The sequence below is a fragment of the Staurois parvus genome, unplaced genomic scaffold (genome assembly GCF_062004578.1).
Source record: "Staurois parvus isolate SC_StPar_1 unplaced genomic scaffold, SC_StPar_1.0 ptg002262l, whole genome shotgun sequence".
In the NCBI taxonomy this organism is placed as follows: domain Eukaryota; kingdom Metazoa; phylum Chordata; class Amphibia; order Anura; family Ranidae; genus Staurois; species Staurois parvus.
Genome location: NW_028320058.1, coordinates 59,875 through 191,217, shown reverse-complemented (window position 1 = coordinate 191,217; position 131,343 = coordinate 59,875). Strand labels below are relative to the sequence as shown.

At 49.7% G+C, this 131,343-nt stretch overlaps 1 protein-coding gene and 1 long non-coding RNA gene across 2 annotated transcripts; both read left to right on the top strand.

Moving 5' to 3' along the window:
• The first annotated feature begins 10,187 nt into the window (after positions 1 to 10,187).
• Positions 10,188 to 60,451, top strand: LOC149431435 (uncharacterized). The gene is made up of 5 exons (XM_089665610.1): positions 10,188 to 10,326; positions 33,625 to 35,452; positions 36,219 to 36,480; positions 42,241 to 42,411; positions 59,245 to 60,451. Exons 3-4 carry the CDS (start codon positions 36,270 to 36,272, stop codon positions 42,387 to 42,389), a joined length of 360 nt encoding a protein of 119 aa, XP_089521736.1. The 5' UTR covers positions 10,188 to 10,326; positions 33,625 to 35,452; positions 36,219 to 36,269; the 3' UTR covers positions 42,390 to 42,411; positions 59,245 to 60,451.
• Positions 60,452 to 103,436: 42,985 nt separating this feature from the next.
• Positions 103,437 to 107,632, top strand: LOC149431434 (uncharacterized). The gene is made up of 2 exons (XR_016309267.1): positions 103,437 to 103,543; positions 106,519 to 107,632. It is a non-coding gene; the product is annotated as an uncharacterized LOC149431434 (long non-coding RNA).
• Positions 107,633 to 131,343: the final 23,711 nt, after the last annotated feature.

Genomic DNA, 131,343 nt, shown 5'->3' with positions numbered 1-131,343 from the left:
TCCAGGAAGACAAGAGAAGAGGTGATTTCTCTTCACAGGAAGGGCAATGGCTATAAGAAGATTGCAAAGATGTTAAACATACCAAGAGACACCTTAGGAAGCATCATTCGCAAATTCAAGGCAAAGGGCACTGTTGAAACGCTACCTGGTCGTGGCAGAAAGAAGATGCTGACTTCGACTGCTGTGCGCTACCTGAAGCGTAGAGTGGAGAGAAGTCCCCGTGTGACTGCTGAGGAACTGAGAAAAGATTTGTCAGATGTGGGTACAGAAGTTTCAGCCCAGACAATAAGACGCACACTGCGTAATGAAGGCCTCCGTGCCAGAACTCCCAGGCGTACCCCCTTGCTGTCTCCAAAGAATAAGAAGAGTCGACTGCAGTATGCCAAAAGCCATGTGGACAAACCACAAAAGTTGTGGGATAGTGTTCTGTGGACTGATGAAACAAAATTAGAACTGTTTGGGCCCATGGATCAACGCTATGTTTGGAGGAGGAAGAACAAGGCCTATGATGAAAAGAACACCTTGCCTACTGTGAAGCATGGTGGAGGGTCAATCATGCTTTGGGGCTGTTTTGCTTCTGCAGGTACAGGGAAGCTTCAGCGTGTGCAAGGTACCATGAATTCTCTTCAGTACCAGGAGATATTGGATGGAAACGTGATGCAGTCCGTCACACACCTGAGGCTTGGGAGACGTTGGACCTTTCAACAGGACAATGATCCCAAGCATACCTCCAAGTCCACTAGAGCATGGTTGCAGAGGAAAGGCTGGAACATTTTGGAGTGGCCATCGCAGTCACCAGACTTAAATCCGATTGAGAACCTCTGGTGGGACTTAAAGAAAGCAGTTGCAGTGCGCAAGCCTAAGAATGTGACTGAACTGGAGGCCTTTGCCCATGAAGAATGGGCGAAGATACCCGTAGATCGCTGCAAGACACTTGTGTCAAGCTATGCTTCACGTTTAAAAGCTGTTATAACTGTAAAAGGATGCTGTACTAAGTACTAAGATTGAATGTCACTTGGGGGTTGAATAAAAACTGATAATGCTGTGAGCACAGAAAAGACATTTGTGGTTATTTCATTATAACTGTTATGTTATATTTGTCTGACCTACAAGTGCCTCTTTAATGTAAATGTAAGCAAGATGACTGAATGATCAAAAGCAATGTCAAACTGGCCAAAACACTCAATTTCAGTGGGGGTTGAATAATTTTGGACACAACTGTAAGTCCCTGATTTCAGTCTTCTGCTTCATTCTGCCTCAAGTATTCAGGGAAAGGGAAAAGCTGTCACTTTGTAACAGGTTCTCTTTCTAGCCCCGCCTCCTCTGCGGCTCTTTTTGTATAAACGGTTTGGTTAGGAAGGGAAGGATTACCATACACTTACAGATCTAAAGCCAGCGAGTTATAGAGGAAATAATGCAGCATGCAGACCTTTTACTAAAGCGCAACTCCACCAAAAAGGGGAAATTCCGCTTTAAAGTGACATCAACCACTTGCCTACCGGGCACTTTTACCCCCTTCCTGCCCAGGCCAGATGTCACACTTTGAATAACAATCGCACGGTCATGCAACATTGCATCCAAACTAAATTTATATCCTTTTTTTTGACAAATAGAGCTTTTTTTTGCTATTTAATCATCACTGGGGGGGGGGGGGGGGAAGGGGGGTTATTTTGTGCTAAACAAAAGAAAGACCAAACATTATGAAAAAAATATATATTTTCTCTAAAGTTTTGTAAATAGGTGATGTTTCTCCTTCAATGATGTGTGCAGATGAGGCTGCACTGATGGGCACTGAGAGCCAGCACTGATGGGCATTGATTGGTGGGACTGATGGGCACTGACAGCCAGCACTGAGATGGCACTGATAGTCAGCACTGATGGGTATTGATCAGGAGGCACTGTTGAGGCTGCACCAATATGCAGAACTGATAGACGGCACTGCTGGGCACTGATAGGTAGCACTGATGGGCACAGACAAGCGGCCCTGATGGGCATTTATTGGAGGGACTGATGGGTACTGACATCCAGCACTGAGGAGACACTGATACTCAGCACTGATGGGTATTGATGAGGAGGCCGTGTTGAGGCTACACCAATATGATGCACTGATGGGACCTTAAATTCAACACTTATAAGCACTGATAGCGTGCACTGATGGCACCGATACAAAGCACTGATGGGGCTACACTGATAATTCGTGCCCTGATGATCAGTGTATTTGTCCCCTCTGAGAAATGCCGCTTCCCAGCTCTCCTCTCCTCATGTGCTGTGAGCGGGAGGAGAGGACTGCCGATATCCAGCATTTCTGATTTACACTGATCGGCTGTGATTGGGCACAGCTGACCACATGGTAAAAGGCTGCTCTGATTGGCCCTTTTCTTGGACATATGATCAGCTGTGGCTGAAGGAGACAGGGATCAAAGAATTCTATGTTTTATTGTATTTGCTTCTCACCTACAAATAAAAAAAAATATTTTTTCCATTTCTAATCCTATTATTGCCATTATTATTCGGATAATTATCATTATAAATATTTTTTCTATTATTAATATTATCACGCCAATACTAAGGAGGCGAAGCAGCCATCTTGGATATTGCGTTGGCTGGGAATCGAACCCAGGTCAGCTGCTTGGAAAGCGGCTATGCTAACCACTACACCACCAACACGAGGTTGCATGTTTTTAGAATGTGGGAGAAAACCGGAGTACCCGGAGGAAACCCACGCAGGCACAGGGAGAACATGCAAACTCCATGCAGATAGGGTCCTGGTCAGGATTTCAACCAAGGACCCCAGTGCTGCAAGGCTAACCAATAAGCCTCTGTGCTGCCCATATTTTGGCCTCTGATGTATAAGGCCCGCCCCCGCGGAGCGGGGTAAATCAGTGATGTCCAGTAGAGATTAGAGATGATGTCTTCAGCTGTACATTATTGGGTGGACGGGTTCGGGGATGTCGTCCATCTTATTTCCCACATGAGTGTCCTGTCTGTGAACATGAGGAGAACTCTTTGTGTGAGATGTTGGTCTGTGGAGCGGCCATGTGAAGAACGCTTCGTGCTCATGTCTTCTGATGGTGAAGGTCTCCTCTGTGCCCCCAACCTGACCCTTAGACAACCTCATATAGGACGTCGCTGGTAGTCAGAGTTCTCATTGGCCCAGCAGAAAAGGCCTCAAGCTGAGACGACTCCTCCCACTTCTGAAGCCAAGAAGCGTTCCTGACATTTCTCTGAGACTTTAACCTCCAAGGCCAGACTTAAGCCAGGGGCCCAGTTCAGTCACAATCCTGGGGCCCCTAATCCCCAAACCTACAGACAAGTTCTAATAAACATCCTAAGGGGAAGCCACCATTTCCCAATGTGGGGGGATGTCTGTTGGCCTTTGGGGTCACCTGTTCAGGGTCAGCAGACATCTCAGATGCTCCGGTAAGAGACGTGGTGCCCAGAGGCTACAGGCTGGAGTTCCAGTCTGCCTTTGTCCCCACATAGACTACTGGTCCTCCATGCTGCTCCTGCAGATCTTTTTGTTCTTCTTTTTTATTAGTCAGAGTTCTCATTGGCCCAGCAGAAAAGGCCTCAAGCTGGGATGACTCCTCCCACTTCTGAAGCCAAGAAGCGTTCCTGTCATTTCTCTGAGACTTCAACCTCCAAGGCCAGACCTAAGCCAGGGGCCCAGTTCAGTCACAAGTCTGGGGCCCCTAATCCCCAAACCTACAGACAAGTTCAATGAAACGTCCTAAGGGGAAGCCGCTATTTCCCAACGTGGGGGGACATCCCAATATAGAGAGAACATTGTATATACAGATATGATGGGGGAGGGGTGACACCCCAATATAGAGAGAACATTGTATATACAGATATGATGGGGGAGGGGTGACACCCCAATATAGAGAGAACATTGTATATACAGATATGATGGGGGAGGGGTGACACCCCAATATAGAGAGAACATTGTATACAGTGGGGAACAGAAGTATTTGAACCCCTGAGAAGATCTGTGTTAATATTTGGTACAGAAGCCTTTGTCTGCAATTACAGAGGTCAGACGTTTCCTGTAGTCCTTGGCCAGGTTTGCACTGCAACAGGGATTTTGGCCGACTCCTCCACACCGATCTCCTCTAGATCTGTCAGGTTTCGGGGCTGTCGCTGAGCAACACGGAGTTTCAGCTCCCTCCAAAGATGTTCTATTGGATTTAGGTGTGGAGACTGGCTAGGCGACTCCAGAACCTTGATATGCTTCTTACGGAGCCACTCCTTGGTTCTCCTGGCTGTGTGCTTCGGGTCGTTGTCATGTTGGAAGACCCAGCCACGACCCGTCTTCAATGCTCTGACTGAGGGAAGGAGGTTGTTGCTGAAAATCTCACAATAATTGGCCCCATTCATCCTCTCCTTAATACAGTGCAGACATCCTGTCCCCTTCACAGAAAAGCCCCCCCAAAGCATGATGTTACCACCCCCATGCTTCACAGTAGGGATGGTGTTCTTGGGATGCAACTCATCCTTCTTTTTCCTCCAAACACGACGAGTGAAGTTTACACCAAAAGTTCTCCTTTGGTCTCCTCTGACCACATGACTTTCTCCCATGCCTCCTCTGACCACATGACTTTCTCCCATGCCTCCTCTGACCACATGACTTTCTCCCATGCCTCCTCTGACCACATGACTTTCTCCCATGCCTCCTCTGCATCATCCAGATGGTGATTGGCAACCTTCAGACGGGCCTGGACATGTGATGACTGGAGCAGGGGAACCTTCAGACAGGCCTGGACATGTGATGACTGGAGCAGGGGAACCTTCAGACAGGCCTGGACATGTAATGACTGGAGCAGGGGAACCTTCAGACAGGCCTGGACATGTGATGACTTGAGCAGGGGAACCTTCAGACGGGCCTGGACATGTGATGACTGGAGCAGGGGAACCTTCAGACAGGCCTGGACATGTGATGACTGGAGCAGGGGAACCTTCAGACGGGCCTGGACATGTGATGACTGGAGCAGGGGAACCTTCAGACGGGCCTGGACATGTGATGACTGGAGCAGGGGAACCTTCCATGCAATGCATGATTGGAAACCATGACGGCGTAGTGTTCTACCGACAGTGACCCTTGAACCTGTGGTCCCAGCTCTCTCCATGTCATTGACCAGCTCCTCCCTTGTAGTTCTGGGCTGATTCCTCACCTTTCTTCTCATCAGTGATACCCCACGAGGGGACATCTTGTATGGAGCCCCAGTCTGAGGGAGACTGACAGTCGTCTTCAGCCTCTTCCATTTTCTAACAATTGCTCCAACAGTTGATCAATTTTCACCAAGCTGCTTGGCAATTGCCCCGTAGCCCTTTCCAGCCTAGTGGAGGTCCACAATTTTGTCTCTGGTGTCTTTTGACAGCTCTTTGGTCTTGCCCATGGTAGTATGTTTATATTACAACTGATTGTGTTGATGTTTATGTGGGACTCACTTTTGGCACAGTCATTCAAGACATATTTAATGGTACAAGAAACGTGGCATTTGTGTACTCTGTATACAGCGAGTAGGCTCAGGTCTAATACAACCATGCCACTTCAAGCACCTCTCGCTGTCGCTGCTTTTTGGCCACACCCACCATTTGGTCCTCTGCCTTCTCTCCCTCCTTTTAGTTCTTGAGGTTTCCCCAATTCTCTCATAGTCCTAGCAATGCCCCTCATGCAGTATATGGTCTCTTATCCAGAACACGGATGTCTGTAGAGGAGAGTTGTCTTGTTGGGCTGCTGTGAAATTCTATAATATACACACAGGAGTCTCTCCTTCCAGTCTGGGTCAGCTTCCAGCAGCCGCTCTCCCTGTCCAGGTGAAGTCTGGCCTTGTCATTGTTGGTGTTGTATGGATCGTCACAGTACATCTCAAAGGTTCTGCTTTCCCTCCACATCGTCTGTACAGCTCCATGACACCTCGAGGCTGAGGACACTTCATATTACATGCACTGATCTCCGACCCGCTCTGTATGTACACCGGAAGTGATGATACCAGGGAGAGGAGGATGGAGAAAAATCCTAGACAAAAAGAAAAAATGTAAACAAAAAGTAATAAAAAAAAAAAATAAATAAAATAACATTGCGTCTAAAGAGGTCCTAGCTAAACCCTGGTGGTCCTCTAACCCTACGATTGCACAAGTAATTAAATGGTTCTTACTCAATTTGAAAATAGAATCTTCACAGACTCCATACAAGAGTTTAAACAAAGTCTGGACCCCATGGTAGAGCAATACCTCCCTGGAGACTCTGACTGGTTCCTATTGGTCCTCTGATACACAAAACAATTTTTTAAAAGATAGTCCACATAAGGAAACAAGTTGGACCCGTACTTCCCCTCCCCCAAGCCGCACGTTGTACCCATCCCTCCCCTCCTCTGAACCTCACGTTGTACCCATCCATCCCCTCCTCTGAGCCTCACGTTGTACCCATCCCTCCCCCGAATCTCCACCTGATCCCTACACCCAACCTCCATTTCCTACAGCTCCTCCTGCTCGTCTCCTTCTCCCTCTGATCATTTTTTCTTATCTTCTTCTGTTTCAATATTTTTATTAGATCAATACAACTGGTCGCCCACACAAGGGGTACAAGGCAAAAAACAGATGACAAGCCGGGCGATGGCTACAACAACTTTGTGCCACCCTGTAGCATTATTTCTGCTATAGAGCGGTCAGAAGCGGTTTGTGTTACGGCGCTGCGTTACTTTAACTGACAATTGCGCAGTCATGCTATCCTGCAACCAAATGAAGTTTATGTCCCTTTTTCCCCACAAATAGAGCTTTCTTTCGGTGGCATATGATTGCCTGTGCGGTTTTTATTTTTTGCTCTATAAGGAAAAAAAAAAGCAACAATTGAGAAAAAAAAAAAACTGTATTTTTTACTTTTTGCTATAAAACATGTCCAGTAAAAAAAAAAGTTAAAATCAAATTCCATCATAAATTTCAGCTAAAATGTACTCTGCTCGGTGTCTTTGCTAAAAAAAAAATCCCAATCTGTGTAAATTAATTGGTTATGTGAAAGTTATAGCGTTTACAAATGGCGGTATAGATACTGGATTTTTTTTTTATATTAATAATGGCGGCAATCAGCGACTTATGGCGGGACTGCGGCGGGCATTCTGACACTGGAGGGAACTGACTTGGGGTTGCTGACATCCCCAGTGACACCAATACAGTGATCAGTGCTAAAAAAAGCACAGACACTGTACTAAGGACACTGGGGAGGAAGGGGGTTAACATTTGGAGGCAAAGGGGTTAACTGTGTGATTATTATTATTATACAGGATTTATGGCGCCAACGGTTTGCTCAGCACTTTACAATATAATGGGAGACAAAACAGTAACAATACAAGAGGGATAGGAGGGCCTGATCCTGGGAGCTTACAATCTAGGAGGGAGGGATGAATGGTACAGTAGGTAGTCACTGTGGTTGATGAAATGGTTGGAAGAGTAGAGGATTCTAGAATTAGCAGAGGGCGGGATAGGCTTCCCTGAAGAGAAAGGTTTTCAGTGATCGCCTAAAGGCAAGTAGAGTAGGTGATAGTCTGATAGATTGGGGTAGGGAGTTCCAGAGGATGGGTGACGCCCTGGAGAAGTCTTGGAGACGAGCGTGGGAGGAGGAGATAAGGTAGCTAGAGAGTAAGAGGTCATGCGAGGAGCAGAGAGTACGGTTTGGGTGATATTTAGAGATGAGATCGGTTATGTAGATTGGGGCAGTGTTATAAATGGCTTTATAGGTCATTGTTCGTGTTTTGAATTTTATCCGTTGGGCAACTGGGAACCAGTGGAGGGATTGGCAGAGAGGGGTGGAGGACACTGAGTGGAGGCCAGTGGAGGGATTGGCAGAGAGGGGTGGAGGACACTGAGTGGAGGCCAGTGGAGGGATTGGCAGAGAGGGGTGGAGGACACTGAGTGGAGGTTAGTGGAGGGATTGGCAGAGGGGTGGAGGACACTGAATGGAGGCCAGTGGAGGGATTGGCAGAGAGGGGTGGAGGACACTGAGTGGAGGCCAGTGGAGGGATTGGCAGAGAGGGGTGGAGGACACTGAGTGGAGGCCAGTGGAGGGATTGGCAGAGAGGGGTGGAGGACACTGAGTGGAGGTTAGTGGAGGGATTGGCAGAGAGGGGTGGAGGACACTGAGTGGAGGGATTGGCAGAGAGGGATGGAGGACACTGAGTGGAGGTCAGTGGAGGGATTGGCAGAGGGGTGGAGGACACTGAATGGAGGCCAGTGGAGGGATTGGCAGAGAGGGGTGGAGGACACTGAGTGGAGGTTAGTGGAGGGATTGGCAGAGAGGGGTGGAGGACACTGAGTGGAGGTTAGTGGAGGGATTGGCAGAGAGGGGTGGAGGACACTGAGTGGAGGTCAGTGGAGGGATTGGCAGAGGGGTGGAGGACACTGAATGGAGGCCAGTGGAGGGATTGGCAGAGAGGGGTGGAGGACACTGAGTGGAGGTTAGTGGAGGGATTGGCAGAGAGGGGTGGAGGACACTGAGTGGAGGTTAGTGGAGGGATTGGCAGAGAGGGGTGGAGGACACTGAGTGGAGGTTAGTGGAGGGATTGGCAGAGAGGGGTGGAGGACACTGAGTGGAGGCCAGTGGAGGAATTGGCAGAGGGGTGGAGGACACTGAGTGGAGGTTAGTGGAGGGATTGGCAGAGAGGGGTGACAGATACAGAACGGTTAGTAAGGTGGATGAGTCTGGCAGCAGCATTCATGATGGACTGTAGTGGGGATAGCCTGCGATGAGGTCGGCCAATAAGGAGGGAGTTACAATAGTCGAGGCGTAATATAATAAGGGAGTGAATGAGTTACTTAGTGGTTTCGGAGCTTAGGAATGGGTGTATTGTGGAGATGTTGCGAATGTGAAGTCTACATGAGTTTGTCAGCGACTGGATCTGGGGCTGGAAGGACAGATGGGAGTCTAGAATTACACCGAGTACCCTGACATGAGGGGAGGGACTGATGATTGTGTTAGCGATATTCATGGTGAGGTCAATGGAGGGGGCACGGGCTGGGGGGGGAATACTAGGAGCTCTGTTTTGGAAAGGTTGATGGGAGTGTTTTACTAGAAAGCGAGGGTGTGCTTCACTGTAAGCACACTGACAGGGGTGGCTTTGCTCTGCCATCCCGATCAGTGTGCCCAAACTGATAAGACGGCTGCATTATAAACAATGCAGCTGTCCTCCCTGTTGGTGATCGGCAGTAATCACTGGCTGGGACCTGGTGATTGACACCTGGGGCCACGATCGGCAGCGTGGATAGAATGGTCACGTGTGCCCCCGCAAAGGAAATACGTGATCCTGCGCACAGGGGCCACCCCTGGATATAATGTTTAGAGGGAAAGTTGATCCAGTGAATATCCGATTGCCTCTCGGGGGGATCAGGAAGGATTTTTTTCCCAGCAGGAGGAGATTGGATCGTGTGTTGCTGTTTTTTTTGCCTTCCTCTGGATCAACTGTGAGTGTAGGATTATACATTTTTTTTTTGGTTGAACTGGATGGACTTTTGTCTTTTTTCAGCCGGACTAACTATGTAACCTGAACTGTATAGCACACGGGGACTGTTATAGTAACTATAAAAATGACAACCACCATTTCGTTACCCAGGGCCTCGGCTTCCAGGAAATAAATACTTCAGTGGGCTTTACAGGTTTTATTTAAAAAAAAAAAATGCAAAATGTGCAAAAATGAAACGTGCTAGAAGATTAAAGGTTAGAAAAAGGTAAATGTGGAATCACGTGATGACAAGACTCCACCCACTCCCTGGAAGGTGCAATGATTGCCAGTAAAAGATAAATAGATACATTGTATCTCATCCTCCGCAGGGAACACCGTGTGCAGCCAATCAGAACACGGAGACATCTGTGACCCCGCCCACCGCTGGACAAATACATGTGCAGGGACTGGGATACAGTATGGGAGGGCGGAGACCGGGCCGTGTGTGGGAGGGGCAGGGGTGTGAACGGTCGCTTAGCGGATGGGAAGAGCGGGGAGTGTCGGGAGGATTTCACCCGAGACCGGAGGGAACGGTCAGCGCTGGCACCTCCGAGCCCTGCAGCCGGCAACACCGGGAGACACAGTCCGGGCGCCCCCCACAGGAGCTCCAGGGCCCGGTCACAGCTGCGACTTTTGCGGCCCCGGTGGTTCTGGCCTATAGAGAGGGGTAGACGAATGTTGTAGGACAGGGGGGCGGGGCGATATGCATATCCGGTCTTGCGCAGTGTTTGATGTGGAACGTGAAGGATACACACACCGGCCAGTATGATCCCAGACACCGCAGCCTGCCCTCCCCGAGCCATGACCTGCCCGCCGGCCGCTCTGGTGTATGGAGGTGAGTGCGCATCCCGGTGCAGCGTGTGACGGGAGGGGGAGGGAAGGGTGAAAAACACCTTTCCTTCAGTTGTACATACAGAAGCCCCGCCCCTGGGGCAGCACTCCATCTGTAAGGAAGAGAGCTTTGTACTTGTGGGGGGAGAACTTGGATGTGCACAGCGCACCCCCCCACCCCCGCACACAGCGTGCCCCCCAACCCCGCACCTATCAATGCCAGTCAGTGCTACCTAACAGTGTCCATCAGTGCCTCATCATCAGTGTCCATCAGTGCCACCTCTCAGTGTCCATCAGTGCCACCTCTCAGTGTCCATCAGTGCCACCTCTCAGTGTCCATCAGTGCCACCTCTCAGTGTCCATCAGTGCCACCTCTCAGTGCCACCTATCAGTGTCCATCAGTGCCCCCTATCCGTGTCCATCAGTGCCACCTATCAGTGTCCATCAGTGCCACCTATCAGTGTCCATCAGTGCCTCATCATCAGTGCCGCCTATCAGTTCCCATCAGTGCAGCCTCATTAGCGCACATCAGTGAAGGAGAAAAATCACTTATTTACAAAATTTTAAAACAAAAACTAAGTAAACTTTTTTTTTTTTTTAATTCTCAGTGGTTTTTGGTTTGTTTTGCAAAAAAATAAAATCCCTGAGGGGATTAAATATACCAAAATAAAGCTCTGTCTCAAAAAAATTATAAAAATGTCATATGGGTACAGTGTTGCATGAGCGCGCAATTGTCATTCAAAGTGCGACAGCGCTGGAAACTGGCCTGGGCGGGAAGGGGGCGGAAGCGCCCGGTAGGCGGGAAGGGGGCGGAAGCACCCGGTAGGCGGGAAGGGGGCGGAAGCGCCCGGTAGGCGGGAAGGGGGCGGAAGCGCCCGGTAGGCGGGAAGGGGGCGGAAGCGCCATGGGGGGGGGGGCAGGAAGGGGGTAGAAGTGCCCAGGGGGGGGGCAGGAAGGGGGTAGAAGTGCCCGGTAGGCGAGGGGTTAAGGATCTAACATCAGGGGACAGAAGTCTGACTGATCACCATCTTTGCGATCCTAGAAGTCGGTTTATTCCTGGTGTGATGGGAGGGAGAGAGGGGAAAAGGGAGGGGGGAGGGAATTAAGGGTGAAAAACACCTCACTTCCTTCAGTTGTACATACAGAAGCCCCGCCCCTGGGGCAGCGCTCCATCTGTAAGGAAGAGAGCTTTGTACTTGTGGGGGGAGAACTTGGATGTGCACAGCGCACCCCCCACCCAACCCTGCACTCCGCACACGGGGCGCCCCCTTCGGCCCCCTGCACTCCCATCCCCGGAGATGCTGCTCACGTTGGGCTCTGTTCCCACTTGCCCTCAGTCAGCCTTCATAGTTAGGAGTTCTCTATGCTCATTGCTAATAATAAGTTCTAGAATTTTCTGTCTATTGGTGGGTCTTGTCCCCTCCGCAGTCTGTGGTGTGCAGGGAGGGGGGAGATTGTGTGCTGTCACCACTAGCAACCAATCAGTGAGTGGTATTGATGTGCAGTAACCTCTAAGAACCAATCAGCAAGCAGAAATGATGTTGTAAGCTCTAGCAACTGATCACCGCCCCGCCCCCTCCTGTATAATAGGCCAGCCCCGCCCCCTCCTGTATAATAGGCCAGCCCCGCCCCCCCTCCTGTACAGTCGGGATCACCCCAGGAACAGTCGTACAGAGATGTGTGCAGCCTGAACTCCTCTGTATCGGGGTCACCATACACCTTACAATCAGACTTTCGATGATTGCCTCGTTCACACGGGACACAGTACAGTGACCACCTATACAAGAGGCGTGTTTCCTGAAGATAGAAGCCGATTGGTCGCCATGCACAGCTACTACAAATTTTTTCTGCTTCAGTTTTAGTAATTCCCCCACCCAATAGTAACCAATCAGATTTCTCAGATCACTTGCAGCAGAAAGATCCTAGAATTATACCTTTTTAACCGCCTCCTGCCTGCCATATAAGGTAATGACGGGTGCAAGGCGGTTCTCTCCTTCTGGGAGGACATCATATGACATCCTCCCATTCTCACAGCGCATGCGTGGCTCAGGGAGTGCGGCGATCGCCAGTGCGCTGTGTCCCTCAGACAGTGGATCAACGGAAAGAGCCGAAGATGTCGGCTCGGTCATGTGATCAGCTGTGTCCAATCACAGCTGATCACATGTAAACAGGGAAATGCCGGTTAGCGGCATTTCTCTCCTCACGAGCGGTCACACTGACAGAGGAGAGGAGAGCCAGTAATCGGCATTCCGTGGAGGGGACATGTACACTGATCATCAGGGCACTGATGATCAGTGTAGCCCCATCAGTGCCACCTGTCAGTGTCGTGTGCCAGTGCACAACAATGCCACATCAGTGTTCATCTGAGCTGCCTTTCAGTGTCACCCATCAGTGCCGCCTAACAGTGCCATATGAGTGCTGTCTTTTCAGTGCCCATCACTGCAGCCTCATTAGCACGTATCAGTGAAGGAGAAAAATATCACAACATTTTAAAACAAAAACTAAGAAAACTTTTTTTTTTTTTTTTTTTAAATGTTCAGTTGTTTTTGGTTTGTTTTGCAAAAAATAAAAAACCCCGAGGGGATTAAATATACCAAAATAAAGCTGTCTCAAAAAAATGATAAAAATTTCATACGGGTACAGTGTTGCATGAACGCGCAATTGTCATTCAACATGTGACAGTGCTGGAAACTGGCCTGGACAGGAAGGGGGGGGGGGTGGAGAAGCGCCCGGTGGGCGGGAAGGGGGGGGGGGGGGGAAGGAGAAGCGCCCGGTGGGCGGGGGGGGGGGGGGGAAGGAGAAGCGCCCGGTGGGCGGGAAGGGGGTAGAAGTGCCCAGTGGGCGGGAAGGGGGTAGGTAGAAGCGCCCAGTGGGCGGGAAGGGGGTAGAAGCGCCCAGTGGGCGGGAAGGGGGTAGAAGTGTCCTGTAGGCGGGAAGGGGGCAGAAGCGCCCGGTGGGCGGGAAGGGGGCAGAAGCGCCCGGTGGGCGGGAAGGGGGTAGAAGCGCCCGGTGGGCAGGAAGGGGGTAGAAGCGCCCGGTGGGCAGGAAGGGGGTAGAAGCGCCCGGTGGCAGGAAGGGGGTAGAAGCGCCCGGTCGGCAGGAAGGGGGTAGAATTTGTAAAAGATGTCCTCCTGCGCTCCACAGAGTAACTAAACAAAGCCAGCTGCTATCATCTATACCCTATACCACGGGATGAAATAGATATCAAATACTGGATGAAGCGCTCAGCCATGAGGGTATTCAATTAATAAAACTAAGTATATGCAAAAAATGTGCAAAAAATATTAGTAAAAATAAAGTGATTAGTGCTCCAAATAAATATACAGCAAAAACAGATTATAAATCAATACATAATTATAGAGTGAAGGTGCTTCAAATCAATCAATATGTGCAAACAAAGCAAACGACCAGTCTGCCCCCCAGTGGCTGAAAGCGGTACTGAATGTAAACACTGTATGAAAAGTGACAAGGACCATCCTGAAGAAGCCACGTGTTCGGGGCGTAACGCGTAGAGCGCAGTGACGTAATTTCCGGGTGGAGCTCGGTGACGCAGTTCCGGTGATGGACTTCCGGTTTTTCACCATCTCGAGTCCCTTAGTACACCCATAACATATGGGAAACCGTGGTTGTATACTTGGACCATGTGAGCGATTCATCTGGCATTTGCGATTAAATATATTGGACGTACTACACTATGGAAGTATTTCTGTTTGTTTACTCCTCCATGACCTGATACCAATACTGCTGAGTCTTTCTATGCCCAATACATTTGGAGTGGATATCGGAGGGATAGATGAGGTATTGTGAAGTCATCAATATTATAGGAAGTCACTCCGAGTGGAATATCTGATTATGATTTGTGACCCTTAGGGGTCGAGTAAAAGGAGGTGAGGAGGCACTCTAGCCACAGGAGGATATATGCACGAGAGTGTCACCCCCTCTCCTTTCTGTCTGAGCACAAGTTTTTGAAGTGGAAAAGCATAAATTAGTTCGCATTAAAAGAGTGATCGCACGATTGTTGCACTTTAATTTGGATTTGGTTTTTGTCCTATTTTTACACTTATGTATTCACAGTTTTATATATGTAATAGGTGATCATGTGTGAATTTGTATATACTAATTAGTTTTGGGCACTTGTCACTTTTCATACACTTATGCAGGCCATAGATGGGTCGAAAATCGGCCGATTTCGGATCGTTAGTGGGCGATTTGGTCGGCCGTTTTTCGGTATTTTGGCCGGTTTTTTTTTCCGGTAAAGTTGGAAAAAAAAAAAATCGGCCGATTTTGCCGATCAGCCAATTTTCGCGGCAATTAGTGGGAAAATCGGCCGATTTTTTACCAATAAAAAATCTGCGCATGAGCAGTGACCTGCAAGAGGAAGACAAGAAGAGGAAGAAGAGGGAGAAGAGGAAGGAGGAGGAAAGAATTCCAGTCCAGCAAAAAGTGTCCCTGCAGAGAGCTCCGCTATTTCTGACAGTTCTCTGACAGTTCCTTGACATTTACAGCGGTTGAAACATTGTATCTATTTGTTTCCGAATAAAAACATCTGTATCCTAAATGGAAACAAATACATACAATGTTTCAACCGCTGTAAATGTCAAGGAACTGTCAGAGAACTGTCAGAAATAGCGGAGCTCTCTGCAGGGACACTTTTTGCCGGCTGTAGAAGGGATGAAAATCGGCCGATTTTTTTTTACCATTGATGGTAACGTCGGCCGCTTGAACGACCGAATTTTCGTTTTTTAAAAGAAAAATCTGCCGTTTTTCTCCCCATCTATGGCCTGCATTAGTGTGTTTTACATTCAGTACCGCTTTCAGCCACTGGGGGGCAGACTGGTCGTTTGCACATATTGATTGATTTGAAGCACCAGTCACTTTAACTTTATAATTATGTATTGATTTATAATCTGTTTTTGCTGTATATTTATTTGGAGCACTAGTCACTATTTAATATTTTTGCACATTTTTTGCATATACTTAGTTTTATTAATTTAACCATTAGCCGCCCGGCCAATGGCCGTTTGGCGGCTTCAAAAGTGTCTCTGCACTCTGGGTGCGCGCCATTTGGCGTGCTCCCGCACATGCGCCGTTTGCGCTAATGCAGAGCGGCGCAGCAGGGCGATCTGTCACCGGCCGTGCACCTCAGACACGGCCGATCACAGATCCGAGTACCGGCTCCCGTTGCTGGTACCATGTGACCTGCTGTGACCAATCACAGCAGGTCACATGACAGTTGTATACAATGGATGGCTTCATTCATGATGCCATCCATTGTATACTAGTGCCTAGCTGTGAATGGTCACAGCTAATCACATGCACATGTCAAATTCACATGACCAAATCACAGCTAACACAAAAAAAAAAAAAAATACTGATCACTTCCCCAAAGTAGTACAATGTTACTATGGTAACACTGTACTACTTTGGTCATAGTAAAATATGAAAAAAAAATCTTAAAAAAAATAAAAATGTAATAAAAAATTAAATATAATAAAAAAAATTAAAAAAAAACTATATTTTTTTCCATACTGTCACCAGTCAGTGTCCCTGTTCACCGCCATGCCAGTTATATGATGACGCTGTACTGCACTGGTGACAGTATGTAAAAAAAAAAAAAATAGTGAAAATAATTTTTTGAATTTTTCATTTTCCGAAAAATTATGACAAAAAAATACAACTTCAAAAAACTCGCCATGCCTCTTATGAAGTACGTCGGAAATGTCTACTCTGCAAAAAGGGGTCATTTGGGGGATATCTGTACTGTCCTGACATTCTTGGACCTCAAGAAACTAGATTGGCCGTCAGTACTTCAGGATTGATCAATATTCAGATCTATACCATAGTTTGTGAACTCTATAACTTTCCTACAAACTAAAAAATACATCCTAATTTGGATTATTTTCACCAAAGACATGGAGCAGAATACATCTCGGCCTAAATTTATGAAGAACAATTTTTTTATTTGTAAACTTTTATAAAAGAAACAAAGAAAAATGTGTTTTTTTTTCAAAATTTTTGGTCTTTTGTTAATTTAGCAAAAATAAAAACCCCAGCGGTGATTAAATACCACCAAAAGAAAGCTCTAGTTGTGTGAAGAAAATGTTAAAATTTTAGTTTGGGTACAATGTTGTATGACCGCGCAATTGTCATTCAAAGTGTGAGAGCGCTGAAACCTGAAAAATGGCCTGGACAGGAAGGGGGGAAATTGCACGGTATTGAAACGGTTAATATCCTCATGGCTGAGCGCTTCATCCATTATTAGGAGGAGGGTAGAAGTGCCCGGTAGGCGAGGGGTTAAGGATCCAACATCCGGGGGCAGAAGTCTGACAGATCACCATCTGTAGGATCCTAGAAGTCGGTTCTGCAATTTCCCTCCTTCCTCCATAGGGTGGCAGTATAGGCACACAGCGCCAGGAATTGGAAGTCAATAGGTACTGCAATTCCCTCTTTCCGCCATGGGGTGGCAGCACATACACAGCTCCAGCGAAGGAAAGTCAGTCCGTTGCTCCGGTGTGTCCTCTCTGGTCTCGGATGAAATCCTCCCGACACTCCGCTCTTCTCATCCGCCACCTCCGCTAACCGACCGTTCACACCCCGGCCCCTCTCTGCGCTCCGACACACGATCTTCGCGCTTTCTACATCCGCTCCCTTCTAACAGCTCCTGAACACTCAACCAATCCCTCGGAAATTGAGCTTTCGGTGGTATTTGATCACCTGTGTGATTTTTATTTTTTGCGCTATACACAAAATTGAGGAAAAAAAATATTTTTGACTTTTTGCTATAAAATATGTCCAGTAAATAAAATTTAAAACAAATTTTCATCATAAATTTAGGTCAAAATGTATTCCGCTCCGTGTCTTCGCTAAAAAAAAAAAAAAAAGTCCCAATATGTGTAAATTAATTGGTTTATGTGAAAGTTATATTGTTTACAATGACAGCATCTGGACATGGAACAGTTAAACGTTTAACCGCGTTTACAAGCGTTTGGAATGTCAGTAAATCTGCTTAAACGCAAGTTTGTTGCGTTAAAAAAAAAAGACTGTAAACTCAACTGCCTGTAAATGACAAACACCCAGCACACAGTTAACCCTTTGATGGCCCCAGATGTTAACCGCTTCCTGCCCAGTGCCATTAGTACAGTGTCAGTGCTGTTTATTAGCACTGGTCACTGTATTGGTGTCACTGGGGATGTCAGTGGCAGTCAGTTCCCCTCCAGTGTCAGAATGCCCGCCGCAGTCCTGCTATAAGTCGCTGATCGCCGCCATTACTAGTATAAAAAAAAAAATCCCAGTATGTATACCGCTATAACTTTCACGTAAACCAATTAAATTTTTATGTATTGGGATTTTTTTTTTTTTTTTTTAGCAAACACATGGACCGGATATACATTTTGGCCTAAATTTGACAATTTGATTTTTTTTTCTTTTTACTGGACATGTTTTATAGTAAAAGGTAAAACTTTTTTTCCTTTTTCAAAATTTCCAGTCTTTTTTGTTCATAGCATGAAAAATAAATAAATGCAGAGGTGATCAAATACCTCCGAAAGAAATCTCTATTTGTGGGAAAAAAAAGGACATCAATTTCATTTATGGACAGCGTTGCATGACCGCGCAAATGTCAGTTAAAGTAACGCAGTGCAAAAATGGCCGGTCCTGAAGGAGGGGGGGGGGATCCTCTGGAGGGCTATAAAGTTGTTGTTTTTAAATTTAAATTTTTGAAGTTATAAAAAGGTGTAAAACAACAAGTTTTGGATAATAGACTCAAAGAGTTCTCCAGAAACCTGGACCAGCTGCCCGCAGACCCTCCCACCCGAGATAGATGGTTGGCATTGGAGATGAGCCCATGTGTCCTCCAAACTCCTCTCCATCCAATTTCTAAAATTGTATTTTTTTCTTCTCCAATCAGCATTGGCTAAATATGTGTTATACAGTGAGGAACAGAAGTATTTGAACCCCCTGCGATTCTGCAAGTTCTCCCACTTCTCCATCATGGAGGGTCTGAAGAAGCATATCAAGGTTCTGGAGTGGCCTAGCCAGTCTCCACACCTAAATCCAATAGAACATCTTTGGAGGGAGCTGAAACTCCGTGTTGCTCAGCGACAGCCCTGAAACCTGACAGATCTAGAGGAGATCGGTGTGGAGGAGTCGGCCAAAATCCCTGTTGCAGTGCAAACCTGGCCAAGGACTACAGGAACCGTCTGACCTCTGTAATTGCAGACAAAGGCTTCTGTACCAAATATGAACACGGATCTTCTCAGGGGTTCAAATACTTCTGTTCAGCCGTGCGAGACAAATACATTCTTTACAAATCATACAATGGGATCTCCTGAATTCTGTCCTCAGAGTGGGAATCCCCTGCAATGTGAATGTCAGACCCTCCATGATGGAGAAGTGGGAGAACTTGCAGAATCGCAGGGGGTTCACATACTTCTGTTCCTCACTGTATAAGGGCAGTGACATCACCAGGATGGAGGGCGGGGGAAAAAAGGCTCCACCTCTGGGGTTGGCTAGAGATGGGATTGGAGGTTGGACAGGCTTATCTCTGGTCGGCATCAGGAGCCACGCGCCCCTAACCTGAAACGAAAATCTGTAAGGAAGAGAGCTTTGTACTTGTGGGGGGGGACTTGGATGTACACAGCGCACCCCTCAGCCCTGCAGTCTGTACGTAGTGCACCCCTCAACCCTGCACTCTTTATGTACCCTGACAGCCCATCCTCGGATGCTGCTCACATTGGGCTCTGTTCCTACCTGCACTACCTGAATTTTCTGTCTATTGGTGTGCAGGGAGGGAGGAGATTTGGTTGCCAGAGGTTACAGCACACTACCAGTGAGCAGTAATAATGTGCAGTAACCTCTAGCAGCCAATCAAGCCACAGAGAGAGAGGGGGCCAAAGAGAGAAGGTGAAAGAGTGCCCCCCCATGACACTGTCCTCCGCCCCCCCATGTCACTGACACTGTCCTCCACCCCCCCCTGACACTGTCCTCCGCCCCCCCATGTCACTGACACTGTCCTCCACCCCCCCCCCCCTGACACTGTCCTCCACCCCCCCCCCCTGACACTGTCCTCCACCCCCCCCCCTGACACTGTCCTCCACCCCCCCCCCCCAATGTCACTGACACTGTCCTCCACCCCCCCCATGTCACTGACACTGTCCTCCACCCCCCCCCATGTCACTGACACGGTCCTCCACCCCCCCCATGTCACTGACACGGTCCTCCACCCCCCCCCCATGTCACTGACACGGTCCTCCACCACCCCCCCCCCCCATGTCACTGACACGGTCCTCCACCCCCCCCCCCATGTCACTGACACGGTCCTCCACCCCCACCCCCCCCCCCCATGTCACTGACACGGTCCTCCACCCCCCCCCCCCCCCCATGTCACTGACACGGTCCTCCACCCCCCCCCCCATGTCACTGACACGGTCCTCCACCCCCCCATGTCACTGACACGGTCCTCCACCCCACCCCCCCCCCATGTCACTGACACGGTCCTCCACCCCACCCCCCCCCCATGTCACTGACACGGTCCTCCACCCCACCCCCCCCCCATGTCACTGACACGGTCCTCCACCCCACCCCCCCCCCCATGTCACTGACACGGTCCTCCACCCCACCCCCCCCCCCATGTCACTGACACGGTCCTCCACCCCACCCCCCCCCATGTCACTGACACGGTCCTCCACCCCACCCCCCCCCCCCCCATGTCACTGACACGGTCCTCCACCCCACCCCCCCCCCATGTCACTGACACGGTCCTCCACCCCCCCCCCCCCCCCCATGTCACTGACACGGTCCTCCACCCCACCCCATGTCACTGACACGGTCCTCCACCCCACGTCACTGACACGGTCCTCCACCCCACGTCACTGACACGGTCCTCCACCCCCCCCCATGTCACTGACACGGTCCTCCACCCCCCCCCCATGTCACTGACACGGTCCTCCACCCCACCCCATGTCACTGACACGGTCCTCCACCCCACCCCATGTCACTGACACGGTCCTCCACCCCACCCCATGTCACTGACACGGTCCTCCACCCCACCCCATGTCACTGACACGGTCCTCCAACCCCCCCCCCCATATGTCACTGACACGGTCCTCCACCCCCCCCCCCCCCCCCCAAAAGTCACTGACACGGTCCTCCACCCCACGTCACTGACACGGTCCTCCACCCCACCCCATGTCACTGACACGGTCCTCCACCCCATGTCACTGACACGGTCCTCCACCCCACCCCCCCCCCCCAAAAGTCACTGACACGGTCCTCCACCCCACGTCACTGACACGGTCCTCCACCCCCCCCCCCCATGTCACTGACACGGTCCTCCACCCCACCCCCCCCCAGGTCACTGACACGGTCCTCCACCCCCCCCCCATGTCACTGACACGGTCCTCCACCCCCCCCCCCATGTCACTGACACGGTCCTCCACCCCCCCCCCCATGTCACTGACACGGTCCTCCACCCCACCCCATGTCACTGACACGGTCCTCCACCCCACCCCATGTCACTGACACGGTCCTCCAACCCCCCCCCCCATATGTCACTGACACGGTCCTCCACCCCCCCCCCCCCCCCAAAAGTCACTGACACGGTCCTCCACCCCACGTCACTGACACGGTCCTCCACCCCCCCCCCCCCACCCCCCATGTCACTGACACGGTCCTCCACCCCCCCCCATGTCACTGACACGGTCCTCCACCCCCCCCCCCATGTCACTGACGCGGTCCTCCACCCCCCCCCCCCCCCATGTCACTGACACGGTCCTCCACCCCCCCCCCATGTCACTGACACGGTCCTCTACCCCCCCCCCCCATGTCACTGACACGGTCCTCCACCCCCCCCCATGTCACTGACACGGTCCTCCACCCCCCCCCCCCATATGTCACTGACACGGTCCTCCACCCCATGTCACTGACACGGTCCTCCAACCCCCCCCCCCCCATATGTCACTGACACGGTCCTCCACCCCATGTCACTGACACGGTCCTCCAACCCCCCCCCCCCCCCCCCCATATGTCACTGACACGGTCCTCCACCCCATGTCACTGACACGGTCCTCCAACCCCCCCCCCCCCCCCCATATGTCACTGACACGGTCCTCCACCCCCCCCCCCCAAAAGTCACTGACACGGTCCTCCACCCCCCCCCCCATGTCACTGACACGGTCCTCCACCCCCCCCCCCATGTCACTGACACGGTCCTCCACCCCCCCCATGTCACTGACACGGTCCTGCACCCCCCCCCATGTCACTGACACGGTCCTCCACCCCCCCCCCCCATGTCACTGACGCGGTCCTCCACCCCCCCCCCCCCATGTCACTGACGCGGTCCTCCACCCCCCCCTTCCATGTCACTGACGCGGTCCTCCACCCCCCCCCCCATGTCACTGACGCGGTCCTCCACCCCCCCCCCCCCCATGTCACTGACGCGGTCCTCCACCCCCCCCCCCCATGTCACTGACACGGTCCTCCACCCCCCCCCCCCATATGTCACTGACACGGTCCTCCACCCCCCCCCCCCCCCCATATGTCACTGACACGGTCCTCCACCCCCCCCCCCCATGTCACTGACACGGTCCTCCACCCCCCCCCCCCATGTCACTGACACGGTCCTCCACCCCCCCCCCCATGTCACTGACACGGTCCTCCACCCCCCCCCCATGTCACTGACACGGTCCTCCACCCCCCCCCCCCCCCATGTCACTGACACGGTCCTCCACCCCCCCCCCCCCCATGTCACTGACACGGTCCTCCACCCCCCCCCCCCCCCACGTCACTGACACGGTCCTCCACCCCACCCCATGTCACTGACACGGTCCTCCACCCCATGTCACTGACACGGTCCTCCAACCCCCCCCCCCCCCATATGTCACTGACACGGTCCTCCACCCCCCCCCCCCCCATGTCACTGACACGGTCCTCCACCCCCCCCCCCCACGTCACTGACACGGTCCTCCACCCCACCCCATGTCACTGACACGGTCCTCCACCCCCCCCCATGTCACTGACACGGTCCTCCACCCCCCCCCCCCCATGTCACTGACACGGTCCTCTACCCCCCCCCCCCCCATGTCACTGACACGGTCCTCTACCCCCCCCCCCCCATGTCACGGACACGGTCCTCTACCCCCCCCCCCCCATGTCACTGACACGGTCCTCTACCCCCCCCCCCATGTCACTGACACGGTCCTCTACCCCCCCCCCATGTCACTGACACGGTCCTCCACCCCACCCCATGTCACTGACACGGTCCTCCACCCCACGTCACTGACACGGTCCTCCACCCCCCCCCCCATGTCACTGACACGGTCCTCCACCCCCCCCCCCCCATGTCACTGACACGGTCCTCCACCCCCCCCCCCCCATGTCACTGACACGGTCCTCCACCCCCCCCCATGTCACTGACACGGTCCTCCACCCCCCCCCATGTCACTGACACGGTCCTCCACCCCCCCCCCATGTCACTGACACGGTCCTCCACCCCCCCCCCCCCATGTCACTGACACGGTCCTCCACCCCCCCCCCCCCATGTCACTGACACGGTCCTCCACCCCCCCCCCCCATGTCACTGACACAGTCCTCCACCCCCCCCATGTCACTGACACGGTCCTCCACCCCCCCCCATGTCACTGACACGGTCCTCCACCCCCCCCCCCCCATGTCACTGACACGGCCCTCCACCCCTCCCCCCCCATGTCACTGACACGGTCCTCCAACCCCCCCCCCATGTCACTGACACGGTCCTCCAACCCCCCCATATGTCACTGACACGGTCCTCCACCCCCCCCCCCCCCCCATGTCACTGACACGGTCCTCCACCCCCCCCCCCCCATGTCACTGACACGGTCCTCCACCCCCCCCCCCCCCCCCCCCCCCATGTCACTGACACGGTCCTCCACCCCCCCCCCCCATGTCACTGACACGGTCCTCCACCCCACCCCATGTCACTGACACGGTCCTCCACCCCACCCCATGTCACTGACACGGTCCTCCAACCCCCCCCCCCCCATGTCACTGACACGGTCCTCCAACCCCCCCCCCCCATATGTCACTGACACGGTCCTCCACCCCCCCCCCCCCCCAAAGTCACTGACACGGTCCTCCACCCCACGTCACTGACACGGTCCTCCACCCCACCCCATGTCACTGACACGGTCCTCCACCCCACCCCATGTCACTGACACGGTCCTCCACCCCCCCCCCCCATGTCACTGACACGGTCCTCTACCCCCCCCCCCATGTCACTGACACGGTCCTCTACCCCCCCCCCCCCCATGTCACTGACACGGTCCTCTACCCCCCCCCCCATGTCACTGACACGGTCCTCCACCCCCCCCCCCCATGTCACTGACACGGTCCTCCACCCCCCCCCCATGTCACTGACACGGTCCTCCACCCCCCCCCCATGTCACTGACACCCCATGTCACTGACACGGTCCTCCACCCCCCCCCCCCCCATGTCACTGACACGGTCCTCCACCCCCCCCCCCCATGTCACTGACACGGTCCTCCACCCCCCCCCCATGTCACTGACACGGTCCTCCACCCCCCCCCCCATGTCACTGACACGGTCCTCCACCCCCCCCCCCCCCATGTCACTGACACGGTCCTCCACCCCCTCCCCCCCCATGTCACTGACACGGTCCTCCAACCCCACCCCATGTCACTGACACGGTCCTCCAACCCCACCCCATGTCACTGACACGGTCCTCCAACCCCCCCATATGTCACTGACACGGTCCTCCACCCCCCCCCCCCCCCCATGTCACTGACACGGTCCTCCACCCCCCCCCCCCATGTCACTGACACGGTCCTCCACCCCCCCCCCCCATGTCACTGACACGGTCCTCCACCCCTCCCCCCCCCATGTCACTGACACGGTCCTCCACCCCTCCCCCCCCCATGTCACTGACACGGTCCTCCACCCCACCCCTTGTCACTGACACGGTCCTCCACCCCACGTCACTGACACGGTCCTCCACCCCCCCCCCCCCCCATGTCACTGACACGGTCCTCCACCCCCCCCCCCCATGTCACTGACACGGTCCTCCACCCCCCCCATGTCACTGACACGGTCCTCCACCCCCCCCCCATGTCACTGACACGGTCCTCCACCCCCCCCCCATGTCACTGACACGGTCCTCCACCCCCCCCCATGTCACTGACACGGTCCTCCACCCCCCCCCATGTCACTGACACGGTCCTCCACCCCCCCCCCCATGTCACTGACACGGTCCTCCACCCCCCCCCCATGTCACTGACACGGTCCTCCACCCCCCCCCATGTCACTGACACGGTCCTCCACCCCCCCCATGTCACTGACACGGCCCTCCACCCCCCCCATGTCACTGACACGGTCCTCCAACCCCCCCCCCCCCATGTCACTGACACGGTCCTCCAACCCCCCCATATGTCACTGACACGGTCCTCCACCTCCCCCCCCATGTCACTGACACGGTCCTCCACCCCCCCCCCCCCCATGTCACTGACACGGTCCTCCACCCCCCCCCCCCCACATGTCACTGACACGGTCCTCCACCCCCCCCCATGTCACTGACACGGTCCTCCACCCCACCCCATGTCACTGACACGGTCCTCCACCCCCCCCCCCCCCATGTCACTGACACGGTCCTCCACCCCACCCCATGTCACTGACACGGTCCTCCACCCCATGTCACTGACACGGTCCTCCACCCCATGTCACTGACACGGTCCTCCAACCCCCCCCCATATGTCACTGACACGGTCCTCCACCCCCCCCCCCCCCCAAAGTCACTGACACGGTCCTCCACCCCACGTCACTGACACGGTCCTCCACCCCACCCCATGTCACTGACACGGTCCTCCACCCCACCCCATGTCACTGACACGGTCCTCCACCCCACCCCATGTCACTGACACGGTCCTCCACCCCACCCCATGTCACTGACACGGTCCTCCACCCCACCCCATGTCACTGACACGGTCCTCCACCCCACCCCATGTCACTGACACGGTCCTCTACCCCCCCCCCCATGTCACTGACACGGTCCTCTACCCCCCCCCCCCCCATGTCACTGACACGGTCCTCCACCCCACGTCACTGACACGGTCCTCCACCCCACCCCCCATGTCACTGACACGGTCCTCCACCCCACCCCCCCCATGTCACTGACACGGTCCTCCACCCCCCCCCATGTCACTGACACGGTCCTCCACCCCCCCCCCCATGTCACTGACACGGTCCTCCACCCCCCCCCCCATGTCACTGACACGGTCCTCCACCCCCCCCCCCATGTCACTGACACGGTCCTCCACCCCCCCCCCATGTCACTGACACGGTCCTCCACCCCCCCCCCCCCATGTCACTGACACGGTCCTCCACCCCCCCCCCCCCCCATGTCACTGACACGGTCCTCCACCCCCCCCCCCCCCATGTCACTGACACGGTCCTCCACCCCCCCCCCCCATGTCACTGACACGGTCCTCCAACCCCCCCCATGTCACTGACACGGTCCTCCACCCCCCCCCCCCCATGTCACTGACACGGTCCTCCACCCCCCCCCCCCATGTCACTGACACGGTCCTCCACCCCCCCCCCCCCCCCATGTCACTGACACGGTCCTCCACCCCCCCCCCCCATGTCACTGACACGGTCCTCCACCCCCTCCCCCCCCATGTCACTGACACGGTCCTCCAACCCCACCCCATGTCACTGACACGGTCCTCCAACCCCCCCATATGTCACTGACACGGTCCTCCAACCCCCCCATATGTCACTGACACGGTCCCCCCCCCATATGTCATGTCACTGACACGGTCCCCCCCCCCCCATGTCACTGACACGGTCCTCCACCCCCCCCCCCCCATGTCACTGACACGGTCCTCCACCCCCCCCCCATGTCACTGACACGGTCCTCCAACCCCCCCCATATGTCACTGACACGGTCCTCCACCCCCCCCCAAAAGTCACTGACACGGTCCTCCACCCCACCCCATGTCACTGACACGGTCCTCCACCCCCCCCCCCCCCATGTCACTGACACGGTCCTCCACACCCCCCCCCCCCCCCCATATGTCACTGACACGGTCCTCCACCCCCCCCCCCCAAAAGTCACTGACACGGTCCTCCACACCCCCCCCCCCCCCCCCCAAAAGTCACTGACACGGTCCTCCACCCCCCCCCCCCCCCAAAGTCACTGACACTGTCCCCCCACGTCACTGACTATCCTCTCCCCCGATCCATTATCCTCCCCAATCCGGCGCGCATGCGTACTTTATAAAGTGTTTTTTGTACAAATGGGGCGGGGACACAAGTCAATGTAAATCTGCCCACCGAGAGGAGCAAGGGGGGGGGGGGGGGGGAGGACGGGTAACCGATGGAGATCCCAGAATTATACCTTTTTAAAGATCCATCATTAGTTACAGAAGTCTGACCGATCACCATCTACGATCCTAGAAGTAGGGCCTGTAATTCCCTCTTTCCGCCATGGGGTGGCAGCACATACACAGCTCCGGGGAAGGAAAGTCAGTCGGTTGCTCCGGTGTGTTTTCTCTCCGGTCTCGGATGAAATTCTCCGGACACTCTCCGCTCTTCTCGTCCGCTAACCGACAGTTCAGACCCCCGACCCATCTCCCTTGCTCTGCTCGTTCAAGAGCTTCCGACCAATCAGCACGCTGCATGCCAGTCCAGCCCTATGAGCCGTGTGCAGAGGTGGGCGGGGTCACAGAGATGTCTGTGTTTCAGCTGCGTAGACAATGACACAATGTATCGATTATCTTTTACGTGAATTAAATAGAAACCTTCCGGGCGTGAATGGGGGGCGTGTCGTCACGTGATTCCACATTGCAGGGGTTTACCTTTTTAACCCCTTATGTACTACAGCAAAATGTCTCATTTTTGCACACATGCATTTCCCCCCCCCCCCCCTTCCTGACCCGATCATTTTGTGCCATATGGTTCTGCGTTACTTTACTGACAATTGCGCTGTCATTAGTACAGTGTCGGTGCTTTTTATTAGCACTGATCACTGTATTGGTGTCATTGGGGATGTCGGTGACACCACGTCAGTCCCCCCCTCCAGTGTCAGAATGTCCACCGCAGTCCCGCTATAAGTCATCACCATTACTAGTATAAAATAAATAAAAATCCCAGTGTGTATATATATATATATACCGCCATTTGCAAACGCTATAACTTTCACATAAACCAATTAACCGCATGCCGCCCAGCTACTGTACATATACGGTGGCAGGGCGGCACTCACATGCAAAAGCATGTTTTAAAACGTGTGTTTTGTAAACAAATAGGGGGCGCACGCGAGGCGCGCTGCCGCCCTATTTGTCCTGTGGATCACCGCCGCAGATGTCAGTTGCCGGGTCACAGCCGCTCCTTAGCGGCTATGTCCCGGCGATCGGCGGCAAACAGTGACAGAGAGCACAGCTGCAGTAGCTGTGCTGTCCGTCACCTCTCTGTCAGCTCGAGGTTGAGCTGATCCAGAAAGAACAGTTTCACTTTCTCGATCAGCCCTGTCCCGCCCAGTACACACCCCGCCCCCTAGTAAAACACTCCCCCTCACTCCTATAACCCTTCCCTGCAAAATAAAGTTAACCCCTTCCTCCCCAGTGCCATTAGTACAGTGTCAGTTTTTTTTTTTGCACTGATCACTGTATTAGTGTTTTTGGGGATGTCAGTGACCCCAAGTCAGTACCCCCCAATGTCAGAATGTCTGCCGCAGTCTTGCCATAAGTCACTGATCGCCGCCATAAGTCACTGATCGCCGCCATTATTAGTATAAAAAAAACCTAAAAATCCCAGTATCTTTCCCGCCATTTGTAAACGCTATAACTTTCACGTAAACCAATTAATTTACACGTATTGGGTTTTTTTTTTAGCAAAGACATGTCGCAGAATGCATTTTGGCAGAAATTTATGACTAAATTTGATTTTTGCATTTTTTTTCACTGGATGTTTTATAGCAAAAAGTCCAAAATATTGTTTTTTTTCCCTCAAAATCGTCAGCCTTTTTTTTTTATAGCGCAAAAAATAAAAACCGCACAGGCGATCAAATACCACTGAAAGCTCAATTTGTGGGACAAAAAGGATGTAAATTTCGTTTATGTACCGTATTGCATGACCGCGCAATTGTCCGTTAAACTAGCACAGCGCTGTATAGCAGAAAAATGGCGTAAATTGCAGTATCTATCCCATAGTTTGTAGACGCTATAACTTCACACAAAGCAATCAATATACACTTATTGGGATTTTTTTTACCAAAAACATGGAGCAGAATACATTTTGGCCTAAATTTATAACCAACTTTGAGTTTACTATATATTTTTTATAGCTGAAAATAAAAAATATTGTTTTTCTTCAAAATTTTTGGCGTTTTTTTGTTTATAGCGTGAAAAATAAAAAGCGCACAGGTGATCAAATACCACCGAAAGAAAGCTCTATTTGTGTGAAAAAAAGGACATAAATTTTGTTTGGGTGCAGCGTTGCATGACCGCGCAATTATCAGTTGAATTAGTGCAGCGCCGAGTAGCAAAAAGAGGCGTGGTCATTAAGGGGGGTAAATCCTCAGGAGCTCAAGTGGTTAATTTTTTATGTATTTGTATTTTTTTTTTTTTTAAGGAAAAACATGAAGCGAAATACATTTTGGCCTAAATTTATGACAAAATGAGATTTTTTTTTTAACTGGATATGTTTTATAGCAAAAGGTAAAACATTTTTTTTCCTTTTCAAAATTGTCGGTCTTTTTTGTTCATAGCGTGAAAAATAAATAAATGCAGAGGTGATCAAATACCACTGAAAGAGAGCTCTATTTGTGGGAAAAAAAGGACATCAATTTAATTTATGGACAGCGTTGCATGACCGCGCAAATGTCAGTTAAAGTAATGCAGCGCCGTATCACAAAAAATGGCCTGGTCAGGAAGGGGGCAATAAAGTTGCTCTTTTTAATTGAAATTTTTGAAGTTATAAAAGGTGTAAAAACAAGTTTTGGATAATAGACTCAAACAAGAGATCTCCAGAAACCTGGACCAGCCCCCCCCCCCCAGACCCTCCCACCCGAGATAGGTGGTTGGCATTGGAGATGAGCCCATGTGTCCTCTGAGCTCATCTCCGTCCAATTTCTAATATTGTATTCTTTTCTTCTCCAACCAGCATTGGCTAAATATGTGCGCATATAAGGGCAGTGACATCACCAGGATGGGAGGGCGGGGAATGACCTGGCCTGCAGCTGATTGGAGGAAAAAAGGCTCCGCCTCTGGGGTTTGGCTAGAGATGGGATTGGACAGGCTCATCTCTGGTAGGTATCAGGATCCACGCGCCCCTTACCTGAAACAAAATCTGTAAGGAAGAGAGCTTTGTACTTGTGGGGGGACTTGGATGTACACAGCGCACCCCTCAGCCCTGCACTGTGTAGAAAGTGCACCCCTCATCACTGCAGTCTGTACGTAGTGCCCCCTTCAGCCCTGCACTCTTTATGTACCCTGACAGCCCATCCTCGGATGCTGCTCACATTGGGCTCTGTTCCTACCTGCACTACCTGAATTTTCTGTCTATTGGTGTGCAGGAAGGGAGGAGATTTGGTTGCCAGAGGTTACAGCACACTACCAGTGAGCAGTAATAATGTGCAGTAACCTCTAGCAGCCAATCGGTGAACAATAATGATCTGTTGTAATCTCTAGCAACCAATCAGTGAGCAATAATGTGCAGTAATCTCTAGCAACCAATCAAGCCACAGAGAGAGAGAGAGGGGGGAGGATGAGAGAGAGAGAGGGGGCGGATGAGAGAGGGAGGGGAGGGTGAGAGAGAGAGAGGGGAGGGTGAGAGAGAGAGAGGGAGGGTGAGAGAGAGAGAGGGAATCAATATTCATTCCTGGGAATCATGCGATCTGGCCGATGGTAACCAATAGGATGATGACCAACGTGGATATAAAGGACAGTATAGTTCCAAAAGAGCCTTTTTAAACCTTCTCTCCTCCCAGGCAGTATAGCGAGTTTCAGCATGAGAACAGAAACAAACACGAACATCCCATAGTGTAAAACCATAAAAAAAAACTTTAACCACTTCCAGTCCGGACACTTTCCCCCCCTTTCCGGTCCGGACACTTTCCCCCTCTTTCCGGTCCGGACACTTTTCCCCCCCTTTCCGGTCCGGACACTTTTCCCCCCCTTTCCGGTCCGGACACTTTTCCCCCCCTTTCCGGTCCGGACACTTTTCCCCCCCCCTTTCCGGTCCGGACACTTTTCCCCCCCTTTCCGGTCCGGACACTTTTCCCCCCCTTTCCGGTCCGGACACTTTTCCCCCCCCTTTCCGGTCCGGACACTTTTCCCCCCCCTTTCCGGTCCGGACACTTTTCCCCCCCCCCTTTCCGGTCCGGACACTTTTCCCCCCCCCTTTCCGGTCCGGACACTTTTCCCCCCCCTTTCCGGTCCGGACACTTTTCCCCCCCCCTTTCCGGTCCGGACACTTTTCCCCCCTTTCCGGTCCGGACACTTTTCCCCCCTTTCCGGTCCGGACACTTTTCCCCCCTTTCCGGTCCGGACACTTTTCCCCCCCCCTTTTTTTTCTCACACTGATTGCTTTTACATCCATAAAGGATGTAAAAAGCAATCATTTCTATTTCTCTGTATGCATTCTTGCAGTCATTGAGAAATACTGTGAGAGCTGCGATTGGTCACAGCTTGTCACATGGTACAAGGCTGTTGTGAATAGCCCTGTACCATGTGATCTCTGCGATCATTCACAGATTTCACACGTAGTAAGCAATGATGTCAGAAGTGACATCTTGCTTACTACTCTGCATGTGATCACTGATTGGCCAGTTAGTGATCACATGATCGGGACCTCGCATAGAGGTCCCGTCCGACGGTGTTTCACTGTGTCCGGAGGACACAGCGGGCATCGGATCGTGGTGCTGCACGCTCGCGGGGAGGCTGTTTATAAATGGCCACCCGACCCTGCACTGCCACTGTCTGGCCATTTATATACGACGGCCGGACAAGAAGTGGTTAATGATGGGGAGAAATCATAAAAATAAAACTCACAAGCAAAGAGCCCATAACCTGGCACTCAGTGTATTCAGCCTTGCTGCCTGTCAATAGGAACCAAGATGGCCGCAGCATTCCAAAGGGCGGAAATGATGTCAGCTGAAGTTGTGTCGTCAAACCTCGATTGGTTTCGATCAATGGATCGCCATCAGGAAGCGGGCTGACATCCACTGTCATGCCAGCCTCTCCCTCCATCCCCCAGAGTGAGCTCTGGAGGGGCTGAGCAGAGAGCGGTGGCTGACAGTCTTGCTCTCTGCTCAGAGCGGAGAACTGAGTGATCAGTGGTCATGTGATCGCTGAGTTCTCACCCTTAGAGCCGGCGGGGGAACGATGTTGCATCCACCTACAGTAGGTAAGTACAAATAGGGAAACAAAGCCGCACTTCTCTTGTAGACCTAGCACTCTCTGAATTTTTTTCCTACAGAATATTATTTAACCCTCTCAGAGTCTAACCAATCTCCAAGAAACACGGGTCAGTCATCCCCGGTTCACATCTATGCGTCCGTGCGGGCCGCTTTTTGCATGGGCACGAGAGTCCATACATTTGAATGGACTCCTGTGCCCCGGGACACGCAGGGAAGAAGTCCCGGCACTTCTTTGGAAAACGCAGCCAAGGTTTCCAGTAAAGTTGCGTTTTCCAGTGCGGGCGTGCCATTAGAACTAATGTCGCCCGCGGGTCCGCATTTCTCTGTGTGGGCGGTGCGGCTGCACAGATTTTCATGTGGATCCGCAGTGGCACCCCCCGCATAGATGTGAACCTAGGGTCAGGGTTTATATACTTTCTAAGTCATCAGTGGTTGCATTGCCCTGGTGCACAATCCTCAGTGTCTATCCTCTGTCCTCACTATTCCTTTCTTTGTAAAATAAACTTATATATAAAATCGAGCGCAGTGTATAGGTGTAAGTACGGTAGCTGCTTGCACAAAAAGGCACCTCGGGAACCTCCAAAGTAATTGATAAAGAATGAGAGTGCAGCGCTAACCCAAATAGCGATTAAACATATGATAGACCACATATGATAGTGGATCAGTAAAATGTCAGTGTAAGTTCATCAGATGTGCTGAAAGTGCATACAGTCTCCAATATGTAAAGAACCAAAAGTAGTGACTTTCAGAAATGATAATAGCCAAATAATGCACTAACCAGATAGCGCATATTAAAGCGCATGGAGCATTTAAGACCTGCCCCTGGTGCTCAGCCACTGTATCACTGGAGCCAGGAGATGTCATCTATAGGGTGACCACTAGATGTCATCTATCCGGATGGAAGCTGAGTCCAGCCACTGTATTAGAGGATCAGGCGGATGTCATCTATAGGGCGACCACTAGATGTCATCCGTTCCAGGAGGAGCTGTGTCATGGATCCAGGGATGTCACTTGCAGATGTGTCCTTTGCTCAGCACAGCCCCAGGACCTTCAGAATTACAGGCTCCCCAGAAATAAAGAGCCCGTGGAAAAAGGCCTCAAATAGTGTGATATCGTTTATTAAAGTAGGTAAATAATCAGAAAAGGGGCCCTCTGATGATGTGTACTCACACGATACGCGTTAGGGAAGTGCCAAGCTATTTATATCCTGTGTACATGTACCTCTGGTCTGGCCGTTTATGAGCAGCTGAACCGTTGTTAGTAAGTTCTTTTCTGATTATTTACCTACTTTAATAAACGATATCACACTATTTGAGGCCTTTTTCCACGGGCTCTTTATTTCTGGGGAGCCTGTAATTCTGAAGGTCCTGGGGCTGTGCTGAGCAAAGGACACATCTGCAAGTGACATCCCTGGATCCATGACACAGCTCCTCCTGGAACGGATGACATCTAGTGGTCGCCCTATAGATGACATCCGCCTGATCCTCTAATACAGTGGCTGGACTCAGCTTCCATCCGGATAGATGACATCTAGTGGTCACCCTATAGATGACATCTCCTGGCTCCAGTGATACAGTGGCTGAGCACCAGGGGCAGGTCTTAAATGCTCCATGCGCTTTAATATGCGCTATCTGGTTAGTGCATTATTTGGCTATTATCATTTCTGAAAGTCACTACTTTTGGTTCTTTACATATTGGAGACTGTATGCACTTTCAGCACATCTGATGAACTTACACTGACATTTTACTGATCCACTATCATATGTGGTCTATCATATGTTTAATCGCTATTTGGGTTAGCGCTGCACTCTCATCCTTTCTTTGTATGTTGTCTTCTTCTATTTCTACATTTTATGGCACAAATGTGTCCAAACCATAGTTTTCTTCTCTCCCAGGTCTACTATGGATGGCCGGAGTCCTCTCTGCCTTTCCGGACACGGTGTATGTGAAGACAGGGTCAGACTTTGGTGTTTGTGACATGAAGTGCCCTCAGGGGCCCGGTGTTCTTCAGCTCTTCCCAACATGTATGATGAGCCTAGCCGAGGTCCAGTGTGACAGCCTGAAGGTTGGGGGGAACCCCGAACCCCGATTCCAGCTGAACACAAGCAGCGGGTGCTGGAGGATGAGAGACCTCAGGAAGGAAGATTCCTGTGAATACATTGTCTGGCATCAACAATACAACGGCTGGTATCAAGTAAATCGTCTGAGCGCCACACACATCTCTGTACTAGGTAATCAGTCCAGGCCATAGATGACCATTTAGTCACAAAGAAGCATTTTTCTGTACTGAGGCCACTGTGTAGACCAAGGGGTGTCAAACTGGCAGCCCTCCAGCTGTTCCGAAACTACAAGTCCCATCATGCCTTTGCCTTTGGGAGTCATGCTTGTAACTTTTTATAACAGAACTGACCCCAGTCTGTGCTTGAGTACTTCCGTTAGAATACCGCTTCCCCGTCCGAACACCGACCACAGACACCACCGCTGACCATACAAGACTAGACGACACCAATCTTGAAGTAAACCAGGAAGTAGATTAGTTTATTTTAACACAGATACAAGATATATACATTCAAGGGAACAACCCCCCTCCCTGCATAATGACACAGGGCAGGGCAATCTACATATAGAAACAAGAGACACACCCCAGCAGACAGTCCCATCAGGAGGGAGGGCTGCTGGAGACACCCCCCCCCCACCTAGCCAATACACATAAACACATACATGCCATAATAGTTTGCTCCCAAGCAAGACACACAATAGAACAATGAGATGCAGCCACATAACACCAAACAATCCACAACCCCCACCCCACCTATTCATGTCTACACAATATTAGGACAGATCACCCTGTACCCCTAACAGGCACAGGGTGACTTACACATAAGAGGGATATGGGGAGCTGAGTCAGGGGTCTCCCTACCTCTCAAAAGTGAGCTGGGTTCCATGGACCCCCACCCAAAGTGACTCCCATCACACTTTTCAATCTTGCAATGCCTCATGGGAGTTTGGCAACAGCTGGAGGGCTCCCGGTATGACACCCGTGGTGTAGAGTTGTCAGGGATCCCGCCACCGTGCAGCCAGGCGACGGCAATGGATCCTCTCGGACCGCGGTGGTGCGAGTGTGCATGCGCGGGAGCATGCATGCGCAGGAGCGTGCGAGTGCACGCATGCTCAGTAGCGTACACGTCACCGCAAGGCGGGCTATTTAAACCTGCAATACAGTGTGATCAATGCCTTCTGGTCTATAACGTCCTGCATTCCATAACCTGATTCTGTTGCCTGTATCAGATCTGACCCTGACTAAGAGAGAACTCCGCCTGCACCGACCCCGGCTATCCCTGACCATCCGCTTGCCTGCTCCCTTGTACTTGATTTGCTCGTTTGATCCTGACCCGGCTTGTCTGACTCTGCTGCACCTACTTACCTGTACCTGCACCTGGCCTTCATCCTGGTCACTGCCATACCTACCTGCTGCCGCATCCACGCTCCTGTGTCCAGTCCCAGTCTGCATCCTGATTGCCGCCATACCTGCCTGCTGCTACACCTACGTTCCTGCATCCGCACTGGGCCTGCATCCGGAATCTCCTGGGTCTTCACCTGCCTGCTACCAGCTCCAGACCTACCCGGCACTCGTGGGGCACTCCTGGCTCTGCGCCCTCTGTTCCCACTCCAATCGGGAGTCGTAAGAGGACGCCTTCTCTGCACGTCAGGCTCCCCAACCAGGTACGTGACAAGTGTGTTGGATTTCTGAATTTAAAAAAATTGCTGGCATTGCCTGACAGAATGTAAAAAAAAAAAAATATGTGCCCCCCCATCCATACCAAGCCCTTCAAGTCTGGTATGGATTTTGAGGGGAAACCCCAATCCAAAAATTTAAAAAAGATAATGTTGGGGAAACCCACACCAGACCCTTATCTGAGCATGCAGGTCAGCGAGCGCCCTCCCCCCCCCAAAAGGAAATAAAGGAGCAAAAATTTAAAATGAATGACAGATTGCAATTGATAGCAGGACCAACCCCAAAAAATTCTTCAAAGATATTAATAGTAGAAAGGTCCGGTCCAAGCATGTAGGCCATTTACAGAATCATCTGAGGGGGTGACTGGGGACAAAGAGATACCCAATGTATGAAATCCCTTCTTCAGCTCTGTGTATACAAAGGAGCATGGGGGGGCTCTTGTCCATAATGGGGGGTGGTACTGACACAGCTCCAGATGATCCACATTGGCTCACAATTGATATGATCCAAAAATATTTAGACAGAATAAAGGTGAATAAAGCCCCTGGACCGGATGGCATACACCCACGGGGCCTTACAGAATTGAGCTCTGTCATTTCAAAGCCATTGGTGCTCATTTTTAGGGACTCTTTAATGACTGGCAGAGTACCACTAGATTGTCGTAAACCCATAGTAGGCTGATGTGGGGAGGGTCCAGGAAAGGGAAATTACAGTAAGTATGATAACAATTTTCCATAATATATATAATTCCAGATCCGGTTCATCTCCAACATCACCAGTAACTTCAGCCGGCTGGGTGAGGACATGGCGGTGAGCGTCCAGTTCTCCGGAGAAGAAAGCGCTGTGACCTGGGAGGTGGACGGGGAGCCTCTCCCTGAAAGATACCGGCTGATAGATGACAATAGGACGCTGATTATCCCCAGTGTGCAGAGAGACGACGCCAACAGGAGATTCCGGGTCAGGATCACCAACCCGGTCAGTGAGGAGATCCAGGAATACCGGCTGGAGATCGGAGGTGAGAGGGGCGATCACTGGGGAAATAGGGGAGGTTATCATTGTCATTCTTCCTTAGGATATATATATATACAGTCAGGTCCATAAATATTGGGACATGGACACAATTCTAACATTTTTGGCTCTATACACCACCACAATGGATTTGAAATGAAATGAACAAGATGTGCTTTAACTGCAAACTGTCAGCTTTAATTTGAGGGTATTTACATCCAAATCAGGTGAACGGTGTAGGAATGACAACAGTTTGCATATGTGCCTCCCACTTGTTAAGGGACCAAAAGTAATGGGACAGAATAATAACTATAAATCAAACTTTCACTTTTTAATACTTGGTTGCAAATCCTTTGCAGTCAATGACAGCCTGAAGTGTGGAACGCATAGACATCACCAGACGCTGGGTTTCATCCCTGGTGATGCTCTGCCAGGCCTCTACTGCAACTGTCTTCAGTTCCTGCTTGTTCTTGGGGCATTTTCCCTTCAGTTTTGTCTTCAGCAAGTGAAATGCTCAATCGGATTCAGGTCAGGTGATGGACTTGGCCATTGCAGAACATTCCACTTCTTTGGTTGCTTTTGCAGTCTGCTTTGGGCCATTGTCCATCTGCACTGTGAAGCGTCCAATGAGTTGTGAAGCATTTGGCTGAATATGAGCCGATAATATTCCCGAAACACTTCACAATTCATCCGGCTGCTTCTGTCAGCAGTCACATCATCAATAAATACAAGAGAAGCCGTTCCATTGGCAGCCATACATGTCCACGCCATGACACTACCACCACCATGATCACTGATGAGGTGGTATGCTGAGGACCATGAGCAGTTCCTTCTCCATACTCTTCTCTTCCCATCACTCTGGTACAAGTTGATGTCGGTCTCATCTGTCCATAGGATGTTGTTCCAGAACTGTGAAGGCTTTTTTACATGTCGTTTGGCAAACTCTAATCTGGCCTTCCTGTTTTTGAGGCTCACCAATGGTTTCCATCTTGTGGTGAACCCTCTGTATTCACTCTGGTGAAGTCTTCTCTTGATTGGTGACTTTGACACACATACACCTACCTCCTGGAGAGTGTTCTTGATCTGGCCAACTGTTGTGAAGGGTGTTTTCTTCACCAGGGAAAGAATTCTTCGGTCATCCACCACAGTTGGTTTCCGTGGTCTTCCAGGTCTTTTGGTGTTGCTGAGCTCACCGGTGCGTTCCTTCTTTTTAAGAATGTTCCAAACAGTTGTTTTGGCCACGCCTAATGTTTTTGCTATCTCTCTGATGGGTTTGTTTTGTTTTTTCAGCCTAATGATGGCTTCACTGATAGTGACAGCTCTTTGGGTCTCATCCTGAGATTTGACAGCAACAGATTCCAAATGCAAATAGCCCACTTGAAATGAACTCTGGACCTTTTATCTGCTCATTGTATTGGGATAATGAGGGAATAACACACACCTGGCCATGGAACAGCTGAGAAGCCAATTGTCCCATTACTTTTGGTCCCTTAACAAGTGGGAGGCACATATGCAAACTGTTGTCATTCCTACATCGTTTACCTGATTTGGATGTAAATACCCTCAAATTAAAGCTGACAGTCTGCAGGTAAAGCACATCTTGTTCGTTTCATTTCAAATCCATTGTGGTGGTGTATAGAGCCAAAAATGTTAGAATTGTGTCCATGTCCCAATATTTATGGACCTGACTGTATATGTATGTATGTGTGTATCTATCTATATATATATATATATAATGTGTGTGTGTGTATATGGGGCTTTTTTTTTTCCCTCAGAGAATAGGTGCATGAACTCAACCCTGGCCCACAATGGTGGCCACAAACACACACCCCACATCAAATAGTAGGTGTGGGCACATTTCACTAACAGTGGGAGGGTCTAAAAGGGGCATTAAATACCAGGAGAGTGATATGTTCAGACTTCAGCGATGTGTTACACACAGAGTGTGCACAGCTACTAACCTCTGCAGCTCCTATGCACAGCTCACTTTCACCCCTCCTCATCTCTGACCTCTGCACACAACCCCCCCCCCACCCTCTTCTCCCCCCTCCTACCCTCCTTCCCCCCCCCTTCCTTTAAAGCTTTGTTGCTGTAGTAATCTGAAGCACCCAACCAACTCTAGTACCTCCCCCAAACACTGTAGGTGACTCCGCCTCTCTTACTTGCAGGGAGATCGTAGGCATTGGCACCTGGGCACAAGGCTGCTGTTAGAAACCATGGTGCCCCCTACAGCCAACCTGGCAGTGCCCCCCCCCCCCAAAAAAAAACAGTTTACTATGCATTCATTTAGTTATGAATGAACACAGTGAGCAATCAGTACTGATCACTCATTGTGTTCATTCAGGAAAGGAAGTGGTAAATGTGACCTACAGTATCTCCCAGATATGAGTGTACACCTCGCATGTTTGTAAATATTTGATTCTCTCTTTTCATGTGACAACACTGAAGAAATGACACTTTGCTACAATGTGACGTAGTCAGTGTACAGCTTGTATAACATGGAAATTTGCTGTCTCCTCAAAATAATTCAACACACCGCCATTAATGTCTAAACCGCTGGCAACAAAAGTGAGTCCACCCCTAAGTGACAAGGTCCAAATTGGGCCCAATTAGCCATTTTCTCTCCCTGGGGCATGTGACTCGTCAGTGTTACAAGGTCTCAGGTGTGAATGGGGAGCGGGTGGGTTACATTTGGTGTTATCTCTCTGTGCCAATATTTTGTGTGGCCGCCATTATTTTCCAGCACTGCCTTAACCCTCATTGGCATGGAGGTCACCAGAGCTTCACAGGTTGCCACTGGAGTCCTCTTCCACTCCTCCATGACGACATCACGGAGCTGGTGGATGTTAGAGACCTTGCACTCCTCCATCTTCCATTTGAGGATGCCCCACAGGTGCTCAATAGGGTTTAGGTCTGGAGACATGCTTGGCCAGTCCATCACCTTTACCCTCAGCTTCTTTAGCAAGGCAGTGGTGGTCTTGGAGGTGTGTTTGGGGTCGTTATGTGTGAATACTGCCCTGCGGCCCAGTCTCTGAAGGGAGGGGATCATGCTCTGCTTCAGTCTGTCACAGTACATGTTGGCATTCATGGTTCCCTCAATGAACTGTAGCCCCCCCAGTGCCGGCAGCACTCATGCAGCCCCAGACCATGACACTCCCACCACCATGGGGCCCGGACCATGACACTCCCACCACCATGCTTGACTGTAGGCAAGACACACTTGTCTTTGTACTCCTCACCTGGTTTCCACCACACACGCTTGACACCATCTGAACCCAATCAGTTGATCTTGGTGTCATCAGACCACAGGAGACGGTTCCAGTAATCCGTGTCCTTAGTCTGCTTGTCTTCAGCAAACTGTTTGCGGTCTTTCTTGTGCATCATCTTTAGAAGAGGCTTCCTTCTGGGATGACAGCCATGCAGACCAATTTGATGCAGTGTGCGGCATATGGTCTGAGCACTGACAGGCTGACCCCCCCCCACCCCTTCACCCTCTGCAGCAATGCTGGCAGCACTCATACGTCTATTTCCCTAAGAGAACCTCTGGATATGACACTGAGCACGTGCACTCAACTTCTTTGGTGGACCATGGCGAGGCCTGTTCTGAGTGGAACCTGTCCTGTTACACCGCTGTATGGTCTTGGCCACAATGATGCAGCTCAGTTTCAGGGTCTCGGCAATCTTCTTATAGCCTCGGCCATCTTTATGTAGAGGAACAATTCTTTTTTTTTCAGATCCTCAGAGTTCTTTGCCATGAGGTGCCATGTTGAACTTCCAGTGACCAGTATGAGAGAGTGAGAGCGATAACACCAAATGTAACACACCTGCTCCCCATTCACACCTGACACCTTGTAACACTAACGAGTCACATGACCCTGGGGAGGGAAAATGGCTGATTGAGCCCAATTTGGACCTTGTCACTTAGGGGTGGAGTCACTTTTGTTCCCAGCGGTTTAGACATTAATGGCGGTGTGTTGAATTATTTTTAGGGGACAGCAAATTTACATGTTATACAAGCTGTACACTGACTACGTCACATTGTAGCAACGTGTCATTTCTTCAGTGTTGTCACATGAAAAGAGAGAATCAAATATTTACAAAAATGTGAGGGGGGGGGGGGAGGGACTCACATCAGGGGGTCCTGGGCAGCAGAGGGAAACATATGATGCACAGGGAGGGTGATGGGTGCATCGGGGGATAATTACTGGAACCGATCCCCTGTATGGCTCTCTCTGCAGCAGCTGAAAGCCAGCAAGAGGGAGGCAGAGGAGAAGAATCCGGCTTTCAGCTGCTGCAGTGAGAGACATATGGGGGATCCCCCCCCCCCACCCACCTTGCCGATCTCCCTCCTTGCCCACATCTGATTCTGGTGTTACCCCTTTATCTACGGCCCTGCCTGGGTACCATGGAAAAATGGTGATCACAGTGGGTGCAGCCTACCGCACCCTGGGCACCTGATACTCGCTTGTCCCTGTACTGCCCTCAGTGGGAGCCACTCAGGAGATCAGATCCATGGGAGCCACTGGGAGACAAACTGTCATCTGAAGCCGTACATCTGTGTTTACAAATGATAGCGGTGAGCAGGGAGCGGGTATAAAAAAGAATGGCCCTCCCCCCCATTAAAATAATCACATTTTGTTGCTTTGCAGCCTGAAATGAAGACAGACCGTATGATTCATCCCTCCAGAGAACACGTCTCCACTGCTCTAGAGTCCAGTGGCGGCGTGCTTTACACCACGGCATCCGACGCTTTGCATTGCACTTGGTGATGGAAGGCTTGGATGCAGCTGCTCGGCCATGGAAACCCATTCCATGAAGCTCTCTACGCACTGTTGTTGGGCTCATCTGAAGGCCACACCAAGTTTGGAGGTCTTTAGCTGTTGACTCTGCAGACAGTTGGCGACTTCTGCGCGCTGTGCGCTTCAGCATGCGCTGACCCCGCCCTGTCATGTGACGTGGCCTACCACTTGGTGGCTGAGTTGCTGTTGTTCCCAGTTGCTTCCACTTTGTTATAATCCCACTAATAGTTGAGCGTGGAATATTTAGTAGCCAGGAAATGTCACGGATGGACTTATTGCCCAGGTGGCCACCTATCACGGGACCACGCTTGGAGTCACTGAGCTCCTGAGAGCGACCCATTCTTTCACCAATGTTTGTGGAAGCCGTCTGCATGCCTAGGGGCTTGATTGTATACATCTGTGTCCATGGAGGGGATTGGAACACCTGAATCACATGATATGGAGGGGATTGGAACACCTGAATCACATGATATGGAGGGGATTGGAACACCTGAATCACATGATATGGAGGGGATTGGAACACCTGAATCACATGATATGGAGGGGATTGGAACACCTGAATCACATGATTGGGAGGGGATTGGAACACCTGAATCACATGATATGGAGGGGATTGGAACACCTGAATCACATGATAGGGAGGGGATTGGAACACCTGAATCACATGATATGGAGGGGATTGGAACACCTGAATCACATGATATGGAGGGGATTGGAACACCTGAATCACATGATTGGGAGGGGATTGGAACACCTGAATCACATGATTGGGAGGGGATTGGAACACCTGAATCACATGATTGGGAGGGCGGGGCCAATACTTTTGACAATATAGTGTATGTGAACAGACACATGGGAAGCAATGTTATTTCACACGTTGTGTATTGGATGCGGTTCAAACCACATATATGTTACTTACACAGAGACATGCACTGTACAAACACTGTTTTTATCTTCTGTTACATCAGATTATAGAAGATCCCGAATTCTTCCAGCTGTTCTTTCAGGGCTCGCTGTGACTATCTTTGTGTCTCTGGTGGGTATTTGTTACATCTTTCCTATCTGTGATCAGATGATTCCTCAAGCTCAGCAGACGCCTCTAGAGAGACTTCATTGATTCGTTGGATCTACACTGAAAGGTGGAGTTATATTATCTGTTCCTGGAATGCACAAAGAGCAATTTAAAGGTCTGAAATACTTGCCTCTCCTGGAGAAAATGCTGCTTTAGGCTCTCTACAGTGTTGCCAGATATCACATGACCTAGTGTTGGTCATGTGATACCCGGTGAAGGGGGATCTGAGAGCCCGACCCGACCCGACCCGAAAAATAGAACTTTGTCCGCTGCTGGGGAACATTATCCGACCCGGATAATGTTCCCCAGCAGCGGACAAAGTTCTATTTTTTTAGGCGCTGATCTTTACTAATGGAGAATATTAGCAAAGCCTATCGGAAGCAAGACCCGAGGAAACCTGGAGCAGCATTTGTTCCAGAAAGGGAAGCATTCCAACCTATAGTCCTCCTGCACACGGGGCATTTTTACAGCGGCTGTTTTTGGCTTTTGATGTTTTTTATACAGCCAGTAAACCCCCCTAATGTTGAAAAACGTGGCAAAATGCTGCAAACCGGTGTTTTTAGACTTTTTTGACCGAAAAAATTTTTTTTGGTTAAACTGCAAACGTGGGAAAACACTGAAAAAAGCTGGAAAACTCCGGTTTTTAACGTGACTTTACACAGCTAACGTTGCCAGCGTTATCAAAACGTACCGTGTGCGTGAGGGCTTAGTTGTCCATCCCAGTTTTATGTTTGAACTTAAAGCTGAAGTCCAAGAAAAGTAAAAAAAAAAAAAATCTTGCCTGGATTGCGAGGGTTAAATGCTTATTTCTGTCTAAGGCTCTGTTCACACTAGCGTTGAAAGCAAGCGCTTGAGGGTCGTTTTTAACGCTCATCAAACGCCTATGAAAATGACACACTTGGAAGCACACAGTGCTGTTCACACTGAAGCTTTAGTGTTGCGTCAAAATTGACGCCTCATGTCTGAGTCAGGAGGAGTTGAAGCTTTTCAACTCCTCCCATTCAAGTCAATGGTGACCTTCCTTAAACGCCTGGCAGGTGTTTATAGAGCATTAGTACCATTAAGTTCATTATAGGAGTTTGTGCTTCAGTTTTAACGCTTGTAAAACGCCTATAAAATGCCTCCAAACCGCGCAAAGGGCATTTGGGGAGTATTGTTAAAGCTCATTAATTTGCCGACCGCAGATAGCCGAATGATGGCTGCACTGCGGCCGGCTAGTTCTGAGAGGGCATCATATGACGTCCTCCCAGAACGCGCTCTCCTGCGTGCCCCCGAGGGAACGCACCCAGCGATCTCCGTGATCGTTGTGTCCTACGGACACAGCTGATCACGTGATGTGGTAAAAGGCCAATCACAGCGGCCTTTTACCACGTGATCAGCCGTGTCCAATGACACGCTGATCACCGGGAAATGCAATTGCCGGTTCTCGGCTGCACTTTCCTCCCGCTGTCAGAGCGTGAGGAAAGTACTGCTAAGAACCGGCAGTTGTCAGAGCGGGGATCGGCACCGATCATCAGGGCCACTGAACATTAATGCCCACCAGTTCCACCCAGCAGTGCCACCTACCTGTGTCCATTAATGCAGTGCTGCCAGTCAGTGCCACCAGTCAGTGTCCATTGGTTGCGCCAGTCAGTGCCCATTGGTTGCGCCAGTCAGTGCCCAGCAGTGATGCCATTCAGTGCCACCTATCAGTGCTGTCTATCAGTACCCATCAGTGCCACCTATCAGTGCCGCCTATCCGTGACACCTCATTAGTGCTGGCTATCAGTGCCGCCTATCCGTGACACCTCATTAGTGCTGCCTATCAGTGCCCATCAGTGCTGCCTCATCAACGCACATCAGTGAAGGAGAAAAATTACCTGTTTGAAAAATTTTATAATAGAAACAAAGAAAAAAAATGTTTCAATTTTTTTGCACTTTTTTTTGTTTATAGCTCAAAAAGTAAAGTGCCCAGCGACGATTAAATACCACCAAAAGAAAGCCCTATTTGTGAGAAAAAAAGATAAAATTTTTATATGGGTACAGTGTTGCATGACCGCGCAATTGTCAATCAAAGTGCGATAGCGCTGAAAGCTGGAAATTGGCCTGGACAGGAAGGGGGTAGAAGTGTCCTGTAGGCAGGAAGGGGGTAGAAGCGCCCTGTAGGCAGGAAGGGGGTAGAAGTGCCCTGTAGGCAGGAAGGGGGTAGAAGTGCCCTGTAGGCAGGAAGGGGGCAGAAGTGCCCTGTAGGCAGGAAGGGGGCAGAAGTGCCCTGTAGGCAGGAAGGGGGCAGAAGTGCCCTGTAGGCAGGAAGGGGGCAGAAGTGCCCTGTAGGCAGGAAGGGGGTAGAAGTGCCCTGTAGGCAGGAAGGGGGTAGAAGTGCCCTGTAGGCAGGAAGGGGGTAGAAGTGCCCTGTAGGCAGGAAGGGGGTAGAAGTGCCCTGTAGGCAGGAAGGGGGCAGAAGTGCCCTGTAGGCAGGAAGGGGGCAGAAGTGCCCTGTAGGCAGGAAGGGGGCAGAAGTGCCCTGTAGGCAGGAAGGGGGTAGAAGCGCCCTGTAGGCAGGAAGGGGGTAGAAGTGTCCTGTAGGCAGGAAGGGGGTAGAAGCGCCCTGTAGGCAGGAAGGGGGTAGAAGCGCCCTGTAGGCAGGAAGGGGGTAGAAGCGCCCTGTAGGCAGGAAGGGGGTAGAAGCGCCCTGTAGGCAGGAAGGGGGTAGAAGCGCCCTGTAGGCAGGAAGGGGGTAGAAGTGCCCTGTAGGCAGGAAGGGGGCAGAAGTGCCCTGTAGGCAGGAAGGGGGTAGAAGCGCCCTGTAGGCAGGAAGGGGGTAGAAGTGTCCTGTAGGCAGGAAGGGGGTAGAAGCGCCCTGTAGGCAGGAAGGGGGCAGAAGTGCCCTGTAGGCAGGAAGGGGGTAGAAGCGCCCTGTAGGCAGGAAGGGGGTAGAAGCGCCCTGTAGGCAGGAAGGGGGTAGAAGTGCCCTGTAGGCGAGGGGTTAAACACCTGTCTAACGCTATAGGGGCGTTTGGGAAGCAGCAGTTTTATTTGCCCCATCCTCCACTCCCACAGTCTATCCTGCCCTGGTTTATTGGTCTCTACAGCCTCTTCTCTCCTGCACTCTGGTGGTTTAAGATCCTCTGATGTCATCATGACCGATGCAGGGACCATAGTCCTACATTGGACGTGAGGGCACCAAGCAACAGTGCACTGCTGGAGCATGGGGAAGCACCTTCTGATGGGACCGGGCAAGTAAATACATTTTTTTTTTTTTTCTATCCTCCATTCCCTTGACGGAAGCATTTAACCTCTGCAGTGCTGGTGCAGCCCCATTGCAAGGGGGGGGGGGTGTTACTTTCCCCAGAGTCGGGCTTTAATTTAAAGTGGACTTTCACTCTCTCTGGGCCAGTTCACACCACAAAAACGCACTCCGGATACGTTTTTGCTCACACCACACGCAGTTCTGGTGCAGTTTTGATGCAGTTTGCAAAGTTCCAGTACGGTTCTCTACAGAAAAAATGCAGCATGTTCTATTTTTTTTTTTTTTTTTTTTCTACACTGGAACCGACGCACTGGTGTGAACTAGGGCCATTGGAATACATGGAAAACACTGGGCATGCATTTTAAATGCAGAAAAAAAGAATGCACTGGACTGCATCCAATGTGAACTAGCCCTCAATCAACATGGACTATTTTGAATCCTTATGCTGCTAGCTTTGGTAAATAGATAGGACAGTATATCTTATTGACCTGTTTTAGGGCCAGTTCACACTCCATGCGTTTCAGTGTGCTTTTTTTCTGCATACAAAATGCACAGAAAGTAGGTGATGTGGTGGTCAGTGCCATCGTTCACATCAGTGCTTGCAGTTCCGGTTGCAGAAAAAAAAGTAGAAAAAGCTGCATTGTTTGTGCACAGCACTGTACTGGAATGTAGTAAAACGCATCAAAAATGCACTGGAATGCACATGTCCGTATTTAAATTAACCCCTTGCCTACCGGGCACTTATACCCCCTTCCTTACCAGGCCAATTTTCAGCTTTCAGCGCTGCCGCACTTTGATTGACAATTGCGCGGTCATGCAACATTGTACCCATATGAAATTTTGATCAATTTTTTCTCACAAATAGAGCTTTCTTTTGGTGGTATTTAATCGCCACTGGGCGCTTTACTTTTTGTGCTATAAATTAAAAATGTGCAAAAAATTTGAAAAAAAAAAAGTTTCTTTGTTTCTATTATAAAATTTTTCAAACAGGTATTTTTTCTCCTTCACTGATGTGCGTTGATGAGGCAGCACTGATGGGCACTGATAGGCGGCACTGATAGGCAGCACTAAAGGGCACTGATAGGCAGTACTAATGAGGTGGCACGGATAGGCGGCACTGATAGGCAGCACTAATGAGGTGTCACGGATAGGCGGCACTGATAGGCGGCACTGATAGGTGACACTGATGATGGGTACTGATAGATGGCACTGACTGGCATCACTGCTGGGCACTGACTGGCGGCACTGACTGGCACAACTGCTGGGCACTGACTGGTGGCACTGACTGGCAGCACTGCTGGGCTGCACTGGTGGGTGGCACTGGTGGGCAGCACTGGTGGGCACAGGTGGGTGGCACTGGTGGGCACAGATGGGTGGCACTGGTGGGCACAGGTGGGTGGGCACAGGTGGGTGGCACTGCTGGGCACAGGTGGGTGGCACTGCTGGGCACAGGTGGGCGGAGCTAGTGGGCGCACTGCTGGGCACAGGTGGGCGGAGCTAGTGGGCGCACTGGTGGGCACAGGTGGGCGGAACTTGTGGGTGGCACTGCTGGGCACCGATCATCAGGGCACTGATCATCAGTGCCCTGATGATCGGTGCCGATCCTCGCTCTGACAGCTGCCGGTTCTCGGCAGTACTTTCCTCACGATCTGATAGCGTGAGGAAAGTGCAGCCGAGAACCGGCAATTGCATTTCCCTGTGATCAGCGTGTCATTGGACACCGCTGATCACGTGGTAAAAGGCCGGTATGATCGGCCTTTTACCACATCTCGTGATCAGCTGTGTCCGTAGGACACAGCGATCACGGAGATCGCCGGGTGCGCGCCCCCTGGGGCGCGCAGGAGAGCGCGTTCTGGGTGGACGTCATATGACGTCCACCCAGAACTGGCCGGCCGCAGTGAAGCCGTCATTCGGCTATCTGCGGTCGGCAACTAGTTAAATAAAAATAGAGGGTAAAAAAGTTATTTGGAATGCATAAAAAAACGCACCAGAAAAGCACCGGAACGTGTCAAAAACGAGCCAAAAACGCACGTACGTAAACGCATCCGGAACGCATCTGCACTGCGTTTCTATAGTATGAACTGGTCCTTAGGGCCAGTTCACACTCCATGCTTTTCAGTTGCTTTTTTTTTTTCTATATCCAAAACGCACAGAAAGTAGGTGATCTGGTTGTCAATGGTTGTCAGCGCTTGCAGTTCCAGTGCGTTCCGGTTGCAGAAAAAAAAAAGTAGAAAAGGCTGCATTTTTCCTGCACAGAACAGTATGGGAATGCGGTAAAAGGCATCAAATGCACCAGAATGCACATGTCCGTATTTAAAGTGAAGAAAAAGAGAGGAAAAAATGAACTAAAATGGATAAAAAACACACCGGAACGTGTGACAAATGTATCAAAACATGTCAAAAATGCGCATGTGGAAACACATCTGGACTGCGTTTCTATGGTGTGAAGCGGCCAAAACTTTTTTGTACATCTCTTTGGTTACTTCCTGGTCTCCATGCCTAGGCAATGATGTCATAGGAAAGGAAAGGTGGTGTCTGTCTCTATGTGAGAAATGATCTCAGAGGGAGTGTGAAAGAGGATCTAGTTGATGGAGAGTGTGATGAGGCTGAAGTATTATGGGTGGAACTGCACATGGGGGGCGGTACTACAAAGGTAATCATTGGAGTTTGTTATAGGCCTCCCAGTGTTAATGAGGAGGTGGAGACTCAGCTCCTCACACAGATGGAAAGGGCTGGGACAGTGATCATAATGGGGGATGGTCAGAGGCATATCCAATGCGAGGCAAACAAGGCATTTGCCTAGGGCGGCATTTTCAGGGGGGCGGCGCTGCCCCCCGGAAGAAGGGACACACGAGGCAGCTGGCAGGTGACCAACGATGGGGACCAGGTGAGGGCGGCACTGCATGAGCTCACTCACTGGCTGCTACACTCCAGATCAGCACAGCGCTTGGTGTCAGGGAAGGTTTGCTCCTGGGCTGAGCCAGGTGAGAGGTGAGCGATCCGCAGCAGAGAGAGGGGCCGGCTGGCCGCAGCTATGACAGGTGCTGGGTGTCAATGTTGTGTGTATGGAGGGGATGGAAGGAGTATGAGCAGAGAGAGGCAGACACATCAGCAGGAGACAGCACATCTGTCTCTCTTTATATCTCTTGCCCTCTATCTTTCTATGTCTCTCTCTCCCCCTCCCTCTCTCTCTCGCCTCTCCCCCCCCGCTCTCTCTCTCGCGCACGACTTTTCCCTCCCCCCTGCCCTCTCGCTCGCACGCCTCTCCCCCCCGCCCTCTCTCGCGCACCTCTCCCCCCCCCCCCCCGCCCTCTCTCTCTCTCGCGCGCCTCTCTCCCCCCCCCCCCCGCCCTCTCTCGCGCGCCTCTCCCGCCCTCTCTCTCTTTCTATATTTCACTCTCAATTTAGATGGGGGGGGGAGCAGATGTTAGTGTTGCCTAGGGCAGCACATAACCAAAATACACTACTGGGGAGCACGTACGGGGAAAAATAAAAACACTCAACTTTAAGAGAGCTAATTTTCCAAGGCTAAGAGCTGCTCTCCAAGACTTAGACTGGGAGGGAATTTTGGCATCAATGAACCCAAAGGCTAAAATATACACCCCAGGGGTCTTCAGGAGGGGAGGAGGAGCTTTCTCAGTTAAGCACACCCTCAAGGGCAGATGAATTCCAGGAAGTAAATGCTATATTTAGGTGATCTTTGAAAACTCACTCATTCAGGGAAGCCTACCCCACCTACATCTAAAAACATGACTTGAGTCACCTTCATCAGATCATCTCCTGCAGCTAATTATGCTACATGAATCATCTGCTCTTACTCAAGATGGCCACAGCCAGAAATGCTGGGGGGGGTTAAGGTGCTCAGGTGCAGCGCAGTTCCACGTTAAGGTGTGCTATAACCAGCTCAGGGCTCTTGCCTCAGTCATCTTGGGATGGGAGAACCCCCCCACCCCCCACCCCTCAGGTGGATGCAGATCTAGTCTGTGGATGAGGTGTGTGCAGTGACATCTGGTAGAGATAAAGGTTGGTGATTGTGGCTTTAAAGAACATTGGTCATTAGATGTGGTGGCTGCATTTGTCTTTTTTTCTTTTTTTTTTTATTTGGGCTGAGAATATTTCCAGCAAGTAAAGATAATAGCAGTTGATCAGTGCCAGATGTACAGGGATCGATTTACTGAAACTGGAGAGCGCAAAATCTGGTGCAGCTGTGCATGGCAGCCAATCAGCTTCTAACTTCAGTTTGTTCAATTAAAGTGTTACTAAACCCAGAACCCTGCGCTCACTATATCCGCTCTCCGCGGACCCCGCATTCACTACGTCCGCTCCCCCCGGACCCCGCATTCACTACGTCCGCTCCCCCCGGACCCCGCATTCACTACGTCCGCTCCCCCCGGACCCCGCATTCACTACGTCCGCTCCCCCCGGACCCCGCATTCACTACGTCCGCTCCCCCCGGACCCCGCATTCACTACGTCCGCTCCCCCCGGACCCCGCATTCACTACGTCCGCTCCCCCCGGACCCCGCATTCACTACGTCCGCTCCCCCCGGACCCCGCATTCACTACGTCCGCTCCCCCCGGACCCCGCATTCACTACGTCCGCTCTCCCCGGACCCCGCATTCACTGTATCCGCTCTCCCCGGACCCCGCATTCACTATATCCGCTCTCCCCGGACCCCGCATTCACTATATCCGCTTTCCCCGGACCCCGCATTCACTATATCCGCTCTCCCCGGGCCCCGCATTCACTATATCCGCTCTCCCCGGACCCCGCATTCACTATATCCGCTCTCCCCGGGCCCCGCATTCACTATATCCGCTCTCCCCGGACCCCGCATTCACTATATCCGCTCTCCCCAGACCCCGCATGCACTATATCCGCTCTCCCCGGACCCCGCATTCACTATATCCGCTCTCCCACAGTACACAGAACATGGAAATGCAATTATTTTAGTAATTATAAACTGCTAAATCCCTTTTCCCATCAGCAGTATATAGCAGTCTTGTGACTTCTATCAGTGTCCAGCAGAGCACTGCTTACAGCTTGTAGGAGTTTTCATTCTGCTCTAGGAGGATGCAGACTCCCTGACCTCTGGACAGTGCTGATTGTCCCTGTTCTGAGCACATTCTCTCCCAAGAATAAGAAAAAAAGAAAGAAATCTTGTCCATGGATCCACACCGCACGCACACGCCCACAATGACTAGCTAACCGAGGCGTGCACGTCCGGCAGAGACGGGGTAAAGAGGGAGCGAGGGGACGTACTTTGAGCATATAAGACTGGCTGTGATACGCTTTCACAGCCCTCACTACCTCATGACTAGAGGGAGACTCCACTCCAATCCAGCTGGCTGACCACACACAGGCAGATACGAATCTTATATACAATCTGGTGCACACTAAGGGTTGGGGAGCAGTCTAGCAATTGGCACACCCTTCTAGGATTCCTCCAGCTATCCTACAAGCTAGAACCCCGGTGTTAATCGCTCTTCCACTGTCCACACCCCCCCGCACCAGACACACAACAAACGGTAGCTTGCCACCACCCAACAGTTTTTCTGCAGACTGGTCTGCTGGGCCACCACACACACACAGATCTCTGTCTGGCAGATCTACTACTTTATAATCTGCATGCAATCTGCCAACACGCAGTGCAATTGCATACAGATAGGCAATGAACTTGACCGAGCACATAGACACTGCAATACAATACAATCTCTCCGGAGATATGAGCCCGAGCTTAAGTACCCAGAAGTCACTTATTAATTTTATGATTTACCGTATATATTCGAGTATAAGCCGAGTTTTTCAGCACATTTTTTGTGCTGAAAAACGGCCCCCTCGGCTTACACTCGAGTCAACATCAGGGAGCACTTTTTAGGGGGGCGGCGCGGTGCTGCCGCTGTCCCCCCCCCTTCTGACGGAAGGGACACCAAGTACAGGGGTGGGCAGAGGGCTGCAGTCTCTTACCTGGCTCCGACGATCCATCCAGGAAGCGCTGCTCCTTCAGTCACTCCGGCCACTCCCTCACTCCTGCCGCTCGGCTCCGCCTCCTCACCGGTGATTGGCCGCCAGAACTGTAGCTCAGGAAAGGCACACAGGCGGCCAATCACGGGCGAGGAGGCGGAGCCGAGCGGACCCGCGAAAATCGAGTGAGGGTAAGTGTGCAGTGCAGAGGTGCTGCTGCAACCACATATGCTGGCTGCAGCAGTACCGTACTAGAACAGGAGTCAGCAAGTGTCATTGGTGTCAGTGGGAGGAATAGTGCCCCATCATTGGTGTCACTGATACTAATGATGGTGCATTATTCCTCCCACTGACACCAATGATGGGGCACTATTCCTCCCACTGACACCAACGATGGGGCACTCTTCCTCCCCCCCACTGACATCAACGATGGGGCACTATTCCTCTCCCCACTGACGGAGTACTATTCCTCCCACTGACACCAATGTTGGGACACTATTCCTCCCACTGACACTAATGATGGGGTACTATTCCTCCCACTGACACCAATGATGGGGCGCTTTTCCTCCCACTGACACCAATGATGGGGCACTATTCCTCCCACTGACACCAATGTTGGGACACTATTCCTCCCACTGACACCAATGATGGGGCGCTATTCCTCCCACTGACACCAATGATGGGGCGCTATTCCTCCCACTGACACCAATGATGGGGCGCTATTCCTCCCACTGACACCAATGATGGGGCGCTATTCCTCCCACTGACACCAATGATGGGGCGCTATTCCTCCCACTGACACCAATGATGGGGCGCTATTTCTCCCACTGACACCAATGATGGGGCGCTATTCCTTCCACTGACACCAATGATGGGGCGCTATTCCTTCCACTGACACCAATGATGGGGCCCTATTCCTCCCACTGACACCAATGATGGGGCGCTATTCCTCCCACTGACACCAATGATGGGGCACTATTCTTCCCACTGATACCAATGATGGGGTGCTATTCCTCCCACTGACACCAATGATGGGGCACGATTCCTCCCACTGACACCAATGATGGGGCACGATTCCTCCCACTGACACCAATGATGGGGCGCTATTCCTCCCACTGACACCAATGATGGGGCGCTATTCCTCCCACTGACACCAATGATGGGGCGCTATTCTTCCCACTGATACCAATGATGGGGTGCTATTCCTCCCACTGACACCAATGATGGGGCACGATTCGTTGCTCTGACACCAATGATGGGGCACGATTCCTCCCACTGACACCAATGATGGGGCGCTATTCCTCCCACGGACACCAATGATGGGGTGCTATTCCTGCTAGTAGGTGCCTCATTTCCCACCCTCGGCTTATACTCGAGTCAATAGTTTTTCCCAGTTTTTTGTGGTAAAATTAGGTACCTCGGCTTATATTCGGGTCGGCTTATACTCGAGTATATACGGTAATATCCCGAAAGTGGGCAGTGCATAAAATATGTACAAAGTATAAAGAGTTACAAATAATAAAGAAAATACAAAAAGACACACAATTGGCTATTCACTATAAAATAAAGGGGTATAAAACCAGAAATAAACTTTTTACCAAGAGTTATCCTGCGACTGGCGCACGTCAGAGAAAGTCCGCGATTCACCAGTCAAATAGAACCGGCTCCGTACGAATCACAACGTCCATATCTCAGGTCCTCAATTTATGGGAATATGGATGTGGGCTGGACATTAGCCCTTGGCCAATCAATCCTGGGGGGTGTTCCTGTACCAGCCCACAGGATGTTCTGGGTACAGAAGTGCCCAAAGTCGATTGGACCAGGAACGGCTTGAATCACCAAGTCAGGGATAGAATTTCCAACACCAGCACATCAGTCCGATCATGACAGTACCAATCACTGTTCAGCTGTCGCTATCAGGTGCCATATAACTGTTTTTCTGCATTTTTCTGGGATTCCAAAGGGGCTACAAATAGTTTTACATGCAGATGTAGCCTACAGTGTGTCCAATCAGAAGGAAGTATTTTCATCTCTCTGCAACTAATATTTTAGCTTTTATGAGAGATGAAATATATTCCTTTTGATCTGCGGCTATAAGTCATAGCTGTCAGACACATCAGAGCCACTCCTGGTCTCCTGCTGCTTCCCGAAGCCGAAATGGCTGGAGCCCTTCTTTTTAGATTTCTAGAAGGTGGCAAACTGTGACTACATAGGTGACAACGTATTATTGGCATCCAGGTGTCACCTCCAGCCTAGAAGCTGCTCTCTCCTTTCAGATGCTAATTGGTGAACATATGTCTCTGACAGAATACTGATCACTTAACTTGTTATCTTTAATAACATGGAACTAAGCTAGATATACAATGACATATTTCTACTGATCACATCTCAGCTACTCGAATCTTACATTTATGTTGCAAACCTCTCTAGCAATACACACTAAACTGAGCATGTGCAGAGTGTCTCCACATGATATGTCTAATCAGTAGATAAGGGGGGGGGGGCACTGGAAGAAGGGGAGGATTAGAGAAGACAGGATCAAACAGTGTTTTTACACAATGCAGAGGATAAACCCCTTAGGTCCCACAGCGAGTATAACAAACATGCTTTACGCCATCTACAGACTGATTGTACTGTAGTGGGTTTAGGGACACTTTAAGCTATGGCAGTAAAACCTGGAAGCTGACTGGTTTCTACACCGAGCTTCAGCAGACTTTCCGCTCTCCAGTGTTGGTAAATCAATCCCATAGTGTCCTTCTTGCTGTGATATAGATTGAAAACACAATTTTATCTTTCTTTACGAGCTTCTACTATGAATTCCCCTCCATGTACAGGAGATGAAGATTTATATGCAGTCCAGTTCAGGAGAGCAGCCTAGAGTGACAACCCGGCTCTACACAGATATAGTACAGTGAGCGAGCGTTGTCACCCTAGGACAGGATGTGTGTTATTCACAGAATTAACTGATGAAAATTATTATTATACAGGATTTATGGCGCCAACAGTTGGCTCAGCACTTTACAATATAAAAGGAGACAATACAGCAACAATACAGTTCAATACAAGAAGGTTAGGAGGGCCTGATCCTGGGAGCTTACAATCTAAGGGGGAGGGGCTGGTGGCACAAAAGGTAATAACTATGGGGGATGGGCTGGTAGAAGGAATAGAAGAATCCATTATTAGCAGAGGGCAGGATAGGCTTCCCTGAAGAGAGAGGTTTTTCAGAGATCACCAGAGTAGGAGATAGCCGTATAGATTAGAGTAGAGAGTTCCAGAGGATGAGGAGGCTCTGGAGACGAGCATGGGAAGTGGAGACGAGGGAGCTAGAGAGCAGGAGGTCATGGGAGTAGCAGAGAGGACAGTTTGGGCGATATTTAGAGACAAGATTGGTGATGTAATTTGGGGCAAAGTTATAAATGGTTTTATATGTTAATGTTTTTGAATTTTATTCGTTGGGCAATGGGAAGCCAGTGGAGGGATTGGCAGAGAGGGATGGAGGACACTGAGTGGAGGCCAGTGGATGGATGGGCAGATATGGAACGGTTAGTAAGGTGGATGAGTCTGGCAGCAGCATTAATGATAGACTGAAGAGGTGATAGCCTGCGATGAGGTCGGCCAATGAGGAGGGAGGTACAATAGCCAAGGCGAAAGATAACCAGGGAGGTAATAAGTTGCTTAGTAGTTTCCGAGGTTAGGAACGGGCGTATCTTGGAGATGTTGCGGAGGTGAAGTCTACATGATTTGGACAGTGATTGGATTTGGGGCTGGAAGGACAGATTGGAGTCTAGGATTACACCTAGTACCCTGGCATGAGGGGAGGGACTGATGGTTGTATTATTGATGGAGACGTCAGGGGAGGGGGCACGGGCTGGAGGGAATACTTAGAGCTCAGTTTTGGAAAGATTGAGTTTGAGGAAGTGGAGTGACATACATGCCGATATATCACTTAGTAGGTTAGTAATGTGAGAGGAGACTGAAGGGGTGAGGTGAGGAGGAGACTGAAGGGGTGAGGTGTAGAAAGATAGATTTGTGTGTCATCAGCATAGAGATGGTACTTAAAGCCATGGGAGTTTATCAAGTGATCAAGGGAGGAGATGTAGATGGAGAAGAGAAGGGGTCCAAGGACAGAACCTTGAGGGACCCCTACAGAAATAGGAAGTGGAGGAAGAGACAGAGTTATAGGTAACGCTGAAGGAGCGCTGCGATAGGTAGGAGGAGAACCAGGAGAGAGCAGAGTCTCGGAGGCCAAGAGAATGGAGTTTTTTTTTGAGGAGGGGATGGTCAACAGTATCAAAAGCCGCAGAGAGGTCAAGTAGTAAGAGTATGGAGTAGTGGCCTTTGGTTAGAATGAGTATGGAGTAGTGGCCATTGGTTTTAGCAGTTAGTAAATCAGTGAGTTTTATTAGGGTGGTTTCAGTGGAGCGTAGTGAGCAAAAGCCAGACTGTAAAGGGTCAAGAAGGTTGTTGTCGGTGAGGTGGGAGCTCAGGCGATTGTAGACTAAGCGTTCTAAGAGTTTTGAGGTAAACGGGAGCATGGAGATGGGTCTTACGTTGTTCAGGTTGGTGGGGTCCAGGGAGGGCTTTTTAACTATGTGAGTGATCTGTGCATGTTTTAGAGGGGAGGGGAAGGCACCGTTAGAGAGGGAGAGATTGAAGATGTGAGTTGGGGAGCATAGGACAGAAGAAGAGGGTGACCGTATTTGTTGAGGGGACAGGATTCAGGGGGCAGGTAGTGAGACGGGCTTCTGAGAAAACCTTAGTGACCTCTTCAGTAGTAGCAAGGTCAAGAGGAAAGATGTTGAGGGAGGTTTAGTATAAGGAATGCTAAGTGGGATGGATGTCTGTGCAGTGGAGATTCCCCTACAAATTGCATCAATCTTTTTTTTTTTAATTATTTTACAATCTTGTAAGCAATGGTGCTGGGTGGAGGGGGAGAAAGTAGAGAGTTAAAAGTAGAGAAGAGACGATGAGGACTGGATGACAAGGTATTAATAAGAGTGACAAAGTAGGCTTGTTTGGCAGCATGCAGGGAGGAATTGTATGTTAAGAAAGCAGATTTATATCGGGTGAAAGCTTGGTGAGATCTGGTTTTACGCCACGATCGCTCCATTGCACGACTATGTCGCTTGAGACTTCTGGTGTCATCAGTATGCCAAGGTTGTAACGGTCGGGGCCTGATGCTTCGTGTAGTTAAAGGAGCAAGTGAGTCTAGTGTGGATGAGAGCAAACTGTTGTAGACAGCAGTGGTCAGGTCACGGCAAAGATTCTGTCATAGTAAGTTGCAGAGTGGAAAAGAGAAGGGTTAAAGTTGTGAAGGTTTCTGCAGGTAATTGTTTGCTGCTTGGAGGCAAAAGTGTTTGAAGACGAGGGCACTGAAAGTGATGAGATTGTGATCAGAGAGGAAAGGGGGTGTTTGTGAGGTTGTAGGGAACGCAAAAGATGGGAGAAAACAAGGTCTAATGTATTCCCATCAGAGTAATTTGTGTTCATGAGGGAAATAAATATTTGATCCCCTTCACAAAACATGACTTAGTACTTGGTGGCAAATCTCTTGTTGGCAATCACAGAGGTCAGACGTTTCCTGTAGTTGGCCACCAGGTAAGCACACATCTCAGGAGGGATTTTGGTCCGCTCCTCTTGGCAGATCCTCTCCAAGTCATTAAGGTTTGGTGGCTGACGTTTGGCAACTCAAACTTTCAGCTCCCTCCACAGATTTTCAATCGGATTAAGGTCTGGAGACTGGCTAGGCCACTCCAGGACCTTAATGTGCTTCTTCTTGAGCCGCTCCTTTGTTGCCTTGGCCGTGTGTTTTGGGTCATTGTCATGCTGGAACACCCATTCAATGCCCTGGCTGAGGGAAGAAGGTTCTCACCCAAAATTTGATGGTATATTGCCCCGTCCATCGTCCCTTTGATGCGGTGCAGTTGTCCTGCCCCCTTAGCAGAAAAACACCCCCAAAGCAGAATGTTTCTACCACCATGTTTGGAGGAGGAGGAATGCTGCCTATGACTCCAAGAACACCATCTCAACTGTCAAACATAGTGAGTTGAGTTGATGCCAAAGAGCTGGATTTTGGTCTCATCTGACCACAACACTTCCCACCAGTCCTCCTCTGCATCATTCAGATGTTCAGTGGCAAACTTCAGACGGGCCTGGATATGTGCTTTCTTGAGCAGAGGGACCTTGCGGGCACTGCAGGATTTCAGTCCTTGTCGGCGTAGTGTGTTACCAATTGTTTTCTTGGTGACTGTGGTCCCAGCTGCCTGGAGATCATTGACAAGATCCTCACGTGTAGTTCTGGGATGATTCCTCACTGTTCTCATGATCATTGACACTCCACGAGGTGAGATCTTGCATGGTGCACCAGACCTAGGGAGACTGACACTCGTTTTGTGTTTCTTCCATTTGCGAATGATTGCACCAACTGTTGTCACCTTCTCACCAAGCTGCTTGGCCATAGTTTGGTAGCCCAGTCCAGCCTTGTGTAGGTCTACAATCTTGTCCCTGACATCCTTGGACAGCTCTTTGGTCTTTGCCATGGTGGAGAGTTTGGAATCTGATGGTTTGATTGCTCCTGTGGACAGGTGTCTTTTATACAGGTAACAGAATGAGATTAGCAGCACTCCCTTTAAGAGACTGCTTCTAATCTCAGCTTGTTACCTGTATGAAAGACACCTGGGAGCCAGAAATCCTGCTGAATGATAGGGGATCAAATCCTTCTTTCCCTCATGAACATGCAGATCAGTCATCATTTGTTAGACGCATTTCTGCTGAATTCATTGTTGTATTCTGTCTCTCAGTGTTACACCGAACATTCCATTGTTAGACCGATCGTTTCTGTGTGAGGGGCGAACATTCCATTGTTAGACCGATCGTTTCTGTGTGAGGGGCGAACATTCAACATCAGCCGGGGAGCAAATACACATTTCCTGCACTGTATAAGCTTTGAGGTGGAGCAGAGGGGTAAAGAAATTAGATTTTGAGGACAGAGGAAAGTATTATGAAAAGGAGGAGTAGGGGCGGCATATTAAAATGGCACACGGAGTGGGAATCAGACTTGTAGGAGATGTTTCCCGGGGTGTTTCCTTGCAGTCCATCCAGCGTGCAGTGCAGTTCTTTGTTGTATCTTTCTGCTGCTTGAGTTATCCTGCTTTAATTAAACTGCTTCGCACTCCAGCAGAAAATGCACTCGCACAGGACAATGCCCCCATCTGTGACCTCCCCCATAAGCTGGTCTAAATTTATAGGGAGATGATCAAATGAGAAATTCTTCTGCGCCCCAATTAGGAACTGATAAGGATCACATGAATTTGGGGGGAGGTTGGTCAAAACCAGACACAGGCCAAAGTCATAAAAGATGATTGGTTCTCCGATCACAGAAAGGCAAAATGAGGTGAGAAAATAAAGGGAAACCAAAGACAATGAATGCAGTCCCCACATCTAAGGACAAAAGGCCGAGCAGAGTGCAGGGAATTCTGACCCAGGGCAGCAATATTACATGGGAGAATGGACTATTGGGTGACACCGTAAATTAGAGAGTGAACAGCCCCAATGCTATATGTTGGTGATAGTTATGTAGTTAGTCTGGCTGAAAAAAGACAAAAAGTCCATCCAGTTCAACCATAAAAAAGTAATAATCCTACACCCACAGTTGATCCAGATAGTCTGCAATTTCCTGAGCAGTGTCTGTGTGATTTCTATTTCCAGATTTGCTGCAGAAGAACAGTTGTGAAAAGCAATGATGTCCCACAAAATACTCCACTGGAAGAGGTCAGATATGGATCCATACCCATCAACGATATTCCACAAGATGTGCCGCTGGTAGAGGACAGCTCTGTGCCACCCATCCGGAATGGATCCCTACCAACTAAAAAGACTGGATCCCCACTTGCCACTCAGAGCAGATTTTCATCCAATGAGAGAAATGGTGCCTCCTACTCCATTTAAAGCAGCTCTGTACCTGTAGTGCAGTGTTTCTCAACTCCAGTCCTCATGGACCCCCAACAGGTCATGTTTTCAGGATTTCCATTATTTTGCACAGGTGATTTGATCAGTTTCACTGCCTTAGTAATTACCACAGCTGTTTCATCTGAGGGAAATCCTGAAAACATGACCTGTTGGGGGTCCATGAGGACTGGAGTTGAGAAACACTGCTGTAGTATAACGTTTGGCTGCCTAACAAGGATTGGGTTGCAATCATTAACCACTTCCTGACCGGCCGTTCTATATAAACGGCCAGACGGTGGCAGTGCAGGGTTGGGTGGGTGTTTATAAACGGCCTCCCCGCGCCCTGCTTGTGCGCGCTCCCCGGGAGCACGCAGCACCACAATCCGGTGCCCGCTGTGTCCTCCGGACACAGTGAAACACCGATTGTCAGACGGGACCTCTGTATGAGGTCCCGATCATGTGATCACTGATTGGCCAATCAGTGATCACATGCAGAGTAGTAAGCAAGATGTCACTTGTGACATCATTGCTTACTACGTGTGAAATCTGTGAATGATCACAGAGATCACATGGTACAGGACTATTCACAACAGCCTTGTACCATATGACAAGCTGTGACCAATCACAGCTCACACATTATTTCTCAATGAGTGCAAGAATGCAGACAGAGAGAAGGAGAAATGATTGCTTTTACATCTTATATGGGTGTAAAAGCAATCAGTGTAAAAAAAATAAATCATCACCCCCCACAAGTAGTACAGGGTCACCATGGTGACACTGCACTGCTAGGGTGACAATATGTAAAAAAAAAAAATAATATAAAAAAATAAAATGTTTAAAAATTATGTTTGGTTATAAACTAATTTGGATTTTTTTTTACTATAAAGATAATGGAATCAATTTTGGCCAAGATTTATGATGAAATATTATTTATTTGCAAAATTAAATAAAACACTTTTTTTCAAAATGTTTGGACATTTTCATTTACATAGCAAAAAAAATAAAAATCCCAGCGGTGGATAAATACCACCAAAATAAAGCTTTATCTGTCTCAAAAAAATGGTAAAAAATTAATTTGGGTACAGTGTTGCATGACCGCCAGCATGCAACACCAGCAGATGGCATGGCTCCCCAAATCAACACAGACTGTGGAAACTTCACACTGGACTTCAAGCATCTTGCAGTGTGTGCCTCTCCATTCTTCCTCCATACTCGGGGTCCTTGGGCCTCTCCATTCTTCCTCCATACTCGGGGTCCTTGTGCCTCTCCATTCTTCCTCCATACTTGGGGTCCTTGTGCCTCTCCATTCTTCCTCCATACTCTGGGTCCTTGGGCCTCTCCATTCTTCCTCCATACTCGGGGTCCTTGTGCCTCTCCATTCCTCCTCCATACTCGGGGTCCTTGTGCCTCTCCATTCTTCCTCCATACTCGGGGTCCTTGTGCCTCTCCATTCCTCCTCCATACTCGGGGTCCTTGGGCCTCTCCATTCCTCCTCCATACTCGGGGTCCTTGTGCCTCTCCATTCTTCCTCCATACTCAGGGTCCTTGGGCCTCTCCATTCTTCCTCCACACTCGGGGTCCTTGTGCCTCTCCATTCTTCCTCCACACTCGGGGTCCTTGTGCCTCTCCATTCTTCCTCCACACTCGGGGTCCTTGGGCCTCTCCATTCTTCCTCCATACTCGGGGTCCTTGGGATTCTCCATTCTTCCTCCATACTTGGGTTCCTTGGTTTCCAAATGAGATGCAAACGTTGCTCTCATCAGAAAAGATGACTTTGGACCACTGAGCACAGACCAGGTCTGTATTTCTTTAGCCCAGGTAAGACGCTTCTGATGTTGTTTGTTGTTGTTCAGGAGCGGCTTGACAAGCGGAATACGACATTTGAAGCCCATGTCCAGGATCCATCTGTGTGTGGTGGCTCTTGATACACTGACTCCAGCCTCAGTCCACTCCTTGTGAAAGTCCCCAACACTTTTGAATGGCCTTTTCCTACAATCCTTTCCAGCCTGCGGTCATCCCTGCTGCTTGTGCACCTTTTTCTTCCACACTTTTCCCTTCCACATAACTTTCTTTTAATGTGCTTTGATACAGCACTTTGGGAACATCCAACTTCTTCTGCAATTACCTTTTGAGGCTTTCCCTCCTTATGGAGGGTGTCAATGATGGTGTCAGGTCAGCAGTCTTTCCCATGATTGTGATTCCTACAGAACCAGACTGAGAGACCATTTAAAGGCTCAGGAACCCTTTGCAGGTGTTATGGCTGAATGAGCTGATTAGAGTGGGACACTTTGAGCCGAGATTATTCCACCTTTTCACAATATTCTCATTTTCTGAGATTGTGGATTTAGGGTTTTCATGAGCTGTAAGCCATAATCATCACAATGATGACAAATCACGGCTGGAACTATCTTGCTTTGCATGGAATGAGTCTATCTCATATACAGTTGCAAGAAAAAGTATGTGAACCCCTTGGGATTATGTGGAGTTTTGCATGAATTGGGCATAAAATGTGTTCTGAACGTCATCTACCGTATTTTTCGCTCCATAAGACGCACCTGACCATAAGACGCACCTAGGTTTTAGAGGCAGAAAACAGGAAAAAAAAAATCTGAACTAATGGACTGCAGACACAGTACAGGAGATGACCAGAGACTGCGGACACAGTACAGGAGATGACCAGAGACTGCGGACACAGTACAGGAGATGACCAGAGACTGCGGACACAGTGCAGGAGATGACCAGAGACTGCGGACACAGTGCAGGAGATGACCAGAGACTGCGGACACAGTGCAGGAGATGACCAGAGACTGCGGACACAGTGCAGGAGATGACCAGAGACTGCGGACACAGTGCAGGAGATGACCAGAGACTGCGGACACAGTGCAGGAGATGACCAGAGACTGCGGACACAGTGCAGGAGATGAGCAGAGACTGCGGACACAGTGCAGGGGATGACCAGAGACTGCGAACAGTACAGGGATGACCAGAGACTGCGGACAGCACAGGGATGACCAGAGACTGCGGACACAGTACAGGGATGACCAGAGACTGCGGACAGCACAGGGATGACCAGAGACTGTGGATAGTACAGGGGATGACTGCTGACGTTTGGGGAGGTGGGGAGCGGGTACCTGAATTTGACAGGTACCCGCTCTTACTTCCGCGGAGTTGTTCTTTCATCTCACCTGTTCCTCTATCCAGCCGCGCGCTGTCTTCCCGGCTTCTGTAATGGCGCTCGGCATGACAGCCGGGTGCCCAGTGCGCATGAGCGAGAAGCACTTGCGCTTTGTGATTGGTCCGGCGGCTTCTGGGATCTGTCATGTGTCCCAGGTGCCGCCTTACCATTCACAAAAAGCACCGCTTCGTGCGCACGCGCACTTGGCACCCGGCTGTCATGCCCACACTACAGAAGCCGGGAAGACCGCGCCGCTGGATAGAGGAACAGGTAAGATGAAAGAACAACTCCACGGAAGTGGGAGCGGGTATCTGTCAAATTCAGGTACCCGCTCCCCCTCCCTCCCCAAAGGTCAGCAGTCATCTCTATAAGGTCCCGCTGTAGAGCTGAGCGGCCGGCCCGGTATTCTGACACGGCGGCAGTGGAAATACCGGACCGGCCGCTCCATATTCGCTCCATAAGACGCACTGACATTTTCCCCCCTTTTTTTGGGGGAAAAAAGTGCGTCTTATGGTGCGAAAAATAAGGTAAGTCACAACAATAGAAGAACACAGTCTGCTGAACATAATACTACACAAACATTAGATGTTGCCATGGTTTAATTGCACATAACATGTAAACATTCACAGTGCAGGGAGGAAAAAGTATGTGAGGCCCTAGCTTAATGACTTCTCCCAGAGCTAATTGGAACCAGGAGGGAGCCAACCTTGACTCCAATCAGTGTGATGATATTGGATGTGTTGCTGACAGCTGTCCTGCCCTTAAAAAACACACACCTGTTTTGGGTTTACTGGTTTCAAGAAGCACTGTCTGATGTGAACCATGCCTCGCAGAAAAGAGCTCTCAGAAGACCTACGATCAAGAATTGTTGACTTGCATGAAGCTGGAAAGGGTTACAAAAGTATCTCCAAAAGCCTTGATGTTCCTGTGTCCACGGTAAGACAGACTGTCTACAAATGGAGAAAGTTTAGCACTGTTGCTACTCTCCCTAGGCGTGGTCGTCCTGCAAAAATGACTGCAAGAGCACAGCGCAGAATGCTGCACGAGGTAAAGAAGAATCCCAGAGTGTCAGCTAAAGACCTACAGAAATCTCTGGCACATGCCATGGAGGAAGCCATTGCTGTCCAAAAAGAAGATTGCAGCACATTAGAAGTTTGCAAAAGAGCACCTGGATGTTCCACAGCACTACTGGCAAAATATACTGTGGACAGATGAAACCAAGATTGAGTTGTTTGGGAAGAACACACAACACTATGTGTGGAGAAAAAAAGGCACAGCACACCAACATCAAAACCTCATCCCCACTGTGAAACATGGCGGAGGGAGCATCATGGTTTGGGGCTGATTTGCTGCCTCAGGGCCTGGACGGATTGTTGTCATTGATGGGAAAATGAATTCCAGAGTTTATCAAGACATTTTGCAGGAAAACGTACGACCATCTGTCCGCCAACTGAAGCTCCGCAGAGGAAGGGGGATGCAACAGGACAATGACCCAAAGCATACAAGTAATTCAACAAAACAATGGCTGCAACAGCACAGAATACGCCTTCTGGAGTGGCCCAGTCAGAGTCCTGACCTCAACCCCATTGAAATGCTGTGGCATGACCTTAAGAGAGAGATTCACACCAGATATCCCAAGAATATTGCTACACTGAAACAGTTTTGTGAAGAGGAGTGGTCCAAAATGACTCCAGATCGTTGTGCAGGTCTGATCTGCAACTACAGGAAACGTTTGGTTGAGGTTATTGCTGCCAAAGGAGGGTCAACCAGTTATTAAGTCCAAAGGTTCACATACTTTTTCCTCCCTGCACTGTGAATGTTTACATGTTATGTGCAATTAAACCATGGCAACATCTAATGTTTGTGTAGTATTATGTTCAGCAGACTGTGTTCTTCTATTGTTGTGACTTAGATGACGTTTAGAGCACATTTTATGCTCAATTCATGCAAAACTCCACGTAATCCCAAGGGGTTCACATACTTTTTCTTGCAACTGTATATACTTCTTACAAATTGTCAATATATGCCATTAAAATTGCCAGTATTCTTCAGAAAAATTGCTAATATACGTCATGAAAATTGCCAATATATATACGTGATGTACAAAGCTGTCCATAATTCTGCCCCGAACTACATCACCGACCTAATATCCAAATACCACCCAAAACGCACACTCCGCTCCTCACAAGACCTCCTTCTCTCTAGTTCCCTGGTCTCCTCCTCCCATGCCCACCTCCAGGACTTCTCCAGGGCATCACCCATCCTCTGGAACTCCCTACCCCAATCCATCAGATTATCACCTACTCTCCTCTCCTTTAGGCGCACCCTGAAAACCCACCTCTTCAGGGAAGCCTACCCCACCCCCTGCTAATTGCCGATCTCCTCCACTCTTCCTACCACTCCATCCCCCACAGCTTTTCACCCCGTACCACTATCCCCTCCCTCCTAGATTGTAAGCTCCAAGGAGCAGGGCCCTCGAACCCCTCGTATATCACATTGTATTATGTACTGTCACATGTTCTGTCCCCCTCTGTAATGTACAGCGCTGAGCGAACTATTGGCGCTCTATAAATGTATAATAATAAAATATATATATATATAGTTAGGTCCATATACAGTTGCAAGAAAAAGTATGTGAACCCCTTGGGATTACGTGGAGTTTTGCATGAATTGGGCATAAAATGTGCTCTGAACGTCATCTAAGTCACAACAATAGAAGAACACAGTCTGCTGAACATAATACTACACAAACATTAGATGTTGCCCTGGTTTAATTGTACATAACATATAAACATTCACAGTGCAGGGAGGAAAAAGTATGTGAACCTTTGGACTTAATAACTGGTTGACCCTCCTTTGGCAGCAATAACCTCAACCAAACGTTTCCTGTAGTTGCAGATCAGACCTGCACAACGATCTGGAGTCATTTTGGACCACTCCTCTTCACAAAACTGTTTCAGTGTAGCAATATTCTTGGGATGTCTGGTGTGAATGGCTCTCTTACGGTCATGCCACAGCATTTCAATGGGGTTGAGGTCAGGACTCTGGGCCACTCCAGAAGGCGTATTCTGTGCTGTTGCAGCCATTGTTTTGTTGAATTACTTGTATGCTTTGGGTCATTGTCCTGTTGCATCACCCATCCTCTGCGGAGCTTCAGTTGGCGGACAGATGGTCGTACGTTTTCCTGCAAAATGTCTTGATAAACTCTGGAATTAATTTTCCCTTCAATGACAACAATCCGTCCAGGCCCTGAGGCAGCAAAGCAGCCCCAAACCATGATGCTCCCTCCGCCATGTTTCACAGTGGGGATGAGGTTTTGATGTTGGTGTGCTGTGCCTTTTTTTCTCCACACATAGTGTTGTGTGTTCTTCCCAAACAACTCAATCTTGGTGTCATCTGTCCACAGTATATTTTGCCAGTAGTGCTGTGGAACATCCAGGTGCTCTTTTGCAAACTTCAAACGTGCTGCAATCTTCTTTTTGGACAGCAATGGCTTCCTCCGTGGTGTCCTCCCATGTACTCCATTCTTGTTTAATGTTTTCCTTATTGTAGATGTGTCAACAAAAATGTTAGCATGTGCCAGAGATTTCTGTAGGTCTTTAGCTGACACTCTGGGATTCTTCTTTACCTCATGCAGCATTCTGCGCTGTGCTCTTGCAGTCATTTTTACAGGACGACCACGCCTAGGGAGAGTAGCAACAGTGCTAAACTTTCTCCATTTGTAGACAGTCTGTCTTACCGTGGACACATGAACATCAAGGCTTTTAGAGATACTTTTGTAACCCTTTCCAGCTTCATGCAAGTCAACAATTCTTGATCGTAGGTCTTCTGAGAGCTCTTTTCTACGAGGCATGGTTCACATCAGACAGTGCTTCTTGAAACCAGTAAACCCAAAACAGGTGTGTGTTTTTTAAGGGCAGAACAGCTGTCAGCAACACATCCAATATCATCACACTGATTGGAGTCAAGGTTGGCTCACTCCTGGCTCCAATTAGCTCTGGGAGAAGTCGTTAAGCTAGGGCCTCACATATTTTTTCCTCCCTGCACTGTGAATGTTTACATGTTATGTGCAACAAACCATGGCAACATCTAATGTTTGTGTAGTATTATGTTCAGCAGACTGTGTTCTTCTATTGTTGTGACTTAGATGACGTTCAGAGCACATTTTATGCCCAATTCATGCAAAACTCCACGTAATCCCAAGGGGTTCACATACTTTTTCTTGCAACTGTATATTTGGACACAGAAACAATTTTCATACTTTTGGCTCTGTATGCCACCAGAATAAATTAAAACGAAACAATCCAAATGAGTTTGAAGCGCAGACTTTCAGCTTTAATTCAAGGAGATGAACATAAATATCAAGAACAAATTTTAGGAACTGCAGCCATTTGTATACACAGTCCCTCCATTTTCAGGGGCTCAAAAGTAATTGGACAATTGAATATACTCATAAATAAAATGTTCATTTTTAATATTTTGTTGGGAATCCTTTACTGGAAATGACTGCCTGGAACCCATGGACATGACCAAAGACTGGGTTTCCTCCTTTCCGATGCTTTGCCTGAAGTCTGAAACCCATGGACATGACCAAAGACTGGGTTTCCTCCTTTCTGATGCTTTGCCTGAAGTCTAGAACCTATAGACATGACCAAAGACTGGGTTTCCTCCTTTCTGATGCTTTGCCTGAAGTCTAGAACCTATAGACATGACCAAAGACTGGGTTTCCTCCTTTCTGATGCTTTGCCAGGCTCTAACTGCAGCTGTCTTCAGTTGATCTTTGTTTGTGGGTCTTTCTGCCTTTAGTTTTGCCTTCAGCAAGTGAAATGCATGCTCAATGGGGTTGAGATCAGGTGACTGACTTGGCAATGGCAGAATATTCTACTTCTTTTCCTTCCTCCTAGGTTGCTTTTGCAGTGTGTTTTGGATCATTGTCCATCTGTACTGTGAAGCGCCGTCCAATCACCTTTGCTGCATTTAGCTGAATCTGGGCTGACAGTAGAACTGTAAACACGGCAGAATTCATCCGTCTGCTTCTGTCTTCTGTCACATCATCAATAACCACCAATGACCCAGTGCCACTGGAACCATGCATGCCCTTGTCATCACACTGCCTCTGCCCATGCCATCACGCCGCCTCCACCCATGCCATCACACCGCCTCCACCCATGCCACCACGCCGCCTTCGCCCATGCCATCACGCTGCCTTCGCCCATGCCATCACGCTGCCTCCGCCCATGCCATCACGCTGCCTCCGCCCATGCCATCACGCTGCCTCCGCCCATGCCATCACACCGCCTCCACCCATGCCATCACACCGCCTCCGCCCATGCCATCACACCGCCTCCGCCCATGCCATCACACTGCCTCCGCCCATGCCATCACGCCGCCTCCACCCATGCCATCACGCCGCCTCCACCCATGCCACCACGCTGCCTTCGCCCATGCCATCACGCCGCCTCCACCCACGCCGCCTTTGCCCATGCCATCACACCGCCTCCACCCATGCCATCACACTGCCTCCGCCCATGCCATCACACTGCCTCTGCCCATGCCATCACACCGCCTCCACCCATGCCATCACGCCGCCTCCACCCATGCCACCACGCTGCCTTCGCCCATGCCATCACGCCGCCTCCACCCATGCCATCACGCTGCCTCCGCCCATGCCATCACGCTGCCTTCGCCCATGCCATCACGCTGCCTCCGCCCATGCTACCAAACTGCCTCCGCCCATGCCATCACGCTGCCTCCGCCCATGCTACCACACTGCCTCCGCCCATGCTACCAAACTGCCTCCGCCCATGCTACCACACTGCCTTCACCATGTTTTACAGATGACGTGTGCTTTGCATCATGAGCTGTTCCAAGCCTTCTCCACACTTTTTTCTTCTCGTCATTCTGGTACAGATTCATGTTAGTTTCATCCATCCAAAGAATACTTTTCCAGAACTGGTCCGGCTTTTTTAGATGTTTTTTGGCAAAGTCTAATCTGGCTTTTCTATTCTTCAGGTTATGAATGGTTTGCACCTTGTGGTGATCCTTCTGTATTTGCACCTTGTGGTGATCCCTCTGTATTTGCACCTTGTGGTGATCCCTCTGTATTTGCACCTCGTGGTGATCCCTCTGTATTTGCACCTCGTGGTGATCCCTCTGTATTTGCACCTCGTGGTGATCCCTCTGTATTTGCACCTCGTGGTGATCCCTCTGTATTTGCACCTAGTGGTGATCCCTCTGTATTTGCACCTCGTGGTGATCCCTCTGTATTTGCACCTTGTGGTGAACCCTCTGTATTTGCACCTCGTGGTGATCCCTCTGTATTTGCACCTCGTGGTGATCCCTCTGTATTTGCACCTCGTGGTGATCCCTCTGTATTTGCACCTTGTGGTGAACCCTCTGTATTTGCTCTTGTGAAGTCTTCTCTTGATTGTATACTTTGACAATGATCCGCCCACCTCCTGGAGAGTGTCCTTCACTTGTCTGGATGTTGTGAATGGGTTCTTCTTTACCATAGAGAGGATTCTGCGATTATCCACCACTGTTGTCTCCCGTGGACGTCCATGCCTTGTCATGTTGCTGAGCTCACCAGCGCGTTCTTCTTTCCTCAGAATGGACAAAACTGTTGATTTGACCGCTCCTAATGTTGCTGCGATCTGTCTGATGGATTGGTTTCATTTTTGAAGACTTACAATGGACAGCATGGACAGCTGCTTTGAACATATGATGGAGGTTCACAGCAATAGATTCCAAATGCAAATCCCGCACTTAGAATCAACTCAGACCTTTTACCTGCTTAATTGATGAAGAAATAATGGAGTAGCCCACACCTGGCCAGGAAACAGCTTTTGATTCAATTGTCCAATTACTTTTGGTCCCTTGAAAAAGAGGGGATGGCTACTGTTAAGAGCTGTAATTCCTAAACCCTTCCTCCAATTTGGATGTACATACCCTCAAATTACACCCGAGAGTGCGCACTGTCCGCCCATATCCATGATAGAACTAGAGCTGGAATAGGTTTTGTTAAATACCTGCCAATATACTTCATAAAAATTGCCAGAATGTCATAAATTGTGCCGCTTTACGTCCTATAAATTGCCAATTTACAGAATCAAAATTTCCAATATATGTCAACAATTTACCAATATACCGTATATCATAACAATTGCCAGTTTGGAATAAAAATTGCTAATATATGTCATATAAATTGCCAATCGATATTCACAAATGGAGACGAGTCTTTCTGTCTCACCTCCAGCTTGTTGTGGTAGGAGGATCCCAAAGCCTCCAAAGGAATGGCAATAAAATTCAATAAACGGCTATGATAGTGATTGATGGACATGACAACCCTATAAATACCCTTCCCTGTGGGGTCTGTACAGTTCCCAGTTATCCAGTCCCTACTTGAGCCCCTTGATAACTAGAAGGCCAAAGTCCTCGGCGATGAAGGACACCATGAGTTCCCAAGCACATATACTGTATGTGGTAAAGGGATAGAGACCCCCGAAATGGAACCAATGTGTGGTCAGTGGAGGTGAGGTTCTTCAGGAAGGTCAGTATGTAAAGACCATGAGAACAGGCTGAAGCACACCATTGACACGTTTCGTGGTTCTTTAGTTGCCACTTTGTCAAGGAGAAGTGTATGATACACTCTGATTGGTGGGATCTGTGTGCATTCATTCATATCAGTATACTGTATCTGTATACTAATTCCATTTTGGGGCCTCTTCCCCTTTACTGTCCTTATCAGCCAGTGACGGCACCCAACCCACTCACTTACATGGTCGGGAATCTCCGGCCATGTAAGTATATAGGCGAGGAAAGGAGCCTTACTTCGTTGCCTAAATATGGAAAGGCAGCAATAATTGGGCAATGCTGTCAATGGTTGCTAAGTAAGCAGCGGCTGATAGCAGCCACTACATCCATACCAACCACTGACGGCACCCAACTTACTTACATGGTCAGGAATCCCCAGCCATGTAAGTAAATAGGCAAGGAAAGGAGCCTTACATCATAACCTAAACATGGACAGGCAGCCATAGTTGGGCAATGCTGTCAATGGTTGCTAAGGAAGCAGCAGCTGACAGAAGCCGCCACATCCTTATCAACCACTGATGGCACCCAACTTGCTCACTTACATGGTCAGGAATCCCCGGCCATGTAAGTAAATAGGCGAGGAAAGGAGCCTTACGTCGTTGCCTAAATATGGACAGGCGGCCATAATTGGGCAATGCTGTCAATGGTTGCTAAGGAAGCATCGGCTGATAGCAGCCACTGCATCCATATCAACCACTGACGGCACCCAACTTACTCACTTAGATGGTCGGGAATCCCCAGCCATGTGAGTAAATAGGCAAGGAAAGGAGCCGTACATCATTGACTAAATATGGACAGGCGGCCATAATTGGGCAATGCTGTCAATGGTTACTAAGGAAGCAGCAGCTGACAGAAGCCATCACATCCTTATCAACCACTGACGGCACCCAACCCACTCACTTACATGGGTGGGAATCCCCGACCATGTAAGCCAAAGGGTGAGGAAATTGGCCTTACATCATTTCCTAAAAATGGTCACATGACCATATTTTGGCAATGATGCCGTCACCTTTGGTAGCCTTACGTCATTTCCTAAAAATGGTCACATGGCCATATTTTGGCAACGATTCCACCATTATGTCCTCTCCTTCCTTTTTTATGGCCAATGACAACTCAGGGAGCCGGAGTCACCTTTGGTCCTAAAAATGGTTACATGGCCATATTTTGGCAACGATGCCACCATTATCACCTTTCCTTCTTTTTTATAGCCAATGACAACTCAGGGAGCCGGAGTCACCTTTGGTAGCCTTACGTCATTTCCTAAAAATGGTCACATGACTATATTTTGGCAATGATGCCACCATCATCCCTTCTCCTTCCTTTTTATAGCCAATGACAACTCAGGGAGCCGGAGTCACCTTTGGTAGCCTTACGTCATTTCCTAAAAATGGTCACATGGCCATATTTTGGCAGCGATTCCACCATTATCCCCTCTCCTTCCTTTTTTATGGCCAATGACAACTCAGGGAGCCGGAGTCACCTTTGGGGGATCGGCCATGTGCTGAAAGTCAGTGGGGTTCGAGTTTGGCATCCAACTTTGGTAAACCCTTCTAAACTGGACCCAGGGCCGTTTGGCTCATAACCAGCAACTATGTGTACCTATTGCAGTGAATAGGATATCAGACATACGCATTCTGGTCATGCTCAGAGACTCAAAGGTAATAGACCAAGGAAGATCGTCTGATGGTAAAGAATCGACTCTAATATATATAAAGCCCCCCTATGTTTTTACCAACACATGATATAAACTGTTCTAATATTACGAATCGTTCGCTCCATCCTCGCCCGTTTTCTAGGATCCTCTCCAGTCTGACCATGTGCTCACTTTGTCAGATTTGGCATTGGAATCCTCTGTGCTGCTCAACACAAGTTCCTAATTAGCGTCTCTGTCTGGGGAATTGTGCCAAAAACAGGAGGTTGGGAATAGTACGAATGTGCCATGGCTACTACATTGAGTATGACGATATCGAGAACCTCCTACGATGTCTTCTCTACCTAAACCCACCTGTGAATCATGGCCGCTTACATCCTACTGAAGGTGACTTCACCGATGGCGGCATACCAACGCTGGCTACGTGAGCTTACAAGGTTCAAGGCAAGACGACAGGGAATTTTAGAAATTGTACACTTCTACTTTAAAGTGTATGTGGCCCTTAAGGCTGCTTTCACAAAGGCAGCCAATGGGCGATAAAAAAAGGCAGTTGTTCTACATTTTCACTCCCTCCTGATTGCCCACCTAGAAGCAGATATGATGCCACGCAAATGGACACACGTTGGCGCAGCTGAGATGCAGCAATTTTAACTCAACGTGCAGATTTTTAGGCCTCATGCACACAGGGCTTTTTGGCAGCCGCTTTTAGGGACGTGGCAGGTCTGTGACGTCAAAAGGGGCTGGGTCTCCAAGTGACGTCACCGGACGGCCTCGCCCCTTAGTTACTTAAGAGCTGGCAGGCAGCGGAGCTGGCAGGTGGTGGGAGCCTTCGTAGGGATCGGAGATTTTTTTTGCGGGTCGGCAGTGGCAGTGGGTGTCGTGATTGATGGTGGATCTACACTGGGGGTGGGGCTTTAATAAGGACTTGTCAAAAAACTTGTGTTATTTACTTTTTACACTTTTTTTGGTGAATGAGTAGGGGTATTGTGTACCCCATACTCATTTATATGGGGGACGGGATCTGGGGGCCTCCTTGTTAAAGGGGGCTTCCAGATTCCGCCCACAGACCCCCACAACCACCGGCCAAGGTGCTTCTGCGGGGGGACAAGGTGCTTTGAGGGGACCACCATGCTGAAGGCATGTGGCCTGGTATGACTCGGGGAGGGGGGGGGAGGTGCTCGCCTGCCCCCCTCCCCCTTTCCTGACCTGCCAGGCTGCATGCTCAGATAAGGGTCTGGTATGGATTTGTGGGGGGAGGGGGGTGCACACTGTTTTTGTTTTGGCATGGGTTTCCCTTAAAATCCATACCAGACCCGAAGGGCTTGGTATGGATTGGGATGGGGGGACTCCCATGCCGTTTTTTTCACATTTTTTTATTGCTGGCATTTATTTTTTTTTTCACCTTCAGCTGTCAGTGGGGAATCCTGCTGGCAGCTGATAACTCATCCATTGTTAAGGACGCGGCGGCCAGCTTCCCGGCCCTTTCCTTAACAATGGTGGCCCCGCTCCTTAATGCTGAAGCTACTAGGACATAGCTTACACACTAGGAAAAACACTGCTGAATGCCGGCAAAATACGCTAAAATATTTGTCATTTTTTTCCCAGCGTTTCTAGTGTGCATGAGACCTTAAACTCTGCCAAAGCTGAGACCTGGAGGTGACGCAACATGCGGGGTCATTAGATGCTGGAGGTATTGGGGAACGGATGTTCCCTGAGTTCTGTTCCCCAATACTTCCTGGGTTTAATGCCGAGTCACAGGTTCCCGCAGTACCGAACACCCAATGTGGGTGGCACCAGGGAGCACACTGTGAGGGCCTCATAAAGGTGACCCACCTACAACCGGATTGCCTTCCCCACAAGAAGATATGGTGCCACTCAAGTGAACACACATTGCAATGCAGCAATTTTAACTCAACATGCAGTTTTAAACCTGTGACCTGGAAGTGATGCAACACATGGGGTCATTAGACGCGGGGAAAGTATTGAGGAACTGATGTCCCCTGAGTTCCTCCTGCTCTCACTATCTTGCGGTCCACAGGCTCCCACCATGAGTGCCGCCAGGGGGCGCAGTTTGAGGTCCCCGTAAATGTGATCAAGCAGTTCTAGGACTTCCTGGAGCACTTTTATTGGAAAGCTCTACACTGGCTGTTAAAACTACCACCAAGTTCGCAGCATCAGTCCTGAGCTTGATGTAACCACTTAGCCACCATACTGTTTATAAATGTACCTTGGTAGACCAGTCGTTAGTTGTTGCCAAGACCAGCCATCACTACTATGCTGGTAAAACCAAATGGCAACAACCACATATCGGTGGGTTTGCTTCTTGTATCAAATCGTTTACCTTTTGGAAAATCCAATTAAGTGAAGCCCTTGACAAGCAGCAGCCTTGAACTCGATGTAACCCCTTGGTCACCATGCCGTTTATAAACATACTTTAGTAGACCGGTAGGCCAGGGGTTGCGTTGTCGCTAAGACCGGTCGTCCGTCCAATGCTGGTAAAACCAAATGGCAACAACCACATATCAGTGGGCTTTGCTTTCGTGTATCAAATAATGTCATTTTGGAAAATCCAATTAAGTGAAGACCTTGACAAGCAGCAGCCTTGAACTTGATTTAACCCCTTGGCCACCATGCTGTTTATAAATGTACCTTGGTAGACCAGTCGTTAGTTGTTGCCAAGACCAGCCGTCACTACAGCCACACATCGGTGGGTTTTGCTTCTTGTATCAAATCGTTTCCTTTTGGAAAATCTAATTGGGTGAAGCCCTTGACAAGCAGCAGCCTTGGTACTTTGATAGACTAGTAGGCCAGGGGTTACGTTGCTGCTAAGACCAACGTACCTTGGTAGACCAGTCGCTAGTTGTCGCCAAGACCAGCCATCCCTCTAATGCTGGTAAAACCTTATGGCACCACCCACATAACGGTGGGTTTGCTTCTTGTATCAAATTGTTTTCTTTTGGAAAATCCAATTAAGTGAAGCCCTTCACAAGCAGCAGCCTTAAACTCGATTTAACCCCTTTGCCACCATGCTGTTTATAAACGTACCTTGGTAGACCAGCCGTTCCTCCATTGCTGGTAACACATATCGGTGGGTTTTGCTTCTTGTATCAAATTGTTTCCTTTTGGAAAATCTAATTAGGTGAAGCGCCTGAGAAGCAACAGCCTTGGACTTGATGTAACCACTTGGCCACCATGCTGCTTATAACGTACTTTGATAGACTAGTAGGCCAGGGGTTACGTTGTTGCTAAGACCAGCTGTCCCTCTAATGCTGGTAAAACCAAATGGCAACAACCACATATCGGTGGGTTTGCTTCTTGTATCAAATCGTTTCCTTTTGGAAAATCCAATTAAGTGAAGCCCTTGACAAGCAACAGCCTTGAACTTGATGTAACCCCTTGGCCACCATGCTGTTTATAAACGTACCTTGGTAGACCAGTCGTTACCTTGTCGCTAAGACCAGCCATCCCTCAAATGCTGGTAAAACCATATGGCACCAACCACATATCGGTTGGTTTTCTGCTTTTATCAAATTTTTCCTTTTGGAAAATCCAATTAAGTGAAGCCCTTCACAAACAGCAGCCTTGAACTCGATTCAATCCCTTGGCCGCCATGCTGTTTATAAACGTACTTTGATAGACCGGTAGGCCAGGGGTTACATTGTTGCTAAGAGCAGCCCTCCGTACTATGCTGGTAAAGCTAAGTAGCTCTGACCAGACATCGGTGGGTTTTGCTACTTGCATCAAATTGTTTCCTTCTGGAAAAATCCAATTAAGTGAAGACCTTGACAAGCAGCAGCCTTGAACTTGATGTAACCCCTTGGCCACCATGCTGTTTATAAACGTACCTTGGTAGACCAGTCGTTAGTTGTTGCCTAGACCAGTCGTCACTACTATGCTGGTAAAACCAAATGGCACCAACCACATATCGGTGGGGTTTGCTTCTTGTATCAAATCGTTTCCTTTTGGAAAACCTAATTAGGTGAAGCCTTTAACAAGCAGCAGCCTTGAACTCGATTTAACCCCTTGGTCACCATGCTGTTTATAAACGTACTTTGATAGACCAGTAGACCAGGGGTTATGTTGTTGCTAAGACCAGCCGTCCCTCCAATGTTGGTAAAACCAAATGGCAACAGCCACACATCGGTGGGTTTTGCTTCTTGTATCAAATTGTTTTCTTTTGGAAAATCTAATTGGGTGAAGCCCTTGACAAGCAGCAGCCTTGGTACTTTGATAGACTAGTAGGCCAGGGGTTACGTTGCTGCTAAGACCAATGTATCTCGGTAGACCAGTTGCTAGTTGTCGCCAAGACCAGCCAACCCTCCAATGCTAGTAAAACCAAATGGTAACAGCCACACATCGGTGGGTTTTGCTTCTTGTATCAAATTGTTACCTTTTGGAAAATCCAATTAAGTAAAGCCCATGACAAGCAGCAGCCTTGAACTCGATTTAACCCTTTGGTCACCATGCCATTTATAAACGTACCTCGGTAGACCAGTCGTTACATCTTTGCTAAGACCAGCCGTCCCTCCAATGCTGGTAAAACCAAATGGCAACAACCGCATATCGGTGAGTTTTTCTGCTTATATCAAATTGTTACCTTTTGGAAAACCCAATTAAGTGAAGCCCTTGACAAGCAGCAGCCTTGAACTCGATTTAACCCCTTGGCCGCCATGCTGTTTATAAACGTACTTTGATAGACCGGTAGGCCAGGGGTTACATTGTTGCTAAGAGCAGACCTCCGTACTATGCTGGTAAAGCTAAGTAGCTCTGACCAGACATCGGTGGGTTTTGCTACTTGCATCAAATTGTTTCCTTCCGGAAAAATCCAATTAAGTGAAGCCCTTGACAATCCTAGTAGCTCCCGACCTCCCTAGTGTCTCCAGTTTCCTCCCCAGCCCCCATTACAGGCCAGGGTAGGACTCGAACCGTTTCATAGTGTTTCCTTGTTCGAGCCGACAGGATGCTGAGCATTTTGAGGCATGACCTGAATAAATAAATCATAAGTACTATGTAAGTAACATAAAACATGCAATCTTTTTATTCCCTCCATCGGCACCGCTGGCCGTTTCTTTATAAAATCTAATTAAATTAAGGAAGAATGTCGAAGACGAGATCCGAATAACGCCGGAGACAAGCCACTTAATTCTTCTCCAAACCAGCAGGCGTCCAGATATCAACAGGAGGCGCTTTAATTGCTCGCTGTACATTATTTATATAGAAACGGGTTATATTTACTGTATTTTAACACCTTTTATCAGCTGGGCTTCCTGCCCTCATAATACATCCTCTCCCGGATCCTTCAGGCGAGCTGAAACCCGCTGAGATCTTCCCGCTGCTCCTGCCTCGGCTTTTGTTTCAGGAAGGAGCGCGGCGGATTAAGGAAGCCTCGTTCACACCGCCATGCCGAGCGCCATTGTCCGCTCCTGGTGTCTTCATTCAAAATCCAACTTCTGTTTCTTTCTTCTTTTTATTTTGCAGATGCACAACCTGCAGGAGATGAGGAGGAGCGCCTCCCTGGCCACCAAGGTCTTCATACAGAGGGACTACAGCGAAGGAACCATGTGTCAGTTCCAGACCAAGTTCCCACCAGAGCTGGACAGTCGGGTATTATCTGCTTCATGATTATTATGATTCACACTGCTGTCACTGCCAACTTGGAGTCATACTGCTAACTGCCACTGCCAACTCCGAGTCACACTGCTGTCACTGCCAACTCCGAGTCACACTGCTAACTGTCACTGCCTACTTTGAGTCACACTGCTGTCACTGCCACCTTGGAGTCATACTGCTAACTGCCACTGCCTACTCCGAGTCACACTGACAGCTGTCTCTGCCTACTCTGAGTCATACCGCTAACTGTCACTGTCGACTCCGAGTCATACTGATAACTGTCACTTCTTACTCTTGTCTCAGGTTAAGTGTTCCTACCTAAAGAGATGGCAGTAAATACAAAATATAATATGTAGAACAAACAATTAGTGTTCACTAGAGCAGCCTTCCTCAGCTCTGATAACATGGAAGAGACCTTCAAACTACATTCTGTTTTCAGGAAACCCAAACACAACTTATGGTGCTTCAGCATGATGGTCAGTGGGAAGAATGTCCCTTACATTGGTGGTCAGTGGGAAGAATGTCCCTTACATTGGTGGTCAGTGGGAAGAATGTCCCTTACATTGGGGGGTCAGTGGGAAGAATGTCCGTTACATTGGGGGTCAGTGGGAAGAATGTCCCTTACATTGGTGGTCAGTGGGAAGAATGTCCCTCACATTGGTGTTCGGTGGGAAGAATGTCCCTTACATTGGGGGTCAGTGGGAAGAATGTCCCTTACATTGGGGGGTCAGTGGAAAGAATGTCCCTTACATTGGGGGTCAGTGGGAAGAATGTCCCTTACATTGGGGGTCAGTGGGAAGAATGTCCCTTACATTGGTGATCGGTGGGAAGAATGTCCCTTACATTGGGGGTCAGTGGAAAGAATGTCCCTTACATTGGGGGTCAGTGGGAAGAATGTCCCTTACATTGGGGGTCAGTGGGAAGAATGTCCCTTACATTGGGGGTCAGTGGGAAGAATGTCCCTTACATTGGGGGTCAGTGGGAAGAATGTCCCTTACATTGGTGATCGGTGGGAAGAATGTCCCTTACATTGGGGGTCAGTGGAAAGAATGTCCCTTACATTGGGGGTCAGTGGGAAGAATGTACCTTACATTGGGGGTCAGTGGGAAGAATGTCCCTTACATTGGGGGTCAGTGGGAAGAATGTCCCTTACATTGGTGATCAGTGGGAAGAATGACCCTTACATTGGTGGTCAGTGGGAAGAATGTCCCTTACATTGGGGGGTCAGTGGGAAGAATGTCCTTTACATTGGGGGTCAGTGGGGAGAATGCCCCTTACATTGGGGCTCAGTGGGAAGAATGTCCCTTACATTGGTGATCAGTGGGAAGAATGTCCCTTACATTGGGGTCAGTGGGAAGAATGTTCCTTACATTGGGGTCAGTGAGAAGAATGTCCCTTACATTGGGGGTCAGTGGGAAGAATGTCCCTTACATTGGGGTCAGTGGGAAGAATGTTCCTTACATTGGGGTCAGTGAGAAGAATGTCCCTTACATTGGGGGTCAGTGGGAAGAATGTCCCTTACATTGGTGGTCAGTGGGAAGAATGTCCCTTACATTGGTGGTCAGTGGGAAGAATGTCCCTTACATTGGGGGTCAGTGGGAAGAATGTCCCTTACATTGGTGATTAGTGGGAATAATGTCCCTTTCATTGGGGGTCAGTGGGAAGAATGTTCCTTACATTGGAGGCCAGTGGGAAGAATGTCCCTTACATTGGGGGTCAGTGGGAAGAATGTCCCTTACATTGGGGGTCAGTGGGAAGAATGTCCCTTACATTGGTGGTCGGTGGGAAGAATGTCCCTTACATTGGTGATTAGTGGGAATAATGTCCCTTACATTGGGGGTCAGTGGGAAGAATGTCCCTTACATTGGGGATCAGTGGGAAGAATGTCCCTTACATTGGGGGTCAGTGGGAAGAATGTCCCTTACATTGGGGATCAGTGGGAAGAATGTCCCTTACATTGGTGGTCAGTGGGAAGAATGTCCCTTACATTGGTGGTCGGTGGGAAGAATGTCCCTTACATTGGGGGTTGGTGGGAAGAATGTCCCTTACATTGGTGGTCGGTGGGAAGAATGTCCCTTACATTGGGGGTTGGTGGGAAGAATGTCCCTTACATTGGGGGTCAGTGGGAAGAATGTCCCTTACATTGGGGATCAGTGGGAAGAATGTCCCTTACATTGGTGGTCAGTGGGAAGAATGTCCCTTACATTGGTGGTCGGTGAGAAGAATGTCCCTTACATTGGTGGTCGGTGGGAAGAATGTCCCTTACATTGGGGGTCAGTGGGAAGAATGTCCCCTACATTGGGGGTCAGTGGGAAGAATGTCCCTTACATTGGGGGTCGATGGGAAGAATCTCCCTGACATTGGGGGTCGGTGGGAAGAATCTCCCTGACATTGGGGGTCGGTGGGAAGAATGTCCCTTACATTGGGGGTCAGTGGGAAGAATGTCCCTTACATTGGTGGTCAGTGGGAAGAATGTCCCTTACATTGGGGGTCAGTGGGAAGAATGTCCCTTACATTGGGGGTTGGTGGGAAGAATGTCCCTTACATTGGTGGTCGGTGGGAAGAATGTCCCTTACATTGGGGGTTGGTGGGAAGAATGTCCCTTACATTGGGGGTCAGTGGGAAGAATGTCCCTTACATTGGGGATCAGTGGGAAGAATGTCCCTTACATTGGTGGTCAGTGGGAAGAATGTCCCTTACATTGGTGGTCGGTGAGAAGAATGTCCCTTACATTGGTGGTCGGTGGGAAGAATGTCCCTTACATTGGGGGTCAGTGGGAAGAATGTCCCTTACATTGGGGGTCAGTGGGAAGAATGTCCCTTACATTGGGGGTCGGTGGGAAGAATCTCCCTGACATTGGGGGTCGGTGGGAAGAATCTCCCTGACATTGGGGGTCGGTGGGAAGAATCTCCCTGACATTGGGGGTTGGTGAGAAGAATGTCCCTTACATTGGGGGTCAGTGGGAAGAATGTCCCTTACATTGGTGGTCAGTGGGAAGAATGTCCCTTACATTGGGGGTCAGTGGGAAGAATGTCCCTTACATTGGTGGTCAGTGGGAAGAATGTCCCTTACATTGGGGGTCAGTGGGAAGAATGTCCCTTACATTGGTGATTAGTGGGAATAATGTCCCTTTCATTGGGGGTCAGTGGGAAGAATGTTCCTTACATTGGAGGCCAGTGGGAAGAATGTCCCTTACATTGGGGGTCAGTGGGAAGAATGTCCCTTACATTGGGGGTCAGTGGGAAGAATGTCCCTTACATTGGTGATTAGTGGGAATAATGTCCCTTACATTGGGGGTCAGTGTGAAGAATGTCCCTTACATTGGGGATCAGTGGGAAGAATGTCCCTTACATTGGTGGTCAGTGGGAAGAATGTCCCTTACATTGGTGGTCGGTGGGAAGAATGTCCCTTACATTGGTGGTCGGTGGGAAGAATGTCCCTTACATTGGGGGTTGGTGGGAAGAATGTCCCTTACATTGGTGGTCGGTGGGAAGAATGTCCCTTACATTGGGGGTTGGTGGGAAGAATGTCCCTTACATTGGGGGTCAGTGGGAAGAATGTCCCTTACATTGGGGATCAGTGGGAAGAATGTCCCTTACATTGGTGGTCAGTGGGAAGAATGTCCCTTACATTGGTGGTCGGTGAGAAGAATGTCCCTTACATTGGTGGTCGGTGGGAAGAATGTCCCTTACATTGGGGGTCAGTGGGAAGAATGTCCCTTACATTGGGGGTCAGTGGGAAGAATGTCCCTTACATTGGGGGTCGGTGGGAAGAATCTCCCTGACATTGGGGGTCGGTGGGAAGAATCTCCCTGACATTGGGGGTCAGTGGGAAGAATCTCCCTGACATTGGGGGTTGGTGAGAAGAATGTCCCTTACATTGGGGGTCAGTGGGAAGAATGTCCCTTACATTGGTGGTCAGTGGGAAGAATGTCCCTTACATTGGGGGTCAGTGGGAAGAATGTCCCTTACATTGGTGATCAGTGGGAAAAATGTCCCTTACATTGGTGGTCAGTGGGAAGAATGTCCCTTACATTGGGGGTCAGTGGGAAGAATGTCCCATACATTGGGGGTCAGTGGGAAGAATGTCCCTTACATTGGGGGTCAGTGGGAAGAATGTCCCTTACATTGGGGGTCAGTGGGAAGAATGTCCCTTACATTGGTGATCAGTGGGAAGAATGTCCCTGACATTGGGGGTCAGTGGGAAGAATGTCCCTTACAGAATTTTGTACCCACATCTGGCTCCTCTCCCCTGAGCAGTGTCCCCATTGCATTATGCTTGCTATGGAACACTGGTATCTGGTCACTCCTGAACCCCGATTTCTGTGCCTAAAAGACACAGCAGAGCATGGCTCAGCCCCGCCCCCTTCTTCCTCTTCATAGGCTGTGATTGACAGCAGCGGGAGCCAATGACTCCTGTTGCTGTGTCTCAGCCAATGAGGAGGGAGAAACCTGGGAGATTCAGGGCTCCTGTGCACATTGCTGGACCAAGTTCAGGCTCAGGTAATGGGGGGGGGGGGAGGTTTTTTTACCTGCATTGAATGATGACAAATCTTCTGCCTTTACAAGCACTTTAGTATCACATGTGCCCCCCCCCCCCATTGTATGGTCCGGTGTGGTTAGTTGAGGCTCTGCTGGGCTTAGAGAGAGTCTGGTGCCTGATCCTCGGAAGGTGCGGGTCTTCCTTTGCTTACACCCCGGTAACACGACTTGCGATTTGAAAATTGTATGCCAAGTCGCACGCTATTGTCTGCAATTACAGCGGCCATGTTGGCGCGGTTCAGACTTGGTTGGAGCCGCACTGATTTCTAATGCAGCGCCTGCGCTACTTTTGGTGCGATTTGCATAGTCCTCTGTGTCGGATGTCCTGCAAACCGTGCCTGAAATCGACATCTCACCCGACTATGAAATCGTGTGACTTCACTAGACTTCATTTCAAAGTCGGGCGTGATGTGACCGGGGGGGTTAGGCCACAGGTACGGGGGCCTCGGCTGTGGCTGCTGACAAGGACGGCATGTGGTGTTCCGTGGGCGAGACAGTCTGTGGACATAGTATGACCCGCGATGTGGCCCTGTGAAGGCGCTCCCGTGTGCAGGTCGTGGTGCATCTAGCGGTCGTTGGTCACATTCAGCTGGACTTGTTCTGTAATGTGGAAGCCGTTTCATAGCTTCTCCATTAAGGAAGTGGCTTGGTACCGATCACTCACTGTGTTCATTCAGAAAAGTAAGGGGCCATCAAATGACGAGTTGCTGGTCCCCCTCCCCCCCGCCGCCCCGTGTTGGAGGACGCAAATCTAGACTGCAGAAAATGTTACAAACGACTGCTAGAGGTCGCTGCATGACTGGTGCCGGGGTCGCATGGCAGGTACCAAGGGGCTGCATGATGGCCGACGGGGGGCTTAGACTCGTATTTAGTGCACCTAGTAAAAAAAAAACAAAAAAAAGAACTTTGTGAATCAGAAAAAGTGTAATTATTAATGTAGATTTCAACTAACATCATATCTGGCAAGGTACCTCCTATGTTGGGGGCATGTATGGTATGGTCCCCCCCCCCCCAAGCATGTTATTTAAAGGTTTTAAGGTACCAGCATTAAGGTAAAAAATGTCCCAGTAGTTGTGACACCCCCCCTTCCCCCCCTCATCACCCCCCTCCCCCCATCACCCTCCCCCCCTCATCACCACCACCCCCCCTTCATCATCACCCCCCTCCCTCCATACTTACCTAAGCCTATCTCGATCCAACAGTCTACCTCCTCTTTCCTCAGTGGCTCAGAGAGAGAAACTGAACCAATTGGCTCCCGCTGCTGCCAATCAAATCCTGTGAGGAGGGGCAGGGCCAGGCCACGCTGTGTGTGTGTCTATAGATGCACACAGCCCGGCTCGGGAGCAAGCCCGCAGGTGTGCCTCCTTAGTAAGTGGATTCCTATGGTGGCACACAGAGAAGAAAAGGAGCTAAGAGCTCCGGCGGGGGACCCTGGAGGAGGAGATTCAGACAGTAGTGGGAGGCATTGGCTCCAGCTGCTGCCAATCAAACCCCATGAGGAGGGGGTGGGGTAGAGCCACGGTGTGTGTGTGTCAGTAGATGGTAAGTGGATTCCTATGGTGGCACACAGAGAAGAGGAGGAGCCAAGAGCTCCAGCGGGAGACCCCGGAAGATTAGGTTCAGAGAGTAGTGGGAGCCATTGGTTCCAGCTGCTGCCAATCAAATCCTGTGAGTAGGGGTGGGGCCAAACCATGCTGTGTGTGTGTCTATAGATGCATACAGCCCTGCTCAGGAGCAAGCCTACAGGTGTGCCCCCTTAGTAAGTGAATTTCTATGGTGGCACACAGAGAAGAGGAGAAGCCAAGAGTTCGGGCGGGGGACCTTGGAAGAGAAAGGTCAGACAGTAGTGGGAGCCATTGGCTCCAGCTGCTGTCAATCAAATCATGTGTCGAGGGGCGAGGCCAATCCACGCTGTGTGTCTATAGATGCACACAGCCCGGCTCGGGAGCAAGCCCGCAGGTGTGCCCCCTTAGTAAGTGGATTTCTATGGTGACACACAGAGAAGAAGAGGAGCCAAGAGTACTGGTGGACCCCAGAAGGTGAAGTTCAGACAGGAGTGGGAGCCATTGGCTCTAAGTGCTGCTGTCAGTCAAATCCTGTGAGGAGGGGGTGGGGTAAAGCCATGCTGTGTGTCTCTATAGAAGCACACAGCCTGGCTCAGGAGCAAGCCTGCAGGTGTGCCCTCTTATTAAGTGGATTCCTATGGTGGCACACAGAGAAGAGGAGGACCCCAAAAGACGAGGATTGGGACTGCTCTGTGCAAAACCATTACAGAACCGGTAAGTATGACATAAAAAAAAATATTCTTTACAACTGCTTTAAATTTGGTTTGGATTGGTATGCGCTCCCTAGGGCAGTGCCCACCCATCTGCTCCCCAGGGCAGAGCCCACCCATCTGCTCCCCAGGGCAGAGCCCACCCATCTGCTCCCCGGGGCAGTGCCCACCCATCTGCTCCCCGGGGCAGAGCCCACCCATCTGCTCCCCAGAACAGAGCCCACCCATCTGCTCCCCAGAACAGAGCCCACCCATCTGCTCCCCAGGGCAGTGCCCACCCACCCCACATGCTATTTTTTTGACACCTCCTTGCTTATTATCCCAGAAAATGGGCATTTTTAGATTGATTTCAGTGGGGCTCCGGTTCAGCATCCAGACTTCTCTGAAGTTCCCCAGAGTAGACTCCGGGCAGTCGGGCCGATCCCTAGAAGTTTCATTCAGTGTAGAGACTTCATTCAGTGTGGAAGTTTCATTCCATGTAGAGGTTTCATTCAGTGTAGAGGTTTCATTCAGTGTAGAAGTTTCATTCCATGTAGAGGTTTCATTCAGTGGGATTGATTTTAGTGGGGCTCCGGTTCGGCATCCAGACTTCTCTGAAGTTCCCCAGAGTGGACTCCGGGCAGTCGGGCCGATCCCTAGAAGTTTCATTCAGTGTAGAGACTTCATTCAGTGTAGAAGTTTCATTCCATGTAGAGGTTTCATTCCGTGTAGAGGTTTCATTCCGTGGAGAGGTTTCATTCCGTGTAGAAGTTTCATTCCATGTAGAGGTTTCATTCAGTGGGATTGATTTTAGTGAGGCTCCGGTTCGGCATCCAAACTTCTCTGAAGCTCCCCAGAGCGGACTCGGCAGTCGGGCCGATCCCTAGAAGTTTCATTCCGTGTAGAGGTTTCATTCCGTGTAGAGGTTTCATTCCGTGTAGAGGTTTCATTCCGTGTAGAGGTTCAGTGGGATGAAGCGTGTCTGCGGTGAATGGCCCCCTTCCATGTATGTGCAGTATGATGGGTATGTGTTGCAGGAGCTGCCATATGGATGTTTTCTCTCTCAGAGCCACAATCCAATGTGCATCTGTTCCATGCATGGTGTGCGGCGCGGATCACACGCAGAGAACACGCTCATGGCTGGGAGAACGCAGAGATATTGTCACACTTCTGTCCTCTGTTGATTTACACATTCGCTATTTTGGGGATTCTTCAAGGGATTGCACGCTTCAGTGAATGCTGCCAAGTGTCTGGGGCCCTTTAACTGTCAGATGGGAGATGAGCCATTAATCAATAGAGCAGAAGAGTCTGGGGAAGGGGGGGGATCGCCATGGTGGGAGGGGGGGATCGCCATGGTGGGGAGGGGGGATCGCCATGGTGGGGAGGGGGGATCGCCATGGGGGGGGGGGGGCCGCAGGGAAGACATCCAATTCTGACGGTTTTTTGCTGTAATTACTGCAATGATCTCGGACACGGAGAAGGAAGGAATTGCTCCGGAGGACTTTGTAAGAGATGTAAAAACATTTCTCTTCCATCGATCTATTATATGTGACAATGAAAAGGATACAATGTGAGCGGAATGGGAATAATACAATGAGGAAAAAAAAAAAAAAAAAAAAAAAGAGAATTAAAAAGAAGGCCATAAGGGCCGGGCGGATCCTTAACCCTTTCATGGTCAAAACAAACCTTCACTTCAGTTTCAAAGTAGCTCACATTATTTTTTATTTTTTTGAACAATCATTTTTATTGAGGTTTTTTAAAAAAAATTTAACTCAATAAAATAAATGAACAATAAATAATAATAATGGTAAATAGGTGGGGGGGGGGGGGGATGAAACGATAAATGCTTTGATAATAAGCTAAGGTTTTAATGAGTTTGTTTGTATAACTTGTTTATCTGAAAAATTAATAAATATTTAAATTAAAATAATAATAATAATTAATCCCTAACCTTAACCCCCCAACTCTTAAAAAATTTAAATAAAATATTATTAATAATAATAATAATAATAATAATAATAATAATAAAAATAAATGTTATGTGTATTGTATTGTTACTGCTTGCCATACGTTTGCGTGTTTTTATGTCCCTTGCTTTGTTCTACTTATGTACAATTTCAATAAACGCAACTGTTAAAAAAAAAAAATAATAATAATAAACACCCTAACACAAAGTAAATAATAATTATTATTTTATTTATTTCCCGTACTTGTATAGCGCCGTCAATTTACACAGCGTTTTACATCTATATTGTACATTCACATCAGTCCCCGCCCCCGAGGAGCGTACAATCTAAGGTCCCTAACTCACATTCATACATACACATAATAGGGACAATTTAGACAGGAGCCAATTAACCTACCAGCATGTCTTTGGAGTGTGGGAGGAAACCAGAGTACACGGAGGAAACCCACGCAGGCACAGGGATTTATATTATTATTATTTATGTTATTATTATTTTATTATTATTATTCATAATTTAATATATTTTTTTTTTAGTGGTAGGGTTAATTATTATTTATTTGATTTAATTTAGTATTATTGTAATGTATTTTTGTATTTATTTTACATTTATTTATTCACATAGTATTTTTTTTTTTTTCATTTGAGCAGAAAAACACAAAAACGCACGAATACGCAAAAAAACCTGCAAACCGCATGTTTCCATTCATTTCTATGGAAATAAAGACGCTGAAAAAATGCACAGATCTGCCCGATTCGGGCAACAAAAAAAACTCCAGGACTTGTCTGAGCTTCAGGCGATGTGAACCATCTCCATGGAGAATAATTGATTTTTTTTTTTTTTTTCTCCTCAAGCTTGAAGTTACAAATGGCTGAGATATGAACGGGGCCTTGTGGTAGGACCGTGTCACTTCCTCCGTGGCTGATTCCTGGTGGCTCTGCTCATGTGCAGAAGACGCCTGTAGAGATCCGTGTATTCCGGTCACTGGAAGTCTTTGTAACATATTTTATTTCTGCCCCAATAACAAGTGGAGAGCGCGGCTCTGCTGGATAATTGCATCATACACTCAGTGGTCAGGAAAAGGAGAGCGCCGTCCCGGGCTGATCCGCCGCAGCTGGTGAGAGCTGTCTGTGCCAGTGCTAGAGACGCTACAAGAGTTTTGCGGCGTCACATCCGAGCCTTCCAAACCCGCGCCATTTCCACATATCATCATTGCAACATTGTCTTTCTTGTTGTTGGTGGTGGGAAATAATTGTATCGTTTTTAATCTCTAGTTACATTGTATGAATTTAGTGCTCGTATGCTATAGTGCGGATTTTTGTGTCATTCTGTGTATAAGGCCCCGCCCACATATCAGGTACCAGGAACATGCATGTCCACTCTGTGTAAGGCCCCACCCACATATCAGGTACCAGGAACACGCGTGTCCACTCTGTGTAAGGCCCCGCCCACATATCAGGTGCCAGGAACGCGCACACCTGCTCTGTGTATAAGGCCCCGTTCACATACAGTGAAGGAAATGCGTATTTGCTCCCCTGCTGATGCTGAATGTTCGCCCCTCACACAGAAATGATCGGTCTAACAATGGAATGTTCGCCCCTCACACAGAAATGAGCAGTCTAACAATGGAATGTTCGCCCCTCACACAGAAATGATCGGTCTAACAATGGAATGTTCGCCACCTCACACAGAAATGATCGGTCTAACAATGGAATGTTCGCCCCTCACACAGAAATGATCGGTCTAACAATGGAATGTTCGGTGTAACACTGAGAGACAGAATACAACAACAAATTCAGCAGAAATGCGTCTAACAAATGATGACGGATCTGCATGTTCATGAGGGAAAGAAGGATTTGATCCCCTATCATTCAGCAGGATTTCTGGCTCCCAGGTGTCTCTCATACAGGTAACAAGCTGAGATTAGAAGCAGTCTCTTAAAGGGAGTGCTGCTAATCTCATTGTGTTACCTGTATAAAAGACACCTGTCCACAGGAGCAATCAAACCATCAGATTCCAAACTCTCCACCATGGCAAAGACCAAAGAGCTGTCCAAGGATGTCAGGGACAAGATGGTAGACCTACACAAGGCTGGACTGGGCTACCAAACTATGGCCAAGCAGCTTGGTGAGAAGGTGACAACAGTTGGTGCAATCATTCACAAATGGAAGAAACACAAAACGAGTGTCAGTCTCCCTAGGTCTGGTGCACCATGCAAGATCTCCCCTCGTGGAGTGTCAATGATCATGAGAACAGTGAGGAATCATCCCAGAACTACACGTGAGGATCTTGTCAATGATCTCCAGGCAGCTGGGACCACAGTCACCAAGAAAACAATTGGTAACACACTATGTCGACAAGGACTGAAATCCTGCAGTGCCCGCAATGTCCCTCTGCTCAAGAAAGCACATGTCCAGGCCCGTCTGAAGTCTGCCACTGAACATCTGAATGATGCAGAGGAGGACTGGTGGGAAGTGTTGTGGTCAGATGAGACCAAAATCCAGCTCTTTGGCATCAACTCAACTCGCCGTGTTTGGAGGAGAAGGAATGCTGCCTATGACCCCAAGAACACCATCCCAACTGTGAAACATGGTGGTGGAAACATTCTGCTTTGGGGGTGTTTTTCTGCTAAGGGGACAGGACAACTGCACCGCATCAAAGGGACGATGGACGGGGCAATGTACCCTCAAATCTTGGGCGAGAACCTTCTTCCCTCAGCCAGGGCATTGAAAATGGGTGGTGGATGGGTGTTCCAGCATGACAATAACCCAAAACACACGGCCAAGGCAACAAAGGAGCGGCTCAAGAAGAAGCACATTAAGGTCCTGTAATGGCCTAGCCGGTCTCCAGACCTTAATCCGAATACTTATTTCCCTCATGAACATCCAGCCACCTCCTGTACAATGCCTACAGCTCCCAAACATCAACTGTATTATGCCCGCAGTCCCTAGCCATCTCCTGTCCCATGCTTACAGTCCTTAACAATCTCCTGTACCATGACTGCAGTCTCTAACCATCTCTTAAACCATTCCTGCAGTCCACGAACATCTCCTTTACCATTCCTGCAGTCCCCAACCATCACCTGTACCATGTCTGCGATTTACAACCATCTCAATTTTCATGCCTACAGTTCCCAAACATCTCCTCTACTAGGCCCGCAGTCCTTAACATTCTCCTGTACTATGCCTGCAATCCCCAACCATCTCCTGTACCATGCCTGCAGTCTCCAACCATCTCCTGTACCATGTCTGCAGTCTCCAACCATCTCTTGTACCATACCTGCAGTCTCCAACCATCTCCTGTACCATGTCTGCAATCCCCAACCATCTCCCGTACCATGCCTGTAGCCCCCAACCATCTCCTGTACCATGCCTGTAGCCCCCAACCATCTCCTGTATCATGCCTGCAGTCTCCAACCATCTCCTGTACCATGCCTGCAGTCTCCAACCATCTCCTGTACCATACCTGCAGTCCCCAACCATCTCTTGTACTATGCCTGTAGCCCCCAACCATCTCCTGTACCATGCCTTTAGCCCCCAACTATCTCCTGTACCATGCCTGCAGCCCCCAACCATCTCCTGTACCATACCAGTCCACAACCATCTCCTGTACCATTCCTGCAGTCCCCAACCATCTCCTGAACCATACCTGCAGTCCCCAACCATCTCTTGTACCATGCCTGCAGCCCCCAACCATCTCCTGTACCATGCCTGCAGTCCCCAACCATCTCCTGTATCATTCCTGCAGTCCCCAAACATCTACTGTACCATTCCTGCAGTCCCCAACCATCTCCTGTACCATACCTGCAGTCCCCAACCATCTCCTGTACCATTCCTGCAGTCCCCCAGCTAATTCCAAGCTTCCTCGAGTCCCCATCTACAGTGGAGGAAATGCGTATTTGCTCCCCTGCTGATGTTGAATGTTCGCCCCTCACACAGAAATGATCGGTCTAACAATGGAATGTTCGCCCCTCACACAGAAATGATCGGTCTAACAATGGAATGTTCGCCCCTCACACAGAAATGATCGGTCTAACAATGGAATGTTCGGTGTAACACTGAGAGACAGAATACAACAACAAATTCAGCAGAAATGCATCTAACAAATGATGACTGATCTGCATGTTCATGAGGGAAAGAAGGATTTGATCCCCTTCACAAAACATGACTTGGTACGTGGTGGCAAATCCCTTGTTGGCACAGAGGTCAGATGTTTTCTGGAGTTGGCCCCCAGGTTCGCACACATCTCAGGAGGGATTTTGGCCCACTCCTCTTGGCAGATCCTCTCCAAGTCATTAAGGTTTGGTGGCTGACGTTTGGCAACTCAAACTTTCAGCTCCCTCCACAGATTTTCAATCGGATGAAGGTCTGGAGACTGGCTAGGCCACTCCAGGACCTTAATGTGCTTCTTCTTGAGCCACTCCTTTGTTGCCTTGGCCGTGTGTTTTGGGTCATTGTCATGCTGGAACACCCATCCACCACCCATTTTCAATGCCCTGGCTGAGGGAAGAAGGTTCTCACCCAAATTTGATGGTACATTGCCCCGTCCATCGTCCCTTTGATGCGGTGCAGTTGTCCTGTCCCCTTAGCAGAAAAACACCCCCAAAGCAGAATGTTTCCACCACCATGTTTCACAATTGGGATGGTGTTCTTGGGGTCATAGGCAGCATTCCTCCTCCTCCTCCAAACACGGCAAGTTGAGTTGATGCCAAAGAGCTGGATTTTGGTCTCATCTGACCACAACACTTCCCACCAGTCCTCCTCTGCATCATTCAGATGTTCAGTGGCAGACTTCAGACGGGCCTGGACATGTGCTTTCTTGAGGAACCTTGCGGGCACTGCAGGATTTCAATCCTTGTCGGCATAGGCAACACAAAAAATGCCCCCCCCCCAAGAGAGAGACTTGCCATCACAGCTCTCCGAAATGAAACCATTTTTAGATGTCTTCATTCCCACCGACAGCCCTCTGCTCCATCAGTGCTGCCTATATCACTCACCCGACTCCCCTCCCGGAGTCTCAACGCCACTCCCTCGGCTCCCCTCACTCCGCTCTGCTCTTCCACCTGCTGCCCAGCCCTGGTGTCCCTTGCAGCCTCCTCAGACACACCGCCACTCGCTCCTGGTCACCGCACAGGAACCGGTGGCTGAAGGCTCAGGGCGTGCAGTACAACCAGTGTCCCTTCTTCCAGGGGGCCGCACCACCCCCCTGAAAGAGGCCGCCCAAGGCAAACGCCTTGTTTGCCTCGCAGTAAATTCGCCCCTGGGTACAGATTGAAGGCTTTTGGCACCCAGAAGTGTCAGATGCCAAAAGATTCTGCTGGAGGTTGTAGCTCTTCAGAAGAGCTGGTTATTATTGACCTCTCCCAACTTAAATGGGCAGTCATATGACCGCTGTGATTGGCTGTTCCAGTGGTCACATGGTCAGGGGCTGGTCCTGTCAGCTACTGATTGTTAGTGGGGAACGAGAGTTGTCCTTGACAGCTTGGGGGTGGGAACACCCAGTGATGCATATGTGCAGGGCGTGGGCATTAAAGCCCACCTATGTACCACATCATTACATGCGATATGTGGGCAGTAACAGGTTAAAGGCTAAGTACACCTTTAAGAGAAAAAAAATAAAAGCAAAATGTGCAAATATATATATAAATAATTTTTTTTCCCACTGGATCCTGCAAAGCATTGCACTCACAATCAGTGGCTGGCTGGTGCAATGCCAGGCTCCTGCAGCCTCTTCCTCCAGCTCACTGTCTGTAGCTCTGTATTGGCTGCCGGAATCCTCCATGGACTCTGAGTGCGCTGAACATCGCCTTTGTGATTGATAACTGCAAGTCCGTCTGTGTCCATTTGGGGCCATGCACCCATGCTGATGTCACATCGGGAGCAGCGGCCATGCCCGTGCGGCCGCTGCATCCCAATTGACAGCAATGGGACTGCCTGCATGGAGCACCTGTGCATTCCCATGCAGCCCCCACACGGGGAATAGATTCCTACACCCCGTGTGAACAAGGCCTTAGATGACAGGTGTCAAACCGCGGCCCTCCAGCAGCGGAGAAACTACAAGTCCCATCATGCCTCAGCCTTTGGGAGACTATCAGCCCTGCAACACCTCACGGGATTTGTAGTTCGGCGAGGGCTGCAGTTTGACACCCCGGCTTAGATTCTCCAGTCTCTGTCATTTGTTCTTTTGGTTTTCTTCTTTTTTTTTGTGCTTTTTTGTCGTTTTCCTCCTTCCTCTTCCCACTTTTTATGATGGTTTCCTTTCTTGTATTCTCTGATTCCTTTCTATTATCTTGTTTTCATATTCGCTGAGCTTATAAAATAGTATTTCGGGTTGTAGGCGTAGATTAGGATAACCGTACCATTCTTCTTATTCAATAGTTTTTATTGTAGAGTTTTGTGCACATTTACGGATACAAAGAAATGTATACAAAAGACAAAACTCTACCTTGACGGTACATCTGTGCAGGCGTGGCAATGCTGCCAAATATTACCTATTCTTTCTCTTTCCAGACCTCTACTTTTTCTTCTTCATTGATGAATAAATGCCCCCCCAGTACATATCAGCCCCTCCACCCCACCTTCTATTACAAGTCCTCTCCCGTCCCAGTGTGCCCCCCCAGTACATATCAGCCCCTCCACCCCACCTTCTATTACAAGTCCTCTCCCGTCCCAGTATGCCCCCCAGTACATATCAGCCCCTCCACCCCACCTTCTATTACAAGTCCTCTCCCGTCCCAACGTGCCCCCCAGTACATATCAGCCCCTCCACCCCACCTTCTATTACAAGTCCTCTCCCGTCCCAGTGTGCCCCCCCAGTACATATCAGCCCCTCCACCCCACCTTCTATTACAAGTCCTCTCCCGTCCCAGTGTGCCCCCCAGTACATATCAGCCCCTCCACCCCACCTTCTATTACAAGTCCTCTCCCGTCCCAACGTGCCCCCCAGTACATATCAGCCCCTCCACCCCACCTTCTATTACAAGACCTCTCCCGTCCCAACGTGCCCCCCCAGTACATATCAGCCCCTCCACCCCACCTTCCATTACAAGTCCTCTGCTGTCCCAACGTGCCCCCCAGTACATATCAGCCCCTCCACCCCACCTTCTATTACAAGTCCTCTCCCGTCCCAACGTGCCCCCCAGTACATATCAGCCCCTCCACCCCACCTTCTATTACAAGTCCTCTCCCGTCCCAACGTGCCCCCCAGTACATATCAGCCCCTCCACCCCACCTTCTATTACAAGTCCTCTCCCGTCCCAACGTGCCCCCCCAGTACATATCAGCCCCTCCACCCCACCTTCTATTACAAGACCTCTCCCGTCCCAACGTGCCCCCCCAGTACATATCAGCCCCTCCACCCCACCTTCCATTACAAGTCCTCTGCTGTCCCAACGTGCCCCCCAATACATATCAGCCCCTCCACCCCACCTTCTATTACAAGTCCTCTCCCGTCCCAACGTGCCCCCCAGTACATAGCCCCTCCACCCCACCTTCTATTACAAGTCCTCTCCCGTCCCAGTGTGCCCCCCCAGTACATATCTGCCCCCCAGTACATATCAGCCCCTCCACCCCACCTTCTATTACAAGTCCTCTCCCGTCCCAATGTGCCCCCCCGTACATATCAGCTCCTCAACCCCACCTTCTATTACAAGTCCTCTCCCGTCCCAATGTGCCCCCCCAGTACATATCAGCCCCTCCACCCCACCTTCTATTACAAGTCCTCTCCCGTCCCAATGTCCCCCCCCGTACATATCAGCTCCTCAACCCCACCTTCTATTACAAGTCCTCTTGTGCCCCCCAGTACATATCAGCCCCTCCACCCCACCTTCTGTTACAAGTCCTCTCCTGTCCCAATGTGCCCCCCGGTACATATCTGCCCCCCAGTACATATCAGCCCCTCCACCCCACCTTCTATTACAAGTCCTCTCCCATCCCAACATTCCCCCCCCCCGTACATATCAGCCCCACCACCCCACCTTCTATTACAAGTCCTCTCCTGTCCCAATGTGCCCCCCAGTACATATCAGCCCCTCCACCCCACCTTCTATTACAAGTCCTCTCCCGTCCCAATGTGCCCCCCAGTACATATCAGCCCCTCCACCCCACCTTCTATTACAAGTCCTCTCCCGTCCCAACGTGCCCCCCAGTACATATCAGCCCCTCCACCCCACCTTCTATTACAAGACCTCTCCCGTCCCAACGTGCCCCCCCAGTACATATCAGCCCCTCCACCCCACCTTCTATTACAAGTCCTCTCCCGTCCCAACGTGCCCCCCAATACATATCAGCCCCTCCACCCCACCTTCTATTACAAGTCCTCTCCCGTCCCAACGTGCCCCCCAGTACATATCAGCCCCTCCACCCCACCTTCTATTACAAGTCCTCTCCCGTCCCAATGTGCCCCCCCCGTACATATCAGCCCCTCCACCCCACCTTCTATTACAAGTCCTCTCCCGTCCCAATGTGCCCCCCCGTACATATCAGCTCCTCAACCCCACCTTCTATTACAAGTCCTCTCCCGTCCCAATGTGCCCCCCCAGTACATATCAGCCCCTCCACCCCACCTTCTATTACAAGTCCTCTCCCGTCCCAATGTCCCCCCCCCGTACATATCAGCTCCTCAACCCCACCTTCTATTACAAGTCCTCTTGTGCCCCCCCAGTACATATCAGCCCCTCCACCCCACCTTCTGCTACAAGTCCTCTCCTGTCCCAATGTGCCCCCCGGTACATATCTGCCCCCCAGTACATATCAGCCCCACCACCCCACCTTCTATTACAAGTCCTCTCCTGTCCCAGTGTTCCCCCCACCACCCCACCTTCTATTACAAGTCCTCTCCCGTCCCAACGTGCCCCCCCAGTACATATCAGTCCCTCCACCCCACCTTCTATTACAAGTCCTCTCCCGTCCCAACGTGCCCCCCAGTACATATCAGCCCCTCCACCCCACCTTCCATTACAAGTCCTCTCCCGTCCCAGTGTTCCCCCCAGTACATATCAGCCCCTCCACCCCACCTTCCATTACAAGTCCTCTGCTGTCCCAACGTGCCCCCCAGTACATATCAGCCCCTCCACCCCACCTTCTATTACAAGTCCTCTCCCGTCCCAACGTGCCCCCCAATACATATCAGCCCCTCCACCCCACCTTCTATTACAAGTCCTCTCCCGTCCCAACGTGCCCCCCAGTACATATCAGCCCCTCCACCCCAACTTCTATTACAAGTCCTCTCCCGTCCCAACGTGCCCCCCCAGTACATATCAGCCCCTCCACCCCACCTTCTATTACAAGACCTCTCCCGTCCCAACGTGCCCCCCCAGTACATATCAGCCCCTCCACCCCACCTTCCATTACAAGTCCTCTGCTGTCCCAACGTGCCCCCCAATACATATCAGCCCCTCCACCCCACCTTCTATTACAAGTCCTCTCCCGTCCCAACGTGCCCCCCAATACATATCAGCCCCTCCACCCCACCTTCTATTACAAGTCCTCTCCCGTCCCAACGTGACCCCCAGTACATATCAGCCCCTCCACCCCACCTTCTATAACAAGTCCTCTCCCGTCCCAGTGTTCCCCCCAGTACATATCAGCCCCTCCACCCCACCTTCTATTACAAGTCCTCTGCTGTCCCAACGTGCCCCCCAGTACATATCAGCCCCTCCACCCCACCTTCTATTACAAGTCCTCTCCCGTCCCAACGTGCCCCCCAATACATATCAGCCCCTCCACCCCACCTTCTATTACAAGTCCTCTCCCGTCCCAACGTGCCCCCCAGTACATATCAGCCCCTCCACCCCACCTTCTATTACAAGTCCTCTCCCGTCCCAACGTGCCCCCCCAGTACATATCAGCCCCTCCACCCCACCTTCTATTACAAGACCTCTCCCGTCCCAACGTGCCCCCCCAGTACATATCAGCCCCTCCACCCCACCTTCCATTACAAGTCCTCTGCTGTCCCAACGTGCCCCCCAATACATATCAGCCCCTCCACCCCACCTTCTATTACAAGTCCTCTCCCGTTCCAACGTGCCCCCCAATACATATCAGCCCCTCCACCCCACCTTCTATTACAAGTCCTCTCCCGTCCCAACGTGACCCCCAGTACATATCAGCCCCTCCACCCCACCTTCTATAACAAGTCCTCTCCCGTCCCAGTGTTCCCCCCAGTACATATCAGCCCCTCCACCCCACCTTCTATTACAAGTCCTCTGCTGTCCCAACGTGCCCCCCAGTACATATCAGCCCCTCCACCCCACCTTCTATTACAAGTCCTCTCCCGTCCCAACGTGCCCCCCAATACATATCAGCCCCTCCACCCCACCTTTCTCACTGATCTTTCTATAAGGCCTGGTTCACACCAATGCGGTTTTTATATTACCTTTTTGCATTTTTACAGTCCATTTAACATGGTTTATTATGGGACACGTTCAGCTCTGCTTTTTTAAGCTGTTGCATTTTTTGGAAAGGTTCGGGGACTTTTTTTTAAGCCCAGCAACAAGTTGGCCTAAAAAAAAAAATGAAGAAAACGCAAAGCGCGCCTCAAACAGCGCTGCAAAATGGACAAAATGCAAACTTCATTGTTGTGATCCAGGCCTAGCTCATAGGGCAGTTGGGTGTCCTCCTAACCTCTACGAAGCCCATACCTTTCCATCCATCCTCAAAACCCTTCTAAACCTTTTGTTTGTTGTCTCCATTTTGAACTGTAAAACCTCTTCTGTTCTTAGACCTTTTTGTATCCATATGTGTGTGTTTTTTCCTTTAATTGGCTCAGTGTGTGTCCTTCAAGTGTGTAAGTCTCAACACTGAGCTGCACAAAGCCCCCTAATAGAATGGCCCAGAATAGCCCCTTATGGTGTAAAGTTCTCGAGAGTCTGGTCTGGTTTCCAGATCCTGGAGACAAAAGCGAGGAGCCGGTAAGAAGGTGGATTCCTCTCCAGGAACTTCCCGGCGGTCTGTTTTGCTGATAAATGTTACATAGAATCTGAACAATGGTTGGAAGTGCTCTCCATCCAATAAGTGGACTCAATGGGTGGCTGCTGGTCCACACAATAGAGGCACCATTTTCAGGCAGGCCTACAAGGGTGCTAACCAGGACTTCCTTCAGCAGATAGAACATCTTCCAAACGTGTATTTTTCATGTTGTGTCTAGTTCAGGGTTTCTCATCAAGGGTTCCATTGAACTCTAGGGTTCCTCCAGAGGTTGCTAGGGGTTCCTGTCTCTCAGAAAAGTTCCCACCAACATCATTGATCTTTTTAGTTATCTATAAGGGGGGTAATTCTTCCCACTGACCAGAAGTGTAAGCAGCATTCTTCCCAGTGACCACAACACTCATGTATCGTGAGTTGTATATATGGTTGTCACTCTTGTGATGCATAGCCCCCTCTGGACTGCATAGCCCGGTATTCACTAAAGTGGTAAAGGTAACCTGGAAACACTTGGGTTGGCTCCACCAGGGCCGGGGTTGCTACTAACAGAATATACCTATCTTTTCATGACGCAAGACCTGCAAGAGTTTAAATATTTTTTTATGGCAATGAACACCCAAGTTACCTACTTCATATACGAGGTGGTCAAAAGGTTTTGAGAGTTTTGTAACATGCCAGCAAATGGGAACACAAGGCTACACGCACAGTCAAGGGGAGCACCGACCTTCATAAGTCAATGTGCCAAAAGACATCGCCCTGTGTACATCAGGAGCTGTGTAACTGGTGTGGTTCTGACCACACCAATAGACATCGTCCTGTGTACATCAGGAGCTACTAGTGCCATTCTGACCACACCAATAGACATCGCCCTGTGTACATCGGGAGCTGTGCAACTGGTGCTATTCTGACTACGCCAATAGACATCGTCCTGTGTACATCGGGAGCTGTGCAACTGGTGCTATTCTGACTACGCCAATAGACATTGTTCTGTGTACATCGGGAGCTGTGCAACTGGTGCTATTCTGACTACGCCAATAGACATTGCCCTGTGTACATCGGGAGCTGTGCAACTGGTGCTATTCTGACTACGCCAATAGACATTGCCCTGTGTACATCGGGAGCTGTGCAACTGGTGCTATTCTGACTACGCCAATAGACATCGCCCTCTGTACATCGGGAGCTGTGCAAATGGTGCTATTCTGACCACGCCAATAGACATAGCCCTGTGTACATCGGGAGATGTGTAACTGGTGTGGTTCTGACCATGCCAATAGTCATCGTCCTGTGTACATCGGGAGCTACTGGTGCCATTCTGACTACTCCAAAAGGACATCTCCCTGTGTACATCGGGAGCTGTGTATTTGGTGCTATTCTGCCCACGCCAATAGACATCGTCCTGTGTACATCGGGAGCTGTGTAACTGGTGCCATTCTGACCACACCAATAGACATTGCCTTGTGTACATCGGGAGCTGTGTAACTGGTGCTATTCTGACCAGACCAATAGACATCTCCCTGTGTACATCGGGAGCTGTGCAACTGGTGCTATTCTGGCCATGCCAATAGACATCGTCCTGTGTACATGGAGAGCTGTGTAACTGGTGCTATTCTGACCACGCCAATAGACATTGCCCTGTGTACATCGGGAGCTGTGGAACTGGTGCCATTCTGACCACGCCAATAGACATTGCCCTGTGTACATCGGGAGCTGTGGAACTGGTGCCATTCTGACCACACCAATAGACATTGCCCTGTGTACATCGGGAGCTGTGGAACTGGTGCCATTCTGACCACGCCAATAGACATTGCCCTGTGTACATCGGGAGCTGTGCAACTGGTGCTATTCTGGCCATGCCAATAGACCAATAGACATCGTCCTGTGTACATGGAGAGCTGTGTAACTGGTGCTATTCTGGCCACGCCAATAGACATCTCCCTGTGTACATCGGGAGCTGTGTAACTGGTGCCATTCTGACCACACCAATAGACATTGCCCTGTGTACATCGGGAGCTGTGCAACCGGTGCTATTCTGACCACGCCAATAGACATAGCCCTGTGTACATTGGGAGCTGTGCAACCGGTGCTATTCTGACCACGCCAATAGACATAGCCCTGTGTACATCGGGAGCTGTGCAACTGGTGCTATTCTGACCACGTGCGTTACCATGTCTGCCATTTCATCATGGACAGCAAGTTAGAACAAAGAGCAAATGTGAAATTCTCAAACACACAAGTTTCACCACCGGTAATGATCCTCAACATGAAGGATGGATCATCCACGGCATGCTGATGGAGTTCTTGGCAGACTTTGACATGGTGTTCTTTCTGTTCCTGGGTCAGCAGCCTGGGGACGAACTTGACAGCAACATGGTGAATGTTCAAATCACATGTGAGGATTGCCTGGACTGTCCCATATGACACACCGACAATGGCAGCAATATGGTGGATTGTTCTCTGACCATCATCATGCACAAGTTGCCGAATGGTTTCCACTTTTTTGGGGGTTGAGCTCGTTGAAGGTCTTCCTGATCTCTCGTTGTCTTCCAGCGATGTTCTGCTCTTGAAGTGCGCGTGCCGCTCAAAACACCTCAAATTACTCATTTCAGCATCGCCGTAAACTTGCTGAATCGTGCCAGATGTCTCTGTGGCAGATTTACCCCGTTTCATGCAGAATTTCACGTTTGCTCTTTGTTCCAACTTGCTGTCCATGATGAAATAGCAGACGTGGTAACACACGTGGTCAGAATAGCACCAGTTGGACAGCTCCCAATGTACACAGGACGATGTCTTTTGGCACACTGACTTATGAAGGTTGGTACTCTGTGTGACTTCATTCCCTTCACTGGAACTAGGGGGCCAAGCCCAACCCCTGAAAAACACCCCCACACCATAATCTCCCCTCCATCAAACTTTACATTTGGCACAATGCAGTCACGCAAGTACCGTTCTCCTGGCCACCACCAAACCCAGACAGGTCCATCGGATTGACAGACAGAGAAGTGTGATTGGTCCCTCCAGAGAACACGTCTCCACTGCTCTAGAGTCCAGTGGCGGCGTGCTTTACACCACGGCATCCGACGCTTTGCATTGCACTTGGTGATGGAAGGTTTGGATGCAGCTGCTCGGCCATGGAAACCCATTCCATGAAGCTCTCTACGCACTGTTGTTGGGCTCATCTGAAGGCCACACCAAGTTTGGAGGTCTTTAGCTATTGACTCTACAGACAGTTGGTGACTTCTGCGCACTGTGCACTTCAGCATGCGCTGACCCCGCCCTGTCATGTGACGTGGCCTACCACTTGGTGGCTGAGTGGCTGTTGTTCCCAGTGGCTTCCACTTTGTTATAATCCCACTAACAGTTGAGCGTGGAATATTTAGTAGCCAGGAAATGTCACGGATGGATTTATTGCCCAGGTGGCCACCTATCACGGGACCACGCTTGGAGTCACTGAGCTCCTGAGAGCGACCCATTCTTTCACCAATGTTTGTAGAAGCAGTCTGCATGTCTAGGGGCTTGATTGTATACACCTGTGTCCATGGAGCAGCACAGTGGCTAAATGGTTAGCACTTCCGCCTGGCAGTACTCGGGTCGTTGGTTCGAATCCCAGCCACGGCACCACCTGACTGGAGTTTGCATGTTCTCCCTGTGCCTGCGTGGGTTTCCCACAGGGACTTCGGTTTCCTCCCACACTCCAAACACATGCTGGTAAGTTCATTGGATCCTTTATAAATTGGCCCAAATATGTGTATGTATGAATGTAAGTTAGGGACCTTAGATTGTACACCCCTTGAGGGTTAGGGACTGATGTGAATGTACAATATATATGTGTGAAGGGCTGCGTAAATTGACGGCGCTATATAAATACCTGAAAAATAAAACAAAAATAAATGGAGGGGGTTGGAACACCTGAATCACATATTATGGAGGGGATTGGAACACCTGAATCACATGATATGGAGGGGATTGGAACACCTGAATCACATGATTTGGAGGGGATTGGAACACCTGAATCACATGATATGGAGGGGATTGGAACACCTGAATCACATGATATGGAGGGGATTGGAACACCTGAATCACATGATATGAAGGGGATTGGAACACCTGAATCCAATGATTGGGAGGGGTGGGGACAATACGTCTGGCAATATAGCGTGTGTATGTATGTATATATACAGTTGTGTTCAAAATACTAGCAGTCAGACATCACTAACCGGATCAATCTCTGTTTTTGATAGAAATGATATTTCTACATGGCAAATAATTTCCTAGCAGGTGTAGTAGAGTCATAGAAATCCAACAGACCCGACAGTCATGACATGCATGCTGCTGATTCTGTGTCATTGAATCACTCATTGAAAGGGGCGTGTTCATAATAATAGCCGTGTGATGAAAAAAGTGAATAAAGCTGCAAATCCTTCTAATCCTTTTATTTCCATCCACACAAATGCATTGGGAACACGACACATTCTATTCCAAATCACAACATGAAGAAAAATACATCAAATTTGTGTTGTTCCTCTAAAAAAATGGAAGAAAAGTGAATATTAGACGGTTCAAAAAAATCTCAGTGTTTGTATTCTTCTTTACAAACTCAAACATTCACTATATAAACTGAGAAATGTTTGAAGATTTTGCTTTCCTTTGAATGACTTCATGAATATTTGGTTGTAGTCGCACTGTTTCTGAGAACTGCTGTACATCTGTGTTGCATGGAGTCCCCCAACTTCTGGCCCCTGTGATCAGGTATTCCAGCCCAGGATGATTGGACCACATTCCACAGTTCTTCTCTATTTCTTGGTTTGGCCTCAGAAACGGCATTTTTGATGTCACCCCACAAGTTTTCTATTGGATGAAGATCCGGGGATTGGGCTGGTCACTCCATAACGTCCATCTTGTTGGTCTGGAACCAAGATGTCGCACGTTTACTGGTGTGTTTGGGGTCGTCTTGTTGGAACCCCCATTTCAAGGGCATTTCCTCTTCAGCATAAGGCAGCATGACCTCTTCAAGTATTCTGATGGATTCAGACTGATCCATGATCCCTGGTATGCGATAAATAGTCCCAACACCGTAGTATGAGAAACATCCCCATATCATGATGCTTGCACCACCATGCTTCACGGTCTTCACAGTGTACTGTGGCCTGAATTCAGTGTTTGGGGGTCGTCTGACAAACTGTCTCCGCCCACTAGACCCAAAAAGAACAATCTTACTTTCATCAGTCCACAAAATGTTGCCCCATTTCTCTTTAGGCCAGTCAATGTGCTCTTTGGCAGATTGTAACCTCTTCAGCACACATCTTTTTCCCAACAGTGGGACTTTGCGGGGACTTCTTGCAGATAGCTTGGCTTCACATCGGCGTCTTCTAATTGTAACAGTGCTCACAGGGAACGTCACACCTTCTTTCATCTTCCTGGAGCTGATTGTTGGCTGAGTCCTCACAGGGAACGTCACACCTTCTTTCATCTTCCTGGAGCTGATTGTTGGCTGAGTCCGCGCCATGTTGGCTATTCTTCTATCCATTCCAATGGTAGTTTTTCGCTTTCTTCCACGTCTTTCAGGTTTTGGTTGCCATTTTATAGCATTTGTGATCATTTTAGCTGAGCAGCCGATCATTTTCTGCACTTCTTTATATGTTTTCCCCTCCAATCAACTTTTTAATCAAGGTACGCTGTTCTTCTGAACAATGTCTGGAACCACCCATTTTCCTCAGAATTTCAGAGAGAAATGCACTGTAACCAGTATGTCCAACATTTGCTGCCTTCCTTCCTTAAATAAGGGCAATAATTGCCACCTGTTTGTCAAAGAATGAATGACCTCACTAATAGAACTCCACACGGCTATTATTGTGAACACGCCCCTTTCAATGAGTGATTCAATGACACAGAATCAGCAGCATGCATGTCATGACTGTTGGGTCTGTTGGATTTCTATGACTCTACTACACCTGCTAGGAAATTATTTGCCATGTAGATGTATCATTTCTACCAAAACCAGTGATTGATCCGGTTAGTGATGTCTGACGGCTAGTATTTTCAACACAACTGTCTATATTAGAATCCATGAATCACATGTAATCTCTATATTGTATATAATATATTTAGTATGATTATTATTGGTACGGCATTGACTGGTATTAATATTCCCAGAACTTCCGGCTGGCCGCCCGGATCTTCCACGGTTCCCCGATAATTCAGAATTTCAGCGTATTCCTATTCTCATCCAGCCTCTATTTCTGTGTTGAAGGTTTTGAAGAAAATCTCAAAATACATCCAAGAGCAAAATGAGAAGATCTACGCTCCCCGAGGTCTCCTAATCACTGATCCCGTAGAACGAGGAATGCGTGTCGTATCCTTTTTGTAACAATTTTTTTTTTTTTTTGCATCGGGTCGGGTAAGTGTTCGTTGTTTTACAGTTGCAAGAAAAAGTATGTGAACCCCTTGGGATTACGTGGAGTTTTGCATGAATTGGGCATAAAATGTGCTCTGAACGTCATCTAAGTCACAACAATAGAAGAACACAGTCTGCTGAACATAATACTACACAAACATTAGACGTTGCCATGGTTTAATTGCACATAACATGTAAACATTCACAGTGCAGGGAGGAAAAAGTATGTGAACCTTTGGACTTAATAACTGGTTGACCCTCCTTTGGCAGCAATAACCTCAACCAAACGTTTCCTGTAGTTGCAGATCAGACCTGCACAACGATCTGGAGTCATTTTTACAGGACGACCACGCCTAGGGAGAGTAGCAACAGTGCTAAACTTTCTCCATTTGTAGACAGTCTGTCTTACCGTGGACACAGGAACATCAAGGCTTTTGGAGATACCTTTGTAACCCTTTCCAGCTTCATGCAAGTCAACAATTCTTGATGGTAGGTCTTCTGAGAGCTCTTTTCTGCGAGGCATGGTTCACATCATACAGTGCTTCTTGAAACCAGTAAACCCAAAACAGGTGTCAGCAACACATCCAATATCATCACACTGATTGGAGTCAAGGTTGGCTCACTCCTGGCTCCAATTAGCTCAGGGAGAAGTCATTAAGCTAGGGCCTCACATACTTTTTCCTCCCTGCACTGTGAATGTTTACATGTTATGTGCAATGAAACCATGGCAACATCTAATGTTTGTGTAGTATTATGTTCAGCAGACTGTGTTCTTCTATTGTTGTGACTTAGATGACGTTCAGAGCACATTTTATGCCCAATTCATGCAAAACTCCACGTAATCCCAAGGGGTTCACATACTTTTTCTTGCAACTGTACACTTTCCACTGGCTGCTATCCTGATTGGTTCTAATGCCAAAAGGTTCTTTAGTATCTTAGTGTGTTACCTGCATTATGGTAAAAAAACCTTCCACAGGTTGTCCCCCTCTCCCCCAAAATACTTACCCTGTAGTCCTGTATTGATCCAGCGCTGTGCCCATCTGCAGCAGCGCTCTCTCTCCCCTCTCATGGGCTCAGAGACAGTAGATGGCTCCTGCTGCTGTCAATCAAATCCCGTGAGGAGAAAACAGGGGGTGGGGCCAAGCCACTCTGTGCGTGTCTATGGGTGCACACAGCCCAGCTTGGGAGCAAGCCAGCAGGTGCGCCCTCTGTAGGAAGCGGATTCCTATGGTGGCGCACAGGGAAGAGGAGTAGCCAATATTACCGGTGCGGGACCCCAGAAGAACCCCAGAACCAATAGTATTGCACAGAGCAGGTAAGTATGACAGTTTGCTATTTTAGTTAAGAAAAAAAAAAAAACTTTATAAATGCTTTAATGATGCAGCTGTAATACTGCATGTCACGCGAACCGAGAGCGCAGGGAGAGAGCACACGGAGACAGATTGCACGGAACCCGACATGCCGGTGTTTATTGGGGTACAGACAATAGATCCGTTAATCTACAGATCCACACCAGACACAGCAACACAGTAACTTTCTTTGGAAGGCAATATGGAACAACAGGGAGCTGGTAGTCCACAGTGTTCAGTAAGACAGGGGCGTGGCAGTTTCGTGGGACTTCAGGTTCCTGGGGAGAATTGGGCTCAGTCTTTTGGGCAGCACGGGGTTAGTCCACTTACTGGATGCAGGGAGCTGGACACGGAGGGTTGCAGTCCACACAGGAACCACAGCAGAGGGCAGTTCAGGCAGGCGATGGGTAAGTCCGGGCGCACAGCAGAGGGCAGTTCAGGCAGGCGATGGGTAAGTCCGGGCGCACAGCACAGGGCAGTTCAGGCAGGCGATGGGTAAGTCCGGGCGCACAGCAGAGGGCAGTTCAGGCAGGCAATGGGTAAGTCTGGGCACACAGCAGAGGGCAGACTGGCAGGCGATGGGTAAGTCCGGGCACACAGCAGAGGGCAGTTCAGGCAGGCAATGGGTAAGTCCGGGCGCACAGCAGAGGGCAGACTGGCAGGCGATGGGTAAGTCTGGGCACACAGCAGAGGGCAGACTGGCAGGCGATGGGTAAGTCCGGGCACACAGCAGAGGGCAGTTCAGGCAGGCAATGGGTAAGTCAAGGCACACAGCAGAGGGCAGACTGGCAGGCGATGGGTAAGTCCGGGCACACAGCAGAGGGCAAGCTGGCAGGCAATGGGTAAGTCGGGGCACACAGCAGAGGGCAAGCTGGCAGGCAATGGGTAAGTCGGGGCACACTGCAGCGGGGCAGACTGGCAGGCAATGGGTAAGTCGGGGCACACTGCAGCGGGGCAGACTGGCAGGCAATGGGTAAGTCGGGGCACACAGCAGAGGGCAAGCTGGCAGGCAATGGGTAAGTCGGGGCACACAGCAGAGGGCAAGATGGCAGGCAATGGGTAAGTTGGGGCACACAGCAGAGGGGCAGACTGGCAGGCAATGGGTAAGTCCGGGCACACAGCACAGGCAGTTCAGGCAGGCAGCAAACCTGGAGGATGGGGGGGGGGGGGAACCAGCTCCGTGACACTGCACAAAGGCAATAGGGGTGGCCATTAAATTTTAAAAAAGTTACATTTTCCAGGAAATCCTATCTTTTAGCCGTCAACAATATATTATGATAGTAATTCTGTACAATGCCCAATACGCGGAATTCGAACCATGTATGGCCTGCATAAGTCAACATTCCAATTTTTTTGCTGTCTTGCAGACCACTCTGGTTATTTTCCGCCATTGTCCATTCCGAATGGATACCAAATGTTGCATTGATACCTTTCCATTGTGTCCCTACTAATGAGGACCCCTGTTGTATTCATTCTTGGAGAAGGTAGGTAAGTATTGCTGTGTGTGTATAAAATCCAGAGGCCCTGGATGGAGGTAGGAGTGACCAATCACACAAGTGTCTTCCTTGATCCCTTCTATTAAAGATCGAGATCTCCATCTATGAAGATCGATGCAGTAGCAGCAGCAGCAGCAGTGGGAGCTCCAGCAGCACCAGCAGCGCCGGCGGCGGCGGAGTAGCCAGTCGTGCCCGATGACTGGCAGAGAGTCCCTGCGGGGACCTGTACTGCCGAGATGATGGCCTTTCTGAAATTCGAAGACTGCGATATCAGAGCACCAGGTTCTAACTGTAGATAGGACTCCTTGTAGCCGGACACGACGTGGAGCATCTGTAACGGAACCGGACCCCAACTGCACTAGGGTATTTCCGTTAGATTCCCGCTTCCCTGTCCGAACACAGATCCATGGCCACCACTGCTGACCATACAAGACGAGACAGCACCAGGCTTGTATTAAAACAGGAAATAGACTGCTTTATTTTAACAGACACAAGATATATACACAGGGCGGGGCAATACATTTAGTAACAAGAGACACATCCTAACAGACAGTCCCATCAGGGGGAAGGGCTGCCGGAAACACCCCCCACCAAGCCAATACACATAAACACATACATCCCATAATAGTTTTCTCCCAAGCAAGACACAATAGAACAATGGGACTTCGTGGCAGTAAACAATGAACAACCCCCACACCCCACCTATACCTGTCTACACAATATCAGGACATTCCACCCTGTACCCCTAACAGGCACAGGGTGACTTACACATAATATGGATATGGGGAGCTGAGAAAGGGGTCTCCCCACCTCTCCAAAGGGGGCTGTGTTCCATGGGCCCCCCCACCCAAAGTCACTCCCGTCACAACTTCACAAGGTTTCCATCGACTTCCTTGACAAGAACCTGAACAAATCGAGCAAAACAAACAGACGCACCTTTTAATGAAGGCTTCCACCGTTCCACCCGCCATGGAACGTGCAATCACATAGGTTTATATATTCTAGTTTCTATTTATTTTTCAGATTAAGCAATTCTAGCTGCTGCGTATGAAATGACGCATCATCTCCAAACGTTACTTTGTAGCTGTAACTGGGATACATATCAATCTTCTGCCTGATCTAAGGAACGTATCGTGGAAAATGAAATCTATTTTAGGAAATATATATATATATCACTGAGTTTAAAAACCATTTGGATGATACCTGCATGTTTCCACAATGGAATCTGTAACCACAGACTAATTACTAGATGTTTCCTGTATTTATAACAAAAAAAAAAAAATAATTCAACCTATTAGGAATGCTTCCATTGACGGAGATTTCTGAACAACGCAAGTTGGAGAAAACTCTCAAGTTCAACTTCCTGACCCGAAACCTCATCTTATTCTGTTGCCTTAAATTGAATAAATGTGTAGACGATTGTAAATATCTCATTGGACGACAATGACTTGGAGCAGAGCCCTTTTACCATTGGACGTTGGTGTAATAATGGAGATTAATGAGGTATTTTCCATTGTGCTGAGAATTGTTCATGGATGATCATGTAGTAATGTTTTGGGGGGGGTTTCCTGCATTCTTCCTTCCCATGACTTGTACATTTGTATCTCTGGTGGTTTTACATAACGTTGTGATCTCCGGATGCCATTGAAAACCTAACGCTGAACTACGGGTAAAGGAAAAGCCCACCATTGCAATGATTCTGCACCCCCATTCCATTGGGTTACCTGCTCGTTTGTGTCTAGGGGGACGGGGCAAAGCAGGTTTACTTTGGGGGTGCAGCCCTATGGCAAGGGCTTGGGCTTTAATGGCTGTGTATTATCTAGTAGTAGTCACATTCAGTTGGACCTGTGTTGTAATGTTGACCTTTTGTAGCTTCCCCCAACCACCTCTTTAGTTCGAATCAGGGTCAGGAACATAGCCCAGCATTTATATCCACAGAGGTGGCACGCAAAGGCAAAGGTTATTGTCCAAGGACCGGATTGGAGGTGTGAAAATGGTGGAACCACCATGCTATACTTACATAGTTCCAGCCTTGGAGGTCAGGAAGGCTTCATCCATGTAATACTTTGATTTACTTGGCTGAAGGTGCGTATTGTTATCAAAAAGCCACATTAGATGTCACGGTCAGGAGTCAGGCTCGGAGTCCAATAGCTTTAATAGTAGAGAGGCTCCCACTGATCAGCAGGACAAGTATACAAGCAGGACACCCTGACGGAGCTCACCCGAAGGTGCAGGGTCTAAGTACTAACCACCAGAGCTCCTGATGGTGGAAATGGGTTTTGCTGCGTGTTAGTACCAGGTCAGGGTCGCCCGACCAGGAGGTGAGCAAACCCAGGTACAGTAGAAAATATAACGGGTTGGGATCACGCAGAAGCGTAGTCAGTAAACAAATCAAAAGGACGGTAACAAGTAGTCACAGGTTGGGATCAAGCGGAAGCGTAGTCAGTGAACAAGTCAAAGGATGGTAACAAGTAGTCACAGGTTGGGATCAAGCGGAAGCGTAGTCAGTAAACGAGCCAAAGGTCGGTAACAAGTAGTCGCAGGTTGGGATCAAGCGGAAGCGTCGTCAGTAAACGAGCCAAAGGTCGGTTACAAGTAGTCGCAGGTTGGGATCAGGCAAAAGCGTAGTCAGTAAACGAGCCAAAGGTCGGTAACAAGTAGTCGCAGGTTGGGATCAGGCGGAAGCGTAGTCAGTAAACGAGCCAAAGGTCGGTAACAAGTAGTCGCAGGTTGGGATCAAGCGGAAGCGTAGTCAGTAAACGAGCCAAAGGTCGGTAACAAGTAGTCGCAGGTTGGGATCAAGCGGAAGCGTAGTCAGTAAATGAGCCAAAGGACGGTAACAAGTAGTCGCAGGTTGGGATCAAGCGGAAGCGTAGTCAGTAAATGAGCCAAAGGACGGTAACAAGTAGTCGCAGGTTGGGATCAAGCGGAAGCGTAGTCAGTAAACGAGCCAAAGGACGGTAACAAGTAGTCGCAGGTTGGGATCAAGCGGAAGCTTAGTCTGTAAACGAGTCACAGGACGGTAACAAGTAGTCGCAGGTTGGGATCAAGCGGAAGCGTAGTCAGTAAACGAGCCAAAGGAAGGTAACAAGTAGTCACAGGTTGGGATCAAGCGGAAGCTTAGTCTGTAAACAAGCCACAGGACGGTAACAAGTAGTCACAGGTTGGGATCAAGCAGAAGCGTAGTCAGTAAACGAGCCAAAGGTCGGTAACAAGTAGTCGCAGGTTGGGATCAAGCAGAAGCGTCGTCAGTAAACGAGCCAAAGGAAGGTAACAAGTAGTCACAGGTTGGGATCAAGGGGAAGCGTAGTCAGTAAACGAGCCAAAGGAAGGTAACAAGTAGTCACAGGTTGGGATCAAGGGGAAGCGTAGTCAGTAAACGAGCCAAAGGATGGTAACAAGTAGTCGCAGGTTGGGATCAAGCGGAAGCTTAGTCTGTAAACGAGCCACAGGACGGTAACAAGTAGTCGCAGGTTGGGATCAAGCAGAAGCGTAGTCAGTAAACGAGCCAAAGGTCGGTAACAAGTAGTCGCAGGTTGGGATCAAGCAGAAGCGTCGTCAGTAAACGAGCCAAAGGAAGGTAACAAGTAGTCACAGGTTGGGATCAAGGGGAAGCGTAGTCAGTAAACGAGCCAAAGGAAGGTAACAAGTAGTCACAGGTTGGGATCAAGGGGAAGCGTAGTCAGTAAACGAGCCAAAGGAAGGTAACAAGTAGTCACAGGTTGGGATCAAGCAGAAGCGTAGTTAAGGAAGAAGCAAAAAGTCGGTAACGAAGGGTATCAAAGATGAAGACGGCAGCAGGAGAGACAAAAGTGAGATATTGGCTGGAGAGAGCATAATAATCTGGAAAACAGGAACTGCAGAGACGTGGCTTAAGTAGGAAGTTCATGGGAGGAGTAAAGAGTTCAAGGATGACCAAAAACAAGGTACAAGGCAAGATTGGCTAAAGCAGGTGTCTCCAAACTTTCTAAAGACAGGGCCAGTTTTTTTACCTTCAGACTTTACAGGGGCCAGACTCTGGCCAGTGGGAGTAAAAAACGACCTGGTATTAGTGGGAGTAAATAATGCCCCGTTGTTGACATCATTAGTGTTTGTGGAAGGAATAGTGTCCAATCATTGGTGTCAGCGGGAGGAATGGTGCCCCAGCACTTGTCAGTTGTGGATAAAATAGTGCCTCAAGGTCCGGATAGAGGCAAGCAAAGGGCCACATCTAGCCCCAGGGCCACAATTTGGAGACCACTGGTCTAAAGGGTCAGAAAGGAGCTATCCAGCATCTCAGGTAGTTCAATAAGGAGAATTACTGCCAGACACAGCAGAGGTCCCAGGTTCAGATCTTGGTCCTGACAGTAGAGATGGTAAATTGGCATTATATGTGGAAGACAGAGGGTATCGAAGGCCTCCACCCCTATCCAGTAAAGGTTGCTCCTGTTTGACATAGATGGCCTTTTTCACAGAAGCTGAGCCTCCGTCCAGAACTTGAACCTCAGGAGGTTGTCTTTTCTCCATAAGGAGTATGAAAAGTCTTGACCTGTAGAATTTGTCCTCCTGTTTGGCTGTTTACTTGCTAAGAAGTTGCATCATCTCCTCAATGTCCAGGTCTTTGTGTTGCTCAGTACCTTGCACTCCAGATACCAAGTTACTTGTGTGCACCACCAGCCATCTACATCAAAGGACTAACGCCAGTGAAGCTTTCCTTTGGGATGGGATAATAAAACTACAACTAGCTTTCACACCTCCCAACCTTGGACAATAACTTCTGTCCTTCCATGTTGACTGAACGAAGGTGTCAGTGCTCTCGGTGGGGTTGTGAATGTTGGGGGAGTCTCCTGACGTGGGTTGGATCCAAAGAAGTGGCTTGGACGATCTACAAAATGTCTTCAACGTTACCGAACAAGACCAGGTAAATGTGACCTACGCCCTCCCCCATGACCTGGATGAAGGAGAACCTTCACAGACTTGTAGATAAGACCCTCGCCGTTACACAAATCCGGGTACAAAAACGCATTGGAATATGGCAGAACTTGGCATGAAGACCAAAGGCTGCGATCTTATGGTCCACCTGCTTTCAACTAACCTATTGTGTTACAGATGATTAACAGATAACCTGCAAAAAGAAAGCGAAATATTTACCTCTTGGTTGGTGGTTAGTAAAATTCTTCCATCAGTTCCAGAGATATAGGTGCTGCTGCTCTCCAACCCTTCCGGGTGTGTCCAATATCAGCAGGGCCTGAGGCACTTCAGGAGCATAAGGATTTAAAACAGATCTTTCCAAACAAAGGGCCAGTTTATTGTCCTTCAGGCTTTAGTGGGGCTGGACTGTGGCCAGTGAGAGAAGAACATGCACTAAATTTGGTGGTCAGTGGGAGCAAAAACAAAAAGCATAGCACCTGTGGTCAATAAGAGGAATAATGCCCCGTCATTGGTGTCAGTGGGAGGAATAGTTCCCCATCATTGGTGTCAGTGGGAGGAATAGTGACCTATCATGGTGGGGAGGAATAGTGCCCCATCATTGGTGTCAGTGGAAGGAATAGTGCCCCATCCTTGGTGTCAGTGGGAGGAATAGTGCCCCATCATTGGTATCAGTGGGAGGAATAGTGCCCCATCATTGGTGTCAGTGGGAGTAGTGCCCCATCATTAGTGTCAGTGGGAGGAGTAGTGCCCCATCATTAGTGTCAGGGGAAGGAGTAGTGCCCCATCATTGGTGTCAGTGGGAGGAATAGTGTCCCATCATTGGTGTCAGTGGGAGGAATAGTGCCCCATCATTGGTGTCAGTGGGAGGAATAGTGCCCCATCATTGGTGTCAGCGGAAGGAGTAGTGCCCCATCATTGGTGTCAGCGGGAGGAATAGTGCCCCATCATTGGTGTCAGCGGGAGGAGTAGTGCCCCATCATTGGTGTCAGCGGGAGGAGTAGTGCCCCATCATTGGTGTCAGCGAGAGGAATAGTGCCCCATCATTGGTAATGGTGGGAGGAATAGTGTCCCATCATTGGTGTCAGTGGAAGGAATAGTGTCCCATCATTGGTGTCAGTGGGAGGAATAGTGCCCCATCATTGGTGTCAGTGGGAGGAATAGTGCCCCATCATTGGTGTCAGTGGGAGGAATAGTGCCCCATCATTGGTGTCAGTGGGAGTAGTGTCCCATCATTGGTCTCAGTGGGAGGAATAGTGCCCCATCATTGGTATCAGTGGGAGGAATAGTGCCCCATCAATGGTGTCAGTGGGAGGAATAGTGCCCCGTCATTGGTGTCAGTGAGAGGAATAGTGTCCCGTCATTCGTGTCAGTGGGAGGAATAGCGCCCCATCATTGGTGTCAGTGGGAGGAATAGCTCCCCATCATTGGTGTCAGTGGGGGGAATAGTGCCCCGTCATTCGTGTCAGTGGGAGGAATAGTGTCCCATCATTGGTGTCAGTGGGAGGAATAGCGCCCCATCATTGGTGTCAGTGGGAGGAATAGCTCCCCGTCATTAGTGTCAGTGGGGGGAATAGTGCCCCGTCATTGGTATCAGTGGGAGGAATAGTGCCCCGTCATTGGTGTCAGTGGGAGGAATAGTGCCCCGTCATTGGTGTCAGTGGGAGGAATAGTGCCCCGTCATTGGTATCAGTGGGAGGAATAGTGCCCCGTCATTGGTATCAGTGGGAGGAATAGTGCCCCGTCATTGGTGTCAGTGGGAGGAATAGTGCCCCGTCATTGGTATCAGTGGGAGGACTAGTGCCCCGTCATTGGTGTCTGGGAGGAATAGCGCCCCATCATTGGTGTCAGTGGGAGGAATAGCGCCGCATCATTGGTGTCAGTGGGAGGAATAGCGCCCCATCATTGGTGTCAGTGGGGGGAATAGCGCCCCATCATTGTTATCAGTGGGAGGAATAGTGCCCAGTCATTGGTGTCAGTGGATAGCATGGTGTCCCATCATTGGTGTCAGTGGATAGCATGGTGCCCCAAGAGCAAGACAAGTATAAAGGGAAGCAGAGGGCTACATCCATCCTGTGGGCCGCAGTCTGGAGACGACATTTGTAGGAGACAAAGGTGTTGCTTAGTACTACCAGTCCTCTTCATCACGTCACTGCATCTATGGAGGGGCAGTGTAGCCCACCCTGGTCAGCAGCATTGTCAATAGGTGGAGAAAGTGGTGTTGGATGGTCAAGGAGATGGACTTTGCGTTGGTGACAACGAATGTGAAGCCTGACTCCAGCCAACACTTCAGCAGTTACAGCAATAATTGATTTCCTTTTGGGATAAAGATATAGCATACATGAATAAAGCTGATGGTTGTAAGCACCCCTATCAGTGGTAAATGGTTTATCCCAACTGGCTAACTGCCATTTTTTTATGCACCACTTGGCTCTATAGAGGAAACTCATTAACAACAGACTTTCTAGCATAATCATCGGGTAACAAACTATGGTACAGGGGGGACTCAGAAAAACAAAGATTGCTGTGTTGATGTACTGACAGACTGGACCGGATACATTGTGTCATTTTGTATTCCTATCTGTCACCATTCATCTATATAAACAATCTGTTCAGACTTTCCACAAGAACCGAAAGGTCCATCTCACTGTCCTGCCCCGGAGAAAAGGCGGCGAATCCCTTAAAGCTGAACTCCAGGCAGATATAAACAACAACACAAAAAATAATGCCACTCTGTAACCATCAGCACAACAATAATTGCACTTTGTATAGGCTGGTCCCTGAATGGGACCTGGTGTCAGCCCCTTGCAGTCCCCGTACGGCAGGGCTGGACTGCGAGCGGAAGCAGCAGCGCAAGAGGCCAGTCGGTTCATGTGCATACTGTTAGGAGAAGAGAGCAGAGAGATGAGCTCATCGCCATGCTGCTTCTCCTTTCACTCTCCAGTCACTGGTTGGAGGATCGTCCGGGATGACCTGGGCTGAAGGGAAGGCGGTTGTATGATGCCGGCCATCAGACCGAGGACATCTTGTGGCTGAGAAGGACTGCAGGGGTGATCTCTGGATTCAGAGTCGGTGGCAGCCATTGGCTAAAGGCGCCGGGAAATTTTCCAACATCCAATCTTGTGTTTTTTTTATTAGTTTTCCTTGGATATTTTTCAGCAAATGAAGCTCTGGAGATCAGTAGACCAACCCCCAATATCGCCACACATGGAGTGTTCATTTTATCTTGTCGTTTTTGGCTGGAGTTTAATGCTGTTACAGTTATGACCTTTCCTATAATAATAATAATAATTGCATTGTCAAAATGATCCCCTAAATGTTTCCAACCCAGTAAATGTAAATTCTTGTGTTTTGTTGTGAAATGTATTTTATTATCAGAGAATTCCAAGGATTTGGTGGAGATTCCTCTGTTGACAGTTAAATCAAGATGGGGGTAAAAAGGGGGGAGGTGCCTGTGACCACTGTGTGTCAAAGCTCCCATGAGATAGAACACTGTGGTCACTGACACGCCCCCATTTTTTAATTACAGTGGGTATTCATGGGCGGAGCATGCTTTTCAGAATCTTGCCCCCCACCAGACTAATGTCGGCATTACCACCCTGGAGCCCAACGACTCAGACAAGGAGCAGAAATTGTAAAATAAAATGAACACGGGGATTCCCTATATTATGAAAAACAGTCCAGTTGTATCGCACAGCATTTCAAGATGGCTACAGTTTAGTTTTGGATCGTGTGGGGGAGGAGTTAAATTTGGGTTTGGAGCTCTATCTGTGGCCCCGTTGCGGAGCTTTTTCTTCACTTTCTGTTCCTTGTGATTCCCATACAAGAGAAAAGTCGTAGAGCAATAAAAACGTCACAAGTTCATCCTGTTCTTCACGTTTGTGTCTGTGTCCATGTTGGAGAGATTTCCTCTCACTTCCTGTCCTGACGGCGAAACCTGGACAGGAGCTCTCTAACTCTTCTCTAGGATGGCCTCCAATTTTCCAAAAAAAAAAAAAAAATACTCCAGCACTTAATTGGGTGTGGCTCTGGGTTTGCAACCCATGGAATCTTGTGGATTTGGAACCTTGTGGGTTTGACTAAACATGGGTTCCGAACTTGGAGTCCTGAAGCTCGACTCATTGGCTTAGCACCCATCGACACCGACACCGACAGCTCCAGTTATGGAACCCTTGTTCAGGTTAACCCAGAAGACAGCTGTCGGTGGTGGGCCAATGAGCTGTGGGTGGGGGATTTTCCACCTATGGCTTCACATACACAAAGGGGTGGGGCTGCTCATGATATCATTGACCTATTTTGGACATGTGGCCATAATAGGTCAATAAAATGGTCATACTGGGTAGATGTAATAGCCATGTGACCATATTAAGTCGATGATGTCATGAGCATCCCCACCCCTTGTGTACATGCAGCAGAAAATCCCCCACTGGGTTTGACTAAACATGGGTTATGAATTTGGAGTCCAGAAGTTGGCTCATTGGCTTAGCACCCATTGGCACTGACAACTCCAGTTATGGAACCCTTGTTCAGGCAAGACCCAGAAGGCAGCTGTCGGTAGCGGGCCAAAGAACTGTGGGTGGGGGATTTTCCACCTATCGCTTCACGTACACAAAGGGGTGGGGCTGCTCATGACATCATTGACCTAATATGGCCATATTGGACTAATGTCATTGACCTATTTTGGACATGTGGCCATGTTAAGTCAATGACGTGGCCATAGTAGGACAATAAAATGGTCATACTGGGTAAATGTAATTACCATGTGACCATATTAAGTCAATGATGTCATGAGCATCCCCGCCCCTTGTGTACATGCAGCAGAAAATCCCCCACTGGGTTTGGCTAAACATGGGTTCCGAACTTGGAGTCCAGAAGTTGGCTCATTGGCTTAGCACCCATTGGCACCGACAACTCCAGTTATGGATCCCTTGTTCAGGCAAGACCCAGAAGGCAGCTGTCGGTGGCGGGCCAATGAGCTGTGGGTGGGGGATTTTCTACCTATTGCTTCACATACACAAAGGGGTGGGGCTGCTCATGACATCATTGACCTATTTTGGACATGTGGCCATGTTAAATCAATGATGTGACCATATTAAGTCGATGATGTCATGAGCATCCCCGCCCCTTGTGTACATGCAGCAGAAAATCCCCCACTGGGTTTGACTAAACATGGGTTATGAATTTGGAGTCCAGAAGTTGGCTCATTGGCTTAGCACCCATTGGCACTGACAACTCCAGTTATGGAACCCTTGTTCAGGCAAGACCCAGAAGGCAGCTGTCGGTAGCGAGCCAAAAAACTGTGGGTGGGGGATTTTCCACCTATCACTTCACGTACACAAAGGGGTGGGGCTGCTCATGACAGCATTGACCTAATATGGCCATATTGGACTAACGTCATTGACCTATTTTGGACATGTGGCCATGTTAAGTCAATGACGTGGCCATAGTAGGACAATAAAATGGTCATACTGGGTAAAGGTTAAGTGTCATGTGACCATATTAGGTCAATGATGTCATGAGCATCCGCGCCCCTTGTGTACATGCAGCAGAAAATTCCTCACTGGGTTTGGCTAAACATGGGTTCCGAACTTGGAGTCCAGAAGTTGGCTCATTGGCTTAGCACCCATTGGCACCAACAGCTCCAGTTATGGAACCCTTGTTCAGGTTAACCCAGAAGGCAGCTGTCGGTGGCGGGCCAATGAGCTGTGGGTGGGGGATTTTCCACCTATTGCTTCACGTACACAAAGGGGTGGGGCTGCTCATGACATCATTGACCTAATATGGTCATATTGGACTAACGTCATTGACCTATTTTGGACATGTGGCCATGTTAAGTCAATGATGTGGCCATAATAGGTCAATAAAATGGTCATACTGAGTAAAGGTAAGTGTCATGTGACCATATTAGGTCAGTGATGTCATGAGCATCCCCGCCCCTTGTGTACATGCAGCAGAAACTGGGTTTGACTAAACATGGGTTCTGAACTTGATGCCGCACCATGTTCAGCACTGAAGCTCAGCTCATTGGCCCAGCAGTCATTGGCGCCGACAGCTGGGCGTAGCTGCAGAGTCAGAACCCATGTTCAGTCAAATCCAGAAAGCAACTACAGATATCACCTGATGGCAGAATGACCACATTTACACTTGTTTTATTTCATGTCATTTATTCTCTTTATTTATTGTATCTATTTATTTTCTTTATTATATGTATTTATTTTGTTTATTGCATGTATTTTATTTATGTAATAAATAAAATAAATTAATAAAATAACATTTACTTATTTACAGTGGGGCAAAAAAGTATTTAGTCCCCACCAATGGTGCAAGTTCTCCCACTTACAAAGATGAGAGAGGCCTGTAATTGGCATCATAGGGAGACCTCAACTATGAGAGACAAAATGAGAAAACAAATCCAGACAATCACATTGGCTGATCTGGAAAGAATTTATTTGCAAATTATGGTGGAAAATAAGTATTTGGTCACCTACAAACAAGCAAGATTTCTGGCTCTCACAGACCTGGACCTTCTTCTTTAACCACTTCCAGACCGGACACTTTTACCCCCTTCCTGACCAGGGCAATTTTCAGCTTTAAGCGCTATCACACTTTGAATGACAATTGCGCGGTCATGCAACACTGTACCCAAATGAATTTTTTACCATTTTTTTGAGATAGATAAAGCTTTATTTTGGTGGTATTTATTCACCACTGGGATTTGTATTTTTTTTGCTATGTAAATGAAATGTCCGAAAATTTTTTAAAAAAGTGTTTTTTTAATAAAATTTTGCAAATAAATAATATTTCATCATAAATCTTAGCCAAAATTTATTCCGTTATCTTTTTAGTAAAAAAAAAAAAAATCCAAATTAGTTTATAAGCAAAAATTATAATTTTTAAACATTTTTTTTTACATTTTTATTTTATTTTTTTATATTATTATTTTTTATTTTTATTTTTATTTTTTACATACTGTCACCCTAGCAGTACAGTGTCACCATGGTGACACTGTACTACTTGTGAGGGGTGATGAAGATTTTTTTTTTTTTTTTACACTGATTGCTTTTACACCCATATAGGATGTAAAAGCAATCATTTCTCTTTCTCTCTGTGTGCATTCATGCACTCATTGAGAAGAACTGAGTGAGCTGTGATTGGTCACATCCTGTCACATGGTACAAGGCTTTTGTGAATAGCCTTGTACCATGTGACCTCTGTGATCATTCACAGATTTCACACGTAGTAAGCAATGATGTCACAAGTGACATCTTGCTTACTACTTTGCATGTGATCACTGATTGGCCAATCAGTGATCACATGATCGGGACCTCGTACAGAGGTCCCGTCCGACGATCGGTGTTTCACTGTGTCCGGAGGACACAGCGGGCACCGGATCGCGGTGCTGCGCGCTCCCAGGGAGCGTGCACAAGCAGGGTGCGGGGAGGCCGTTTATTGACGGCCACCCGACCCTGCAGTGCCACCGTCCGGCCGTTTATATACAACGGCCGGTCGGCAAGTGGTTAAGAGGCTCCTCTGTCCTGCACTCATTACCTGTATCAATGGCACCTGTTTGAACTTGTTATCAGTATAAAAGACACCTGTCCACAACCTCAAACAGTCACACTCCAAACTCCACTATGGTGAAGACCAAAGAGCTGTCGAAGGACACCAGAAACAAAGTTGTAGACCTGCACCAGGCTGGGAAGACTGAATCTGCAATAGGCAAGCAGCTTGGTGTGAACAAATCAACTGTGGGAGCAATAATTAGAAAATGGAAGACATACAAGACCACTGATAATCTCCCTCCATCTGGGGCTCCACGCAAGATCTCACCCCGTGGGGTCAAAATGATCACAAGAACGGTGAGCAAAAATCCCAGGAATACACGGGGGGACCTAGTGAATGACCTGCAGAGAGCTGGGACCAACATAACAAAGGCTACCATCAGTAACACACTACGCCGCCAGGGACTCAGATCCTGCAGTGCCAGACGTGTCCCCCTGCTTAAGCCAGTACATGTCGGGGCCCGTCTGAGGTTTGCTAGAGAGCATTTGGATGATCCAGAAGAGGATTGGGAGAATGTCATATGGTCAGATGAAACCAAAATAGAACTGTTTGGTAGAAACACAACTCGTCGTGTTTGGAGGAGAGAGAATGCTGAGTTGCATCCAAAGAACACCATACCTACTGTGAAGCATGGGGGTGGCAACATCATGCTTTGGGGCTGTTTCTCCGCATAGGGACCAGGACGACTGATCCATGTACAGGACAGAATGAATGGGGCCATGTATTGTGAGATTTTGAGTGCAAACCTCCTTCCATCAGCAAGGGCATTGAAGATGAAACATGGCTGGGTCTTCCAACATGACAATGATCCCAAACATACCACCCGGGCAACGAAGGAGTGGCTTCGTAAGAAGCATTTCAAGGTCCTGGAGTGGCCTAGCCAGTCTCCAGATCTCAACCCCATAGAAAACCTTTGGAGGGAGTTGAAAGTCTGTGTTGCCCAGCGACAGCCCCAAAACATCACTGCTCTAGAGGAGATCTGCATGGAGGAGGAGATCTGCATGGAGGATGGGCCAACATACCAGCAACAGTGTGTGCCAACCTTGTGAGGACTTCCAGGAAACGTCTGACCTCTGTCATTGCCAACAAAGGATATATAACAAAGTATTGACATGAACTTTTCATATTCACCAAATACTTATTTTCCACCATAATTTGCAAATAAATTCTTTCCAGATCAGCCAATGTGATTGTCTGGATTTGTTTTCTCATTTTGTCTCTCATAGTTGAGGTCTCCCTATGATGCCAATTACAGGCCTCTCTCATCTTTGTAAGTGGGAGAACTTGTACAATTGGTGGTGACTAAATACTTTTTTGCCCCACTGTATATATATAACTGGATATAACATTTATAGGGGAAGGTGATCCAGGGAATATCCGATTGCCTCTCGGGGGATCAGAAAGGAATTTTTTTCCCAGCAGGTGCAATCATGCTTTGCTGGATTTTTTGCCTTCCTCTGGATCAACTGTGGGTGGAGGATTGTAACTTTATTTCTTTGGTTGAACTGGATGGACTTTTGTCTTTTTTCAGCCAGACTAACTATGTAACTATGCTATTTTTTTTCTGTGTTATATGTATTTATTTTATTTATTGCATGTATTTTTTTGTTATTTTATTTGTTTATTTTCTTTATTACATTTATTTATTTTATTTATGCTATTGTTTTTCCTGTGTTACATAGTTAGTCTGGCTGAAAAAAGACAAAAGTCCATCCAGTTCAACCATTAAAAAAAAAAAAGTTATAACCCTATACCCACAGCTGATCCAGAGGAAGGCAAAAAAACCCAGCAAAGCACGATCCAATCTGCTCCTGCAGGGGAAACATTCCTTCCTGATCCCCCGAGAGGCAATTGGATATTCCCTGGATCAACGTTCCCTATAAATGTTATATCCAGTTATATTCTGTGTATCCAAGAAAGAATCCAGGACTTTCCTACAGCAATCCACTGAGCTGGCCACAACCAACTCTGGAGGGAGTCTATTCCACATTCTCAGCTCTTACTGTGAAGAAACCTTTCCATGTTTGGAGATGACATTTCTTTTCCTCCAGACGTAAAGAGCGCCCCCTTGTCCTCTGAGATGACCTCAGGGGGAATAACTGCACCGAGTTCACTATATGAACCACTGATGTGTTATATGTATTTATTTTATTTATTGCATGTATTTTATTTATGTTATTTTATTTATTGTATTTGTTACATTTATTTCTTTTATTTTGCTATTTTCTTCTGTGCTATATGTATTTATTTTATTTTTTGCATGTATTTTAGTTAATTTTTTACTTTTATTTATACTATTTTTTCCCCATGTTATATGTATTTATTACATGTATTTTATTTATTATTTTATTTGTCTTATTTATTACATTTATTTTATTTTATTTATGCAAATTTTTTCTCTCTATTATATGTATTTATTTTATTACATTTATCTTATTTATGCTATTTAATTTGTTTATTTTTGTTTTTATTTATTTATAAGCAGAATTTCTAATCCACAAGTAATGTTCCCGGCTTTAATCGCTATTTCTCAATGTCCGCCGAGATGGAAGAGAACAGATCAATACAGATCTCTGCCCAGTTGTGGCCTGACGGGCGAGTATTGGATTTTCAGGCAATTAGATGTTTCATCCCGGAGAATTTATTGCTGATCGGCCCGATGTAAAATGAAAGGTAGTTTATGGCGGGGCTGGGATGGTTCATTACAGAAATTCCTCGTTAACCATCCGTGGACTGTCTGTGTTCCTCCCTGTGAGGGATGAAATGCAGATTACGCCGGGCCAGCTTTGGCTTTTTTATTTTGTATTTTGAAGGTCGGACGGTTCAGAGGCATTGAGGTTCACAAGATGCCAAAATAATGGCCCTGCCTGTTCATGAACATGATGAGAAGTACATGGGAGGATGAGGGGTTTAGGATGATGTTCCCCAACCGGGCTCGGCGTGACGTTGCTTGGCATTGGGTGCCGGGCTCGGCGTGGCATCTCTCTGCGTTGGGTGCCGGGCTCGGCGTGGAGTCTCTCTGCGTTGGGTGCCGGGCTCGGCGTGGAGTCTCTCGGCATTGGGTGCCGGGCTCGGCGTGGAGTCTCTCTGCGTTGGGTACCGGGCTCGGCGTGGAGTCTCTCTGCGTTGGGTGCCGGGCTTGGCGTGGCGTCTCTCGGCATTGGGTGCGGGGCTCGGCGTGGCGTCTCTCTGCGTTGGGTGCCGGGCTCGGCGTGGCGTTGCTTGGCATTGGGTGCCGGGCATTGCGTGGCATTTCTCGGCATTAGGTGCCGGGCTCGGCGTGGTGTCTCTCTGCGTTGGGTGCCGGGCTCGGCGTGGCATCTCTCTGCGTTGGGTGCCGGGCTTGGCGTGGCGTCTCTTGGCATTGGGTGCCGGGCTCGGCGTGGCGTCTCTCGGCGTTGGGTGCCGGGCTTGGCGTGGCGTCTCTCGGCATTGGGTGCGGGGCTCGGCGTGGCGTCTCTCTGCGTTGGGTGCCAGGCTCGGCGTGGCGTTGCTTGGCATTGGGTGCCGGGCATTGCGTGGCATTTCTCGGCATTAGGTGCCGGGCTCGGCGTGGCGTCTCTCTGCGTTGGGTGCCGGGCTCGGCGTGGCATCTCTCTGCGTTGGGTACCGGGCTTGGCGTGGCGTCTCTTGGCATTGGGTGCCGGGCTCGGCGTGGCGTCTCTCGGCGTTGGGTGCCGGGCTCGGCGTGGCGTCTCTCGGCGTTGGGTGCCGGACTCGGCATGGCGTCTCTCGGCGTTGGGTTCCGGGCTCGGCGTGGCGTCTCTCGGCGTTGGGTGCCGGGCTCGGCGTGGCGTCTCTCTGCGTTGGATGCCGGGCTCGGCGTGGCGTCTCTCGGCGTTGGGTGCCGGGCTCAACGTGGCGTCTCTCGGCGTTGGGTGCCGGGCTCGGCATGGCGTCTCTCGGTGTCCGGGAGTTTTGGTTGGCTTTAATTCAGGGTGGGCAGCATTCAGAAGGGAGCAAAAGTCCATCTCCTTCAAGACCCGCCCAGCCTCCCGCCCTCTGCAATGTGGCTACAATGGCACTGGATTGGATGGTAGGACTCTATTGTGGAAGGGGGTCCTGTGTAATGATGGGGGTGAAGAATAGTGCCCCATCATTGGTGTCAGTGGGAGGAATAGTGTCCCATCATTGGTGTCAGTGGGAGGAATAGTGCCCCATCATTGGTGTCAGTGGAGGAATAGTGCCCCATCATTGGTGTCAGTGGGAGGAATAGTGCCCCATCATTGGTGTCAGTGGGAGGAATAGTGCCCCATCATTGGTGTCAGTGGGAAGAATAGTGCGCCGTCATTGGTGTCAGTGGGAGGAATAGTGCCCCGTCATTGGTGTCAGTGGGAGGAATAGTGTCCCGTCATTGGTGTCAGTGGGAAGAATAGTGCCCCGTCATTGGTGTCAGTGGGAGGAATAGTGCCCCGTCATATGTGTCAGTGGGAGGAATAGTGTCCCGTCATTGGTGTCAGTGGGAGGAATAGTGCCCCATCATTGGTGTCAGTGGGAGGAATAGTGCCCCATCATTGGTGTCAGTGGGGGGAATAGTGCCCCATCATTAGTGTTAGTGGGAGGAATAGGGCCCCAAGGGCCAGATAAAGGTAGCAAGGAGCCATATTCGGCCCTCGGGCCATAGTTTGGAGACACCTGTTCTAGAAGATCGGAAATCCCTTGTGGGGGGGGAGGGGGGGTACAGCCTGTTTATTTGTCCTGATTACTGTTGTCACTGAAAGTGAAAGAAAATCCCTAATTTTGATGTCATCAGAACAGGAAGAGAAGGGAAATCCCCCAATGGGTACACTAGTTCTGGTGACACCACCAGGACTCCCTCACTTCCTGTTGTGGCTATGGAGCAGGAAATGAATGGAAATCTCGCCCAATGGGAACCAAAATGAAGGTGAAAGAAAATCCCATATTTTGGGTTGTCACCAGAACAGGAAGCGAGGAAACCTTCCATTGGGGGGACAGTAGTTCTGGTGACACCCCCCGGATTCCCTCACTTCCCGTTGTGTCTATGGGACAAGAATTGGAAGGGAAATCTTTCCAATGGGGACACAAGTGAAGGTGAAAGAAAACCCCAAATTGTGGGTTGTCACCAGAACAGGAATAGAGGGGAAATCTTCCAATGACCTGGGGGCCCCCAATTCTCTTCATTTGCAGGGATTTTCTCTCACTTCCTGTTTGGCCATGGGACAGGAAGTGAAGGGAAATCTCCCCCAATCGCTACACCTGACAGGATTTCTAACCCCCCCCCCCCCATTACTCTGTAGCATTGCCTTTTGTTCTACTGGAATCCTATTGGCAGTAATGAGTACACAGAGCGCCCGGGGCCCCGCACAGAGTGCTGCCAGCATGCTGGGGGTGCAGGAGGTCCCCCTGAAATGGGGGGGGGGAGGGGAGAAGGTTGGAGCCCCTACCTGGCTTTACAGACCCCAGTAGGAGATTCTCCATCCAAAGTCACCCCCCTGATATTTCCTTCTACTGCCTCAGGAGCCAATGAGAGAGGACCAGGCCGCAGGAGGTGTCTCCTCCACCAATAGGGTGAGGCTTCATCATGCAGGCAGTGCCATAGACATCCTGAGAAGGACCCCAGGAAGTAAACAGAGGAAGAGAGAGAAGGATGGTCATGTGACCAAGTCTAGTGACCCGCCCTCAGGAAGTGTCTCTACCAATAGGAGGAGGAGGCCTCATCATACAGGCAGTCACTTGGACATCCAGAGAAGGCCCCCAGGAGGTAAACAGAAGAGATTAGATGGTAATATGACCAAGACTAGTGACCCGCCCACAGGAAGTGTCTCGACCAATAGGAGGAGGCGGCCTCATCATACAGGCAGTGACATGGGCACCTGAAGAAGGACCCCAGGAGGTAAACAGAACAGTGAAGGGTGTTCATGGTGACTGTTGGTTTCAGGTAAAAAAAAAAAAACTTTCATCTGGATCCTTTGAAGGGACCCAACTGCTGAGAGTGTCACCTCCACCAACAGGAGGACCCAGGGAAGGAGGCAGTGATGGGGGCACCTGAAGGAGGACCCAGGGAAGGAGACAAGAGAGGAGAGAAGGGTGGTCATGTGACCGCGGGTAAGTACAAGGGGCATTTTGTTTTATTTTCCTACCAGGAGGTAATTAGTGATGGGGGGGGGGGGGTAATATCCTGCAGTTGGGTGAGGTTTACCAAATGACTCCATCAACTGACTTTCACGGCTGTAGAGGAAATTGCTGCACTAGAAGTGAGACTCCTTATACTTCCTAATAATGGCAAAAAGTGGTCCTTTCACCTAGGAGCCAAAGCCCTGAGACCCGTCTGCACGTGTGGGGGTGTGTGTGTATGGGGGGGGGGTATTATTATCACCAGGGATTTTTTTTCTCAGAGAATAGGTGCAGGTACCCCCCCCCCTTCCAGGTAATCCCTTGTCTCCTCCCCCTACCCACCTTCAACCAACCCAGCAACAATAGATTCCATTGGGCAACAAGGAATTCCACCCATCAACAATTGCCCCCCCTCCCCCCCAGCAACATTAGACCCCCTATGTAACCAAACAGTAGTTCTCCCAGCAATCAGCTACAATAGACCCCTCACTCAACAGTAATCATTGGTTACCCCTCATCACCAATAGGTCCCCCCAGCACCAATAGTATACATTGGGCAACAAAGGAATTCCACCTACCAACAATAGATCCCCCAAGCAACAATAGATTCCCCCCAGCAGCAATAGATTACATTGGGAAACAAAGGAATTCCACCCAACAATAGATCCCCCAGCAGCAATTGCCTACCCCCCAAAAAATACCCCAAGCAACACTAGATCCTCCCTCAACAATGGATCCCATTCCAGCAACTATTGACCCCCTAGCAACATAAGATCCCTCCAGCAAAAATAGATCCCCCCACCAACAACAAAAGAGCTCTCCAGCACCAATAGACCTCAGCACCAATAGATCCCCCCAGAAACAATAGACCTCAGCACCAATAGATCCCCCCAGCAACAATAGACCTCAGCACCAATAGATCCCCCCAGCAACAATAGACCTCAGCACCAATAGATCCCCTAGCAGCAATAGATTACGTTCGGCAACAAGGAATCCCACCCATCGACAGCAGATCCCCAAAAAATACCCCAAGCAACACTAGATCCTCCCTCAACAATAGATCTCTCCCAGCAACTATTGACCCCCTAGCAACATAAGATCCCTCCAGCAAAAATAGATCCCCCACCAACAACAATAGATTACATCCCACCCATCAACATTAGATCCCCCAGCAGCAATTGCCTACCCCCCAAAAAAATACCTCGAGGAACACTAGATCCTCCCTCAACAGTAGATCCCTCCTAGCAACCAGAACCTTTAGAAAAGAAACCCTGAAGGGCCCCCCTGATCCCCCGACTGGGGCCCTGCCCACTGATCCTGGGGGCCTTTACCTCCTGTTGCGGACCCTTTTACATGTTCTGCAGGCGGTTCCTTCCTGCCCCCACAATGGTGCAACACCAGGGCCCGGTTGCAAGTGCGACCTTTGTGACCCTGGCAGGACGCCATTATAATGGCGGGTGATGTGTGCCCATCCCCCACATCCTGGTATTATCTGTACTGACCAATAACGGGAGTCTGGGTGGATTTCTAGAAGAGCCTTAAAATATATCTAAAGGCAAAACATTATTTTCAGTGTTGGATGGAGAGGGGAGGGGTGAGACCCCCTGTCAGTGTTGGATGGAGGGGTGAGACCCCCTGTCAGTGTTGGATGGAGAGGGAGGGGTGAGACCCCCTGTCAGTGTTGGATGGAGGGGTGAGACCCCCTGTCAGTGTTGGATGGAGAGGGAGGGGTGAGACCCCCTGTCAGTGTTGGATGGAGAGGGAGGGGTGAGACCCCCTGTCAGTGTTGGATGGAGGGAGGAGGGGTGAGACCGCCTGTCAGTGTTGGATGGAGGGGTGAGACCCCCTGTCAGTGTTGGATGGAGGGGTGAGACCCCCTGTCAGTGTTGCATGGAGAGGGAGGGGTGAGACCCCCTGTCAGTGTTGGATGGAGGGGGGAGACCCCCTATCAGTGTTGGATGGAGGGGGAGGGGTGAGACCCCCTGTCAGTGTTGGATGGAGGGGGAGGGATGAGACCTCCTGTCAGTGTTGGATGGAGAGGGAGGGGTAAGACCCCCTGTCAGTGTTGGATGGAGAGGGAGGGGTGAGACCCCCTCTCAGTGTTGGATGGAGGGAGGAGGGGTGAGACCGCCTGTCAGTGTTGGATGGAGGGGTGGGACCCCCTGTCAGTGTTGGATGGAGGGGTGAGACCCCCTGTCAGTGTTGGATGGAGGGGGGAGACCCCCTATCAGTGTTGGATGGAGGGGGTGGGGTGAGACACCCTGTCAGTGTTGGATGGAGGGGAGGGATGAGACCCCCTGTCAGTGTTGGATGGAGGGGGAGGGGTGAGACCCCCTGTCAGTGTTGGATGGAGGGGGAGGGATGAGACCCCCTGCCAGTGTTGGATGGAGGGGGAGGGGTGAGACCCCCTGTCAGTGTTGAATGGAGGGGGAGGGGTGAGATCCCCTGTCAGTGTTGAATGGAGGGGGGGGGGGTGAGATCCCCTGTCAGTGTTGAATGGAGGGGGGGGGGGGGGTGAGATCCCCTGTCAGTGTGTGTGTATGTATTTGTGTATATATATATATACAGGTGAAACTCAAAAAATGAGAATAAGGTGCATTCATTCATTTATTTCAGTGCAGCAACTTAACAGGTGAAACTAATATATGAGACTCATTCCATGCAAAGCAAGATAGTTCAAGCCGTGATTTGTCACCATTGTGATGATTATGGCTTACAGCTCATGAAAACCCCAAATCCACAATCTCAGAAAATGAGAATATTGTGAAAAGGTGGAATAATCTCGGCTCAAAGTGTCCCACTCTAATCAGCTCATTCAGCCATAACACCTGCAAAGGGTTCCTGAGCCTTTAAATGGTCTCTCAGTCTGGTTCAGTAGGAATCCCAATCATGGGAAAGACTGCTGACCTGACACCATCACTGACACCCTCCATAAGGAGGGAAAGCCTCAAAAGGGAATTGCAGAAGAAGTTGGATGTTCCCAAAGTGCTGTATCAAAGCACATTAATAGAAAGTTATGTGGAAGGGAAAAGTGTGGAAGAAAAAGGTGCACAAGCAGCAGGGATGACCGCAGCCTGGAGAGGATTGTCAGGAAAAGGTCATTCAAAAGTGTTGGGGACTTTCACAAGGAGTGGACTGAGGCTGGAGTCAGTGCATCAAGAGCCACCACACACAGACAGATCCTGGACATGGGCTTCAAATGTCGTATTCCTCTTGTCAAGCCGCTCCTGAACAACAAACAACGTCAGAAGTGTCTTACCTGGGCTAAAGAAAAACAGACCTGGTCTGCTCAGTGGTCCAAAGTCCTCTTTTCTGATGAGAGCAACTTTTGCATCTCATTTGGAAACCAAGGACCCCGAGTATGGAGGAAGAATGGAGAGGCCCGAGGACCCCGAGTATGGAGGAAGAATGGAGAGGCCCAAGGGCCCCGAGTATGGAGGAAGAATGGAGAGGCCCAAGGGCCCCGAGTATGGAGGAAGAATGGAGAGGCCCAAGGGCCCCGAGTATGGAGGAAGAATGGAGAGGCCCAAGGGCCCCGAGTATGGAGGAAGAATGGAGAGGCCCAAAGGCCCCGAGTATGGAGGAAGAATGGAGAGGCCCAAGGGCCCCGAGTATGGAGGAAGAATGGAGAGGCCCAAGGGCCCCGAGTATGGAGGAAGAATGGAGAGGCCCAAGGACCCCGAGTATGGAGGAAGAATGGAGAGGCCCAAGGACCCCGAGTATGGAGGAAGAATGGAGAGGCCCAAGGACCCCGAGTATGGAGGAAGAATGGAGAGGCCCAAGGACCCCGAGTATGGAGGAAGAATGGAGAGGCCCAAGGACCCCGAGTGTGGAGGAAGAATGGAGAGGCACAAGGACCCCGAGTATGGAGGAAGAATGGAGAGGCCCAAGGACCCCGAGTGTGGAGGAAGAATGGAGAGGCACAAGGGCCCCGAGTATGGAGGAAGAATGGAGAGGCCCAAGGACCCCGAGTATGGAGGAAGAATGGAGAGGCACAAGGACCCCGATTATGGAGGAAGAATGGAGAGGCACAAGGACCCCGAGTATGGAGGAAGAATGGAGAGGCCCAAGGACCCCGAGTATGGAGGAAGAATGGAGAGGCCCAAGGACCCCGAGTATGGAGGAAGAATGGAGAGGCCCAAGGACTCCGAGTATGGAGGAAGAATGGAGAGGCCCAAGGACCCCGAGTATGGAGGAAGAATGGAGAGGCACACACTGCAAGATGCATGAAGTCCAGTGTGAAGTTTCCACAGTCTGTGTTGATTTGGGGAGCCATGTCATCTGCTGGTGTTGGTCCACTGTGCTTCATTAAGTCCAGGGTCACCGCAGCCGTCTACCAGGAGATTTTTGGAGCACTTCATGTTTCCTTCCGCAGACGAGCTTTATGGGGATGCTGACTTCATTTTCCAGCAGGACTTGGCTCCGCCCACACTGCCAAAAGCACCAAAACCTGGTTCAATGACCGTGGGATTACTGTGCTTGATTGGCCAGCAAACTCGCTTGACCTGAACCCCATAGAGAATCTATGGGGCATTGCCAAGAGAAAGATGAGAGACATGAGACCGAACAATGCAGAAGAGCTGAAGGCCGCTATTGAAGCATCCTGGTCTTCCATAGCACCTCAGCAGTGCCACAGGCTGATAGCTTCCATGCCACGCCGCATTGAGGCAGTAATTGCTGCAAAAGGGGCCCCAACCAAGTACTGAGTACATATGAAGCTTCTACTTTTCAGAGGTCCGATATTGTTCTATGTACAATCCGTGTTTTATTGATTGCATGGAATATTCTCATTTTCTGAGATTGTGGATTTGGGGTTTTCATGAGCTGTAAGCCATAATCATCACAATGATGACAAATCACGGCTGGAACTATCTTGCTTTGCATGGAATGAGTCTCATATATTAGTTTCACCTTTTAAGTTGCTGCACTGAAATCAATGAATGAATGCACCAGATTCTCATTTTTTCGAGTTTCACCTGTATATATATATATCTCTCTCTCTACAGTATATATATATATATCTTTCTCTCCATCTATCTGTCAACAAATAATATATATATATATGAGAGATAGATAATGTATATATCATTTTTTTTTTCAATTTAATTGTATTTTCTCTGGTTGACTTCCAGGGTCACCACCTGCCCTGCGTTCTGTTAGGCAGCAGCATGCGTTCCAGCTGTGCGCACACTTCTGGGTGCGGACCATTCGGCCTCCACTGCAGCAGACATGTGAGTGCGTGTGAGATGTGAGACACTGTCTATGCTCTGAAGAGGAGGGCTCAGCCGCGGGGTCTGTGTGGTGCCGGGGGTTGTGCGGTGCCAGGGGTCTGTGCGGTGCCGGGGTCTGTGCGGTGCCAGGGGTCTGTGTGGTGCCGGGGTCTGTGTGGTGCCGGGGTCTGTGCGGTGCCGGGCTCTGTGCGGTGCCGGGCTCTGTGCGGTGCCCGGGTCTGTGCGGTGCCGGGGTCTGTGCGGTGCCGGGTTCTGTGCGGTGCCGGGGTCTGTGCGGTGCCGGGTTCTGTGCGGTGCCGGGGTCTGTGCGGTGCCGGGGTCTGTGCGGTGCCGGGGTCTGTGCGGTGGCGGGGGTCTGTGCGGTGCCGGGGTCTGTGCGGTGCCGGGGTCTGTGCGGTGGCGGGGGTCTGTGTGGTGCCGGGGTCTGTGTGGTGCCGGGTTCTGTGTGGTGCCGGGGTCTGTGTGGTGCCGTGCCGGGGTCTGTGTGGTGCCGGGTCTGTGTGGTGCCAGGGTCTGTGTGGTGCGGGGGTCTGTGTGGTGCCGAGGTCTGTGTGGTGCCGGGGTCTGTGTGGTGCCGGGGTCTGTGTGGTGCCGGGTCTGTGTGGTGCCGGGCTCTGTGTGGTGGCGGGGTCTGTGTGGTGGCGGGGGTCTGTGTGGTGGCGGGGGTCTGTGTGGTGGCGGGGTCTGTGTGGTGCCGGGGTGTGTGTGGTGCCGGGGTCTGTGTGGTGCGGGGGTCTGTGTGGTGCCGGGTTCTGTGTGGTGCCGGGTTCTGTGTGGTGCCGGGTTCTGTGTGGTGCCGGGTTCTGTGTGGTGCCGGGGTGTGTGTGGTGCGGGGCTCTGTGTGGTGCGGGGGTCTGTGTGGTGCGGGGGTCTGTGTGGTGCCGGGTTCTGTGTTGTGCCTGGTTCTGTGTGGTGCCGGGGTGTGTGTGGTGCCGGGGTGTGTGTGGTGCGGGGGTCTGTGTGGTGCGGGGGTCTGTGTGGTGCGGGGGTCTGTGTGGTGCCGGGGTCTGTGTGGTGCCGGGGTCTGTGTGGTGCCGGGGTCTGTGTGGTGCCGGGTTCTGTGTGGTGCCGGGTTCTGTGTGGTGCCGGGGTCTGTGTGGTGCCGGGGTCTGTGTGGTGCGGGGGTCTGTGTGGTG

Coding starts and splice junctions, on each gene's coding strand:
- LOC149431435 (XM_089665610.1), top strand. CDS start 36,270: ATGGCGGTGAGCGTCCAGTTCTCCGGAGAAGAAAGCGCTGTGACCTGG. Junction 36,481..42,240: donor ATACCGGCTGGAGATCGGAG/GTGAGAGGGGCG, acceptor CTGTTACATCAG/ATTATAGAAGATCCCGAATT.